General features: G+C 47.7%; 3 protein-coding genes and 1 non-coding gene across 8 annotated transcripts in view; 2 read left to right on the forward strand and 2 right to left on the reverse strand.

Moving 5' to 3' along the window:
• The first annotated feature begins 31,443 nt into the window (after window positions 1-31,443).
• MFSD4A (major facilitator superfamily domain containing 4A) lies at window positions 31,444-63,767 on the forward strand. Of its 3 annotated transcripts, XM_021677171.2 has the most exons (10): window positions 31,444-31,673; window positions 42,638-42,836; window positions 43,513-43,773; window positions 46,911-47,079; window positions 47,817-47,932; window positions 49,205-49,378; window positions 55,857-56,004; window positions 60,893-60,963; window positions 62,235-62,355; window positions 63,554-63,767. In XM_021677171.2, exons 1-10 carry the CDS (start codon window positions 31,444-31,446, stop codon window positions 63,607-63,609), a joined length of 1,545 nt encoding a protein of 514 aa, XP_021532846.2. In that variant the 3' UTR covers window positions 63,610-63,767. The 3 variants fall into 3 exon arrangements, with proteins under 3 accessions (XP_021532846.2, XP_021532848.2, XP_021532847.2); XM_021677173.2 differs by lacking the exons at window positions 62,235-62,355; window positions 63,554-63,767 and adding an exon at window positions 57,310-57,406 and having other exon boundaries at window positions 60,893-60,923; XM_021677172.2 differs by lacking the exons at window positions 60,893-60,963; window positions 62,235-62,355; window positions 63,554-63,767 and adding an exon at window positions 57,310-57,471.
• Window positions 58,236-58,340, forward strand: LOC135268250 (U6 spliceosomal RNA). Its single transcript, XR_010336523.1, has one exon. It is a non-coding gene; the product is annotated as a U6 spliceosomal RNA (small nuclear RNA).
• Window positions 63,768-70,418: 6,651 nt separating the features above from the next.
• Window positions 70,419-92,252, reverse strand: ELK4 (ETS transcription factor ELK4). Its single transcript, XM_012459329.3, has 5 exons — window positions 91,872-92,252; window positions 84,655-84,870; window positions 81,639-82,511; window positions 80,687-80,803; window positions 70,419-78,716 (listed from the first exon to the last, which is right to left on the reverse strand). The coding sequence occupies exons 2-5, from the start codon at window positions 84,859-84,861 to the stop codon at window positions 78,618-78,620; spliced, it is 1,296 nt and encodes a 431-aa protein (XP_012314752.1). The 5' UTR covers window positions 84,862-84,870; window positions 91,872-92,252; the 3' UTR covers window positions 70,419-78,617.
• A 23,487-nt stretch (window positions 92,253-115,739) lies between these two features.
• SLC45A3 (solute carrier family 45 member 3) overlaps window positions 115,740-142,256 on the reverse strand; it is a 26,599-nt gene continuing 82 nt past the window's right edge. Inside the window, exons 1-5 of one of the 3 annotated variants that reach the window (XM_012459328.2) lie at window positions 131,077-131,114; window positions 125,148-125,549; window positions 123,177-123,962; window positions 122,234-122,499; window positions 115,740-117,853 (exon numbers count right to left, since the gene is read on the reverse strand). In XM_012459328.2, coding sequence (XP_012314751.2) covers window positions 117,416-117,853; window positions 122,234-122,499; window positions 123,177-123,962; window positions 125,148-125,319 — 1,662 coding nt within the window. In that variant the 5' untranslated portion in view covers window positions 125,320-125,549; window positions 131,077-131,114 and the 3' untranslated portion in view covers window positions 115,740-117,415. Of the gene's footprint in view, window positions 117,854-122,233; window positions 122,500-123,176; window positions 123,963-125,147; window positions 125,550-130,699; window positions 130,775-131,076; window positions 131,115-142,256 lie in introns of those variants that run through there. The other 2 variants (XM_012459327.2, XM_012459326.2) reach the window with 2 other exon arrangements.

Raw genomic sequence — 142,256 nt, forward strand, 5'->3', positions numbered from 1 at the left:
AATTTATGATAAAAGGCATTGTTGGGTCAGGTGTCACTCACAGGGGATCCGCTGCCTTCTGAGGTAGTAAGCACTTTGTCCCCCAGACTGGGAAACCACTTGGGAATTCCAGGGCACCACTGCCTGTGGTGCGTCTTGCCAGGTTCCTGAGGAGGCAGCAGCCAGATCTGCACCTGGCCTGACCCTATTCCTTGCATCTCTCTTTTTTACTGTGCAGAGTAGCAAGGTATAACTGGCAGATGAGATACAGTCCTCAGAGAAGCCAGAGGAATGTTGCAAAGCATGGTTCTGGGCTTGCAAACACCCTTCTCCTTGGATTCCAGAATGCCAGGGGCATCTTCTCAGCCCTGCCACTGGCTTTGAGGCCAGAGTTGGCCTTTCAGGACCTAAGACTGATTCTGGGATATGGGAATGAACTAATCTAGGACTTTTTTTTTTTTTTTTTTTTGAGACAGAGTCTCACTCTGTTGCCTAGCCTGGAGTGCAGTGGCACAAGCTTGGCTCACTACAACCTCTACCTTCTGGGTTCAAGCGATTCTCATGCCTCAACCTCCCAAGAAACTGGGATTACAGGCATGTGCCACCACGCCCAGTTAATTTTTGTATTTTTAGTAGAGATGGGGTTTCACCATGTTGGCCAGGTTGGTCTTGAACTCCTGGCCTCAAGTGATCCGCCTGCCTCAGCCTCCCAAAGTGCTGGGATTACAGGCATAAGCCCCTGTGCCCAGCCATTAATCTGGGAGTCTTAAAGCCGGAGTTGATGAGGGTAGGAGGACCACCTCGGGGAAGAGGGGATGTGGCCAGGGGTTAGGGCTCAGTACTGTTTCCTGCCTTGGGCAGGTGCCTTGAGTGGCTGCCTTCAGCCTCCTGTGATTCCACACCTCCCACCAAATGTTCCACTTGGTAATGGAATTTACTGCCCAGCCTCTCTATAGAAGAGGAGGAGTGGGGGTGGGATGAGGTTGAGATTTACAAGCAATAGAGGCAGTGCTGTGCCTGGCTGCCTCAACCTGAGTCCTGACACCACCACATCCTAGTTGTATGACCTTAGCCACATAGCATGGCTTCTCTCTGCCTCAGTTTCCCCATCTGCAAAATGGGGTGATCATAGAATGCGTGTGGATTAAATGAATTAGTACATGAAAAGCCCACAGAATTTACTGGTCATATAGAAAGCACTACACAGTGTAAGCTGTTGTTATGTCATCTTTCTCCTGAGGGTAGAAACAGGCATCACCTGCCTCCTCTGTTTCACTGTGAGGGCTGTGACCAGAAGCCAAAGGTTTCTTTTTGTTTGTTTTTGGAAAGGAGTCTCACTCTGTTGCCCAGGTTGGAGTGTAGTGGCACAATCTTGACTCACTGCAACCTCCGCCTCCTGGGTTCAAGCGATTCTCCTGCCTCAGCCTCCCGAGTAGCTGGGACTACAGGCGTGCGCCACCACACCCAGCTAATTTTTGTATTTTTTAGTAGAGACGGGGTTTCACCACATTGGACAGGCTGGTCTCAAACTCCTGACCTCGTGATCCGCCTGCCTTGGCCTCCCGAAGTGCTGAGATTACAGGCGTGAGCTACCAAGCCTGGCCCAAAGGTTTCTTACTAAAAGGGGGACGGGTTCCATTGGGCACACAACTGCATAAAACCCTATCTGTGGAGAAGTACCTGTCCTCCTAAAATGGCATTAGAGTTTAGGAATTCTGGTGTCACTTATTCTAACAGATATAGAGGTTATGGGCTATGAACTTAACAAACATTACCTAAATTTTAAAGCTTTTTAAAATTTAACAGACACTTATTTAAAAATTTTGGGGCCAGGCACAGTGGCTCACACCTGTAATTCCAGCACTTTGAGAGCCTGAGGTGGGTGAATCACCTGAGGTCAGGAGTTCAAGACCAGCCTGTCCAACATGGTAAAACCCTGTCTCTATTAAAATTACAAAAATTAGCCAGGCATGGTGGTGGGCACCTGTAATCCCAGCTACTCAGGGGGCTGAAGCATGAGAATCGCTTGAACCTGGGAGGCTGAGGGTGCAGTGAGCTGAGATAGTGACACTGCCCTCCAGCCTGGGCAACAGAGTGAGACTGTCTCAAAAAAAAAGAAAGAAAAATATCTCCTTGGGTCAGGTCCGGTGACTCACACCTGTAATCCCAGTGCTTCGAGAGGCTAAAGCAGGAGGACTGCTTGAGGCAAGGCATTTGAGACCCAAGACCTCATTTCTACAGAATATTTAAAAAGTAGCCAGGCATGGTGGTGCACACCTGTAGTCCTTGCTACTCTGGAAGCTGAGGCAGGAGGAGAGCTTGAGCCCAGGAGTTTGGGCTGCAGTTAGCTCTGATCGCACCACTGCACTCTAGCCTGGGCAACAGAGCAAGACCTTGTCTCAAAAAAAAAAAGTCTTGTTGGCCTAGACCCCTCTGTGAAACACTAGAGATTCAGAAATAAATAAACAGTGTTACATCCTCACAGAATTCACAGCCTGGTAAAGGAGAGAGGTCAGTTGCAGAAGTAACAATGGCTTTGAAGTGGGCTCTGGTATCTGCATTTTGTAGATCTGGTAGGAATTATCCCAGAGATTGTAAACAGCTGCCCAGATGACTTGCTCCTTCCACCTCCCTGCCCTGCCTTCCTCGGCCCCTGCAGTACCTACCTGGCTTGCAAGTCTTGTAAACTGACTTGGGCCTCCTTGCTAGGCTCATAGCTGTGCATGAAAATATGAATGAATTAATGTAAACAGGAAGTGTCTGCCGCCTTAGGAACCTGCTGGAACCCACTCTTGCCTGGCCAGCTCTCTCCCTTCCCTTCCACGCAGCAGCGGGCACCTCGGGGCTACCCTCCTGCCTTCAGCGCAGACTTCAGACTTGAGTGCCCATTTCCAGTCACGGCTGCTGCCAGTTCTTTCCAAGGTGTTTCCAAACTCTACTCCTAGCTGTTCCTGGGCTGCAGAGGGGCTCCAGAGGGGCTTCAGGACATCCCATTGACTGTCCCACTGTCACCACTAAGGGTTGTGCCTAAGCCCCTTGTACCCTGGCCCTGGCTTCTCTGCAGACTCTTCAATCTTGCTACTAGACCAAGGACCCACTTTTCCCTTGGGCACCTCCTCCCTGAAGCCCTTGTGCCTGCGTCTGTCCACATTCCCTCTGTTTGGACTTCCTTCCTTCCTTCCAGCTCCCTGCAGCACCAGTTCCAGTTCAGTCACTGGGCCTTTGGCAAAATCCCTTACCTGGCTGAGACCTTAGTTCTCTGTCCCTACAATGAAGGTGGGCCCTGGATGCCCTCAGAGTCTCATTCTTGCTCCTGGATTTTACATAAACCTGTCTGCTGTCACTTTTGTGTTTTCTATTCCCCACTCTTCTTTCAGACATGCCTCAAACTCGCCTCCTCCAGGAAGCCTTCCTTGATCAGCCCCGTGAATACTCCTGTGTGTGCCCAGTTCTGTTGGTAGCCAGGGGGCCTATGCTAATGCTGGTGCCAAGGGACCTTAGCTCCCTCATAACCTCCACTGCCCGAGAGGCCACCCGAATACCCACAACCAAAGTAAAAACAGAGCTTAGTATAGAAACAGTGACCACTTCTCAGTAAGTCCCCCAAGCATTCTCCCAACCCCCAACCAGACCTACCCCAAGCCAGACAGTCTAGAAATTCTCGCCATCTACAGTCTACACTATTTTGTTTTGTTTTGTTTTGGAGACAGAGTCTTGTTCTTTCACCCAGGCTGGAGTGCAGTGGTGCTATCTCTGCTGACTGCAACCTCCATCTCTCAGATTGAAGCAATTCTTCTGCCTCAGCCTCCTGAGTAGCTGGGACTACAGGCACATGCCACCAGGCCTGGCCAACTTTTTGTATTTTAGTAGAGACGGGGTTTCACCATGTTGCCCAGGCTGGTTTTGAAGTCCTGAGCTCAAGCAATCTGCCCGCCTCAGTTTCCCGAAGTGCTAGGATTACAGGTGTGAGCCACCACGCCCAGCCTAGTCCATACTCTTGTATCTAGCCTTTCAGTTTCTACGTCTTTTTCTCATGTTTATGTTGTAAGTCGCCTGGGTGGAAAAGGACCATGCCTTCTAATTCCTGTCTATGACCTCCCCCAGGGGCTTAGTCAGGGTAATGACACCACTTGGTGGCCAAGTAATTTTTAAAATAATAATAATTATTATTTTTTGTTTATTTTTTATTTATTTTTTGAGACAGAGTTTCACTCTTGTTGCCTAAGCTGGAGTGCAATGGCATGATCTCAGCTCACTGTAACCTCCGCCTCCCAGATTCAAGTGATTATCCTGCCTCAGCCTCCCAAGTAGCTGGGATTACAGGCACATGTCACTATGCCTGGCTAATTTTGCATTTTTAGTAGAAACAGGATTTCACCAAGTTGGTCAGCCTGGTCTCAAACACCTGACCCCAAGTCATCCACTCGCCTTGGCCTCCCAAGGTGCTGGGATTACAGGCACATGTCACTATGCCTGGCTAATTTTGCATTTTTAGTAGAAACAGGATTTCACCATGTTGGTCAGCCTGGTCTCGAACTCCCGACCCCAAGTCATCCACTCGCCTTGGCCTCCCAAGGTGCTGGGATTACAGGCGTGAGCCACTGCACCCCGCCAACTTTTTAATAATTATGAAGGTGCTTTCACGGCCAGCAGCCCATGTCGCCTCACCTTCTGTGAGGGAGACAGAGCATGCACGATTTCCCCACTTCAGTGGATGAGGAAACCGAGGCTCTGGGAGGTTGAACTCCTTGCATATGGTTGATTAAGTGGCAACGGTTGGCCTCCTACCAGGCACACCACTGCCCAAACGCTGGGCGCCATAGGTCAGTGACTTTGAACTGCTTTGTTTGCCAGCTCAGGTTTTAATCCGTTCCCGTGTCAGGCCATGGGCAGTGGCCCCAGGGCTGGCAGGAGAGCCAGAATAAGCAGATTTGGCTTCTAATCTGACTCACCCAACTGGTTCAGAATGCAGCCAAACGGGGGAAATTTGGGTGATTTCCCTCCCCCACTTGCTCTCACAGTTGTCCTCTAGCCCCTCTCCGCACTCCTCCCCCCAACCCCCCAAAGCTCTGGGAACGTATGGGGGGGTGGGGGGGTCGGGCTCCTAGGAGGATGTGAGCCCATGGACGGGCGGGGGGATGTTTTTCTCCTCGGCATTGTTCTCCCATGCCCATTGTCTGTGCTGTGAGCAGGACGTCACCAAGTCGCCTGGCAGGCTCTCAGCAGAGCTGGGGAATGTTTCCGGAGTGGACTCACCCATTATGAATGGCTGAAACTTTTTAAAAGCTCTGGCATTTCTTTGGATGGCCAGACTGGGAGAGCCAAAGAGAAGGAAGGTCTTGGAGACTCCTGGCTTTGACGCTAAAGGTCCCAGGGACCTTGGCAGACCCATGATTTGCCAAGAGGGCCTTTCAGACTAGGCCTGCTTCCCAGTGAGGGATTTGGGAATGTCACGTGGAGGGGAAATGGGGGGGGTGCAGGGGGGTGGATGGAGGGCTCAGCTGGAGGTGTGGAGGGAGTCAAAATTGTATTATGTTTTGTTTACAACACATGACCCCAACATGGGACTTGGGATGGCTCACACCTGAGTATGGGAAAGGACCTAGTCACCTTTGAAAGCTTCACTGAGCTCCCCCCAGAGGAAATGGAAAGTCAGAATTGTTTTGAAGCAGGTCAGTGTTTGCCAGTGGGTGAGTAATGCTCAGCGCTCCCAGAAAAAGTATTCCTCTATGCATCCCTCTCTTTACCACCAGGCTGGGGGTGCCGCCTCTCTGAGGTGTCCAGTGCTTTGTGTACATTTCCTCATGGTTTCATTGTCTTGTGAGGATCAACTCACAGCAAGACCAATAAGCATGTGTAGTAACCCATTTCTTATAGACGAGGAAGCTGAGTTTCACAGAGGCTGAGATCGCACACAGCTACTTTGCGGCAGAGCTGGGACCGGAACCCAGGTCTGTGACACTCCAAAGTCCATGTTTTACGACAGAGTTTCTCAAGCATTCATGTGCATAAGCAATGACTGGGGTGCCGGCTGAGAGTGCAGATTTCTGGGCCCTGTCCTCTCCTCCTCCTAATTCAGCAAATCAGAGTTAGGGGCAGGAATCTGTATTTTTGACAAATAACAGATGATTCGGAACGGTTGGGGCACAGATTGAGAAACACTGCCTTGGGGCTCTGTTTTATGATTTCAGCCAAGAGAGCAGCAACCTGGTCTGAAAACACAGGCGCAGCCCAGGGCCCTGCTGAGCCCGCAAGGGGCGGCCCTCTCCCCTCACTCCACCGTCACCTCCAGAATGAAACACGGGAGAAGCAGCCCAGTCTCTCAGAAGGCAAGAGGACCCATCTTCAGCCTAGAAAATCTCCCACTGCACTTTATAACATTTTCAACCCCCAAAAGAGAAACCTGAACTGCACAATCAGGACATTTACTCATCCCTCAGATGTTTCTGGGCCCCCTGCCACGAGTGAGGGGCTGGGACAGATACTGCTCAGATGGGTGTAGAGCAGGTTTCTCAGAGATGGGTGCATCAGGATCCTACTGCTTCGGAATTATCTGAGGGTTTGCTAAGAATTCAGGGTCTTACCTCAGACCTCCAAAGTCCGAATCCCTGGGGGATGAACTCTGTGACTGCCTTTTAAATTCTCTCCTCAAGCAATTCTCTAGCAAGTAGAAGTTTGACAAGTGGTTTCCTGAGAGTCTGGGAAGGAAAGGAACTGGGAACACTGTAGCTTAGGGTCTTGTGGGTTAAAGACCAAGGGAAGACACCCAAACTACAACATTTGTCAGCCAGGAATGCCTGGGGTGTAGCTGTGGATTTGTGGAAGGAAAGCCGCACATGGCATGTGGAGTTCTGGGTTTGAATCCTGGCTGGGCTACTCTGGGATTCTGGGCCAGTGACTTAACCTCACGGAACTCAATTCCTCACATGCCATATAGGATACTCTAGTCCACCCCCCAGCGTTGCCATGAAGACCCAGTGAGCGTGCCGCAGCTCCGAATGAACAGCGCGGGCTGTGCTGGAAGGAGCTCATTCTGTGTGACACAGCTCTAGGCAATGCCTTCCTTCAGTGGGCTCCCAGCAGCCTTGAGCTGGAGCTGATCCACTTCACTCTGCTGGGGAGCCAAGGGGTGGGTGGGGATGGCTGGTTAGAGTTCAAAATCAGACTCTGGACAAATGGGGTGGCCCAGGGTACCCAAAGAGGGTTGGGGGTCAAGCTGTGCCTCACAAGCCCCTGAAGAAGATAGTATAACCCTGGCAGGATAGCCTCGTGGTTAAGGGCATAGGCTCTGGAGCCAGAGGGTTCAAATCCTGGCTAGACTATTTGTTAGCCGAGCGACCTTGGGCCACTTACTTCACCTCTCTGTGCCTCAGTTTCCTTATGTGTAATATTGAGATATAAAAAACATACCCACTTCCCTGACACAGGGAAAAAGCCCTCAAAACATGTCATACATATTAAGTATCTAGTAAATATTAACCATTATCGATTATTAATGGAAGGATTTTGTGCACGGGGACTTTTTTTTTTTTTTGAGACGGAATCTCACTCTGTCACCCAGGCTGGAGTGCAGTGGCATCATCTAGGCTCACTGCAACCTCTGCCTTCTGAGTTCAAGAGATTCTCTTGCCTAAGGTTCCCGAGTAGCTGGGACTACAGGTGTGTGCCACTCTGCCCAGCTAATTTTTGCTTTTTTTCAGTAGAAACAGGGTTTCACCATATTGGACATGCTGGTCTTGAACTCCTCATCTCATGATCTGCCTGCCTCAGTCTCCCAAAGTGCTGGGATTACAAGCATGAGCCACTGTGCCTGGCCGGGGACTCTTTTAATAGTTGACTTCATAGTTGTCTGTGTCTGTGCAGGGCTGTGTGCCCTCCACGTCCAAGTTTCTCCCCGGCTGCCCTAATCTGGGATGCCGAAAATGGAGCCAGATGTCCAAGTCTTCCAACTGGGATTTATCCTCTTGGTAAATCTCCTGGGATGTGAGGATAAGGATGAAGGCAACGGCAGCCGGATTAGGAAGCATCTGTATTAGTATCTCTTAAACCAAGCTTAAGAGAAAGCACAGATGGACATAAAAGGAATTCAACACCTGCCTTTCTCTCTTTATTTATTTATTTTTTTTGAGACAGAGCCTCACCGTGTTGCCTAGGCTGGAGTGCAGTGGTGAATCCCGGCTCATTGCAGCCTTGACATCCCGGGCTCAAGCCATCCTCCCACCTCAGCCTCCTGAATAGTTACAACTACAGGTGTGCCCCAGCATGCCTAGCAAATTATTTGATTACTTGTAGAGACGGGGTCTTGATATATTGCTCAGGCTACTCTCTAACTCCTGGGCGCAAGGAATCCTCCCACTTCCGCCTCCCACAGTGCTGGGATTACAGGTGTGAGCCACTGCACACGGCCTGCTCTTCTCTTCCATTTCCTTTAGGTTCAGCCAGGCATGGTGGCTCATGCCTGTAATCCCAGCACTTTAGGAGGCTGAGGTGAGTGGAACACTTGAGGTCAGGAGTTTGAGACCAGCCTGGCCAACATGGTGAAACCCTGTCTCTACCAAAAATACAAAAATTAGCTGAGCATGGTGATGTACACCTGTAATCCCAGCTACTTGGGAGGCTGAGGCAAGAGAATCACTTGAACTCAGGAGGTGGAGGTTACAGTGAGCCAAGATCACACCACTGCACTCCAGCCTGGGTGATAGAGCAAGACTCCATCTTAAAAAAAAAAAAAAGGTTCAACTTTTATGTGTACTTGGGGGCAGGGCTTGGCTAAGAGACAAAGCAGTCTGTGAATTACTGGATCTTTGTACGCTGAGAAACTGGGAAGGAATGGGACTCTCTGCCAGCTCTACTCTTCTTCATGAATCTGCTAAAAGGCAAGGAACCATCTCAAATGCTCTAAGAGGAAAGGAGACAGATTGGGGTTGGGCTCTGCTTCAGTCACTCCCCTGCTCCTGTCTCCTCCCCTCCCGCCCAATTTTCTTCTGGACCGGGGCAGGCAAGAAGACTTGGAAGCTTCCCAGGAGGGAGTGGAAGTGTTAGGACAAATGTCTTACCTGGGCTCCCAGCCCCACTTTCACCGAGATGACTGACCGGATGTGAGAAAAAGCCCTCCTCCCACCCCCCTCCTGAGGCCAGTCAGCTGTCTCCAAGAGCCCCTTCTCCTCCAGCTAGACCCGTGGGGGTTGGTCGGTATCCATCCTTGGTTTGGAAGATGCAGCTCTGTCTGAAGGATGCTGCTAAGTCGAGGGCCCCCCAGTGGGGAGCAAGCACTGCTGCAGGTCCGGCAGAACACCCTGGAAATGGTGATGCACAGAAAGGAGACACCACGGTGAAGAGAGGACTGTGGCCAGTTGGGACTCTCGTAACCCAGCCGTCTCACGGAAGGTGGAGGGAGCAAGAAGTGCTTGTGGTCTTTCAGCCTGCACTTGCCAGCACTTGGCACGCCCCCTGAGTCAAGGCAGGGGCCATCCCAGGCGGCACAGGGACAAGAAAACAAGGTCCCCGCCCACCAGGAATCCAGCCCAGTGGGAAACAGTTGGCTACCTGGTCACAAAGGAGGGAGCCACTGACTCTGTCTGGAAGGGGGTGACACATGAGCTGCACAGTGGAGGCTGGGTTGCATTTCTGCAGGACAGGGGAGAACAGCTAAGGGGCCATGTTCAGAAACCGCAAATCCTGCTGTGCTGGGGGGAGGATCGGAAACGGTAAGGGAGGAGAATGGAAATGCATTGAAGACACTGAGCTTGGTCCCGTGCACCATGTAGGCGAGGGCAGCATCCATTGTTTTCTTACTGATTATTAGAGTTGATATGTTTATCAGAAAAAAAGTGAGAGAAAAACAGAAAAAAGGATAAAGAAGAAAATTAAAATCACTCGTGCCAACTACCTTTAAATAACCACTGTTAGTTAATATTTTAACGCTTTTGTAAACCAAGATGTTTCTGAAGCAGGTGTCAATTAATTTAGAGGTTTATTTTGCCAAGGTTAAGGATGCACGCCCAGGAGACAGGTCTGTGCCTGTCTTCAAAGATGATTTTGAAGGCTTCAATATTTAAAGAAGAAAGGGTGGATGTTGGTGAAAGAGGAAGAAATTTTTAAAAGGCATGGGTAGATAAGAGGCAAATGGTTCCATTCTTTTGAGTCTTTGATCAGCCCTTCACATGTGAGAGGTGGGTAGAGGACTAGTCACCTATGCATTCATCTAGCCCAGTGAATCTGCATTTTTACATAAGATAAAATAAACACAGGGGTCAGCACGGTGGTTCAAGCCTGTAATCCTAGCACTTTGGGAGGCCAAGGCAGGTGGATCACTTGGGCTCAGGAGTTCGAGACCAGCCTGGGCAATGTGGCAAAACCAATTTCTACAAAAGATACAAAAATTAGCTGGGCATAATGGCGCATGCCTGTGGTCCCAGCTACTTGGGAGACTGAGGTGGGAGGATCACTTGAGCCCTGTGAGGTGGAAGCTGCAGTGAGCTGTGATCATGCCAACACACTCCAGCCTGGGTGACAGAGTAGAATCCTGTCTCAAATAAATAATAACATAACATAACATAACATAACATAACATAACATAACATAGCATAAACATAGGGCAGAAGCAGCAATCAGATATGCATTTGTTTCAGGTGAGCAGAGGGATGTCTTTGTGTTCTGTCCTTATCTGTGAAGATAAGCTATCAATTTGCATTGTCAAGGTGAAATTCAGCAGAACTGTTTTCAAGATCTTGGGACCCACAAGGAATACCGAGGTGAGCAAATTGTGAGAGAGATATATAACTTCATTTTCTTTTTTTTTTTTTAATCTTTGTAGCTATTTTATTTAGCAATAAAATGGGAGGCAGGTTTGCCTGCCATAGTTCCTAGCTGGACTTTTCCCTTTGGCTTAGTGACTTTGGGGTGAGATTTATTTTCCTTTCACACTTTCAGATTCTTTTATAAAGAGACCATTAAAAAATGTATGTATTATAGATATAATATGCAAAATATTAATATTGCAAAATGCACATTTCATATTTTAAAAGTACATTAGGATATGATATATTCTGAATTCAGAGTATGTATAGATTACACACAAATTATTTTAGAGTAATTTAGTATGTATATACTTTTTTAAAAATAACTAAATTTAGATAATATAAAGGGAGAGTTTTACATTTTACTTACTTATTTAAAATAGAAAACACATTCATGTCTTCCACAATTCAAAAGGCACAAGAGTGTATACAGTGAAAATGTCAGGTCGGGCATAGTTGCTCATGCTTGTAATCCCAGCTGAGGTGGGAGGATTGCTTGAGGCCAGAGTTTGACACCAGCCTGGGCAACATAGCAAGACTCCGTCTCTGCAAAAAAATAGTAAGAAAAATAAATAAATAAATAAATAAATGAAAATGTCTCTTTCACCTCATGCCCCCATCTGTTTCCCCTACTTGGACTCAGTTGTTGATGGTGTAACTTTAATGGAATTTTATATATAGACAAAAAGTTAAACATATTATTTTCTCCCTCTTTTACACAATTATTACATGTATTAGCCACTTATTCTGCATCAGTTTTTACTTAATCTTAAATATTATTTCCTATCTGTAGATAAAGAATTTTGTCTGGCGGGCGTGGTGGCTTACTCCTGTAAACCCAGCACTTTTGGAAGTCAAGGGCAGATCACCTGAGGTCAAGAGTTTGAGACCAGCCTGACCAACGTGGCAAAACCCCATCTCTACTAAAACTACAAAAATTATCTGGGTATGGTGGTATGTGCCTGTAATCCCAGCTACTTGGGAGACTGACACATGAGAATCACTTGAACCTGGGAGGGGGAGGTTGCAGTGAGCTGAGATCGTGCCATTGTGCTCCAGCCTGGGTGACAAAGCAAGACTGTCTCAAAAACGAAAAAAAAAGAATTTTCTCATATTTATGACTACATAGTATTCCATAATATGGATATATTCTATTTCATTTAACAAATCTCTATACATATTCATTTGGATTGTCTATAATTTTTTTTTTTGAGACAGGGCTTGCTCTGTCAGCCAGGCTGGAGTGCAGTGGCAAGATTACAGCTCACTGCATCCTCAAACTCCCAGGCCCAAGCCATCCTCCCACCTCACCCTTCCAAGTAGCTGGGACTACAGGCACACACTCCCATGCCTGGTAAATTTTTAAATTTTTTGTAGAGACAGGGTCTTGCTATGTTGCCCAGGTTGGTCTCAAATGCCTGGACTCAAGCAGTCCTCCTGCCTTGGCCTCCCAAAGTGTTAGAATTACAGGTGTGAGCCACCACACCCAGTGTATAATCCTGTGCTTGTATAAACAGTACTGCAATAAATAACTTGGTACATATGTCATGTTTTACATGGACAACTCGGTATGCAGGATGACTTCCTGGAAGTGAAATTGCAGGTCAAAGGGCAAGTGCAGTTATAATTTTGATGGATATTTTAAATAGCTCTCCATAGAAGTGATGTTAATTGCTTTAAAATGTCCTTCTTTTGCTGTGAATGACGGACATAATCAAGTCTGAATTTAGAGCTGGTAAGGCTGGATTAGGGGAGGGTAGGCAGGGACCAGCTAGGAGGTTGCTGCAATTGTACAGGAGAAACCATCTGGAATGGAACTGTGGGCCAGAACCACTGGACCAAGGAAGTAGAAGATGGAGCCCCGAATTCAAGGAACTTGCCAGACTTAGAACTGACAGGACACAGACACAGTTGGATATGGAGGTGATGAAACAAAGATCTCTGACAGGGGTGAGTGAGAAGCCGCATTTAGAAACAAAAGCAGTCCAACAGGCTGGCCACAGTGGCTCACGCCTGTAATCCCAGCACTTGGGTGGCCAAGGCAGGAGGATCACTTGCACCCAGGAGTTCAAGACCAGCCAGGGCAAAAAAGGCGATACCCTGTGTCTATCAAACATACAAAATTTAGCCAGATGCGGTAGTGTGGTGCCTGTGGTCACAGCCACATAGGAGACCGAGGCTGGAGGATCACCTGAGCCAGGGAGGTCAAAGGTGTAGTGAGCAGTGGTCATGCCACTGCACCGAGCCTGGGCAACAAAGCAAAACACTGTCATTAAAAAAAGAAGAAGAAGAAGGAATCGCTCAGATTTCAGGAGCCTTTATTTCCCAGCAGGAGAGAGATTCATGATGATGATGAAACTCTCAATTTGTTTCTTTCTGTTAGGAGAATGACCATTCTGAAAAAGGTAAAGCATACACATTAAGAGGGACTTTCCGTTCATGGACTGGGCATGGTGGCTCATGCCTGCAGTCCCAGCACTTTGGGAAGCCGAGGCAGGTGGATCACTTGAGGTCAGGGGTTCAAGACCAGCCTGGCCAACATGGTGAAACCCCGTCTCTACAAAAAAATAGAAAAAATTAGCCAGGTGTGGTGGTGCAGGCCTGTGATTCCAGCTACCCAAGAGGCTGAGGCAGAATGGTTTGAACCCAGGAGTTGCAGGTTGCAGTGAGCCAAGATCATACCACTGTACTCCAGTCTGTGCACAGAGTGAGACTCTCAAAAAAAAAACCACATATATACATATATATATATGTATATATGTGTGTGTGTATGTATATGTGTGTGTGTATATATATGTATACATGTATATGTATGTATGTATATGAAATGAAATCTGCCAGCTGACCAGGCTGTCTCGCTCTTAAATATGAAAAGCCAAAGATCATCAGACATTTGAAAAATGGCCTTAGCATGAAAAAGAGACAAGGATAAATGGTAGTAGTGGTCAGGGTAGTGCTCCATAAGAAAGCAAAGTAATTCAGGAAACATAAGACAAAAGCACATTTTTAGTATTTCACTGGCATTCTCAGACAGATCGGAGAGGTGTTACATCCCTAAACAAGGGCAGGATGCTAGGAAAAGGAGTAATCAGAGAATAAGTGTGAACCACTGGAAATTCAAGACAGGATCACAGAAATAAAAAAGTCATTAGAAGGTGTTGGAAGGTAAGAGAATTACTTTTATATCTAAATAATAGTATATCTAGATCCTAAAAAATTCCTTAGAGGTTAAACAAAAAAGGTTACCTCTAAAAATATAGGAATCAGACTGGCCTCTAAATTCTTATCAGCAAAGGTGAGAACTATGCCTTCAATATCCGATGATCAAAGCAATTTTCAACCAAGAATTCTATATCCGTATCTGTCCAAACTACCATTCAAGTGCGAGCGTGGAGCAATGATAGTTTCAGTCACGAGGGACTCAGAAAACCACATACCCCTTGAGAAATTAAAGATGGTGTGCAGCAAAATGAGAGCATAAACAGAGAAGAAACGAGTAGAAGAAAGGAAGAGAAGGAGGAAGGGAGGAAGGAGCGCTGCCAGGCCCAGGGCGTCAGTGAAAGGAAGAAGCCCCAGGCCAACACGTATGTGGCGGAGGGTGGAGGGCTCTGTGTAACAGGTCCTGAGAAATAAGGCACCTCTACTCATTTGCTGGAAAGGTGGAAGCGGACTTGAGGAAATGACAAGGGCATTATTAAAGAATGAGCCTGGCATGGTGGCACACGCCGGTAATCCCAGCTATTTAGGAAGATGGCTTGAGTCCAGCCTGGGAGACACAATGAGACCCTGTCTGAAAAAGAGAGAGAGAGACAGAGAAGGGAAGGGAAAGGAGAAGAAATAAGAAAGGCAATTTGAAACTCCTACGAAAAACTAATAAAAGAAGAAATAAAAGGAAGAAAATTCATCATAGGACATTGTGTGGCTCTGTAATGAACAATATTTACATTGTCACAAAATGTAAACACTATTTATTGGATGTAAATGATTAGAAACAGCCTATAAGCAAAGCACAGAAGACCTAATTATGGTTAGAAAATGAGAACATAAATGTTAACACTGAACATTTAAAGTAAATGTGCTGGGTGTGGTGGCTCATGCCTATAATCCCAGCACTTTGGGATTAGGTGGGCGTTAGGTGCCCACTCTGCCTAGGTGGGTAGATCACTTGAGGTCAGGAATCCCAGACCAGCCTGGTCAACATGGCGATACCCTATCTCTACTAAAAATACAAAAGTTATCTGGGCGTGGTTGTGCATGCTTGCAATCCCAGCTAGTTGGGAGGCTGAGGCAGGAGGATCTCTTGAACCCAGGAGGTGGAGGTTGCAGTGAGTTAAGATGACACCACAGTACTCCAGCCTGGTTGACAGAGCGAGACTCTGTCTCAAAAAAAAAAAATAATAATAATAATAATGTTCAGAAGACAGAAGTTGGGAAGGGCGGCCTAAAGGGAAAGGTAGGAGTGATGATACGTTTATCCTATGAAACAGTGAGTCAAAACTACTATCAACAGCTGGTGGGATGAAAAATAAAGGTGTAGTCACTTAAGGCAACAAAGGTAATTGACAGATTTATTTTTATTTTATTTAGAGGAATTAAGTAAGAACAGTTATATAACCATCCTGAGAGTAGGATAGGGGGAGGTTGTTTGGATTAGATATGATCATTTTTGATAGTTATAAATTATTATAATTTATATAAATCCTCATTTTGGATAGTTATAAATTATTATTATTATTATTTGTGTGTGAGACAGTGTCTGGCTCTATCACCCAGGCTGCAACCTCTGCTCCCTGGGTCCAAGCGATTCTCCTGTCTCAGCCTCCCAAGTAGCTGGGATTACAGGCACATGCCACCATGCCCAGCTAATTTTTTGTATTGTAGTAGAGATGAGGTTTCACCATATTGCTCTGGCTCGTCTTGAACTCCTGAGCTCAGGCAATCCACCTGCCTCGGCTTCTCAAAGTGCTAGGATTATAGGTGTGAACCACCGAGCCCAGCCTCACTTTTGATACTTATAAATTAATAGAGGATGTTTAAACTTGAAAAACTAAGGAACAGTGGCATTAGCATATTATTTAGAGATATGGAAGTTACTCCCAGAATAAAGAGCTAAAAGAGTTAGAAGCAGTTGCCTCTGGGAAGCAGGACTAGAGGTGGGAGGGATGAGGTAGGGGACTTATCACTCTAAGCTCTTCTGTTACAGTTTATTTTAAACCATGTGCTTGAATTTCTTTGATATAAAAAATTTTAAGTGTGTCAGAAGACAGAGGAGAAGGTGGAGGGTGAGAGTTTTTGTGGCCATAGATGAGTTCTGGGGTCCTATTCAGGTGAGACACCAGAGTCATGAAATCTCTTGCAGGTAGGACTGAAAAACAACCTAGATACATGAGGATGCTGGAGATGGGAAAATGTTCTCATTTTTACAAGGAGACAGAAGGTATTTCTGGAAAATATAGACCAAATGGCTCAATACAGAATGCTGGCAACATTCTAGCACAGATTATTAAACAGATGGCTTGGGAGTGCTTTGTGACTTTTTATTTATTTATTTATATGCCACCTTATTCCAGAAAGAGGGATCTGTAGTGGCTTACAGAGATGCACACTGTACTGTAAGATAAAAACATTTCTTTAAATGAGGAAAGGGGCTCAAAAAGTTAAACACAGAGTTACTATCTGACACAGCAAACCACCCCTCTAGTATATACCCAAGAGAACTGAAGGATATTCACAGGAAAACTTGCGCATGAATAGTCTCAGCAGCATAATTCCTAATAGCCAAAAAGTAGAAACTCAAATGTCCATCACCTGATGAATGTATAAACAACATGTGGTATATCCATACAATAGACTACTATTCAGCCATAAAAAGGGAATAAAGTACTGATACGTGCTACATCATGGATAAACCTTGAAAACATTATACTAAGTACAAGAAACCAGACACAGAAAGCCACATATTGTATGATCCCATTGATATGAAATATCTAGAACAGGCAAATCCATAAAAACAGAAAGTAAGTTGAGGGGAGGAGAGAATGAGGAGTGACTGCTAATGGGTATAGAGTTTCTTTTTGGGGTGATGGAAATGTTCTGGAATTAGGTAGTAGTGATGGTTACACAATCTTGTAAATATATTAAAAACCACTGGATTGTACACTTTAAAAGGGTGAATGTTATGATATGTGAAGTATCTCAAATAAAAAGCTTTATTATAGAAAAAGTTAAGGAAAGGAGGGTGTATTTGTCCATTCTCACACTGCTATAAAGAAATACCTGAGACAGGGTAATTTGTAAAGAAAAGAAGTTTAATTGACTCACAGTTCTGTGGGCTGTACAGGCTTCCGCTTCTGGGGAGGCCTCAGGAAACTTACAATCGGGGTGGAAGGTGAAGGGGAAGCAGGGACATCTTCGCATGCAGCAAAAAGAGAGCAAAGGAGGAGGTGCTACACACTTTCAACCAACCAGGTCTCATAAGAACTCCCTCACTATTGAGAGAACAGCAAGGGGGACGTCTGCTCCACGATCCGATCACCTCCCTCCACTCCCCTCCTCCAATATTGAGAATTACAATTTGGCATGAGATTTGGGCAGGAACATAGGCCCAAATCATATTAGAGGGTGACGAGAAAAAGACAAAAAATAGAGAGCAGCCAAGTCCATACGTAACACACATACCACAAAATTCTTTATAGGTGATAAAGACGGCTCATGGCTTGAGCTTTGCAGCAGCTACTACAAATCTGGAAGATAGTGTTAATTAAATGATTCCTGTAATCCATAAGATAAACATGAGCTGGTTGCTCAGGAGGATCACAGCCTTTTTTTTTTGGTGGTGATGCCCAATAGGCCTCTCTCCGGTGTGTCTTCATAAAGGGAACCCATCGACAACATCTCCCCATAACTCCAGTGACAAGAGTCACACATTTACATCCTAGGGTCACTCAGATTGGACACAAAGCCCAAGTACAATTCAATAAAGGCACTTTAGTGCAGGGCCTAAGCAGTACAGGATGTGCAGGCAGTTCTCCAGTGGTAAAATGTGGACTTTCTGGAGCAGTGGTTTCCAACCCTAGCTGCACATTAGGAAACCCTAGGAACTTTTGCAAAATACCAACACAGGACTACACCAATCAGAGATTCTGACTTTTTGTGTTTCCAGGGGATTTTAATATATAGCCAAATCTGAGAATGACTGATGAAATTGATAAATTGTATACTTTTCATGAAATCCTCTATAAATACTATTTCTTGCCTCAGAATTTCATCAACTCAAGGTTCTAATACTTAAACACGTTTTTGTGTGGCTAATATTTTCTGAATGCCTGCTATATGCCAGGCAGGTGCTGTGCTCTAAGATATAAGGATAATTGTGTGACCCAATCTCTACCCTCAAGGAACTGATCCAGTATTGATCCGGGTTACAGACACCTCAGCCGGTTCCTGTACTTAGATTCAAAGAATCAGCTGCTCATAGACAAAAGAGGAAGGCTTGTTTCAACTGCATTTCCTGTGGGGGAAATTGTTAACAGCTATCAGCTTATGCACTAGTCTTAGGTGTGTGCATTGGAGTTGAATGTGAGAGGCAGACATTCTCGTGGGAAGGACCCAGACTTTGGAGTCGGGCAACCTGGGCTCAAAACTCAGCTGTGCTACTTATGCTGTGTGGCTTTGGGCAAGTTACTCTGCCTTCCTGAGCCTGTTTTCTTATCCATAAAATAGGGATAATAGGGCCAGGTGTGGTGGTTCATGCCTGTAATCCCAGCACTTTGGGAGGCCGAGGCAGGCAGATCACGAGGCCAAGAGATTGAGACCAGCCTGGCCCAGCCTGGCCAACAGTGAAACCCTGTCTCTACTAAAAATACAAAAATTAGCCGGGTGTGGTGGTGCATGCCTGTAGTCCTAGCTACTTGGGAGGCTGAGGCAGGAGAATCGCTTGAGCCTGGAAGGTGGAGGTTGCTGTGAGCCGAGATCGTGCCACGGCACTCCAGCCTGGCGACAGAGCGAGACTCCATCTAAAAATTAAATAAATAAAAATAGGAATAATAATGCCTACCTCACAGGACTATTGCAAAGATTAAAGTTAATGTATATGCATGGAACATTTTCCATGATAGACCATATGTTAGGCCACAAAACAAATCTTAACAAATATTAAAAAATCAGGCTGGCTATGGTGGCTCATGTCTGTAATCCCAACACTTTGGGAGGCAGGAGGATCACCTGAGCCCAGGAGCTCGAGACCAGTCTGGGACACACAGAGTGAGACCCCATCTCTATGAAAAAAAAAAAAAAATTGAAACCATATCAAGTATTTTCTCATACTACAATGGAGTAAAACTAGAAATAATAACAAAAAGACCCCTGGAAACTATACAAATACATGGAAATTAAATAATACATACTTGAATAAACCACTGGGTCAATGAAGAAATTAAAAAGGAAATCAAAAAATTTCTTAAAACATGAAAATGGAGGCCGGGCGTGGTGGCTCACGCCTGTAATCCCAGCACTTTGGGAGACCAAGGTAGGTAGATCACGAGGTCAAGAGATCGAGACCATCCTGGTCAGCATGGTGAAACACCGTCTCTACTAAAAAACTACAAAAATCAGCTGGGCATGGTGGCACACACCTGTAGTCCCAGCTACTTGGGAGGCTGAAGCAGGAGAATTGCTTGAACCCGGGAGGCAGAGATTGCAGTGAGCCAAGATTGCGCCACTGCACTCCAGTCTGGCGCCTGGTGACAGAGCAAGACTCTGTCTCAAAAAAAAAAAAAAAAGAAGACGTGAAAATGGAAACACAACATACCGACACCCACGGGATGCAGTAAAGGCAATACTAGGAGAGACATTTATAGCAATAAATACTTACATCCAAAAAGCAGAAGATTTCAAATAAACAACCCAATGATGCTGCTCGTGGAACCAGAAAAGCAAAAACAAGTCAAACCCAAAATTAGTAGAAGCAAAGAAACAATAAAGATCAGAGCAGAACTAAACAAAATAGAGATTAAAAGTAGTACCAAAAGATGAAAAAAAAAACTTGTTTTTTTCTAAGGATAAATTGACAAATCATTAGCTAGACTAAGAAAAATAGAACATCCAAATAAATAAAATCAGAAGCCAGAAACAGTGGTACATGCCTATGGTTCCAGCAACTTTGTAGGCTGAGAAAGGAAAATCTCTTGAGGCCAGAAGTTCGAGGCTACAGTGCATGATGATGGTGCCTGTGAAGAGCCACTGCACTCCAGCCTGGGCAACAGAACAAGGCTTCATGTCTTAAAAAAAAATCAGAAATGAAAAAGGAAACATAATTCACACCACAGAAATACAAAGAATCATTGGAAACTATTATGAACAACTGTTTGCCAATAAACTGAAAAACCTAGAAGAAATGGATAAATTCCTGAATATATATAACCTACCAAGATTGAGCCAAAATGAAAACCTAAAGAGACCAATAACAGGCAAGAAGATTGCACCAATCATGCCACTGCATTTGGCCTGGATTACAGAGCCAGACCCTGTCAAAAGAGGAGAGGAGAGAAGAGGGGAGGGAGGGGAGAGGAGAGAGGAGGAGAGGGGAGTGGAGGGGAGGGGAGGGGAGAGGGGAGGGAGGAGAGAGGAGAGGGGAGGGAGGGGAGAGGAGAGGAGAGAAGAGGGGAGGGAGGGGAGAGGGGAGGGGAGAGGGGAGGGAGGAGAGAGGAGAAGGGAGGAGAGGGGAGGGGAGGGAAGGGAGGGGAGGGGAGAGGAGGAGAGGGGAGACTAACACCAATTCTTCTCAGATCATTCCAAAATAATTACAGAGGAAGGAATTCTTCCAAACTCATTCTACAAGGACAGCATTTGATTCCTGATATCAAAAGCCAGACAAGGACAAAACAGAAAATGATAACTACAGGCCAATATCCCTGATGAACACAGATGCAAAAATCCTCAACAGAATATTATGAAACAGAACCCAACAACACATCATAAAAGTAATAATACACCATGATCATGTGAGCTTTATTCAAGGAATGCAAGAATAGTTCAACACTTGCAATTCAATAAACATGATACATCACATCAACAGAATGAAGGACAAAAACCATATGATCATCTCAATAGGTGCGGAAAAAGGATTTAATAAAACTACAGATTTTCATGATAAAAACTCTCAACATAGGTTTAGAAGAAACATACCTCAACACAATAAAGGCCATATATGACAAACCCACAGTTCACAACATACTGAATGAAGGAAAGCTGACAGCATTTCCTCTAAGAACTAGAACAAAATAAAGATGGCTACCCTCACTACTCTTATTCAACTAGTACTGGGAGTCCTAGCCGGAGCAATTAGGCAAGAGAAAGGCATAAAGGTTATCCAAATTGAAAAACAGACTCCACCAAAAAAAGAAGAAAAAAAAAGACTAAATCTAAAAGACTCCACCAAAAACAACAACAACAACAACAACAACAAACTCTTGGAACTGATAGACAACTTAAGTGAAGTTGCAGATACAAAATCGACATGCAAAAACCAGTAGCATTTCTATATGCCAATAATGAACTAGCTGAAAAAGGTATCAAGAAAGCAACCTCATCTATAGTAGCTACAATGAAATACCTAGGAATAAATTTAACCAAGGAGGTAAAAGATCTCTACAGTGAAAACTGCAAAACACTGCTGGAAGAAACTAAAGAGACATTAAAAAAATGAAGACATCCTGGCCGGGCATGGTGGCTCACACCTGTAATCCCAGCACGTTGGGAGGCTGAGGTGGGTGAATCACCTGAGGTTGGGAGTTGGAGACCAGACTGACCAACACGGTGAAACCCCGTCTCTACTAAAAAAATACAAAAAATAAGCCAGGTGTGGTGGCAGGTGCCTGCTATCCGAGCTACTTGGAAGCTGAGGCAGGAGAATCGCTTGAACCCAGAAGGCAGAGGTCGCAGTGAGCAGAGACTGCACTACCGCACTCCAGGCTGGGTGACAGAGCGAGACTCCATCTCAAAAAAAAAAAGAAGAAGAAGAAGACCATACTACCCAAAGCAATCTACAAACCCAATACAATCTGTATCAAAATACCAATGACATTCTTCACAGAAATATAAAAACAATCCTAAAATTCATATGGAACCACAAAAGACCCTGAGTAGCCAAAGAAATCCTGAGGAAAAAAAAAAAGAATGCTGGAGGCATCACACTGACTTCAAAATATACTACAGAGCTATAGTAACCAAAACAGCTTGGTATTGGTATAAATATAGACACAGAGACCAATTGTACAGAATAGAAAACCCAGAAATAAATCCATGTACTTTCAGCCAACTGATTTGCAACAAAGTTGCCAAGAACATATCCTGGGAAAGGATAGTCTCTTGAATAAATGGTGCTGGAAAAATTATATATTCATATGCAGAATAATGAAATTAGACTCTCATCTTGCACCATGTATAAAAGTCAATTCAATGGATTACAGACTCAAACATAAGAAACAAAACTATAAAACTACCGGAAGAAAACATAGGGAAAATGCTTCAGGACGCTGGTCTAGGCAATGATTTTATCTGTAAGACTTCAAAAGCACAGGCAACAAAAACAAAACAGACAAATGGGACTATCTCACATGAAAAAACCCTCCGCACAGGGAAAGAAACAATCAACAGAATGAAGAGACAACCTGTAAAAGGGGGAAAACATTTGCAAAGTATTCACCAACAGGGGACTAATATCCAAATATATATGAAACTCAACTCGACAACAACAACACCAAAATTCAAAAGTGGGTAAAGGATCTAAAAAAATAGACATTTTCCAGAAGGATACATACAAATGGCCAACAAATATAAGGAAAAATGCTCAGTATCACCAATCATCAAGAAAATACAATCTCACCCCAACAAGAATGGCTGTCATTAAAAATCTTTTTTTAAGAATGCTAGTAAGGATGCAGAAAAAGGGAACTTTTTTTTTGAGATGGAGTTTCGTTCTTGTTGTCCAGGCTGGAGTACAATGGCAGGATCTCAGCTCACTGCAACCTCTGCCTCCTGGGTTCAAGCAATTCTCCTGCCTCGGCCCCCCAAGTAGCTGGGATTATGGGCATGTGCCACCACGCCTGGCTAATTTTTGTATTTTTAGTAGAGATGGAGTTTCTCCATGTTGGTCAGGCTTGTCTCAAACTCCCAACCTCAGGTGATCTACCCACCCTGGCCTCCCAAAGTGCTGGGATTACACGCATATTATAGAAAATAGTATGGAGGTGCCTTTAAAAACTAAAAATAGATCTAGCTACCACACAATCCAGCAATCCCACTACTGAGTATCTAAAGAAAAAACTCAGTACATCAAAGAGCTATCTGCAACCTCATGTTTACTGAAGCTCTATTCACAATAGCCAAGATATGGATTCAACCTAAATGGATGTCAATAGATGAATGGATAAAGAAAATGTGGTTTATATACATAATGGAATACTATTCAAACATGAAAAAAAATGAAATTCTGTCATTCACAGCAACATGATGAGGCTGGAAGGCATTCTATTAAGTGAAATAAGTTCAGGCACAGAAACATAAATGTAGCATAATCACACTCATATGTGGGAGCTTAAAAAATTGAGCTCATAGAAGTAGAGACAGGATTGTGGTTATTAGAGATTTATAAGGGTGGGGAACAGGGGAGGATGGGGGAAGATGGTTAACAGATACAAAGTTACAGCTCGATGGCAGGAATAGGTTCTAGGGTTCTGTAGCACTGTAGGGTGAACATGGCTTACAGTAATTTAGAGTATATTTTTGAATAGCTAGAAGAGAGGATTTTGAATGTTCACAACAGACACACAAAAATAAATATTTGAGGTGATAGATATGCTAATTGCCCTGCTTTGATCATTACATACATTAAACCTGTATCAGAACATTACTCCCAGTCCTCAGACTGTGCAGATAAAAAAAAACTCTGTACCCCATAAATGTGTACAATTATTCTGTGTCAACTAAAGATAAAAGGAAAAAAAGATAGTGTATGTACAAACAAGGAAAAGGTATTTACAATACATGGAACGGACAAAGAACTCATATCCAGCATCTATCAAGAACTCCTACATAAATTTCAAAGAGATAGACAACACAATTCCAAAAGTAGGCAGAAGACTCAAAGGGATATTTTTAAAAAGAGGATGTGCAAATTGCCAATAAGCATATGATGAGATACTGAACCATATTTGTACCCCTACAGGGGAGGGGAGGAGAGAAGAAGGGGAGGGGAGAGAGGGGAGGGGAGAAGAGGGGAGGGGAGGGGAGGACTGACAAAGCCAAGTGTTGATAAGGATGAGAACTAAAACTCTAGTAGGAGTGTATACTGGAACAACCACTTTGGACAACTGTCTTGCAGCATCTGCTAAAACCAAACCTATCTGTGACATAGCAATTTCATTTCTGGACATAAACTGAATAGAATGGGAGTTTCTGTCTACCAAAAAATAAGCGCACAAATGTTTAGAGTAGCTTTATTGTAGCTGCAAACTAAAAACAATCTGAATGTCCATCAAGAGTAGGTGAGAAAAATATATCGTGGTATATCCATGTAATGGAATACCACATAGCAATGAAAAGAATGAACTACTGCTCTCACAGACATAATGTGGAGCAAGTACACTACTGTTTTTGGCACGGGTGCTGGAAATGTTTTATATCTTGATCTGGATGGTGGTCACATAGGTGTGTACACATAAAAATTCTTCAAGCTATTTAAGATTTGTGCACTTTAATATATGTAAGTTTAACTTCAATCAAAAAAGTAAACGAAAACTACTATATGTCATGTGCTTGGCACGAAGTGGGCACTGAATAGTAGTTGTCAGAATTTCTAGAGAAGAGGAGGCAGCAAGCCCATTCCACTGCTCAGACCACCAGGGAGCCCTGAGTGCAGTGCTGGGAGCCACCCTTTTTGAGAGGGTTGCTGAACGTGAGAACATGGCATGACAGTGAGATAAGAACAGCATGGGAGACCAGGCTTGGTGGCTCACGCCCATAATCCCAGCACTTGGAAGGCCAAGGCGGGTGGATCACGAGGTCAGGAGATCGAGACCATCCTGGTTAACACAGTGAAACTCCATATCTACTAAATATACAAAAGATTAGCTGAGTTTGGTGGCATGTGCCTGTAGTCCCAAGTATTCGGGAGGCTGAGGCAGGAGAATTGCTTGAACCTAGGAGGCAGAGGTTTCAGTGAGCCAAGATCACACCACTGCACTCCAGCCCGGGTGACAGAGCGAGACTCCATCTCAAAATAAAAAAAGAATAGCAAGGGAGGACTTGGTAAATAAGAGATGGTTGAAGGAAGATGATTATCAGGAATAAGACTTTGGAAGAACATAGAGTGTCTTTAAATAGTGAATGGCTCTCTGTAGAATGGGAATTAGACTTTTGCTTTGTGGCTCTAAAGCAGTGATTCTCAAACTGTAGCTGCATCTCATTCCCCTGGAGGGCTGGTTAAAACATAGATTATTGCCAGGCGTGGTCGCCTGTAATGCCAGCAGCTCCGGAGGCTAAGGCCGGCAGATCACTGGAGGTCAGGAGTTAGAGACCAGCCTGGCCAATGTGATGAAAACTCATCTCTACCAAAATACAAAAGTAGCCTGTAATCCCAGCTACTCAGGTGGCTGAGGCAGGAGAGTCACTTAAACCCAGGAGGCAGAGGCTGCAGTGAGCCAAGATCACCCCACTGCACTCCCGCCTGCGCAATAGAGCAAGACTCCGTCTCGAAAAAACAAAACAAAAACAAAAAAAACAGGTTACTGAGCTTCACCCCTAGAGTTTCTAATTCAGCTGGTCTGGGGCAAGACCAAGAGTGTGAATGTCTAACAATTTCCCCGGAAATGCTGCTGCTCATGGTCCAGGGACGCGCTTTGCCAGCTACTGTTCTAGTGCACAAAGTGAGGACAGCAGTTTGTGCTGTTGTTAATAATAACAATAACCATCAGAATTTATTGGAAACCTGGTGCACCAGCTCCTGTGCATACTGTCTACATTTTCTCACAGTAAGGGAGTTCTTATTCACCCCATTTAAGAAAGGAGGAAACCGAGGCTCAGTTTCTCAGTGATCTCACAGCCTGGGCTAGATCCTCTGATTCCAAGCCTAGGTGTGCTCAAGCTGAGGCCAGGTGGCTACCTGCAGGGATGCTGTAAGTGGAATCCCATTTGTGAGTGGGAGGTGGCACTAATTTCAGAGTCCTTCCAACTCTCAGGCTAGCTTCAGCTAGCACTTTAAGCACTAGCACCTAGTAAGCACCAACTAAATACCAGATGCTGGGCAACACCTCCCCAGGTGTTTATGGCAATGGTTTAACTCTAGGATGCTTCCGGGTCATCTCACCTCCTCCTGTCCCTCCCTTTCTTGGCACCTGTGTGACCACTCCCCTTACCCTCCAGGCAGGCTAGTGCTAAGTAGCTCATCCGGATATTTGGTAAAGGAGGCCCTTTATACACACACTCGCTTCTGCTGTTTGCATTCATGTGCCTTAGGTTGGCTGGGCCATCCAGGTATAGTCCTTGGCACCAAACTATCTGCCATCCACCCCAGGCCAACCTCAGACAGCGCCTGCCAATCCACCCCCACACTCTGGCCAGCAGGACAACCATAGAGGGAGTGACAAGACAAAATCCGGAGATGAGGGAGGGGTGGCTTCATGACCCAGAATGACCAGAGGAACTGCAGGATGTGCTTAATGACCTTGAGCTGGAGACTTCTCCCTACTGCTCCTGCCTGGCCTCTGCAGAACCTGCAAAGCAGAGAACAGAAGGCCCTGGGGACAGAGGGCAGCCCCAGGTCACTAAGAGGATCCTGCTAAGCATGAAATCAAGCCCAAGTCCCAGTGACTCCCTGCTCAGCTAACGAGAATCAGGCCTGTTTTCTTTATACCTTGTTTAAATATTTAAGGTTTTCAATTCTAACAGAAACAGTAACAAAAATAAAATGTACAACATGGTTTTATATACTAAGGAATTTCTGCAGCTGTGATGCATGTAAAAGGACAGTGGTAAGGGTATCTTGCTCTTATTTCACTGTTTATCTTCTCCTGTGTGTTTCCCCGACATAGATTCTCTACCTATGGATGGTCCAAGATCTGTAGGTGATTTATTACTTCTCAACTTTCAGGTATAAGCACAAGAGTTCAGCCGGGTGCGGTGGCTCATGCCTGTAATCCCAGGACTGTGGGAGGCTGAGATGGGTGGATCACCATGGGCCAACATGGTGAAACCCCGTCTCTACTAAAAATACAAAAAAATTAGCTGGGCACGGTGGCGCGTGCCTGTAATCCCAGCTACTCAGGAGGCTGAGGCAGGAGAATTGCCTGAACCCAGGAGGCGGAGGTTGCGGTGAGCCGAGATCGCACCACTGTACTCCAGCCTGGATAACAAGAGCAAAACTCCATCTCAAAAAAAAAAAAAAATACAAAAATTAGCCAGGCGTTGTGGTGCGTGCCTGTAATTCCAGCTACTCAGAAGGCTGAAGCAAGAGAATTGCTTGAACTTGGGAGGCGGAGGTTGAAGTGAGCTGAGATTGTGCCATTGTACTCCAGCCTGGGTGACAGAGTGAGACTCTGTCTCAAAAAAAAAAAAAAAAAAAAGAAGCACAAGAGTTTAGTGTAGTGCAAACACCTCTCACCAAGGAGTCAGAAATCCAGGCACCCAGTGGTGAACCAATCCTGTGGTCCTTGCCTTGGAAGAGCGGTACTAAACAGGGAATCAGCACTAGGATAGGTTGGAAGCCCCAAGGAGGGAGCCTAGGAAGGTCAGAAAAAGACTTCTGGAGAGGCAACCCTTGAGGCAATAAATAGATTTCAGTCTCCAAGAGCTTGAGAACCCTTTACTCCTACAGATCCTTTATTCCAATTAATGCAATCTTTCCATATTTGGGAGTCTCAAATCACTTTCCATGGCTTGTGAGGGAGGGGGATAATTCCCTTCCAATTTATAAGTGGGGAAACCAGAGAGGAGTTAAAGAAGCATCCAAGGTTTTGTCCTTCAAATTTAAGAATAAGCACAAGATAGGGCAAGGGGAGGGATGGGGGCATGGGGGGAGGTTGGGGAGGGATAACATGGGGAGAAATTCCAGATATAGGTGATGGGGGATGGGGGCAGCAAACCACCTTGCCATGTATGTACCTATGCAACAATCCTACATGATCTGCACACGTACCCCAGAACCTAAAGTTCCAAAAAAAAAAAAAAAAAAAGAATACACAGCACAAAGGAAAGACTGGATAGCCTCTGCCCTTGGGGAGCTTGTAATTGGGAGATAAGACATACACATGTAAAACCAAAAATAATTGTATAATTTTTGTACAAACAATTCACTTCACCAACTATTTATCCAGTACTTGCTATCTGCAAGGCATTCTTTTATGTGAGACACGTGAGAAGGGTGGAGAGAGTGAGAACACAGGTAAATAGATACACTCCCAGCCCTTAGGAACTCGTGGTTTAACTGGCTCCTGTAAGGGGCTGGAGGAACAGTCCATAAAACGTAATACCCGGCCCTGTGAAGACGGGGTAGCAGCATAGGAATGGATGAGAGTCTTGCTGGAAATGAGAATTTAATAGAATTAATTCATCTGGGAAAGATGCCTAGAGGAGGCGGATAGTGTGTGATGCTGGAAAATAGAAAAGACAGAGAAAGAGATGAAGAAAGCGAAAATAAGCAAAATCTTTTCACATATAGACTCATCTTTCAGACCCCGCTCAGAAGTCACCTCTTCCGTGAAGCCTTCCCAGGCAGAAATAGACACTTAGCTCTCCAGGTCCTCAAACCACCCCATTACAGAACATAGCTCACTGCTCTATAATCGGCCTCCTGTCTCTGTGGGTTCTGCATAGGTAAATTCAACCAACTGTACATCAAAAATGTTTGGAAAAAAATTCACCTGTACTGAACATATACAGACCTTTTTCTTGTCATTCCCTAAACAATACAGTGTAACAACTATTTACACAGCATTTGCGTTGTATTCGGTATTACAAGTAATCCAGAGATGATTTAAAGTATACAGGCTGATAGATGTAGGTTATATGCAAATACTATGCCATTTTATATCAGGGACTTGAGCATCTTCAAATATTGGTATCTATCTGGAGGTGCTCCTGGAATCAATGCCCCCACAGGATATGGGATATGGAGAGACGGCTGTACTTGTTTCTATATCTGCTTATTTCAACCCAAGGACCTTGTACTGTACCAGAACTATAAAGGGGCTGAGTATTATATCCATGGTGAAGTGCCTTCCTTTATTTTTACTTTACTTTTATAGAGCCTGGCAAATGGAGAGCCTGAGACATCCTTTATCTCCAGAGAGGGGCTAAGAGTCCTCTCCTCGTACCCGGGCTGTGGGGGTGGAGGAAACCTGAACCCCTCACCCTTTAAACCTAGGCGCTTAGTGTGAGGGAGATGGCAGATTTCTAGGGTTCTCCTTCTAAAGGTGAATGTGATTAACCTCTTGGGGTTCTAATGAAAGCTATGCACAACTACTTACCGAAGAAGAAACTTATGTACAACAAGATTTTGCCTTCTGTTCTGGGGGAAAGGGGGTCGCCGTTAGACCCTCAAAGTATTTTAACTTACACACACAAAAATGCACAAATCTTAAGTGTACAGCCCCATAAATTTTTACATATATTTACACCTGTGTAACCACCAACTAGATCAAGCTTCAGAATGCTTCCAGTACCCCCGGCACTGGGGGCTACCTCTTCGTGCCAGGGTCATTGTCACTGTAGCTGGAGGAGCTGAGCCAGTAGGGTGCTGCAGTTGGGGAACACCATTTAAGGAAATTATGGAAGGATTTCAGGTGTTTGGACTAGAGAAGCAAAATCACTGGGGCAAGGTCATTTGGGGTGTGAAGGACTTACGTGACAGAACAATTAGATTTGTTCTGTGTGGGGCCATGGAAAGCAGTTACAGGGAGGAACATTTCAATGTAGCCTAAGGCCCTTTCTACAACCAGAGCTCATCCACACTGCAAGCAGATCCCCTGGAAATATGCAAGGTCCTCAGCACTAGAGGTGTCAGTCAAGAACAGCACTGGCAAACATTCAGCAGCAGGTATGGGGAGGGGATAGGGGACTCCATTGGAGGCTATTCCTTCCAACTCTGAGCTTCTATGGTTCCTGGAGTTCTGTGAGTGGCAGAGAAGACTCAGTCAAAAACTGGTGGTTATGATTTGTTTGGTGCTTTTTCCCCCAAGAGGGTAGCTTTTTAGTCTATTACAATTACTGTGCATGCCCCCCATCATCACTGTTAAATAGGCACTTGTCATTACTCACAGAGTGGTGAGCCATGGGACCCTGGGACTCCCCCATCTCTGGGGCTCACTGTCCAGGGAGGGACAGAGCAGAGGCAGGGGTGCCGCTGTGAGATGGGACCAGTACCTGCAAGAGAAGTTGGTTGCCCCACCTTATGCCAAGTTGTTTTGGGGACACCTGCTCATGTACCTCCTCAGTCTTTTCAGCCCTGGTCCCCCTGGTGGGCCCGTGGACATGATGTCATGGCTCCTGTCACTAACAGAACATCTGGGCAGAGGTGGCACCACCACAGGGCCTTACCGTTCTGCCTCCAGGGGCCAGATCCTGGCTCCCTCAGGAGCGGTACCACTCAGAACCCACCAGCCAGACCGAGGCCACCTGACGAAGGGACAGCCTAGGTCAGCTGCAGGTTCCTCGAACAATACCCAGTCTAGACACTAATCAACCCCCTACCCACTGCCAAGGCTTTATCCCTCGAAGAAAGAATTTTCCCCGGAACTCTTTTATAAATGTTTTTTCTAGGAGATGATTTCAGAATTCCTCCCGGGGTTTCTCCAGGACACGGCCCTTCCCTCTCTGCCCTCCTCCAACTAGTTAGAAAGAGAGAAACAGCACAGATCAGCGTCATCCTCCTCCTCCCCGCACCTGGCCAGGGCTGGGATGGGGTGAGGCTGGGACTCTCAGGCCCTCCCAGGGAGTTTAGTGTGGGAAGATGGCAAGTTTCTAGGGTTCTCCTTCTAAAGGGCAACGTGATTAGCCTCTTGGGGTTCTAATGAAAGCCATGCACGAATACTCTCCCGAGGAGAAACGTATATACAACAAGATTTTGCCTTCTGTTCTGGGGGAAAAGGGGTGCCGTTAGACCCTCGAGGTCCATCTGTGAAGCGCCTAGGTTTAAAGCGTGAGGGTCCGGGTTTCCTCCACCGCCACAGCCCGGGTGCGGGGAGAGGGCCCCCAGCCTCCCTCTGGAGGTACAGGACGTCTCGGGCTCTCCATTTGCCGGGCTCTAAAATGGGCGCTCGCGCCCCTCGGTCCCTGGGGGCTGCATCCGGAGGCTGGTGGGGCGGGCGGGGGGCAGCGCGGCTCCCGGTTGGTCTCCGCAGCCGGGGGAGGGCGAGCATGTGCGCTCGGGTAGGAGGGGGAGGCCGGCGCCTGGCACCGCACGGGGAAGGCGCGGGAGCGGACGCGCTGCCCACCCGCCGCAGAGGCGCCCCCGCCGCCGCCCGGGCCCGAGGGCGGGGCCCCTCGCCGGGGCGGCCCCTCCCCGCCCCTCCCTCCCGGCCGCGGGCCTCCCCAGCCCGGCCGGCCCTCCCGCGGGCTGCACTCGGACACCGGGCTCGCCGGGACCAGAGCCGCGAGCCCGCCAGCCGGGGCCATGGGCTGCGACGGCCGCGTGTCGGGGCTGCTCCGCCGCAACCTACAGCCCACGCTCACCTACTGGAGCGTCTTCTTCAGCTTCGGCCTGTGCATCGCCTTCCTGGGGCCCACGCTGCTGGACCTGCGCTGCCAGACGCACAGCTCGCTGCCCCAGATCTCCTGGGTCTTCTTCTCGCAGCAGCTCTGCCTCCTGCTGGGCAGCGCCCTCGGGGGCGTCTTCAAGAGGACGTGAGTGCCGCGCCCGTGCGCCCCCGCCCCGCGGACCCCGGCGCCCACCCGCGCCGGGCCGACCCTTCCCCCCGCCCGGCGACCCGGCCTCGGCCCCAGCCCCATGGGGCTGCCGGTCGCCCCCGACTCCCGGGCCGCGACCACCCCTCCCAGCTCCGCCGGCAGCGCCCCGCCTTGGCCGAAGAGCTGCCTCCCTCCCTCCCCCGCAGCTCTCCCTGGAAAACTCTCCAGAGACTGAAGGTGACTTCTGGCTTATTTATTGGTCACCACTCATCCCTGTGAGAGGATAAAACCAGTTTCCACCGCTTCCCTTACCCACCGCCCCGTGGGGAGAGGAGTGATGGAGTTTGCAGAGGCGTGGAGGGCGCCCCTCTTGCACAGCTCCTCTGGGGTTTGTCAGTAGCCCCAGCTGCCGGGGCCGGGATTGGAAGTGAGGTGGAAGGACCGTGTGAGGGCCAGCTCTGTGGCGGTGCAGGGTGCCGGGGTGGCCTGCGGCTTGGCTGATTCCCAGGGCCGGGCTCCACCATAGGCAGCTCCACGTCAGCTAACACAGGCTGTCCCTTCCCCCGGGTAGCCACGGGGTTGGTGGGTCCTGTGTAGCCCTCCTCCTGTGACAGCCAGAACATGGTTTCTGCTTTGGCCCCCGAGACACAGCACCTCATCATTAAGGCCAGGTAGGGAGGGGCAGGACACTTCACCCATAGCTTGGTAAGGTGACACTCCAGCCCTGGTGCCAAGGTTCCCTTCCACTCCCCACCCACCTCATGCTACTCCTGCTTGGCCTCTGCCCCAGGACAGGGCTCTGGACTCTCCCTAGCACCGCCCCCAGAGGTCCCCCTTTGATACCATTGCAGAGCCTCATTCTCTCCGCTTAAATTGGACAGAGCCACCTCTGGGGGCCTTTGGGGAAAGGCAGCAGGATTCACGCTCTCGGTGCAGCGTGGAAAACAGAGATCCATCATAGAACAGGGAATAGGTGACCTGAAAGCCGGAGGATGCTGGGTGAGCCCCCAGCCCCAGCTCCTGGCTGAGTGGTTTCCCAGATCCCATGGACTCAATCGAGCAAGCAGCTGGCCTGGAGGCAAAACCACAGTTGGGCTTCCCCAGGGAAACCTCTGGACAGGCAGTTCTGGGCTGTGGTCCTGCCCTTTGGCTCACTCCTAGAGGTGTTCATGAGGGCAAGTGTTTCCATCCACCTTGCTTCCAGAGCCGGCGGAGGGAACACAGGTGTCAGTACAGATGAACCCCACTTCAAGCCACCCAGGCTTAAAAACATAGTCAATTTTGTAAGTGATTATCCCCATTTTCCCCAAATCCTCTCGTAAACCAAATTATTCTCCTCTTAAAAAGCAAGTCTCCTTGTGTACACCAGTGTTTTGTGGGTGTGGTACAGGATTGGAATATACAGGAGACTCAGAAAATCTTAAGAAAAAGCTCGAGATTCATTCTGCCTAGAGGTTTAATTAGAAATGAAGATAAAGTATCTGTAGCTAGCAGAGGTTTTTTTGGTTTTGTTTAAGTACTTTGACTTACAAAGGCTCCTTTACCTGGAACTTTTAAAGAACATATATAGTGCAAAGAACAGGGAGGGGAATGAGGATAATTCGAAATGACAGGTTGGCAGGGCAGGGCTTGAAGGGGTCTGAAGCCAGCAGAGAGGCACACTCACCCAGCTGGGCCATCTCTTCCTGGGTGGCTTTGCGTCTCCCTCAGCGCTGCTTACCCAACACGGGGCTCTGAACAGGGAGCAGAGAGAGCCCTGCAGCAGGAACTGGCTCACAGAAAAGAAAAAGAATCATGGTAACAATGATAACTCACTTTATTCTGCACTTACTGTGTGCCAGGCACTATTCATAGTCCTTGACATGTATCAGCACATTTAATCTTCACAACCACCTTGCGAAGTACTACTGTTACTGCCATTTTATGCATAAGGAAGTGGAGGCACAGAGAGGTTCAGGAACTCGGCCCACAGCACATGGTTGTTAAGAAGAGGACCAGCCAGGAATCGAACGCAGGCATTGTCTCTAAGACAGATACTTAGGCAATACCTCTTGCTTTGTGAATCATCATCGTAAACTCTACAGATCAGGCACAGGTTTGGGATGAGTAGCCCTGAGGATGCTCATGGGCTGGGTATTCCTGAGCTCTGACAACTTCTGGGAATGCAGTGGTGGGCCTCTCCAGCTTCCTGCTGGGATCTTTGGTGGGGGTAGATCCTATCAGTGGTTGAGGTTTAAATTCTGAACCTCCCACCCACCAAGACAAAATGCCATGAAGAACTCTTTCCTTTGGTTAAGAGCAAAGCAGATATACAGAAGAATGTCCAGGGGTGGCCTTGAGTGTAGGCGACAGTCTCCCACCACCTTGCTGACTCTGGGCGGCTCTCATCACAGTCTCCCATCCCCCCAGACAGAACCTCCACCAAGCTGCAACCAAGCGTTAAAGCTGGATTCCATGGGACCACGTCTCAGCTAAAATGCAATAGCCTCTCAAGCAAGTGCTTTGCAGCTTAAGTGATTACCAGCTCCGCTCTCGCTTGGTTGATACTTGTGAGTGGGGGATTGCTTTAGCAAATCTGTGAGAGCCAGCTGTTGTGTGGGAGTGGGGGAAAGTTGAGAATGACACATGGGAGAGGAGAGTTGGGGGTAGTGTCTTTCTCGTGGGTTCTTACTCGGCGGGTCCTGCCTACTGCTGGGACCAGACTGAGGGCACAGACTGAGCGGGGCTTCTAGATGCCTCCATAGGGACATGCATTGGAAAGACTAGTGTGGAAGGTGGAGAGGCTTGGATATTGGAGTGGGTGGAGGGGAAGACTTGGGGCAGCACCAGCTTATTCACTCTCTCAGAGAAAAACAAAAAGCCACCTGGTTGACAAGGGTGTGTAGGTATGTGCTTTGTCAGGCAGGAAAGGGGAAGGGGTATTTAGATTAAAGGTTAGGATTTTTCCTGGTTTCTTGGGGATCTGTCTAACCGCCCCAGGCAGTTAGGAGACCCCTTTATCTCAGAGGCATCAGGGTAGGTAAACAACTTTCAGAGCTTCCCCAGCCTTCTCCCAGCCTCACCTTGGCCTCTCCCCTACCCACGCTTTCTTAACAGAGGGTTTGTCAGAGGGTTTGTTGAGCTCTTCCTCTCTTTGCCCTGTTCACTTTCTCTTTTTCTCCCTTTTTTCCCTCTCAGATTCCTTCTAATCTGCAAGTCCTACCCTGCCCTAGACCTAGCTATGACTCCCTCCTGGCCACTGCATCATACACCGGTTTCCCAGGCCACCCCCAGACCTGCTGGTCCCTTCCAGTCCCTGGAACACAGCACAAACCAGCTTCTCCCCCTGAGCTGGGCTCTGGTTGGTCTCTCATCCACAAAGCCTCTGCCTCTCCCTCGAGCACTTTGTCTACCTATCAGCATGCAATGAACCTGTGCCAAAAGCCTACTGGGAGTCCAGCACCAGACACTGTCCTTGTTTTAAAAAGCAGCCCCAACATGGGGCTATCATATGACCCCAACCCCCAGGTATGTACCCGAAAGAATTGAAAATGTATGTCCACATACTAAACCTGTACATGCATGTTCACAGCAGCATTATTCATCCCAGTCAGAAGTAGAAACAAACCAAACGGCCATCAACGGATGGATGGACAAACAAAAACATGGCCTATCCAGCCAGGTGTGGTGCTGCATGCCTGGTTGTCCCGGCTACTTGAGAGGCTGAAGTGGGAAGCTCGCTCAAGCCCAGGAGTTCAAAGCCAACCTGGGCAGCATAGTGAGACTCTAGGGTCAAAACAAAACAAAAATGTGGTATATTGGACGGGTGGGCTGGCTCACTCCTGTAATCTCAGCACTTTGGGAGGCTGAGGCAGGTGGATCACCTGAGATCAGGAGTTCAAGACCAGCCTGGCCAACATCGTGAAACCCTGTCTCTACTAAAAAAAAAAAAAATATATATATATATGTATATATATATATATATATATATACACACATACACAAAAGTTAGCTGGGCACGGTGGCAGGCATCTGTAATCCCAGTGACTCGGGAGGCTGAGGTGGGAGAATCACTTGAACCCAGGAGGTGGAGTTTGCAGTGAGCCGAGGTTGCGCCATCACACTCCAGCCTGGGCAACAAGAACAAAAGTCTGTCTCAGAAAAAGAAAAAAAGTGGTATATCCATGAAATGGAGTATCACTCAGCCATAAAAAGGAATGCGATACTGACACGTGCTGTACCACGGATGATCTGGAAAACATCATGCTAAGTGAAAGAAGACGGACACAAGAGATCACATATTATATGATTTCATTTATGTAAAAGTCCAGAATAAGGAAATCTGTAGATACAGAAACTAAATGAGTAGTTGCCTAAGGCTAAGGGCAGGGTGTGGAGAGGAATGGGGACTGACTACTAATGAATATAAGATTTATTTTTTATTTATTTTATTTTTTTGAGACATAGTCTTGCTCTGTTGCCCAAGATGAAATGAGGTGGTGCGATCTCGGCTTACTGCAACCTCCACCTCCTGGGTTCAGGCAATTCTCAGGCCTCAGGCCTCCCAAGAAGCTGGGATTACAGGTGTGCACTACCATACGCAGCTGATTTTTGTATTTTTAGTAGAGACAGGTTTCACCATGTTGGCCAGGTTAGTCTTGAACTCTTGACATCAAGCAATCCTCCTACCTCGGCCTCCCAAAGTGGTGGGATTATAGGTGTGAGCCACTGCACCCAGCCTGGATATAAGATTTCTTTTTGGAGTGACAGAAATGCTCTAAAGGTAGATTGTAGTGATGGTTTTACAACTCCAAATATTCTAAAAACTATTGACTTGTATGCTTAAATATGTGAATTTTATAGTATGTAAATTATATATCAATTTTTTAAGTTAAAAAAAAATCTCAGGCCGGGCGCGGTGGCTCACGCCTGTAATCCCAGCACTTTGGGAGGCCGAGGCGGGTGGATCACGAGGTCAAGAGATCGAGACCATCCTGGTCAACGTGGTGAAACCCCGTCTCTACTAAAAATACAAAAAATTAGCTAGGCATGGTGGTGCGTGCCTGTAATCCCAGCTACTCAGGAGGCTGAGGCAGGAGAATTGCCTGAGCCCAGGAGGCGGAGGTTGCGGTGAGCCGAGATCGCGCCATTGCACTCCAGCCTGGGGTAACAAGAGCGAAACTCCGTCTCAAAAAAAGAAAAAAAAAAATCTCAAAGCTAAGTTTGGTGGCTCACACCTGTGATCCCAGCACTTTGGGAGGCCAAGGTGAGAGGATCACTTGAGGGCAGGAGGTCAAGACCAGCCTGGGCAGCAACGTGAGACCTTGTCTCTAAAAACTTTTTAAAATTAGCTGGGCATGGTGATGCACACCTGTAGTCCCAGCTACTCAGGAGGCCAAAGTGGGAAGATCACTTGAGCCTGGAGTTTGAGGCTTCAGTGAGCCGTGATTGCATCACCGCACTCCCACCTGAGCAACAGAGCAAGGCCTTGTCTCAAAAACCAAAACAAAAATCTCAAAACTTATCTCACCCATTAATTCACCCATTCAACAAATACCTCTTGAGCTGATCCTGATTGACGGGTGAATACCACAGACAAAGTAAAAGTCACTGCACTCATGGAGCCCACACTCTGGAGAATTTTACATAGTGAAATGAAGGAAATAAAGCCGGGTAGCGTGGGGAGTGGCAGATTTGGGGGGCTACTTAGCTAGGTGCTCAAGGAAGTCCTTTCTGGGGAGGTTATATTAAAGCTGACTCTTGAGTGACAGGAGAGAGCCAGGCATACAAAGAATTGAGGAAGAGGTGTTCCAAGTGAACAGACTGCAAGTTCAAGTTCAACCAACATCTAAGGAGCACGCCCTGTGTACCCAGCACCACAGTGGGTTCGAGGGGATGCCATCATGCACAAGATGCAGCTCCCAACCTCAGAGTCTAACAGGGTGGTCCTGCCTTAGCTTGGAATCTCCTCAAAGGCCAGTTTGCCTGCCCTTTCCTTTGGATCTTTCCAGATTTAATATGGGACCCTGAACAACTGGGGTGTCAGTGTAGAGGCTGGGGTGACTGAGTTAGAGGGGGGCTTTTTTAACAGTTGCCCTGCCCTCAGTCTCAACTGCCCCTTCCCCATCAGCCTGGCTTGAGATAGAGTCACTAACCTGCCCCAGCTCCCAGGGGGTCCCTTGTCTCCTGGTTTCTTGTCCCAGGTCCCCGTACCATCTCCCTCTGGGCGGCTGCCTCTTTTGGGGTAGATAGGGGCTAGAGACACTTTCATCTGTGACTCTTCCACAGTTCTGCTCTCTGCCCCTCTTTTTTGGTCCCTCGAGGAAGGAGGTCATCCAGGCTGGGAGGGGAAGAGGCAGGAGGAAGATGTCCTGAGCATCCCTGCTGGGCAGAGGGATTGCCTGGGACAAAAATGTAGAGAATGTCAGTGCCGTCAGGCCCTACCCAGGGTGGCATGAGGCTGGGCCTCAGCAGCATTATTCCCCACCCCTGGGGGTGGCAGGCAGGAGTGGGCAGGCTGGCATCTTACTGCTCAGGCCCTTCCCCTGTTTCAGAGCCAACCATTCCCTCCTCTTTTCACAGAACCAGGAGGGCAAAAACAGGTGCCCAAGGCAGGGCCAGGTCAAAGTGATCACATGTTCCCTTGGGGTAAGGCAGAGCACGGGGCTGAGAGGGGGCAGCAGCAGCTCAAGGTCACCCAGCAAGCGGGGCTGGGCAGGCAGCTTTAGCAGAGAGAGTGGAGTTCACCTTGCGGAGAACTCTGGCTCCCTCCTCTTCCCTCTCCCACTTACACCTTCTGCCGTTAATAAGTAACTTGGTCATTTCTGACGGTTCCTGAAGTAGGTTTTCCAGACTGTCCAGGCTATTTCGTGGGTCTCTCTGGGTCTTGGCGAAAGTGAGGCTCTTTCTCTAATTGGCCTGAATTAACTTGAGAGCATAGGACCAGGGGAGGGAAGATCAATGACACTCTGCCACTCTGCTGGCTTTGCCTGGATTGGGAGCTAAGACTTTGGATCCTGGCTCAGTTCTACTCCTCTCTTTTACCCTGTCTCAGCCTCAGTTTCCTGATCTGTAAAATGAGAGACAGGTGTCATTGCTGCCACGCTAGCTGAGATGGTGCCCAGGGTGGGGAGCGAGTGGGGCAGGGGACAAGGGGCATACCTCCTTCCAACAGTTCCTGGGCCAGCTTCCCAGGGTCACCCCAAAGGGCCTTGCAGCGGGAACAGGGGCAGGCCCGGGGGCAGTGGAACCTGGGAGCTGGCACTGGTCTCTGCATCCTGTCAGCTCAGTGCAGTTCTCGGGCCTGACATTGCTCTTTGGGGAAGCCAGCAGGGAGGCAGTGAGCACCTGGGAGGGGGTGGCAGGTGGCCAGGGGAAAATCCCAGAAAGTGAGCAAAGGAGGATGAAATGTCACATCACGTGGACTCCTCCTGGCAGCCTCAATCTCATGCAGAGCTTGTTGTCCCCATTTTACAGCAGAGGAAACTGAGGCTCAGAGGGGCTAAGCGTTAAGTGGCTTGCCCAAGCGACACCACTGGGAAGTGGCCGAGGTGGGCCTAGAATCCAGTATTCTGATTACAGATCCCACTACATCCTCGACTCCAAAACTGTTTTGACATGATTATTCCATAATTTTTAATTATCCACATTGAAGGGGCTATTGACCAAGCCATTTAAAACAGGCAATAAATGTATTTCAGTCTGGCTCTGGGATGTGTCTGGGACTTCCTTTTCCTTGGCAACAGCCTATCAGTCTAAAGAAATTTGTTCAGGCTGATGTTTGGAATACCCAGACACAGCCCTGTGGAAGCAACTGGGGAGGGAGGGCAGCCTGGGATCTACAGACAAGATTTCCTGTGGCACAGATGTCCCCATTTATTGGGAACAGGTCTCCATCCCCCTAACCTCCAAGCCTGTCAAGCTAAAATCACAGCCCAGGGAGATGCAGGGAGGGGATTTCCCAGGCTTGGTTCTCTCCAGCCTCCTCTTTCCGTCTTTTCTCTATCCCTCCCTCGTGCCTGTGGCTGAGTCTGGGACCAACCATTCCCCCAGTGGGCACCTAGTGTCCTTCTCAAGAATGACAGGTGAGAGGAGAAGAGCAGGGAACAGGATGGAGGCGAGACCTGAAGAGGGGGGGCTTCCTAACCCCTTTCATCCCTTCCTGACCCCTTCCCCTTTTCCCAATCCCCCACTGTGCACCTGGCACCTTTCTGGCAACCCGTCCCTACATTATTCTTTCTCTGCCTCTATCTCTGTCACCCCTATCAGATAAACTAGCAAAACTCCCACACTGGCCTCCCAGCAGTAACCAGTCCCTTCTACCAGGCCATCCCGTGTGAGCTGGCAGGACAAGTGTTCCCCAAGCACTGTGCCAGTCACTAGCCACATCCAGAAGCCTGGGTTGAGCGTCTCTGCAGGGCCGAACGTGGGGCCGGACATGGCTTCCACAATGAACGGGCGAAGGCAGATGCCTGGGGAAGCTGGTGGTGGAGCCAGCAGTGATGCTAGCGAGCATGTAGATCCCTGCTAACCCCGGCGGAGGGGTGTTAGAGGCACGTGTTCTAGAGACCACGGCAGCTCTCCAGTGCTTCCTAGCCCTGCCATCAATGCTCTGCAGAATCTGGTATCCTATTCTCGGCTGGCGCTCCCCTCTCCAACCTGGCTTGGTCCATGGCTCCCTCCTTTCCCTCCTGCATTTGCACCTTCTAAGTAGAGCCATTAGTGAGTAACTCAGTCACATACCCGTACACATGCACACACATGTGCACACACACACTCCTCCATGGAAAAGCAGCATAGCATACGGATTATCAAGCCAGAAGACCTTGGTTAGAATCCAGGCTCTGTCTGCTGCTATCTTAGCCTTTCTCAGCCTGAGTTTACTCATGGGTCAAATGGGCACAATGACAAAGCCTGCCTCACAGTCTGGTCACATGCACCAAATGACAAAGGTTAACAGTTGTCGTGCAGACCACAGTCACACTCGCTATTATCCTGGTTTCCTTTCCCATACCTCCGTGCAGCCCCTGCCCCTGTCAGTTTATGGATCCCAGGGCCCACCCCTCAGGACTGTGCTGCAGGACTGATGGCTTCATCATTTTGCTTCAGGATTTAAGGCAACAATGATAATGAGTTAGTTCTTCGAGAGAGTTTTGCACTTGCCTTGGGGCATCCCTGCTTACTGTAAAGTGGTGAGTGAGGAGGTGGAACTATCAGGTCCTGGTTCCAGGATCAGCAGGGGGATATCTGAGTGCCGACAGGGGATCCGCTTGCTATCCCTAAAGTCAGGCCACCCAGGAGGCTACCTAGCTTGTCTTGTCCAGGGAGAGGGAGGGGTAAGAAAGAGAACTATGATGAGCTGCCTGCTTTTCATCAGCCCATGGTGTGTATTAGCGCTGCCTCTGTGCCAGGTGCCAAGGAGGATGCTGGAGCAGAAGCATATGGGGGTGCAGCGAGTGGCAGCAGGCAGTGGGCAGTGGGCGGGGGTGTGGCACAGCGCGGCTCTCAGTTCTGGGGACTGGCAGAGCAGGGGCCCCAGGGGGAGTCAGAAGGGACCTGAACAGGCCTCCCCATGACACACCCTCCCTCTGTCTCCTTCTAACAGCTGGCCTTGAGGCTGGTCCCCCTCCCCTCCTGATGAGTTCTGATCTGGGAACACGCTGGGTTCATGACTGTCATGATGGGTAATCTCCCCAGCAGATCAGCCTGGAAACAAGAAAGGAGAAAATAACGAACTGCTGCTATCAGCAGAGCCGTGCTGATAAAGGATTTAATCAAAAATGGGGCAAGATGAGATGGCTGAGGGCCAAGGCCAGCAGCTAAGGGGGTCAGGGGCAGAAGCTCTGGGAAGACAGCCTGAGGGCTCGCTGGGGCCTCCCCCTTTTCTTCAGTGTGAAACTCAGAGAGGGCTTTTCCCCTCCCCTCTCTCAGCTCCCACCTTTCCAGGTCCAGCAGCCACACTGGAGGCTGATGGCAGGGGGTGGCTCTCTCACTCTTCAGAATCTGAGAAAGTTCCTCTACAACCTCCAGAACCTTCCTGCTGCCCAATCTCTCCTCTCTGACATTAGCCTTTCAGATTGGCCCCAGAAAATACAAGTCTTTATCCTTTTTCTGAGAGTCTGGTTATTGGGCAGAGTGTCCCAAAAAAGACCTTGACAGAGCCTTAGACACTCCATTCATTCATTCACTCATTCATACATTCATTCATTCATTCACTTATTCATACATTCATTCATTCATTTACTGGTAAGGTAGCAGGCCCTCCGCCTGCCTGCTGTGGGCTTTTCTATGGTCTAAAGAAGGGAAAGATCAACACGGTCATCTCTCAGTGGGGATGGCCGAAGCACCTCCTCTCCCACCTTCTGCACATTTGACAGGCACAGAGCGTGTGACCTGTGCCTGCTACAGGGGTCAGCAAATCACCCAAATACCTGGGCTGTGGGCACTGGTGCGGGTGGCCCGGGCCTGTTGCCTGTGAGGCAATGGCTGCTTCAGCATTCCTGTGTGGGGAGGGCACAGGGAAGCCAGTGCCAATTCCTGAGGAGGAGGAAATACCCAGCTCAGGGACTTCCAGGCTCAGGTTCCATCCGGGTCCCACCTGTGGTTGCATGCTATGGCACAGGTCTCTTGAGATGCTCAAAGCAGGTTCCCTGAAAGGGGTGGGAAATATTTTTGCATTAATTGCTTTTAAGTAAACAGTTTAAGGTTTAAGGAAATCACATACAATTGTGTGTAGGTAGAATCATAGTGGCAAGGCTTTGTGAAGAGTCCTGCAGCCACCTTGTGAGGTAGATTGTTATCTGAGCAGACAGATATTGACAGCTTGCTCACAGCTGTTAAGTGGGCAGCTTCTTCCTCAGCTCTCTTCCTTTTCTACCAGAGGGGGAGAAATGTCTTGGCTGCCCAGACCACCCAGCAAATGGAGGAGAAGGGGGAGGGGATGCTTCCAGCCCCTCCCCTGACACGGCTCTTCCTTCCTGCAGCCTGGCCCAGTCGCTATGGGCCCTGTTCACCTCCTCTCTGGCCATCTCCCTGGTGTTTGCCGTCATCCCCTTCTGCCACGACGTGAAGGTGCTGGCCTCTGTCATGGCGCTGGCGGGCTTGGCCATGGGCTGCATCGACACCGTGGCCAACATGCAGCTGGTGAGGATGTACCAGAAGGACTCGGCCGTCTTCCTCCAGGTGAGCCAGGCCAGCAGGCACAGGGCTGGGGGCTGAGGAGGGCACGGGAGCTCCCCGGACCCCCTCAGTCTCTCCCAGCTTCCTCCCCCAGGTGGCCACTTACAGCTGGGTTAGTAAGTTCTGGACTCAGTTTCCCCATCTGTAAAGCAGGGCAGTGATCCCTGCCCTCACTGCTGGGTGTCCCAGGAGACTAAGCGCTCAGGGGAGAAAGCTCTTTGCGAACTGGCAAGGGGATGTGACTCGGGGTTTCGCTTCCCTCTCTTTCCTCTCCTTCCCTCTCTCCTCTCTTTTATTCCTTCTCCCCCAAGTCACCCAGGCTTCAGCCCACCCTTCCCTTTTTTGTGCCCCCTTCCTTTTGGGGTGTTAGCTAGTGGATGCTAACATGGGGATCAGTCCCAGCTGGGGATTAAGAGATATGGGGCGGGAATTGCCCGCTGTCACCCAAGTCATCTCAGGCCGGCAGGGTGATTGAGAGAGGAGTGTCATTCCTCATCTCTCCTGCTTCCTACCCACCGTGGCTCCCCACTCCAGGGCTGGGCAGCAGCCCCAGATGGGGCACAGGGTGAGGTTGGGGAGGGGGCTCGCTGTGAGTACTCTGGGCTGGACACCAGGCCACGGCTTCCCCGGGCTGAAGACTGAACCACACCCCCACCTGCCACCTCTCCTCTGTCCCCAGGCGCTCCACTTCTTTGTGGGCTTTGGCGCTCTGCTGAGCCCCCTTATTGCTGACCCCTTCCTGTCTGAGGCCAACTGCTCGCCTGCCAATAGCACCACCAACGCCACCTCGCGAAGCCACCTGTTCCATGTCTCCAGGGTGCTGGGCCAGCACCACGTAGAGGCCAAGCCTTGGTCCAACCAGACGTTCCCGGGGCTGCCCCCAAAGGATGGGGCAGGGACCCGAGTGTCCTATGCCTTCTGGATCATGGCCTTCATCAATGTAAGTGTCCCTGGGGCGGGCTGGGTAGGGAGCTAGTGGACAGGCCACACATCGAGTCCACCCCATGCCCAGTGCAGATTCTTCAGATGCTGAGAGACCTGCTGGGGCTGATGTGCATCCCAGAGGAGGCAGGAGGATGGGAAAACTAACCCTCCCTGTGGTCCCCGCAACCCTGGTCCTTCAGTGACTTGTGATTGCCGTTCTCAAGGAAGGTGAAACAGTGAGCAGGCTGAGCACAGTGAAAACCAGGGTCAGCTATCGAATTATCTGAGGCTCTGTGGGAAACTAGTTTTTTCCTCCAAGGCCAGATGAAGCAGGCCCTGGACAGACCCTGGCAGGAAATGGCCAGTTTTTCTCTGGGGCCCTTCATCCATGGTGGGATTCTCCTGTGCCCTGCTGTCAGGGGCTCCTGTGGAAGCTGGGAGACAGGCAAGATGACCTCTCCTAAGGGGCCCTGCCTGCCAAGGCAGCCTATGGTGGGAACGGCAGAGAGACCACTTCACCCCATGACTGGGTCAGACACTGACCAGCTGTAAGTGGCCACCTGGAGGAGGAAGCTGGGAGAGACTGAGGGGACCTGAGGAGCTCGTGTGCCCGCGTTGTACGCCCTTGCCAAGTCAGCACTGACTCTGGTCTCTTGCTGGAAACCTCCTCTGGTGCTCTGCAACCCAAGTTGGGATCTCCCACGTTAGCCCAGGCTGGAGCCAGAGCGTCAGGCAGGGAGACCCCCTACCCCATCCGCCTGGCTTGGGGAGGACTGTCAGGAACACCAGAGCAGCCCTGGCTCCTGGGCTGGGGGTGGGGAGCATTCCAGTGGCCACAGTCCTGGCTGTGGGGTGGAGGCACCATGCTGCTTGTCACGGTGGCTTAGAGCCTCTCTTTGCAGTAGGTGGACTTATCAGCTCTTCTGGGGCAGGCAGGGTGGACTCAGGCACTAGAGCAGCTGCCCAACTGCTGCTGAGCCTCAGAATATGCCGCACACATAGCACTGAGAGGAGCCTTTCAGACCACCGTTCCAGTGAGCAGGAGGGCAGGGTGTCATGCCGTCACCAGCTCAAGGCCCTGGCAAGGGACTGGCAGGAGGCTGAGCCCAGCTGGAAGCCCTGACCCTCAGCGCAGGTCTGTACCATCCACCTGCTGCCCCCTCATCACCCTTCCTTTGTAGATTTCCTTTCCCTGGTCCGAGTCTCCTCTGGGAGGTCTCATAAACACACTCTCTCCCTCTACTCCTTCCCTTTTCAGCCCACGCCCATCGATTGTTTTGGAAACAATGCAGCTTTGGGCCTGTGCCTTCCAGGAGGGAACTTGGAAGGAAAGGAGTAGTGTCAGTAGAACCTCTAGGCTGGGACTCCCGGACCAGGAAGCTGGAAGGTCCGGCTTAAGCCGGAGGTTTGTTCTCTCTTGCCCCACGAAGTGCAGACTGGAGGGACTTTGTTTGCTGCAGGATTTCCGGACTTTTTCTATTGGTTTGTGTCTGAAAATAAACAGTCCAGCATAGAGGAAGATGGGGCTGTGCATGCAGTCATGTGGGCGCACACGCACACACACACGTACACGCACATGCACGCCCCACCTGGCCTTCTCTGACTTTTAAGGTGGGGCTGTCTTCCTTGAATGGAATTCTTATAAAATTGGGTGTGTTCCTGCCAGCAATGCCAGCCAATCCTCTGTGAAGTCCTTCCCAGCACCCACCTCCCTGGAAAGCCCCACCTCAGTGATCACACCTCTTGTACAGCTGTTTCCCCTTGGCCTTTACTCAGGCACTCTGCCACTACAGGCCTCTGTGGGTGGGTTTCCTGTTTCCCCCTCACATTGGAGGGAGGGCTGTGTCTCCCCGACTAGGGCTCGGACCTCCTCAGGGCAGGGGCTATTCTCTCCCCACTCAGGCCTGACTGCCAGGGGCCATGTCTGACCTTGACTTCTTTTTGAGTGTGCAGAAAGGCTCCCAAGGTCACTGTAGGGAGATACCAACACGGGGTGGTTTTTGTCTTTCACTCCTGTCGGGTGGTTTGGGGAAGTACTGGTGAGAGCCAGCCTGCCTCCAGGGGCGCGGGGAAGGGTTTCCCCAGAAGAGCACCAGGCAGGGGCTGGCAATCTGCTGGCCTTCCATCTCTACCCTGCTGGCCTCTCTTGAGGGCCGGGAAGAGCCCAATAGCTAGGCACTCTCACCAACCTCTGGGAGGCGTCCGCAGCTCCCTGGGCTTCCTCTCCTTCCTAAGCAAAAGGAACTGGGCTGAAGTTGCAGCAGAAAGGACCGTAGTTAGACTTGATGAGATACTTCCTGGCAGCCAGTGGTGAGACACAGGCAGGAACCCCTGAGGAATGTGGTAGAAGCTTCTTCAGGCAACCTCAGAAGCAGGAGCCATTTCCCATTGCTCTGAAGGAGCTCAGATTTAGCATAAACTGCAGCAAGCTGAATATTGGGCTTATGTGTATGGGCTGCTCGTAAATGTGTATTTTTTAATCAAAAGGAGACCACGTTTGTGTTTTCAAGCCTCTGAGGAGAGCCTCTGTGCCCTGCTAGGATAAACATCACCAAGGCAGCTCCTTAGGTGGAAGACAGCACTGGAAGAATCAGGATGCCAGGTTCCAGTCTTGCTTTGCCCTGAGTCTGCTGTGTGACCAGGGCAGTCTCTCAGTCTCCAGTTTACCCCTTAGATCTCTTCCAGTTCTAACAGGTTATGACTAAATGATAACATCAAGCCTCAGTTATCCTATCTGAAAAATGGGGATAATAGCCCCCAGCATATTTGGTAGAGGTGTAATGCCCAAAAGCAAAGCTGCTTTGTAAAGCATCACACGACCTACCAGCATGAAGGAGTGTGAGTTGTGACGCTCCAGCAAGCTTACCCCCAACACCTCTCCTGGGCCGAGAGTTTGAGTCTAAGCTTTGCATGTGACAAGTATCTGTCTTTTCAGGGAAGATATGGCAAAGATCAGGCAGCAATTACCCCAAGCCTCCCCACTCCTACCTTGGCCAAGGCACCTGGCTTCTTAGGTGGGGATGGCTCAGCTCTTAGCCGGGCACCCTTGGGAAAGAGCTGTCCTCTCCCAGGACATGCAGTGTGTGCAGAGGCCAGGCGTGGGAAGGGGGAGCCTCAGGGCAGGGCTCTCCTGACCCTCTGCCTGCTCCCCAGCTTCCAGTGCCCATGGCTGTGCTGATGCTGCTGTCCAAGGAGCGGCTGCTGACCTGCTGCCCCCAGAGGAGGCCCCTGCTTCTGTCTGCTGATGAGCTTGCCTTGGAGACACAGCCTCCTGAGAAGGAAGATGCCTCCTCACTGCCCCCAAAGTTTCAGTCACACCCAGGTAGGGGCTCTAATAAATTTGCATCCTCACAGCCTCATGTTGAGGCTTCCTTGGTAATCCCTCTCCCAGAGAGAGTGAACCTAGATCACAGGTGATAATTATTATTATTATTTTTTGAGATGGAGTTTCACTCTCATCGCCCAGGCTGGAGTGCAGTGGCACAATCTTGGCTCACCGAAACCTCAGCCTTCCAGGTTCAAGCGATTCTCCTGCCTCAGCCTCCCAAATAGCAGGGATTACAGGCTCATGCCACCACACCTGGATAATTTTTGTATTTTTAAAGTAGAGACGGGGTTTTGCCATGTTGGTCAGGCTGGTCTCAAACTCCTGACCTCAGGTGATCCACCCGCCTCAGCCTCCCAAAGTGCTAGGATTACAGGTGTGAGCCACTGTGTCCGGCCACAGGTGATAATGTTTTCTTTTTTAAAAAAAACCTTGGCCCTGATGGTGCAACCTGGCCAAGAGAATGAGGAAGGCAGACTTCTGGCTCCAACCTCCATTCTGCTCAGCCTTGCCTTTTGTTACCTTGGGCAAGTCACTTGACCTCTTTGAGCTTTGGTTCCACCAAGATGGGGAGATGGACAGGGGCAGTTCCTAATAGACAGGTAGCGAAGGTGGAGGCAGTAGGTGGGCCCCATCCTACAGGGCTCTTCTGACTGCCAGCCACGTCTCTGGGACATGCAGAGGGAGGGCACAGAAGCTGAGACTCACTCCTGCTCTCCCTGTGCCTCCTCCAGGGCATGAGGACCTGTTCAGCTGCTGCCAAAGGAAGAACCTCAGAGGGGCCCCTTATTCCTTCTTCGCCATCCACATCACAGCCGCCCTGGTCCTGTTCATGACGGATGGGTTGACGGTGAGCCTGCCTCAGAGAGCGCCCCCTACTGGGGGAACCTGCACCCTGAGACTCCAGTCTGGGAATGGCAAGAGAAAGAGAGGAGCATGAAGGTTTCCTGGAGACCTCGCCTGGAGTACAGTTAATTCAAAAATTTAATCTAAAGTCCTAGGGAGACTGTCTCCAGAATCAGTCGCAGTGCACTGGTACTATGGGCTTCTGTCTTGGCCAGTTGTTTTTCACTTTTTAAATTTTTGTTAGTGCTGTAGATAGGGGCCTAACTGGTTTGTTGTTGGGGCAGGCTACCTGCATTTTTTAAAGGGGTGGTGCCCTATTCCCCAATTAGAGGTCATGCCATATAAACTCTTTGCTTCCTGTAATACATTACAAACCTGAGTGTCTCAAGCCAGTGTTGTAATCAAGCTTCAGGTGGAATTTAGGCCCACCTGTTCATTTCACTAGTGACCTCTGTTATGTTACTTAGCACCTTTTCCCGGAAACTTCTTAGGATTATATTAGGTACTGGTTGACTTCCAGCACTTGGTGTGACCTTGGGCAAGTCACTTCTGTCTGCTTTCTCATCTGTAAAATGAGATGCTTGTACACACTTTTTTTTTTTTTTTTTTTGAGACAGAGTGTTGCTCTGTCCCCCAGGCTGGAATGCAGTGGCACGATCTTGGCTCACCGCAATCTCTGCCTCCCGGGTTCAAGCAATTCTCCTGCCTCAGCCTCCCAAGTAGCTGGGACTACAGGCACATGCCATCACACCTGGATAATTTTTGTATTTTTAGTAGAGATAGGGTTTCACCATATTGGTCAGGCTGGTCTTGAACTCCTAACCTCAGTCTTTCCACCCGCCTCATCCTCCCAAAGTGCTAAGATTACAGGTGTGAACCACTGTGCCTGGCCGCACACACCTTTTTTTTTTTTAAGTGGTGTTCTACTCTGGTTGAAGTGGGGAGCAGTGCCTGTCTGCCCGGGACCTGTAGCCATGGAGGTCCTGTGCAGACAAGCAGTGCTCCCCACTTCAACCAGGAAGAGCCAACTCTCTGGAACCCCTAGGTCTCCATGGTGCAGTCTGTAAGCTAAGGCACCCCAGGTTCTGTCCTCAGCTCAGGCCCAAATGCGCTGTGTAGCCTTGGCTCTAAGCCCAGCCCTGGCTGAGCCTCTGGGAACAGCAACAGGCAGTCTTCCCACTGCCCTCAACACACCTGCCCAGCCTGGGCTCCCTTTGTGAGGGTCGCTGTCTGGCTGGGCTGCAGGTGTGCTCAGCGGTGCCCGGTCTCTCCACAGGGGGCCTATTCCGCCTTCGTGTACAGCTATGCCGTGGAGAAGCCCCTGTCTGTGGGACACAAAGTGGCCGGCTACCTCCCCAGCCTCTTCTGGGGCTTCATCACACTGGGCCGGCTCCTCTCCATTCCCATCTCCTCAAGAATGAAGCCGGCCACCATGGTTTTCATCAACGTGGTAAGCAGCTGAATAGCCTCCTCTGACTTCTGTGGGACCCAAGAGAAGCCTTCTCCTCCTGGCCCTACCCCAGGACATTTGCCCAGGCCTGGACTCTGCCAGCAGGATGGGAATGCAGGAGTAGAGGGAAGAGAGGGGAGAGAGTGTGACGAGGAAGGGGTGGAAGCCTGGGAGCTGGAGCCTTCCTATGTGACCATGAAAATCTCTTCCCCTCTCTGGGCCTCTGATCTTATACCCTTAAAGCATAAAAAGGAAGGGTCTGTAGGAGGTGCCGGCTGCTGTATGTAGAGCCCATCTGTGCTGATAGCTGGCCGAGAGCACAAGGAAAGCCAGTGCTGGCCCTGGTCCTCCTGTGTTTACCTTGGTCCCCAGCTGGTCAGAGCCCTCCCGCCAGTGGATAGTGATGGAGGCCAGGGATCCTGCAGCCTTCAGAGTCACCACCTCTGGGCTGGGCCCCGGCTCTCCTAGGTGATTCTTCTTTTTGGAGACAGGGTCTTACTCTGTCACCCAGGCTGGAGCACAGTGGTGCAATCTCAGCTCACTGCAACCTCTGTCTCGCAAATTCCAGTGATTCTCCTGCCTCAGCCTCCAAGTAGCTGGGATTACAGGCACCCACCACCATGCCCAGCTGATTTTTGTATTTTTAGTGGTGATGGGGTTTCACCACATTGGCCAGGCTGGTCTTGAACTCCTGACCTCTCAAGGGATCCACCCGCCTTGGTCTCCCAAAGTGCTGGGATTACAGGCATGAGCCACTCTGCCCAGCCCTAGGTGATTCTTAAGTTGGCAGAAGGGTATGGAGGATGACCTTCAAGGAACTGGTCTGCCTGGGAGGCAGGAAGTCTGGGTCTGAGCAGTGGGTTAAGACCCTTTTTTTTGTTTGTTTGTTTTTTGAGACGGAGTTTCGCTCTTGTTACCCAGGCTGGAGTGCAATGGCGCGATCTCGGCTCACCACAACCTCCGCCTACTGGGTTCAGGCAATTCTCCTGCCTCAGCCTCCTGAATAGCTGGGATTACAGGCACGCGCCACCGTGCCCAGCTAATTTTTTTGTATTTTTAGTAGAGACGGGGTTTCACCATGTTGACCAGGATGGTCTCGATCTCTTGACCTCATGATCCACCCACCTCGGCCTCCCAAAGTGCTGGGATTACAGGCGTGAGCCACCGCTCCCTGCCTGGGTTAAGACTCTTGCCTTCGCATCCATCCATGTCGCCATCTATTATGCAGGGGTCCACATTACAGACTCCTGCCGAATCATCTAGTCCAATCTCCCAAAAGGCTTGAGCCACGTCTAGTCCAATCTCCCAAAAGGCTTGAGCCACCTCTATAACATCCCTTCCAAGGGGTTCACTGTCTGCTTAAACACCTCTAGTAACTGCAACTCACTACCTTTCCAAGTAGCCCAATGAGGGTACTAAGCCCAGGTAAGAAAGCATTTCCTTGGTTAAGTTTCTAGCAGAGAGGGAGTTTGGACATTATGTTGCAGTTTCAGAGGCAAAGATCATGATCCCTGAGAAAGGCCCTTGGATTTGACTTTGTGCCAGCTGACCCTCAAGAAAGAAATTTCAGTTCAATGTAGATGGGAGGTAGGTGGGTAAACCCAAACTCAAGAGTTTGAGTGTGAGAGGGAGATGAGCAGTGGAGGAATTTGCATTTCTCTGTAAATATTTTTGAGTTGAAGGGAGTTGTGTTCTGCAGGACTCGGGGTGGTATGAGCCTGTTGATAGGCAGAGGATAAAGGGAGGATACTAGTAGGAAGAGGGGTCTATGAAAATACCATTGTGGGAGAGTGACTGAGTGAGGAAGGCCCTGACAGAGGGGAGATGGGATGGAGAGCTGGGGCAGGGGAAGCGCTCAGCTCAGCAAGGAGGAAGGCCTTCTGTCCATGGAGCTGGGGTGAGACGATGTCAAAGGGAAAAGCTTCCAGAAGAGGAAGGGCACAGACATGATGGCCAGCCTTGGCTTCCTCCTCTAGGTCAGACACAAGCCCAATTGCTAAGATAGAGGAGAGTGGGTAGAAATCTGGGTTTGGGAAAATAAAGGTCTGAAGCAACCACGTGTGTTAGGCATTGCCCATAAACACTCACCTGGAGTGCTGGATTTTAAAAGGGAAAATCAGGTTCCTGGGCCCAACCCAGACTGAGTGAATCTGAATGTCCAGGAGGAGGCATAGCAATCTATATACTAAACGAATGCCCTGGGGGGAATTACATCATCAGGCAAGCTTAGGAAAACACTCTCCTAGAACAAGTGACTCCCAAATACATCAGATTCACTGGAGCTGCTTTTAGAAAATAGGACCATGAGAAGGCCAGGCGTGGTGGCTCACACCTGTAATCCCAGCACTTTGGGAGGCCAAGGTGGGCAGATCACGAGGTCGGGAGTTCGAGACCAGCCTGACCAACACAGTGAAACCCCATCTGTACTAAAGATACAAAAATTAGCTGGGTGTGGTGGCACACGCCTGTAATCCCAGCTACTCCGGAGGCTGAGGCAGGAGAACGGCTTGAACCCAGGAGACAGAGGTTGCAGTGAGCCGAGATAGTGCCAGAAGAAATAGGATCATTCAGGAAGTAAGGAGAGGAGCTTGGGCCTCTGGGTTATTTTGGAAGCTTTCCGGGTGCTTTTGTGGACACCCTGCTTAGGAACTGCAGCTGAGTGGCCCTGAGCAAGCCTCTCCTGTGCAGATGGAAAGTGCCTGTGTCATTTCACTCTGATTACTTCCAAGTATTCCTCTCTAGGTTAAACTAATGGCCACCCTGTTCTCAGCGTTCTCCTGGAGCTCAACAGCTACTTCCTGACTTAGTGTGTTTGTGCTGTGTGCAAAACCCTGCTGCAAAATGCAAGCTGCCCAGTTCTGGAAGACAAGGCTCCTGCTTTCAGGGTGCTTACGGCCGGCCAGAGGAGGGCGGTGTGCCTTGGCACAGATGGAGGGTGAGGGGGTGTAGTCAGTGGGGATGCAGGCTCAGTGCCAGACTGAGTCACTCACTGGCTGAGGCAGGGGCCACACTGTGTGGGACGAGAGTTGGTTGGAGCTGATAGTTCACCCTGGTTGTATTTAGTCTTTTATCACCAAAGCTAAAGTAAGACTTGGGTGTTTTTCAAACTTCCCCAAATCTAGAGATTTTCAGGGTGACAGTCTTTGAGGTTTGGCTGGAAATGAATGTGGTTTGTAGATGGGGTAGCCAGGTGGAGGGAGAGGAGCAGGAGCAGCGGCTTCCCAGCCCCGGCATCTGTCCCAGGCTCATAAGTTGAACACTCAGTATCAAGAAGGTGCCAGCCCCTGAAAGCAGGAGGTGAGCAGGCCTGGCTAAGGTTTAAAGGCCTGCATTCAAAGGCCTAGGTTGGGAGTATGAGGCTGACTTGAGGAGAGCATAGTAGGCATGGTGGGGGATGGGGAGCAGAAAGAGATGAGGATGGGGAAGTAGACAGGGGCTGCATCCTCAGGGTTTTGTAAGCCAGCTTTTGAATTTTATTCTAAGTGGGCGGGAAGCTAATAGGTTTTAAGCAGGTCTGCATTGCATTTTTTTCTTTTTATTATTTTTTGCATTTCAGATACATTTATTCATGCTATGAAGTAAATGACACTTAGACAGGTGTCCCATGTTTCACATTTCCATCTAACATAGCTTGCATTGCATTTTTAAAACTTATTATTTTTTATAGAGACAGGGTCTTGCTATATTGCCCAGGCTGGTCTCGAACTCCTGGGCCCAAGTGATCCTTCCTACCTCAGCCTACCAAAGTGCTAGAATTAAAGACAGGAGCCACTATGTCCAGCCACTTGCATTGCATTTTGTTTGTTTGTTTGTTTGTTTTTAGACAGAGTCTCACTCTGTCACTCAGGCTGGAATGCAATGGTGTGATCTCAGCTCACTGCAACCTCTGCTTCCTGCGTTCAAGCGAATCTCCTGCTGCAGCCTCCTGAGTAGCTGAGATTACAGGTGACCGCCACCATGCCTGGCTAATTTTTGTGTATTTAGTAGAGACAGGGTTTCACCATGTTGACCAGGCTGGTCAATATACAAGAAACTCCTAACCTCAGGTGATCCACCTGTCTCAGCCTCCCAAAGTGCTGAGATTACAGGCACGAGCCACCGCGCCCGGCTTGCATTACATTTTAAAAGTGCACTCTAGTGTAGAAGAACAGACTGTGGCTGGCAAGAGTCAAGTGTGGATTGTCTGTTATTGTAGTTCAGGCGCAGGAGGGAGGTGGCTGGGATGGGGGTGGTCTGGATGGATCGGAGCAATACAAAGATCTAACATGTTTTCTGAGGTGGTGTGGGCAGGGCTTGCTGCTGACCCAGGTGTGGGAGGTAAGGAAAGGAGGAATCAAGGACCTGAGACACAGGATTTGAGCAACTGCATGACAGGGATGCTCTCACTTGATGTGGGCAGGAGTAGGATTAGCAGAGGAAGTGAAAAGTCTTGTTTGGGCCACGTGGTTAGTCATCCAGGGACCGATTGTATCAAAGGGGCAGCTTTAGGTGCAAGTCCAAAGTCCTGGACACAGCTCATGGCTAGAGGGATAGATATAAGCATCCCTGCTGTAGAGGCAGGTGAAACATGGAGCAGGGCACTGTGGATATGGAAGGGCCAGAATAGAATCTCGGGCCATCCCAACACTGAGTGAGTAGAGGGGGAAGCAAGAACAAATGGATCTCAGGGACCGTGTTCCATGCCAAAGAAAGAAAGACATGACCTCTGGAACCATAGATATGCTATGGCTTTCATATTTACTGCATGAAAGAGTCTTTTGTGTTTCCATTTCCATTGTGAAGGGAATGTGTTTCTCTCCTTCAGCCACTGTTTTGTGGCTGATCCCTTCCCAGGGCAGGAAATCTGTCTGGGTAAAGACTCTGAGCCTCGAGAACACCTTCCACCTAACAGCTCCTGTGGCGGAGACTGAAGGGCTGCTAGAGGAGAGTAAAGGCCCAAGGATTGGGGAGCACTGGTTTGATTTTCCAGTTGAGCAAATCTCCCAGGATCCTGACTTGCTGAAAGCCTTTTCCTTTCTGCATGCCCAGAAGTGGAGGTATTGGGAGCTGGATGAGATTTCTTGCATAGCTCTATAGTCTGTACTTACCTGTTTTTAGAACAAATGTCCTCATCCAGGAGATTTTTACCTCAAAGCCATAGGCTGTTATAGAGGATCCTTATCTCCTGAGACATCTAAGAAAAGCCCACAGAGGAACACTAGGACTCATATTTGTCTGAAGCACCACAGTTTACAGAACCCCTTCATTTATATTCTTTCACCACCACTCTTTAGCATGGCTTTTGTAACTATTCCCATTTTGCAGATTAGGAAGTTAAGAATCAGAGCAATCAGTTACTTCCAGGTTCCACAGCTGGTAAGAAACATCATCGGGACTTCCACCTGGGTCTTCTGACCCCAAATCTTGTGCTGCCTGGATTTATTCCCAGATGTATCTTGCATAGAAATGACTCAATGCAGACATAAAAACGTGTTTAAAGAACTTAGAAATATGGTTATATTAACAAAAATATGCCTGTGTGACAGAGACCTTTACTGAACTAGAAAGATTTGGCATGGTGGCTCACGCCTGTAATCCCAACACTTTGGGAAGCTGAGGCAGGAGGATTGCTTGAGCCCAGGAGTTCAAGACCAGCCTGGGCAACATGGCGAAACCCTGTCTCTACTAAAAATACAGAAAATTAGCAGGTGTGGTGGCACACGCCTGTAGTCCGGCTACTCAGGAGGCTGAGGTGGGAGGATCGCTTGAGCCCTGGAGGTTGAGGCTGCAGTGAGCTGAGATTGCACCACTGCACTCCAGCCTGGGTGACAGAGTGAGACACTGTCAAAATAAAAAAGGAAAGAAAAGAAAAGAAAGATTTCTGGGTCTTCAGCCATAGGATAGCATCTGCCCATGGGAATCTGAGTCAAATCTGAGGGCACCAAGCTGATTGCCGCAGCCTCTGGCCCTCTCCCTGGAAGGTTGGCTAGGATTTTCAGAGAATGGGACCCTGCAGCCACCACCCCTCCTCCCCTACTATCTGAGGGTTTCCTGTCTGTGCACTCCTGGCTTTTAGGAGAAGAGAAGCAGCTTCTCACAAAGAAATAGGGGACTCTCCTACCCCCAGGGCTGGCAGGGCAGAGAGAGCTGATGAAATTGGCTTGGGTGGGATTCCCGTGGTTACAGATAAGACCTTGGGGACAGGCAGTCTTCAGTCGCCAAACGCTTACGCAGCAGGTACGGCAGTTGTTAGGGGAGATGTCTAGGTGGGAAAATGTCTAGGCGGGGGTCTCCTTTCCACGCTTCCTTCTAGATGTCAGAAAGGTCCCGGGAACACTGCGGTTCCCGCCCGGTCCACGGGGTGGCGCGCGGGTCACAGAGCTGGGCTCCAGGGGCCGGAAAGGAAACGCCAAGTCTGGAGGCGCCGACTCCTGGCGGTTCCCTCCACCGATGCTCAGCTTTTCGCAATTCCTAACCGCCTCCACCTCTGCCGCGACAGGTCGGCGTGGTGGTGACGTTCCTAGTGCTGCTTATTTTCTCCTACAACGTCGTCTTCCTGTTCGTGGGGACGGCGAGCCTGGGCCTGTTTCTCAGCAGCACCTTCCCCAGCATGCTGGCCTACACCGAGGACTCGCTGCAGTACAAAGGTGAGGGCCGGCCCGAGCCGGGAGGCGCGCTCTAGCTGGGCGCCGCCGCCTCCCTCTGCACCCCGTCTCTTCTAGGCCAGCACCACCCCGCAGCGAGAACGCTGCCCTAGCTCCCCGGAGAACTGAATGCCTCCCTCCTGACTCTGGCGGAGGCAGGCTCACAGCGGGGATGGTTCTGACCCGCTGGGCTCCCTCCATTCAAATGATTCCCGTAATGATGGGATTGCAGGCAGCAGAGAAGCAGTTAAGCTGCTTTTTTCCATCTGCTTTGTCCCCATCGTAACGTCTGCTGACCTACAGCTGACATTTTGTGCGATATGCCTGTGCGGGAAATGCCAAGTTCCAAGAAGAGCAACGATGCACGGGAGAAGTTACGGCATAGGAAAGGCATTTTGTAACCTGGTTTTCAGGAACAGTACCTGCCTGCCTTGTGGCCGTGGTGGGTGTTGGAAACATGGAGATGCAGAACACTGACTCTGCATCTGGTTTCAGGAGTGACACGGCCTCTTTGATGTCAGAGATCTCTAATTCTCTCGACTAATCTCCCTCTGCTTTCCCCTAGCCTCCCTAGGGCCTATAGCAAAGATCTCTTTTTTAATGAGTTAATTAAAAAAAATTATGTTTTGAACATCACCAGAGACGCACTGGAGGCTGGAAAACCAGCATTAAGATGTGCGACTTCTTTAGAGAGGAATGGGGTAAGTTGGTGTATGGGGAGAGTCAGGGCAGTTAGAGCTGCACCCAGCTGTTATCCGCAGCCTGGATCCTTGAAATCGAAAGAGAAGCCCCAGATAATTTTGGCACATAACATCACCATCAGTCGTTAGGAATAAAATCTTTTCTACAATAAGCCTGCACACTTTTTGTTTTTTCAAAATGGAAATTTTTTTTATTATGTAAGTCGTATGTGCTTACTGCAAAAACCTCAAACAATAAAAGCATAGTTTAAAGCAGTAAGTGAAAGTAGCTGAAAATAACCCCCTTAGCAGTTCATTTCCTCCCAGATCCTTTCCGGCTTGAGACCATTCTCTGCGCTGTTTAATGTCTGTAATTTAGAAGACAATTCCCGTGAGAGAATGAATGAACGAATCAAGTGTATCTGAGTTTCTTTGGCTTCTGGCTCTTCTGAGTGGGGGTGCTACACATCATCTGAGAAACACCCCCAAATCAGGGCACACCTGGTATAAATTCCACTGAATCGTGACTCTGAAGAGATCCCAGCCATGGTGAAAACTGAGGGCAGAAAATATATCAGCCAGTCATCATCCAGCCAACCCATCACTCTCCCATCTTTCTGCTACTCAGGACATCATGCGAGGTCCCACAGGCATGCCCAAGGACACACAGCTTCTCCCTGCAGCTCGTTCTAGCGACAGGACAGCCATGCACCCAGCTCCCACAGGTGAGGGCCCAGGAGCCCTCAGGCTCCTCCCTCACCCATCAGTCTCCAAGCTTCAAGGGAGTAAATGAAGTGGTAGCTATCACATGTCACACAGTATAACTCAGAGTTTTAAGTGCTCAACAAATGTTAAGAGTTTAGTAACGGTAAGTGAGGCCCGGTGCAGTGCCTCACGCCTGTAATCCCAGCACTTTGGAACGCTGGGGCGGGTGGATGACTTGAAGTCAGGAATTTGAGACCAGCCTGGCCAACATGGTGAAACCCTGTCTCTACTAAAAATACAACAATTAGCTTGACATGGTAGCAGGTGCTGTAATCCGAGCTATTTGGGAGGCTGAGGCAGGAGAATCGCTTGAGGCAGAGGTTGCAGTGAGCCGAGATTGCACTCCAGCCTGGATGACAGAGCAAGACTCTGTCTCAAAAAAAAAAAAAAAAGAAAGAAAAGAAAAGAAAAAAAGTGATATTGACTGATTCTACCTGCAAATGATCACTCAAATCCATCCTCTTCATTTCTTACTGTCCCCGCCTAATTTAAGGTCTTTATCTTCATTGACCTGCTTGGACTAGTTAACGGTACCTAGCTTTTTCCAAGTTCTAATCACCTCCATCCCTTCTTTGATGGGTCTTGGCTTGTCTCCTTGTCTTCAGTCTTGCCTCCATCTAACCCAGCTGGCTGAACGTTAAAATCACCTGGAGCTCTGGTACCAAAACCCAGTGACTGCGCCTCACCTCTGAGTCTGATGCAATTGGTCCAGAGCTGCTGGGTGATTCTAACGTGCAGCCAGAGGTGAGGACCATGTACTAAGCCACCCCCACACTGTAAAAGAGGGCTGTGCTTACTTCGGCAGCACATGTACTAAAATTGGACCAACAGAGAGACGATTAGCCTGGCCCGTTCAAGGATGACGTGCAAATGTGTAAAGTGTTCCCAAAAAATCCCAGAAAACAGAGCTGATCACAACCTCCAGATCTACCTATGGAGCGTCTCTCTCCAGCCTTCTCTCTCCCTGCTTCTCCTCCAAGCCTGCATCTTAGCCAGGAATCACATGCTATTCGCTGATGGCCCAAAAACTGTTCTGCACTTCCCTCCTTTGGCATGTGGTGAACTCTCTATCTGAAACGTGCTCCCTGCTCCATCTCACCCCTTTATCTGCCTGCTTTTCCTTCCAGACCCAACTCAAGGAAGTGTCCCCCTCCAGGAAGCTTCTCTGATCCCCACTGGAAAGGTGTGCCTCCCCTTTGTGCCTTTGACATTGCCCCCGTCTCATGTCCGACCCATCTCGAGACTTTTGTACCTATGTTATCTGCTTCTTCTCCTAAATAAATGACCCCAGCAAAGGACCAGGGTAAGAGCATGGCTGTGAAGGCAACGGCGCACCTGTCAGTCCTGCCTCCAGAGTTACTGGCTTTAAGACCTTGTGCAGTTTCACTTCCTTCCTCTCTCTGAGCCTCCATTTTCTCACCTACAAAATGGGGATGCAAATGCCTGCCTTTTAGGATTCTTTTGTGCATCAGAAAAAATGTAACGCTCTTGACTTAGCATCACAGCTGGCTCACAGGCACTCTGTGTCTTGTTGACTCGGTATCACCTGACCATCCTCAGTGGCTAGCACAGAACCCAGTGGTCCTCAAAGTTTTTTAAACACATGAGTGGAACAGACAGTTGGATGCCACTAGAATTCAGAGAAGGAGGGAGTGAGTGGTCAGTGTTGATTTAAATAAAAGTAGCTTGATAGAGGGGATTGGTTGTGAGCTGGCCCGGAATCTAAAAAAGCAGAGAGGAAAATGGAAAGGCATTCCTGGGCAGGGTAGGGCAGAATGAGAGCAAAGGCACAGAGACAAGTCTGAACGTAAGTGAGACTGAAAGAGCTAGAAGGAATGTGAAGTCCAGAGTAGACAATGATGACAACCGTTTTATTAAAAAATAACAGTGTCTATGGGTTAGCTGCTGTGCTACTTAACACTGGTTTATGCCAGTGATCTATATGACAAGGCACGGCCATCCTCTCCTGGGCTTCCAGCCTAGTGGGGAGGGTTGGCTGGTCAACAGACAGTGTGGTGAGAGCAGGTGCAGGGTGATGTCACAGCACAAAGGAGGAGCAACCCATCCAGGCATGGGGACCAGGGAGGAAGATTACTGACAGAAGTCTAAACTAGGACCTAAAAGATAAATGGGAACCAGCCTAGTCAACATGGCAGAACTTCATCTCTACTAAAAATACAAAAATTAGCCAGGCGTGGTGGTGCATGCCTATAATCCCAGCTTTTTGGGAGGCTAAGCCACTGTGCTCCAGCCAGGGTGACAGAGCAAGGCTCTGTCTCAAACAAAACAAAAAAAAAGATGGTAATTTACCAGAAAAGATGAGGAGGTGGAATGTTCAGTGGGGAGTGAAGGTGTGTGTTGGAGCCTGGAGGTAAGAGTATGGGGGGGCGGGGGGAGAGAAGCCTGAGCCGTCAGCAGGGGCAGAGTCTAAAGGACCCTGCAAACCGCATGGAAGCCCTTAGGCTTCATCCTGAAGGCAGTGCTGAAGGGCTTGTGCAGAAAGTTGGGCTGGTTTTTAGTTGACTGTGTGCCAGTCCTATGCCAGGCTCTTGGCATGGCTTACATCAGAGTTACCCACACAGTAACTCTGTGAAGGAGGTGTGATGCTCATTTTACAGAGAAGGAAACCAAGGCCTAGAGAAGTTAGAGATCTTGTCTAAGGTCACATGGCTAGGAGGTGACAAGCTAGGCTTGGAACCCAGGTCTGACTCTGCAGCTTGGGCTCTGAAAATCTGCACCAAGCTGCCACATTCACCAGGGCGTGTGGTCAGTGCAATGCCAGGACAGCGAAGACACCAGTCTGCCTGTACCAGAGGACTGGCCTCAGGATATCAGGAAATCTTTCTAGACAGATAGGTAGTGGTCAGGTTGGGAAGAGCTCTGAATGCCAGGGCTAAGCAATTTGGGATTTAACCTGAGATAGTGATGAGCAATTGAAGGTTTCAGAACAAGGAAGGGACAAAATGACAGACCTAGGCATTCCCAAAGCAAAGTTACAGGCTCATGTCTGAGAAATCCAAAGTAGTCCTTTCTGCATCTTCCAGAGGTTTCCCAGAAGCAACCTGGATTTTTTTTTTTTTTTGACAGGGTCTCACTCTCACCCAGACTGGAGTGCATTGGTGCGATCATGGCTCACTGCAGCCTCCAACTCCTGGGCTCAAGGGATCCTCCCATCTTAGCCTCCCAAGTAGCTGGGACTACAGATGCACACCACCATGCCCAGCTAATTTTTAAAAATTTTACTTTTTGTAGAGACCAAATCTTGTGATGTTGCCCAGACTAGGTCTCTCCTAGCCTCAAGAGATCCTCCCAATTCCGACTCCTAAAGTGCTGTGATGCACCTCCCAAAATGCATACGCTACTGTGCCTGGCCAGCAGCCTGAATTAACTCTGACTTCTGTCTCTTTAACTTGCTTTTACCAAACCAAACCTTCTCTTTCTGTCAGGCTGTGCAACCACAGTGCTGGTGACGGGGGCAGGAGTTGGTGAGATGGTGCTGCAGATGCTGGTTGGTTCGGTATGTGGGGACCTGTAGGGGAGAGGGGAGCATTTGGGGAGCACTCCTCTGACAGGTGAGAAGATGCAGCTGGCGGCCTTCTGAACTCCAACTGTCCCTTTCCTGAGTCTCCCGCAGAGCCAGCAGGGCTCCCTGTGCCAGTGTTACCTGTTTCCGTTTCTGAGCCAGCCCTGAGAGCAGAGCCTCCACATGTGGGATCTGGAGATGTGAACGGATGCATGGAAAAGTCCAAAGCAAACACAAGCCATGTCTGGGAGCGGGGCCAGAGGGGGCCCGTGGGAATGCTGTTTAGCTTTCAGAGCCTGAGATGGGTTGGAACTGCAGTGAGAGTTCTTTTTCCATCCCTTCAGAACCCACCACTCCCTACCCCACCTCTCACAGCCTCTGGCAGCCCTGCACAGGGCCCAGCTTCCTGCTCGACTCCTGCCCTGACTGAGGGCCAACTCTTTCAGTTCTCTTCAAATCTACCCATGTTTCATCTGTTCACTAGGAAAAAAAAATAAAAGCTAACATCTACTTTTTATTGAATACTATAATGTAGATATTATTCCCCTTTTTACAACAGAGGATACTGAAACTCAGATGAATTTAGCAACTTGCCCTAGGTCAGTCACACTTCTAGTAACTGACAAAGAGGACCTCACATCTAGACCTTTCAGCCTCCAAAATCTCCCTCATCGTGGCTCGATTCTCCTTTCCTCCTCTGTTGCCCTGCTGGAGGGAGAAGAGCTACATCTCACGATACGCTCCTCACTGAAATGACGTGATGTCTGGGATTTGCTTTGGTGTAACCTAGTGCAGAGAAGAAGTGGAAGCTCACAGATGAATGGTGCTGATTGCTAAAGCTGAGTGATGGGTTCATTGGGGCTCCATATACAACTTGGACACGTTTTAAGTTTTCAGAATAAAAGGTTAAAACAATATATCCTCTGTAAAGTTCTGCTTAGGGCTTATGGGTGTAGAAACACCTAGTATGACTGGAGTTTCAATGATGATAGAGATTGTCAGAAGGTTCCAGAACACAGAGCTACAAGGGAATGCAGGGGGTCACCAGGTCCAGCCCCTGCCTTTGAGTAGGACTTCTGCCTTCTCCAGACATATAACCTTGAAACAAGGCCAAGGCCTCCCTCCTCCCCGTGATTCCATCCCTTGGTGTGACGGGCCTCAACCTGACCGAAAAACCAGCCAAGGATGGAGAAGGCTGCTTCTTCCAATACACCTTCCACGTGAAGTTTTAATGGTCTGTCTCTCTGTGTTTTCCCCTTTGGCAGATATTCCAGGCTCAGGGCAGCTATAGTTTCCTGGTCTGTGGCGTGATCTTTGGTTGCTTGGCTTTTACCTTCTATATCTTGCTCCTGTTTTTCCACAGGATGCATCCTGGACTCCCATCAGGTAAGGAAAGAATCCATTTCTACACAAGAGGAGGAAAACAGAGCAGGGGGAGGACGGGGGAGATGCTATGGATCTTAACGTGCCAGAAACACTACTCTGTTCCAAGTAAAATGCAAGGAAATGTTTATTTTTCTACAGCTTCCTTTCCCCCTCTTCCTGCTTTCCATACAATTGTCTGTGCTGGACTCTTAAGATAGGCGAGAGCTGGGTTGGCTGACTCATGGTTTCTCCATTAGCAGAGGGGCACGGATTGTGAACTTGGCTTCCTGCATCCCACCATGCCACGGAACCATGAGCCAAGAATCTCTTTCCAGCCTGTTCAGGGCGCTGAAAGGCAGAGCCCGACTCCTTGGCTGGAACTCAGCCCAACGGCCTAATTGGCCATCTCTTTGCAGTTCAGGATTTTGATTCTAGTCCAGATCTTTTTTTCAAAAAGAAGTCCTTCAGGCCAAGTGGCAAAGAAAGGCTCCTTCAGGGCAGAGACACTCCTAAGAATAGTCTCCCTTCTATAACTCTGAGCCCTCACCTGCTCTTATGTCTACTGCTTTCCGAGTGCCCAGGGACTGCATCAGCTGTGTGCAGAGCCAGTTCTTGAGAGAGGGTGCCCAGGCAGAGACTTTGTCCTCTCTATAAAAAGGAAAATAATCACAAAAAGACTAAAGGAACAGGCATCCACCATCCGCTCTCAGTGGGTGAGCATATCCACCCTCTAAACACTCAGTGCAAAGGCCCAGAAGGAAAGGCGGCCCCCAAAATGGCACTAGCTACAGCCTCACTTCCGGTATCCACCCTCTAAACGCTCAGTGCAAAGGCCCAGAAGGAAAGGCGGCCCCCAGAATAGCACTAGCTACAGCCTCACTCCGGGATAGCAGTACTGGTTGCTGTCCAGCTCGGCACGCAGTGCAGAGTTTCATTTCAGACCTACATTCAATTAATATTTGCTGACTATTAAATGAATAACACTTAATGGTTTCCTTATTCAGGGGAGACAGACACATTCCCCAAGCCCTACACAGTAGTCTCAAGCAACTGCCTCCACTGTTTGCCAGAACTAGTGGATCTGACTTTTTCACTTTGCTCCCTCTAGAGCCACAGAACGGCAGAGAAACAAACAGCCTGGGTAAGCGCTCAGAATGCATCATCGCTGCAACTCATCAGAGCTGCTGAAACATGCCACCTGTTTGTTTTTCTTTTGTAGCTCCTACCCAAGACAGATCAATTGGAATGGAAAACGCTGAGTGCTACCAGAGGTAAAACTGGGTGAAGGAGGCGAGAGAAGACGTTCAGCCTCTTGATCGATCACCGGCACAACCACGCTGTTTCGGAAAGCTGGGTGGTGGTGCAGGCGCTCTCTCAATCACTGTTCAAGTCTTCTCCACTAAAACTTGGTTGGGTAAAGGAGATTAAATTGAGGCTTGGTACCTGGTCAAAATCATTAGACGTTTACCTGGCTTCTCAAGTTACCTTCTTCCCTGCTTCAGACTGTTGGTAAGAGCTGTCCAGATACCCAGATGGGAAGGAAGGAGACAGCCACGCACTTCACTCCGTTTGTCGCCTCATGCATGGGCCATTCTCCGGGTTTGAGATCATTCTTCATCGAAGTTTGTAAAAATAGGTTGAAATTGTAAACCTCCATATCATTGATATAGGGAGATACATTTTAAGCAAAACAAGCTGCAAGTTATTACCTGGCATGCTTAAAGGATTTCTGTGCTTTTCACTTAATAATCCAAAGTCCCTTAAATTCCTGCTGCAGACATCAATAGCTTATCTATATTCTCAGACACCAAAAGGAAAAGTTGAATCTTGCTGTCTTCGGTACACTAATTTAGTGGTATGCTGAGCTAGCTCATACCAGCTTAGAAAAGCTGATTGTGAAATTTTCATTTTGACAGCTGGTTATTAAATGCAGCCATTATTAAAAATCAAATCATACAAACATAAATAAATTACATTTAAAACAAAGGTAAGAAATATTCAAAGCTTATCACTTCATAATTTTATCCGGATGCTCTTGAGGTAATTGATGTCCATGGTACCTGTGTGGTGGAATTACTACGTATGGTGGTGTGCTGCTGTGCACCTTGTCCCGGCCCCGCTCTTGGTGATAGCATGTTGGTAGCTTGAAATCAGCCAAGTGGGAGTATTACTATGAACACTGGCAAAAGCTACAGATCCGGGAGAGCCCACTGTTAAACATTTACCAGCATACCATCGCTAGTAATCAAGGCTAACTGATCCAGAAATCGCCCAGGAGAATGAGATGGATGTTCCACTTTTCTCTACTGACACTGACTAGCATATAAAAGGTATAGAAACAGCACTAACAACTTCTGAAAATACCTAATAAAAATGTTACGTCTTTTAGAGAGGGAAAAAAACTCTTTATACCATGACAAGGCCTTTTCTTTCACAAAAAGCTGGGCCTACTGAACAATTTAAACTGTGCAGTAGACTGAAGCAGTATTTGTCAAGGAGTTACAGCTCCTGTCCAGAGCAAATCCTGTAGTGATACAAGGAGAATACAAACTTGCCAGCTTAGACAGGGATCAGTCCTGAGACTGCTGGCAGTAGCAAATGGCTGTTACAGTAACTGTATAATGGTTTTGCCTGCACTTTCTCTATGTATATACAAATGTACATGTATAAATTAAAAATTAAGTGATCATGGTTCTCGGTAACCTGTCCCAAGTGCTGTGGTTCGCACACCTGACACTGAAAGGTTCTTGCTGGTCCAGTCAGCCAGCTGTGACCACCAGTAGCACAGCTGACTGCTGAGGATCTGGCCGGAAAGAGAAAGCTGACTCAAGCACTGGCTCAGCTTCTAGCTGTGTGGCCCTGGGCAGGTTACTGAGGCTCTTCCAACCTCACTTTTTCACATGTAAGATGGGATTTCTAAAAGTACCTACCCTACCTCAAAGGAATTCTGAAAAAATTAAGTGAATTTGTATAAAGCACTCACAATATGCCTGACACAGAAACTGCTTAATACACGTTAGTAACTTTTAAAACCTCCTCATAAGCAGCTTAGGAATTATTCATACGTTTGGTACATACTGATTGCAAGTTAAGTAGATCCAACTTTTTTTGAAAGCTGCTGGTCTAGGAGCATAGTTTTAATTATGTTTGTAAATACTCAAAAGTATTAGATGCCAATCTAATTTAAATGCAGTCTGACCGTAGTGACGACTGACCCGGGCAACGGAAAAGCAGTTGTATTTTTCTTGTGGTTTTTCAAGAAAACATCCTTTTTATACAGATTTAGAAAGAAGAATCAATGGCTATATCTAAGTTGATTGTGACTCATTTGTTAATAGAGAAAAAAAGATGAAAACAAATCTAAGAGTACCTTTCCTAAAATAAAATATTTTAAACTTATTAAGTGTGTTATCCATTATGAAGAACAATTGGTCCTTTTGTATAAACTCAGAAACAAATGGCCTGATGTTCCCCAGAGACAGGTCTCTCTCATACTATGGCTGACATTTTAGAAGAAAGAAAACTGTCTCACAAAGGAAACTCTGATTTTTTTTAAAAAAAGAATAAAAATAAATAACCTCTCATAGCAGGCTGAGTGTCACTATACCCATAAAATGAGAATAAGGGAAAGGCAGATAGATTCTTATACTACACTTCTAAATCAGTTACACAGTGAATAGGACTTTGTTCGTGATCTTCCTCTCAAGAATTTTGACATTTCAGAGTCCTGTGGAGTCACCCTGTTCCCAGATTTTCCTCTGCTACTTGGACATGGAAATTAACCCATCAAGCACATCTGATTCACTAAAAGATGACACACTGACATAGAGTTCGAGTGAATTTCATTTATTCAGTCAAAAGGATTTGTTAAGCACCTGCTATGTTCAAGGCACTAAGATACAGACATCCAGTGGTGACTGAGACAGAAGTTCCTGCCTCACAGGGATTATACCACAGGTGAAGACATACAGACAGCAAACAAATACTATAGGTAACATGCCACAGGGTGAGGGGTAATGTAACACCATAAAGAAACATACAGCAAGGAAGTGGGGTGGGAATGGGGGATGTCACGAGATGCTCTGGGCCAGGCACAGTGGCTGTCGCCTGTAATCCCAGCACTTTGGGAGGCCAAGGTAGGCGGATCACCTGAGTTCAGGAGTTCAAGACCAGCCTGGCCAACATTGCAAAACCCTATCTCTACTAAAATTATAAATTTTAGCTAGGCATGGTGGTGCACACCTGTAATCTGTAATCCCAGCTACTGGAGAGGCTGAGATGGGAGAATCGCTTGAACCCAGGAGGCGGAGGTTACAGTGAGCTGAAATAGTACCACTGCACTCCAGCCTGCACCACAGAGCAAGGCTCTGTCTCAAAAAAATAAAAAGATGCTCTGGAAGGCCTCTCTAAGGAGGTCCTATTTGTGTAGAAAATTAATGATATGTGAGAGCAAGCCATCCAAGTACTTGGAAACATCCTACCAGGCAGGGGGCACAGCAAGTGCAAGAGCCTTAGGCTGGAATACGCTTACGGTATTGGAACAGCAGGCAGGCTGGTGTGGCTCAACTGCAGTGAGGGAGTCGCAAGGAAGAGGTGGGAGTGGTTGCTAAGAGGCCAGATCATACAAGCCATGGTACGTGTAGAGTTTGTTTTTTTTTTTTTTTGAGTGATGTAAGATTACTGGGAGAGTTGTGAGCAGGCAAGTGACACGATCTGATTTACATATGTAAAGTATCACTCTGGCTATTATGGAAAAGAGACTGTGGGACTGTGGGGCAAGCATGGAATTGGGAAGACCAGCTGGGTACCACTGCAGTGGACTGAGCAAATGATGGTGGCTTGGACAATGTTGACAGCAACGAAGTGGTGAAAGTGATTAGATTCAAGCAATATTTTGAAGGTCAAACTGACAGAATTTGCTGATAGACTGGGTGTAGGGTGAGAAAAATAAAAATCAAGGATGACCCCAAGGAATCTGACCTAAGTGATTGGGTACATGATGAAGCCATTTAACACTGGAAAGCCATGAGGAGACATTCAGAGTTCTATTTTGGGCATTATCATCTTATGATGCAATCTTGGATGTCAAGAAGGCTGTTAGATATAGAAGTCTAGTTTAAAAGAGAAGTCGAGGCTGAAGATACAAATTTTGTGGTCACAAACATAAAGTATTTAAAGTCATGGGACTAAAATGACACAAGCTACGGAGTGAATGTAGAGATGGTCAGATTGAGCCTTGGGATTCTTCAACAGCTAGAGTTTTAGAAAAAGAACAAGTCCCAGCAGAGCAAATGAGAGAAGCCAGAGAAACAGGAAGTTCAGGAGAAAATGTGATTTCCTGGAGGGCACATGAAGTGTATCTCAAGAAGGAGGAGTAAGTAATCAGTGCTGCCAAGGCCCAATGAACACTAAATGTCAACCACCAGATGTGGCAACATGTAAGGTGACCTTGACTAGAGAAGGTAGTTTCGGTTAATGGTGGTGACACACTCAAAACACATGGTGGTGGCTGATGCCCGTAATCTCAGTGCTTTGGGAGGCCAAGGTGGCAGGATCATTTGAGCCCAGGAGTTTAAGGTTGCAGGGAGTCACGACTGCCCCACTGCAGTCCACCCTGGTGACAGCAAGGCTGACCCCAAAACAAAACAAAAAAATCACATGGGAACCATCCAATGGACTCTGATACTCCAATAACCTCCTAACACCAATGCTTGTCAGTTAACTGGCACAGCTGTTTGAGTTTGCTCTGGTTTCTTTCTTTCTTTTCTTTTTTTTTTTTTTTTTTGAGAGGGAGTTTCACGTTTCACTCTCATTACCCAGTCTGGAGTACAATGGCACGATCTTGGCTCACTGCAACCTCTGCCTCCTGGGTTTAAGCAGTTCTCCTGTCTCAGCCTCCCAAGTAGCTGGGATTACAGGCATGCCTGGCTAATTTTGTATTTTTAATAGAGACCGGGTTTCACCGTGTTGGTCAGGCTAGTCTCGAATTCCTGACCTCTAGCGAGCCACCTGCCTTGGCCTCCCAAAATGCTCAGATTACAGGTGTAAGCTACTGTGCCCAGCCTGCTCCTGCTTTATTTTTCAATAAAATGAAGTCATTTTCATAGACTCCCTGCAGTTATAGGGTGTAGCCCAGTAAGTGCAGTGCTTTGTGGCAAAAATCAATCAATATGAAATCGTGTAACTGTTAATGATTATCTCCTACCTAATAATGCCAGCCCTGGAAAATTACCCAATATTAGGATATTGGTTTGTCATTAGATGCACCTATAAAAACAGAAAGTGCTTGCAAAACAAGTAGGCTTTTTTTTTTTTTTTTTTTTTTTTTTTTGAGACAGAGTCTCAAAAAAAAGACACTCTAACCCAGGCCAGAGTGCAATGGCATGATCTCGATCTCGGCTCACTGCAACCTCTGCCCCCGGGTTCAAGCGATTCTCTTCCCTCAGCCTCCTGAGTAGCTAGGATTATAGGTGTGTACCACCACATCCAGCTAATTTTTTGTATTTTTAGTAGAGATGGGATTTCACCATGTTGGTCAGGCTGGTCTTGAACTCCTGACCTTTTGATCTACCTGCCTCAGCCTCCCAAAGTGCTGGGATTACAGGCGTGAGCCACCATGCCTGGCCACAGACAGGTTTCTCAGAAAAGAAGTAGTGTCAACAGTCAGAAAGGTAAGAAAACAGTGGTGACTTAACTGGCTTTTTAACTGAAGGATTTGGCATTTTGATATTCTAAAATCCATTTTGAATTTCCATGAAGAACCAATTTCCAAAACTTATTTTGCCTCATGGGGCCACTGTCCCAGGTGATACACTCTGATAGCAGTGTGTTAGGAGCACACGGCAGTCCCCATGCGTTAGCACCATACTGGGATGCACATGCTGACTGACCCACCATCCAAAGTGACATTTCACCCATTTCACCAGGGTAGAGAACTGTCCCCCTTGCCTCAGAACACTGTCACTCTATCCTCCTGTGATTTTCATTTAAAGATACAAAACAACTCTCCTGCTGTCATTCTGCCACCTATGAACCCCACTTTTCTTTATGTATATTATTTTGACCCAATTCTGAAAAGGCCTAATTTAATTTACTAAATGAAGTCTAAATTGCTTTTTTTGAGACAGTCTCATTCTGTTGCCCAGGCTGGAGTGCAGTGACATAATCTCAGCTCACTGCAACCTCCGCTTCCCAGGTTCAAGTGATTCTCCTGCCTCAGCCTCCTGAAAAGCTGACATTACAGGCACCTGCCACTGCACCTGGCTAATTTTTTTTGGTAATTTTTAGTAGAGATGGGGTTTCACCATCTTGCCCAGGCTGGTCTTGAACTCCTGACCTCATGATCCACCTGCCTCAGCCTTCCAAAATTTTGGGATTACAGGCATGAGTCACCACACCCGGCCTCTAAAGTGCTTTTCACAAGGGCTAGATAAAACCCTCTGGTTAAAAAAAATTTTTCTGAGACAGGGTCTCGCTCTGTTGCCCAGGCTGGAGTGGAGTGTGATCTCAGCTCATTGCAACCTCTGCCTCCCAAATTCAAGCGATTCTTCTGCCTAAGCCTCCCAAGTAATTGAGACTACAGGTGCACCCCACCACATCTGGCTAATTTTTGTATTTTTAGTAGAGATGGGGTTTTACCATGTTGGTCAGGCTGGTCTCGAACTCCTGACCTCAGGTGATCCACCTGCCTTGGCCTCTCAAAGTGCTGGGATTACAAGTGTGAGCCATCGCACCCAGCTGATTAAATTTTTAAAACCCTTTTTGAATGTAAATAAATTTCAAGTAAAATAAAAAGAGATTCCACATGGTGAATATTTTTTCTAGCTATTCAGTTCTCTTTTAATTCCTTTTATGTGAACAATCATTTTACAATCTCCCCTGTTCACCAACTATCTGAATCTAGACTTTAAACATTTTAATGTAGATAAATATAAATCGTTAAGGCCAGATTTTACTGATAACCACTGGAAAAACAACTCTTTCCTGACCCATAGTTAGCATGGATGAAAACGTTAATACAGAGACTGTAAAGAGACCACCTCAGTGAATGTGAGAGGAGGGAAATGAATAATCAATTCAGAAAATCATTTTGTTAAAAATATTTATTTAAAAAAATACAATTGCTGTCCATATCTAGTTGCACATGTATCTATTAACACATCTGTATAATTTTAGACTTGTAGTAAATTTGCTACAGTGCTTCTGTAAAGCCAGCTTGCATTATACAAAGCATATTCCTCTGTCAGTTCTTACATAAAATAGATTTTTTAAAATGTATATCTTTCCTAAAAGATGCATATTACCATTATAGAATTTAAGAAAATTTTTGCATAAAACCTGGGAAGTGTTAGAAAAAATGATCTCCTGATTGGTCAGAGCAGCCCCTTACTCTGTCTGGAGATGCACTGAATATCAACTACACATTTTTTTTTTCGAGCAGCATATTATTATAAAGCCCTCAAAGTGCTATCGCATCCTTTCCCTCACCTATCTAGACTCTCTATAAAACTTTCTCTGCCGCATACAGACAGAATTCGGCTGTAGCTACAATCATCCTAATCAATCTTAGAGCAGCGTCCCTTTGTTTCCCAACAGGTAAGTCAGACTGCTCAGCCAGGTGATGTGGCAGCTTCCCTCCAGCTGCTTCGTCAATTCAGATGAATTTTAATAAATGTTAGCAGTGACCATTTTAATTTCTTTTTTTAGGAAAAAGAAAAAAAAGGTGCTTTTAACACTCTGAAGGTGCTTTTTATGTCTCCTTAATGTAAATTATGCTGAAATTAACTAAGACGAATTATTAATAACACTTAAACAGTTATCCATTCCTTTGGATAGGTGTGCACTTGCATTATATGTAAGTAGCTCTACCAAGTGTTAGGTACTGAATATGAGATATAGATTTCAATAAAACAGGGAAAAAACAAACAATGGAGTAACTGTCTTCTCAGTTGAGCTGACAGGTTTGAAGAAAGCACTCTGACACGTTCTTACTACCACATATCCCAAACTAAGACATTTACATAAAATCATACATCTCTCCTGGGTTAACACTGACGGAGACACACTGCAACAGTCCCATGGCAGACAGATGCTTTTCTTCTGAATTACAGACTAGCTGAACGAAAATTAAGAGTTTATTATTAAACATCTTTTAATTTTTAAGTGATGTCCATACTTGATGATCCACAAACTGTCACTGCCACTGTGGTTAAATCACTTGGTGTATGGAATTTAAAATAATCTAACCTACAGTTATTTTCCATTAATCAAACTCATCCCTAGTTGTCTCTTAGGAAGGTCTTCTTAAAAGAAGGTCCAATAAGGCTCATGGAAAATTATTAGTTTGTTCTTCAAAATACAAAGTTATACACTCTTATTTTTTAGCCAATCTGATTATTTGGTAAAGAAAGGGCATAATTCTAAGAGACTAATTTTAATCAAAAATTTTTACTTGCCTCAAACTAAAGCTACCCAGTAGCAAAATGACTGGACTCAGTTTCATATTTAATTTTTCCTGCCCACAAAGATAAATGAAACTGTTCAAAGGCAAAAATGAAGAGAGATGATTGTGATTATAAAAGATCCAGGGCCAAACCAAATAAATAGACCTCAAGGAATCAAAAATTAATTGTATTCATTTCTTTTCTATCTTTACATATATGCATCTTAATTCACTAATACTGAACAGGAAGTTCATAAAAATGCTACTCTACCACATAAACAATAAATGTAAGCAATGAATGTACATACAAAGGCCACTGGTTAATACTGCCCCTTAAAACAAAACAATGAAATGTCTTAGAGAGGACTGTGTCCCCTACACAACAGACAATAAGCATAATGACTAAACAGAAAAGAAACTTAAAATTGGGTACTTAACAAATTTAAGTGTAATCTATCAATTGCAAATTATTTTTAAAAATCGTAAATTTCTACAAAGCACAGTATTAAAAGCTTGCAAATTATTTAAAAATAACCTAGCCAAAAGAGCATATCTTAAGAGAGCCTAGAAGAAGGGCTCATTAGGTAACCCATTTATCCCTTCTACAAATACCCTATAGGTTCCAGAAAACATAAACAAGAAATAAACCTTACTTCCCTGACCCTCAATATCCTTAAGTTGAAATTAAACAAACAAAATAATCATTAAGTGCTTCCAGTTATTAAAAATGAAACAGTGCTAATATTGGTGCCCAAGAAAGTGCCAAGTGATTAACACCAATATATGGCATTCCCACCCCTGAACTCTAGGCATTCTTGAATGATTCCACTGGCTAGAACTCTGGGCCAGCCACAGGAAATCCCCACCTCCTCCATGACGCCATCCAGAAGATCCCAGGCCTAAGTGAGCATGGCTCACAATCCTTGGAGGAGAAACCAAACCAGAAGGAGCCTTTATGAAATGGGAAACAAGGCAAAGTTGAGAATATCATTCAGTCCAAGACATTCTACTCTGAGGTTTTGGCTAATGCTAATTATGTACAGTTTAAAAGGATAAGTTAGGCCACAATGCCAGAATTCCTTCACTACTGTATTCAATCCATGGTCAAATCTCTGTACTTTAGAAATACTGCTTCCAGTATAAACCTCCTCTTTAAGAAACTTACAACACAAACTAATAAAGATTTTACACAAAAGCAAACATAAATGTAGGAACTTTAAGAAAGGACATCCTTATTTGCTCACTAATACACGAACCTAAGAGAACAATTTACAATGACTTTGTTTAGAGTATGTCACATGTAAGCAGTGTATTTCTAAAATGCTGGCAAGCAATTCATTTTTAAGGCCTACTGAAATGTGCAAAGCATTAATCTTTAAAAAGTGGCAACTGCAAAGTGCAGCAATTTTATTTTATTTTTTTAGTTTTAGTATAAAATAGACTAGGAGCCATCAATGTATGTTCCCTCTGAAAACAGATTTTCTCACACACACACACACACACACACACACACACACAAATTCAGTCGATACATCAGCATACACTCATACACATATACTTACTAGGCCAATAAATCAGAATGACTTGGAAAGAAATGGTCTAATCTCCCAATTAAGTATTTCAAAGTAAAGTCTTCAACCTCATAAAACTTCCTGATGTGGACTGTACTCAAATGATTAGCACTCAAGAGATTTACTATGTTTGATTGTATCCCTCATGAATTTTCTTTTTAAACGTTTCCTTTAAAATTATGTCAACAACAGCATGAATTTCCTGGTTTCTATAGAAAGTTTAGAGCCAGTATTTCCCCTTTCCTACAAACCACTCTGGATTTTCATCTATCACATTGACTAAGTGTGAATGGTAGCACCTTAGAAATTGCTATTTTCTGGCAGGTTATCAATCTATCACAATTTTTTTTCAGAGAAGTGACTTGAAGAAACTGACAGCTTCAAATGCAACAATTATACTACCATTAACAATTCACCTTTCAGATTTGAAGTGACACGTTCCACCAAGTACAAGAAATAAAATCAAACCATTTTCCTTTTTTAATACACCACCCGCCACAAGAATTCTAGATTCTAAGATTAAAACTTCAACTTTAGTAAGCAGAGTTTTGATGACATAACAGGGGACTTTGTTTCAGGCAACGCCAGCAGCATTAAAACGATAACAAATCATTTATCTGTTGATCCCAAGCCAAGAATATAATTATATTTTCCATAGAACCCACTCTCTGGTCAAAGTATCTGCCGAAGAAAGACAATTATGGCTGACCTCCACACTTCACTTACAATACTATGGACTGAACAATTAACTTCTCAATACTATTTTAGAAATAATGTATTCCATCATACCTTCAGATGACACACTATATCATGAGTAGTCTTTTTATCTTTCCTATTGGTTTGGTAATTCATTTAGAGCTTCATCAGGTTTCTGCATAGAGACCTGCATTTGTCTCCAAACTTGTTTTCACACCTAAGAATGGCACCTAAGCATGATTCTAGATTCCTGGCATGGGTAAATAAAACATATACCATCAGTGAGTTAAAAACAGAAGAGACCTATAAAGAAAAGTATTCCTTCAGATGCTCTAATGGCACAGATTTCAAAAATCAAAAACTTAATGCAGCAAGAAAATGTAACTTGTTATATATTTTAACATAAAGCAACTTGAAATGATTCTAAATTTGTTGGTAAACTATAACATAAGGCCCAAAGAAGTTTGTGAGCAGACCAGTAAAATAAAAATAGAGTCATACCTAACATGAAGATAAGAGACAACGGCTGACAAGAGTGTGAATGAAGCTGTGGAAAACAGGTGGGAATGGATTATTATTTGAAATTTATCAAAAAGAATGTAAAATATCAAAAATTGACAATAAGCTCTCTTGAAAAACTCCAAATCTCTAGGATTTCTCCATATATCACAAGAGGAGCATCATATATTTTTGGAAATTAGACTGAGAATACCCTGAGTCAGCAGTCTTTAGGTACAGTGTGTGCTTCTGGGGGATGCACAAGACAACCAACTGGGGTGTGGGAAGAAAATACGATAACTGCTGCTCAAGATTTACTTTTTATGCCACCCTTCAAGTTTTGTGTATGTTTTATAACGGACATATTACTTTGGTATAGTCGTATATAATTTAACATATACCCATATAAATTTTTAGTAGGGAAAGTTTTACTGATCAAGGTGCATGTTCAGAAAGGCTAGACGCTGCTTTTCTAAAATACTGCTTTTCTAAACCACCGCTTCAGAGGTATTGAGAAGTGGTACTGAGTGGCTCTAAATGTGCTTACATTCACTAAAAACATAAAGCGACCTTTAAGAACCTGAGAATCATAGTAGAAAGTCTAAGATCAGGATGAAACAATGTTGTCAGACTGGACGTCACATGACGCAGGCGTGAATGGAACCGAAGTAATACTATCAACATCCTGGAGTTACAGTTCCAGAATTCCAAACCTCTGATTTATTTATGTCAGTCTTGCCTTTTTAAATCTGTAATATAGTATGTAAATCCTCAAGGAATTTTCCAGTTAAAATAAATCCAGTACCCTAATAGAGGCTCGCAGGCTTACTGTCCCTTTCAAAATTTTAACTGTCAAAATGTGGGGAAAAAATTAAACTCATATTTTAACTCTAAGTAGCTTAAGGTTGACCTTTTAAGGGCCTCTACTTTTTTTTTCCTTATTGTAGTCCTCAAAATCTAGACTGTGTATTAATTAAAAAAAAAAAAAAGGAAATTTCCACCTTTGTTCAAACACATAAAGTATGCCATGAGCAACGTAACATCACAAACGTACTGTGACAAACCATTAATAAAGAAGGCTTACTAAGCCAGGTGTGGTGGCACATGCCTATAGCCTGGCTATGTGGGAGGCTGAGGCAGGAGGACCACTTAAGCCTGGGAGTTTGAGTCCACCCTGGGTAACACACTAAGACTCCATCTCTAAAAAATTTAATTAATTAAAGGATTCCTGAAAGCTTTCATTTCTAGAGAAATAAAAATAAAAAAAATCACTGAACTCAGAAGACATGAGATTTTAATTTTGTATATTTAAAAATCATTACATAAATAAGAAAAAATTATTTTAGAAATTATATGAAAATCCACTCTTGGATGGAGTAAATGCAATGGTTTGCCAGCACTGGCTCTGAGCCAACTGTGCACATCCCTTCTCAACTCTAAGGTAGTAGCTTGAAATCAGCCACAGGGTAATTAATTTATATCAAAGAAATCAGCAAATGCTACAAATTCAGGGCTTCCCCCTCCCCCACCCCAGATATCCTGGTTGTTAAACATTTTCCAGCACACAACTGAGTGGATGGGGCCAGAGCAGAAAGCAAGCTAAGATAGCAGAGAAGATGTCTCAAAACCCCATTCAATCTGCTCCCTTTCTGTAACTTAGGCTACTGGTGCCCAACAGCATTCATCCTGGCAAAGTGACTAGGGATGGATACCAGCTACAGCTACCAATTACAAGTCTCTCCAGTGAAAACTGATCTGAAGTGGTATGTCACACTAAGAATTCTTCGGATATTCAACAGAATATGAAGCTGAGACTTTTCCAGGAAGGAGGTAGTCTATAAACAGAATTGTCTGCCTCATACACTTGCACTAAAGTTGTAAACTTTGACTTAAAAAAGGACACGCACACACATGCTTCTCCGAATCAGTTGATCTCAAAGAGATAGACAGCCTCACACCTCTCAGAGGCTTCAGCTATAGGTTTATGCAAAAAGGACTCACTAAAATGGTTTGCAAGGAAGTTGCTTCTACTGAGTTTCAATGGTGCCCTTGGTTCCAAGGTACCTCTGTACTGAGACAGTTAATTATTAAATATACCGTTTGTGAAAACAAATCAATGGCTTTTCTCCTTTAATTCAAAAAGATAAAATACCTTTGTGCTTTTAAAATTTAACACATCTAGTTAAATCAACCATCTATATTTACTTATTTAATATACAAAATGTTAACCTAATGAAACTATTCCAAAGTGCTTCTGAGAGGTCCAATTTCAAATAGGCATGCAAACTAAATAATTCAATATGGGAAAAAAAAGTCCAATATATCTGTTCCCCATCACTATTAAACACTGCCTTTCAACACTATTATTGCACATCTTCAGCTGATAACCACAAATGAACCACTAAAAAATCTCCAACACTACAGATGATAATGGCAGCTCATTGAATATGTTCCCTCTACTACTAAGTTAGCTAGCACAGATGTCTTCTTATACAAGAACTTCTCTCCACCGGTATATAAGGACATTGAAAGTAAATACCATGCACCTGAAAGATGCTAGTTTGTAACAGTGTCAGTTTGAGCCTTCAAGTCCTTACTCCTTCATTCCATTTAGTTCATGTGATTCTACAGGGTTAGAAGACTAGTTTAACCGGTGGGAGAGGTTGGTGGAGGAGGGCGGTAGTGGTGATGGATGGTGACAACATATAATTTAACCCTGGACTTTAATGCCAAATTTTTCAAAAGACTCCACCACCATGATATTGGTATCAATTCAGTTTGGGGAACCAACAAATCTGTACCTGGCATTGATTACCATACAGTAATATTTTACAAATTTGGTAATGCAGAGATGAAGGCCTACATTTTTTACTACTAATATGAACAATCCAACCCTTTATGTATAAGCATTCCCAAATGAACTCTACTCTTCCCCATTAAAAAAAAAAAAAGTTGAAAGAAATAAGCACATCTTTACTTAGCTACTGACTGGGGAGGCTTCACTTTGAATTCTACCCTCCTAACTGCATCTTTAAAACTATTATAACCTCTAACAACCTGAAACATAAAGGAAAGTTGATCAATATATAGTAGAAAATGAGGTAAAATGAACCGGAAAAAGACAGGGTCCTTCACTCAGTTATCTTCTAATTGAAAAAACCCTATATGTTGTTTCAAGTTACTTGACTGAATCTTTTACTCAGAGATGTCTCAAATATTTAAAACCCAAGTTCATCCTCCTAAAAGTGTTCATTTCCCATGCTACATTTCATGGGCATATAATCATACCACCCAGAGGGCAAGTAACATTTCTGTGCTAGATATGAGGTCCCATATTCTCATTAGATGTTCCAAAAAGTATCCTAAACCCCAGGTCTAAAAAATCTTTCTACATTGAAATAGACTAGCTCCATGCCCTGTTGACAGGTTCAGACAGGATCATACAAATGGCTGAGAGACCCACCCTGAATAAAGGTAAACAAGATGCCTCTTTGGGGAGTTGCTTACGCGTTATAGTTCACACAAAACAATCTCCCCAGTATGACTGCTCCAATCTTACTTTGTATGAATAGGAATGATTATTCTTCCACTGCTTAGGAGTAGCTCACTTTTAGCCATTCAACAGAGCACACTCAGCACTAAAGATGCCAATTCATTTCACTAATATTTCTTTAAATAATAGATTCTAAGCATAATTATTCCTGGCCAAAGGGTCCCAACAGTCAGAAGGAGTAACTTTGTTCTTAATTGCTCTTGCAAAGCATAGCCACTAAACCCCACCAAAAATTTCTTCAGCACAAAGCTCAAAATATTTTGAAAGAAGGAGAAAGAAAAAGAAAAGGAAAAAACAGAGGGAAGTGGAGTCTGGACTCCAATTAAGGCATTTTTATACACACAGTCCAACTTGAGTCCTATTCAAAGAGAATCCTAAAAAGATGTTTTAAATGGGGAACAGCAAAAATCACAATAGTCTATTGTCAGCATCATAGAACTCAATTGCTCACTTCAAATGCAATCATGTTGAATGTCTCTCTGTTTCTTTGTTCCTCAGTTCTCTCATTCCACAAGTGCATAGGTTATGTCTTCTGTAAGTCTGGGGAAAAGGGGCCAGGCGTGGAAGGTCCATCCAGCCCAGACAGAGTGAATGGCCCATGACTGTTCAGTACAGAAGGAAACTGAGAAAGAAAACAAAACACATTAGCATCCTATTACTCAACCCCCAACTTTTACTTTCTGTCCTACTATATTCCCTGAGGCAAAACACAACAGCCTTCTGCAATGGCTCACAGGACAAAGGCAGTGGCTGTTTCTCTGACAGAATATGATGTCATGACAAAAACTAAAAACAAAAATGGTTTGTCCTAACATTAACATTCTCCAACTTACCTCAATGGAGTGAAACAAAGAACCACCTGTACCTTCCTTCATATCCGATGGTACATGGGTTTACAATTAACCTCAAATGAAGGTTTTAGAAAGTTCAAGTAAATAACAGTACGTACTACAGATAAATGACAGTAGGCACCCCAGAGTATAGTTCAATTATGAAGCAAATCACAAACCCTCAAAAACAGACCCAGAAAGGTACAAATAGTTCGTGGATGCTCATCCTAGAAAAGGGTTCCCCATCCAGAATTCTAAGGCTAACTCTATAGGGAGGTTCCAGGCTGGAGCTATAGAAGCACTGTAACTTTGCTTAAGGTCTCAGCTGACTCTATAACTCAATTATCTGCTCATGAGTGGCAATGAAAAAATATATATTAAAAATTCTCAACTTTTTTCTATTCAATAATTTTAAATGTTTGCAAAAAAAAAAAGTAGAAAGATTTTTAATTTTCTTTTCCTCTACCATTTCAATTCTAAAAGAATGAGAAGTTAAATTACAAAATATAAGAAGATCAGAGATAGTCAACCCTGACCTCAGGTGATAAATAAATAAATAGACTGATTCCAAGAAAGCCTTTAAGTTATAAACTTTAGATGTTTTGGGCAAAACAATGGCTAAACCCATTCTTAATGAAAGAACTTTCCTAACATCTTGGTGAAGAGATAACATAATATTCATTTTTTTAAAAAATGTGTATTTAAAACGTTGATAAATTATCAATTCTGAGTAAGGGAGAAATGGGAGTATTTGATATACCATTCTCAAGACCTTTCTCTATTAAAAAAAAAAATCCTTAATTAAAAGAGGGAAACTATGTGCAGAAATCCGCGTGTGTGTGTGTGTGTGTGTGTGTGTGTGTGTGTGTGTGAGAGAGAGAGAGAGAGAGAGAGAGAATGTGCGTGTGTATATGTGTGTGTATATTGGATCAAGCGGTCCTTCCAGCTCAGCCTTGATAGCTGGGGCCACAGGCACATGCTACCATGCCTGACTTAATTTTTTGTTTTTATTTTTAGTACAGACAAGGTCTCCTTACGTTGTCCAGGCTGGTCTCAAACTCCTGAGCTCAAGCAATCCTCCTGCCTCAGCCTCCCAAAGTGCTAAAATTACAGGCATGAGTCAACAGTGCCTGGCCCCCCTTTTTTTGTTTTAATAGAGAATTTCTAGTGATAAAAAATTGGGGTGGGTTCTAAATCTCCTACAGTATTGAACAATTCTTGGTCTAACTTAAGTGTATGTAATAATAATAAAAATGAAACTTTGCTGTGAATATTTATCCAAACTGTTTGCCAGCTAGAAAATTAACATTTGGAAATTCAAAAATAAATCTAAAGAACATTTATTGGGCGGCGCATGATGGCTCACGCCTACAATCCCAGCACTTTGGGAGGCCAAGGTGGGTGGATCACCTGAGGTCAGGAGTTAGAGAACACCCTGGCCAACGTGGTGAAACCCCGTCTCTACTAAAAACACAAAAATTAGCCAAGTGCAGTGGCGCACATCTATAATCTCAGCTACTCAGGAGGCTGAGGCAGGAAAATCACTTGAACCTGGGGTGGAGGTTGCAGTGAGCTGAGATTGTGCCACTGCACTCTATCTAGCCCGGGTGACAAGGTGAGGACTCCATCTCAAAAAAAAAAAAAAGGTATTTATTAAATAGAAGTTTTGTAATGATTAAACATAACAGTGGGACACTGCCTTTTTGCCTATTTCTTCATTTAACATGCTCCAACTACAGAAGACAGACTTTTATAAAATTACCTGGAAAAGCGTGTTAGCACCTTGCAGTCTGGCTGGACTTAGGGGAGCAACAGGACTGAGTGTACTCCAAAAGTGGATACTGGAGAGCAAGGGGCTTGGAGTCAGTATGATGGGTGTCTGCAATACACAACGCAAAAATATTCACTGAATGACTTATCAGGATTATGTTTTATCCTTGAAATAGCATACAAATAACCCAAAACCTAAATATTGCCCTGTCCTCTACTCCAAATATCTCCAAGTCTGAAATTTTATCATGACAAAACTCAAAAATTATCTTTACATGCTAAGAAAGATAAAAATGATAACTACTTTTTTTTTTTAATTGTTATTTCAACAGGTTTTGGGGGTACAGTGGTTTTTGGTTACATGGATGAGTTCTTTAGTGGTAAATTCTGAGATTCTGGTGCTTAACCTCTCTTTTTAAGCCAAAATTTATAGTCTTTCCCAAATAGAAAAACCAACCTGAATTCAGGTACAGAGGAATAATGGGTAACCATGTCACCGACATGTTGTTTTTTTTAATAATGAGGTCTGGGGAGAATCTATTAAAATGTTCTTTGAGATGTGCAAGTTAATAAATAGCTAATGTAACTGTACCAACTTGTTACTCAACATCACACCCATTATTTTTCTTACGGTTCTCAGAACCTACTGTTTTCTAACTTGAGATTATCACTGTTTGTTTTATAGGACTGAGAGAGAGAGAGCGTGTGCACTTTCTTTACAAGGAAACAGAAAATTCAAAATATTTATTTACTTGAAAATACTCCAAACTTTATATTTTAGCAATCCTAATTAAGATGAGAAATGGGGTAACTTTCCATGGTCACACATAACCTTTCTAAGACAAACCTAAATAACAGAAAGCAAACTTGAGTGTATAAATTCTGTATTTGCTTAAAAGGGCAAATAAATGCAAATAATGGTGATACCATAAAGAAAGAGCTACCTGTGAAAAAAATGCTGGTGTAAGAGAGGCTGTAGGGAGAGATGGGCTCAATATTCCCAGTGGGCTTGGATCACTGCTTGTGATCACAAGGGTGGGTGCCAGTTCTAACCCTTTGGGTTTCTTGGATCTTGATGAATTATTTGTTTTGTCCTTTTCTGGCAAGACTGAATCCTGGTCTTTAGGCTCCAGTGACAAGTTCTCTGGAAGTTCCATTGGTTGAGAAGCTACTGAATCAATGTCTGTGTCGATGTCTGGGTGAGAACTCAGTGGTGGTGAAGGTGTTCTGGGAGGTTCCTGCAAAGAAGGAGGTATGGACGAAATGGGTAGTGTGGTGGCAAAAGCAGTTGTTACGCTAGATGCAGAGGTTGGGGCTTCCAGGGAAGGCAGTTTTGGGGAAACCAATGTCTCCAATGCTTGGATAGTTTCTTCTGAAGATGGAGAAATACTTGGGCCAGTTGACATGGTGGTAGCAACAGGTTCAATTGGTGGCTTTTTGGAAGGTGTCGTGACAAATTTGATGACAGATGGTGTGGGCTCCTGAGATTTTTTCTCTGCCAGTTTCTCGGCTGGATTCTCAGTCTTTATCAATTTGAAAAGCTTTACATTGGAGGAGTTCAAAGAGTTGAGAGTAAACGAAGAATATAAACCAGAGTGTATGTAGTCATTTCGGCTAGAAGTCTTGGCACCAGGCTGAGGTGGTTTCTCTTTCCCTCCATTCTCCACATCTTTGGAATTGCTGCTGACTTCACTGAAGTTTAACGTTTCACAGTCACCTTCAATCCTGCCCACTGTCATTGGATCCATGTTCAAAATCTCTGGATAAGAGACAAACTTGTATACAAATTTCTGACCATTCACTTTTTTGATGATATTCTGTAGGTAAAAAAAATAAGCATTCTTATCCTTTCTTATAAACTTATATCCCATAGTTCATGAAAAAGCTGTAGTAATGAGGTTCTCCATTTGAGAAGTAGACATCACTTACTTAAAAGTGTCAAAATCACCTAAATTCATCTAGCCATACCAAACCAGTCCCTACTATTATGGAGAAGTTAAGGCAAGAACACTTAAATGTCTTATTAACAACTGAACTAATATGTTACATAAAAGCTGAAGGATTCTAATTGCTTACCACTCTCAACCAAGTATCTGTATAGGTTAGAACACCCTGCACTGCAATCTCAAACAATTCCAAAGGTACAAACCATACGCATCCTGAGTAAGCAAAAAGGAATTTATTTATGGTTTTTTCTTTTTTTTTTTGAGATAGAGTCTCACTCTGTCACTCAGGCTGGAGTGCAGTGGCGTGATCTCAGCTCACTGCAACCTCTGACTCCCGGGTTCAAGCGATCTCCAGCCTCGGCCTCCCAAAGTGCTGACATTACAGGCGCCAGCCACCGTGACCAGCTGCAAAAAAGGAATCTAGAACATTGTATCTGCTAAGGTTCTTACTTCCTTCAGGAATTCCAGTTTATCTCCAGACAGGAAAGCTGATCAGATCAACCATTAAAGGTGAAAGAGCCAGGCCCGGTGTCTCACACTTTGGGAAGCCAAGGAGGAGGGTGGATTGCCTGATGTCAGTTCAAGACAAGCCTGGACAATATGGTGAAATCCCATCTCTACTAAAAATACAAAAATTAGCCAGGTGTGGTGGTGGGCACCTGTAATCCCAGCTACTCAGGAGGCTGAGGCAGGAGAATCACGGGAACTTGAGAGGCAGAGGTCGCAGTGAGCTGAGATCAGGCCACTGCACTGCAGCCTGGGCAACAGAGCAAGACTTCGTCTCAAAAAAAAAAAAGGTAAAAAAATTTAAGGTCTCAAGATCTCAGCTTCTCATTCTAATTCTATCCTTTGGAGCCATTTATTTTACCTCAGTGCCCAAGAATGAATTCAAAATAATATTAAACAAAAAATGTAATTTTAACTAAAAAACCAACTCTGTGTATTAACAGCTACTACTTAAAGTGTAAGGTGTTAATTTGTGTTCCCTGGGTTAAACTAAAACTAAAAATTAAAATATAAAAACAAGAATATACATGTAGATATACATATGTGTATGTGTGTATATATATGTATGACTTTTTTCTCCCCAAAACAGGGTTACTCATCACTCAGGCTGGAGTGCAGTGGTGTGATCATGGCTCACTGCGACCTCGACCACTTAAGCTTAAGCAATCCTCCTGCCTCAGCCTCCTGAGCACTGGGACTACAGGTGTACATCACCACACCAGGCTGTTTTATTTTTTGTAGAGATAGAGTTTCCCTGTCTTGCCCAGGCTAGTCTCAAGGTCCTGGGCTCAAGCGATCCTCCTGCTTCAGCCTCCCAAAGTGTTGGCATTACAGGCATGAGCCACCACTCCAGGTGTCACTATTTTTAAAGTAAATTATGACACACATGAGAATACACATTTATCCTCAAGAATCTCAAACTGCCTTTGTCCTATTCCAATTCTGTACATACTTTTTCTTTTAAAGACAACTCTAGAAATAAAATACGTGTAATGGAAGTTAATAAGTAAGATTTGGTAGAGATATAGCCAGAACATTTATCCTTTGTATCCTAATTCCAAACTGCTGAAACTACAAAATAAATTGGATTAAAATAAAATAGGATGTTGGTATCTATAACCTTAACAGAAAAGAAGGAATCTTTTTTTTTTTTTTTTTGAGATGGAGTCTCACTCTGTCACCCAGGCTCGAGTGCAATGGTGCAATTTCAGCTCACTGCAACTTCTGCCTCCCAGGTTCAAATGAGTCTCCTGGTTTAGCCTCCTGAGTAGCTGGAATTACAGGTACCCACCACCAAGTCCAGCTAATTTTTTTTTTTGTAGTTTTAGTAGAGACAGGGTTTCACCATGTTGGTCAGGCTGGTCTCGAACTCCTGACCTCGGGTGATCTACCCTCCTTGGCCTCCCAAAGTGCTGGGATTACAGGCATGAGTCACTGCGCCCAGCCAAGAAGGAATTGTTCTTGTCTTGAGGTTCTCTGTATAGTATAAGATCAGGATGTGTACTACCTTTACATAATAGTATCTGAGGGCTCGGCTGAGTTTGTCATAATTCATGTTAGGCTTGTTCTTGCGAATCCCCCAGAGACGAGCCACCTCTTCTGCCTGTAAAAGCTTAAACTGCCCATCATTAGAGGTCCAACAGATCATGTGCTTGTTCTGAGGCTTCTGCAGGAGCTGAAGGAGGAACTGCCACAGGGTGATAGCACTGTCCATAGCAATGAGCTGAAAGAATATAGATATGTGACAATATTAACAGCCAGTACCTATTTAACACTGTACGTCAAGCACTGTTTCAAGTGCTCTAAATGTATTAATTCATTTAATCCCCACATTTCTATAAGGTAGAGACTACTGCATCCTCATTTTACATATGAAAAAAACTGATTCATAAGAGGGTTAAGTAACTTGTCCAAAGTCACCCAAGTAAATGGTGAAGCAAAGATCTAAGCCCAGGCAATCTGGACCCAGAGTCCAAACTCTTAAACATGCCGTGCTGCTTAAGAAATGCCTTAAGCAACAAGCAACTTGCAAGGAAGATAAAGCTAGTTCCCTGAATTATAGGAAAAGACAATGACTGTCAATCACTAGTGACTGTCAATCACTGTTGATACATTTTAATCCTAAAATCTCATTGCTGTATTCTCAGGAGGCCACCATTCCAGCATCTATCTAAATCAACCCAGTCTGTTTATTTGCCTGCGTGCGTGCATGCATGTGTGTGTGTGTGTCTATCTCAGGGTGGCCGAGGGGCTGAGGTGTAGGGAATAATCTACTTTTGCTCCAATTGGTTTCCATTACCATAAATGTCATTTACATACAAACTGGCAGCATTCTGAATTCAGCAAAGTGTTCTCTTAATTTAATTTATAAGTTCTGTCACTGCTCTGTCCACAGGGATTCCATCTGCAAAATTCTCCTTTGATTAGTGACCTTTATGTGATTATCAATACATGGATTGAAGAAAAATCTTTTAATATCTTAAGTTTCAGGATTTCCCTGTTTAGGCCTGAGTGTTTTGATTTTGGCATTATGGGTTTTGGGGGCCAGATATTCTTTGTTGTGGGAAGCTGTCCTGTACACTGCAGTCTGTCTAACAGTATCCCTGGCCTCTACCCACTAGACGCCAGTAGCACCCCCTGCCCCACTGAGACCACCAAAAATATCTCCAGACACTGCCAAATATTCCCCCAGGGGTCAAAGTCATCCCAGTACCTAACCATTGGTTTAGAAAAAGGAGCAGCAAGGAATGCTCTCTCATAAAGGTATTTTCCTCATAGAATTTCAAAACACCTTTCTATTAGGAAGAATTCTTTAGGGCAGAAACTCTGGCCAGATCTGTGTGTGTCCTAAGAATCCTGTGATTGAATACTTCACACACACACACACACACACAAACAAAAAACCTTCCCTTCTCTATCAACTGTGATCTCAACGGATTAGAAAAGAGTTTGAAAACATATTAAATCAATACCATTAAAACATTACAAAAACAGATAAACTGGACAACATCAAAATTTATAACTGTTGTGCTGCAAATGGTGCCAACAAGTGAGAAGACAATCCCCTAAATGGGAGAATATTTTCAAACCATGTATCACGAAGGAGCCTGTATGCAAAATACATGAAGAACACCTACCACTTAAAATAAATTTAAAAAGCAAAGAATTTGAAAAGACATACCAAAGATATACAAATAGCCAATAAACATACAAAAAAATGCTCTATGTTGGCTGAACCTACCCTGTGCATTGGTGCCGCCCCCCGCCCACTCCATCCTGGCTCCCCCGGGTTCCCTCAGCCCAGCCTGGTCCAACCTGTTTCAGTCCAGCCCAGTTCCCGGGAGGATGAAGTTCATGTGCAAAGAAGAACATCCGTTCAAGAAGCGCAAGGGCAAGAAAATCCAAAAGAAATACCAGGACTGGACGTGGTGATAGTAGAAAAGGTTCCCAAAGCTCGGATAGGAGACCTGGACAAAAAGAAATACCTGGTGCCTTCTGATCTCACAGTACTTCTTTTTTTTTTTTTTTTTTTTTGAGACGGGGTCTTGCTCTGTTGCCAGGCTAGACTGCAGTGGTACAATCTTGGCTCACTGTAACCTCCGCCTCCCAGGTTCAAGAGATTCTCTTGCCTCAGCCTGAGTAGCTGGGATTACAGGCGCCCGCCACCTCACCTGGCTAATTTTCAAATTTTTAGTAGAGACAGGGTTTCACCATGTTGGTCAGGCTGGTCTCGAATTCCTGACCTTGTGATCTGCTCACTTCAGCCTCCCAAATTGCTAGGATTACAGGCGTGAGCCACCACACCCGGCCCCAGTTCTACTTCTTGATCTGGAAGTGAATTCATCTCCGAGATGAAGATGCCTTGTTTTTCTTTGTCAACAATGTCATTCCACCCACCAGTGCCACAACGGGTCAGCTCTACCAAGAACTCCATGAAGATGACTTCTTTCTCTACATTGCCTACAGTGATGAAAGTGTCTACGGTCTGTGAAGCTGCTGTCCCTGAGCTGGAGGGGGGTCTCATTCTACAAAGGGAGAGGTGGCCCCCCTTTTGATCTCCTCCTTCTTCTAGCTCAAATACCACCTCCCTTATTCAGGACTGGCACTTCTTAACGTTTGAGGCTTTCTCTCCAGTCTCTCTTAGGAGGGGTAATGGTGGAGTTGGCATCTTGTACCTCTCCTTTATTCCCCTTTCTCTGTCCACCTTTCCCATTCTGCTTTAGACTTCTTGATTGTCAGTCTCTGTCACATCCAATCATTGTTTTGGTTTCTGTTCCCTGACTGCCCAAGTGGCTCAGAACCCAAGCAATCCCTTCCTTTACTACCTTCATTTTTGGGGGAAGTTGGAAGGGATTGAAATTGTGGGGGGAAGGTAGGAGGCACATCAATAAAGAAGAAATCACCAAAAAAAAAAAAAAAAATGCTCTACATCATTAGTTATTAGGGAACTAAAAATCAAAACCACGTAATAAACCACTTCATGCTAACTTGGAAGGCTATAATCAGGAAGACAGACAATAACAAATATTGGCAAAGATGCAGATAAACTGAAGCCCTCGTACATAGCTGGTGGGAATGTGAAATGGTGTAGCCACTTTGGACGAGTTTACCACATGACCCAACAATTCTACTCCTAGGTATATACTCAAAAGAAATGAAAACATATGTCCATACAAAAACTTACAGAGGAATGTTTGTAACAGAATTAATCATAACATCTAAAGAGTAGAAACTAACTAAATGTCCGTCAACTGATGAATGGATAAATAAAATGTGGCACATTCATAATGGGGTATCATTTAGCCATAGAAAGGAATGAGGTACAAACATGCACACAAGGACGAATCATGAAAACATTATGCAAGTGACCAATAGATCCAGTCCACAAAAGATCACATACATATGGTTCCACTTATATGAAATGTCCAGAAGAGGAAAATCCATAGACACAGAAAACAGATCAGTGGTTACTTATGACTAGGAGCTAAAATGGGGAGAACTGAAGTAAGGAATGATAGATACAGTTACAGGGTTTCTTTTGGGGGTGATGAAAATATTAGACTGTGGTGATGTTTACAAACCCCACAGCATACTACACCTAAGTAGGTGAATTTTATGGTACATGAATTATATCTCAATAAAGATGTTTAAAACAGACAAACTTAACAAATATTACAACAGTTAGGTCTGAGAAGACTAATTCTAACAACATTTAACTCACAGAAGATGGAATCCTTAAAGGTCAACTATGCCTACTTCCAAAAACAGAAGAGATAAGAAACTGCAGTGGAAAATAGCTGGGTTTCTATAACTGTTCTAAAACACTCAAAATGTCCTCCAATAATCCTCATGATTATCACTCTCGAGCAGGCTGTACGGAGACAGACATCTAAAGTAGTGATGGGAAAATAACAAAGGATAGAAAGGGAGAGATGCTGCCCATAGTCAGAGTTCATGGAGAAGCTGAGGCCAAGAGTCCCAAGTCTCTTTCACCACAGTCATGTACTGTCCATTAGGGAAACCACTTCCCCAATGGATAAAAGCACTCACATCACTAATTGATGATAAAAAAGCATTACATATTAGATAATAATAACCCACAAATATAAAGTGCTACCTTAATGCTAAATAACCATGCCCGCTAGAAATCACAGCTCCCCATAGCTTCACTTAAGCTGGGTTAAAACAGTGGTTTTATACTATATCCGCTAAGTATGGTGGAGGCAGGCAGGGGTTATCCTGTTAGGTCTGAGTTTACCTGACAGACCTTTCTTTCTTCTGATGATGCCTAATGATGGCAAGTTACTGTTCTACTAGTTTTCCCATTTAAACAATTATTTATAATCTAATCCTGTTAAAACTATTCTCTAGTAAATGTTATGCAAATAACTCAATTTCCACATTTCCAGACATCACCTTCATATAAGACCGCTTATGGGGTGCAGTATGAATCCATTTGTGAGATGATGATGAAGGAAAGACAGGCAGAGAATGGGAGTCTCCAGTCTACACAAATGTGGTGCCTATTATTCCATTTGTTTTTGAAAAAAATTCCAAAACCTGAATTCTAGGATCTGAATACCTATCATGTAGATAACATTTGAGCCCTACAAGTTTAAAGCTTCAGGTATCCATCTAAAATGACAAAAATAACAAATGTCTCCATAATGAGTACCCAAGGAGATTCCCAAAATACAGGTGTTCTCCAGATGGTGCCAGTTAAACTTGCACCTTCCCTGTTGGTTATCAGTGGAGCAGCACATATTGAGTCAAATGCTGGTGAGCTGTTGGCTGCTGCAGGGTAGAACCAAGCTGTTGTGGAAAATGCTGATGCTTCTTTAGCGTCTACGGTGTGTCTAGATAGAAGGCTGTGGACAGTAAAAGAAAAATGGCTTTGAGGTTTTAGATTGAAGTACTGGAAATGAATTTTGAGAAAATCAAAGATATAAAACAGACATCTTCAGTGGGTACTTTAAAGGAGTATTAATTCAATTATGATATCGTGACTTTTGATTGCAAAGCTGGCAAACGTCTTGGTAGTTAAGTCAAAACTCTTCATTTTAGTTTCCAAAAGTGTGGTATTAACTATGATCTTCAATGATTTCATCAGATATAAAAGAGAGCTGGCTGAGCACAGAGGTTTACACCTATAATCCCAGCACTTTGGGAGGCCAAGGAGGGCAGATCACTTGATATCAGGGGTTCCAGACCAGCCTGGCAAATGGTGGAACAATCCCAGCTACTTGGGAGGCCAAGGCAGGAGAATCATTTGAACCCGGGAGGCAGAGGCTGCAGTGAGCTGAAATCACTCCACTGCACTCCAGCCTGGGTGAAAGAGCAAGACCAGATCATGTTTCCAAAAAAAAAATGCTAAATGAAGAAAACCCCGTAAGACAGTTATTAAAAATCACAGGGTGGCTTCATGCCTGTAATCCCAGCACTTCGGGAGGCTAAGGCGGAAGCCTGAGCTCAGGAGTTCGCGACCAACCTGGGCAACATGTTGAAACCCTGCCTCTACCAAAAACACAAAAATTAGCCAGGCATATTCTGCGTGACTACTTGGGAGGCTGAGCTGGGAGGATGGCTTCAGCCTGTGAGGTTGAGGTTGGAGTGAGGAGAGACATCACTGCACTCCAGCCTGGTCAACAGACTGAGACCTCGTCTCAAACAAAAACAAAACAAAATACCTTTTAGTCTTGTTACCGATCCAAAAAAGAGGGAAAACACTTAATTTTCATTCTCACAAGAATCCTGAGCTTTCTACAACTGCAGTTTTAAAACTTTAAATTTATAACAAAAGAAGAAAATACTTAACTGGTCCAAATGAAGGAATCTGATTTTTGAGGGGGTAAAGGCTGAAAACATAATTGATTTTAACACTTCAAACATAGATCAGTCTCTGGGCTAAATTGAAAGGGAGCATGCTGAAGTAATGTATTAAGGAAAAGAAGTCTCTATTAAATAAAACCTTTTCCATCCTAAACATGTTTATAATACACACAGTCCAGTTGCTGTGGTGACCCATAGCCCAACTATTTTTCAGAGACAGTAGCTAAGACCCAAAAAAATAAAAAGTCCCCAAATTTTCTTTAGCCTGCTACTTACATCAAACAAAACCAAGTTATGAAATGTATGAAGCCTACGAAATCAAAATAATCACCGTTGTCAAAAAGTAACCAGACGTTTTTAACTACACAGGCTCCTAAAAAATAGTCTGTGTAGGGTCCTGTATAGTTGTTACAATATTCTTACAATAAAACTTGAAGACTACTTCACTAGGAATGAACAGATTCCACTTACACAGTTTTAATGTTTAAGTAAAATCAAAGAGGACAGTGTTCCTGAAGGGAAAATATTGGATCATACTACATTTTAACGAAAACACGTCTGCCAAGACTAAATATTGAAGCACCAAGTTTTCCAAGCCGTGGGGGGTGGGAAAAAAGGAGAGAGGACCTCATCTGTCAACCAAAGAGATGGGCAAACCATTCTGATGAGGCATTAAAACTCCAGAATATTTAATTCCCCAAACTTCAAATAGCAATTGCTAGAGAAAAAGCCAAGTGTGTACTTTTGACTACTTCAGTCAACATCCCTTACTTCCTTCCGAAGCCAGTTAGCATCCCACCCGGAAAGATGTTTCCAATTTATCTTCCCAGGAATAAAGCTACCAGCCTCAATGCAGCTGTGCACGAGGCAGAAAGTAAAGTGGGCCGGGGGGCCGCTAGAGCGAAATTGAAAAAGAAATGAAACTCGACACCGGATGAATAGCGAGCTTGGGGAGAGGAAGAAACACTGACGGCCGCGTGTGCCCTACAGATCAAAGTCCGGGGAAAGAGGTGCAACCTCGCCGGGCCTTGGTAAGCACTGAATTACCGTACTTTCATTTTCCCACTTCCTGTCACTACAGAAAGTTAGAATTGCGCCCCTCCTCCCCACCCACGCCAAAAAAAAAACGCCGCCACCTTTCGCCCACGGGATCTCGGGGGACCAAATAGGAGGCGACGAGAGCGGAGCGGTGCGCTCCCGCGTCCACCTGCGCGCCGCGGTACCCGGCGGGCCGGGGGCGGACCCGAGGGGAGCGCGCGTCCGGCCCCCACCACCACTTCCTGTTGTGCCGCGCGCCCCTCGGCCCTGGCACTGGCCCCCGCCCCCGCCCCCGCTCCCGGCCGGTGGGGCTGCGGCCGCTAGATCCCGAGGGGGCGCGCGGGGCCGGCTGCTCACCGACGCTGCGCACGGGGCTCCCCCTTAGTCTCCGCCTCGAACACGATGCGCCTCTCTGCCCTCAGCCTCCTCCTCACGCTGGAAACTCGAGGACAGCGCGGCAGCCACTGAGACCCCCGCGGCGGAGCCAGAGAAGGCGGCGGCGGCCGAGCCGAGCCCGCCGGGTGCCCGCAGCTGCCCGCATCTCCAGCCGCCGCGGCTCCTCGCGCCCCGCCCTCGCACGCGGCAGCGGCGGCGGCAGCGGCGGCGCGGGTCTTGGCGCCGCTACACGCCAGGCGCGCGCTCGGGGCGTTTCTCGCAGCGGCCGGGCCTGCCAGGCACTCCGCGGCCGCCGCCACTCTCAAACCCCCCGGCTGCTCCAGGGTCCCTCCCAGATGCCGTAGTCTCCAACGTCACTTCCGGGGGCGGGGCCGTGACCCCCGAAGGGCGTTGTGAGCTGCGGTTGCAGGCAAGCCCGGGTTTGGCGTAGCCGGAGGTTGCAGCGAGGGCGCCTCCTGCAGTCCACTTGCCGCTCTCTGCCCAGTTGCTTCCAGTTCCCTGAGGCACCGGTCCGGAACCCGCCAGGACTCACGCTGCCGTCTGGGCCGGGACATCGGACTCCTCAGGGGCGCGCTACGTTCTTCTCGGTCGGAGGGAAGAGGTGGCGCTCGCGGAGCAGCGTGCTAGGGACCACTTCTGTTAGTGCCAAGCTCAGGCGAGAGGCTTCTCCCTCCTGTTGCCACTCGTCCTCCTTACCACTCGCTGTTAAGAAGTTGGCGCCGTCACAGCTTTCTCACCGAAGTGCCAGATCCCAGGATACTACAAACACTTGATAAATACTTAAAAGCACTGAGACTTTCTAGCCTGGGTACTGACAAATGGAAGGGCTGGAGTCGTGGGAAAATCTTGCTCTGGCGATGGAGGCAGCGACCAAAAATCCATTCGTGACTCTACCCCTCTCTAACTCACCAAGTTTAAGCAACTTTAACCTCTCTAAAACACCGTCATCATCTATAAAATGGAGAGAACCCAATCTCTTAGAGTTGTTGTAATGATTAAGGAAGTTAAGGTGCATAAAACACCTAGCAAGAGTTTCTAGCTCAGAGGTTCTCATTAAATAAAATTCTTAAGGAATCAGGTCACACTTGGTACAAGAAGCAACTTGAGCAATTTAGCACCAGAAGGAATGTAGAGTCATAAATTAGGACAGCTGAACAAAACCTCTGAGAAATAGTTTGCATTTTTTGTTTAACAAGAAACCAAAGACAGGTCAGTGTCTAAGTTACTGTTTATTCCTGGGCCGTTTACTAGCTGCGTGACCTGCAGTGAGTTGCTTAGCCTCTCTGAACCTCAGTTTCCTCATGTAAAATGAAGACGATAATATGCAGCATTGCTGAGAGGATTAAATGAAATATAGGGCATAATATGCTTAGTGCATTACCTAGCACACAATAGTGGTATCATTTATTTTTGCCCCCACAATTGCATTTATAGTGAAGTTAATTGAACTGAGTGAAATGTGATACTGTCATCCTTTTGTAGGCTTTTCCAAGAGAATCATCACTTCCTTGGGAAGCCTCCTCTTCCATGATACAGAGTAATGATAATCCTCAAAGGTAGCTATTCCTGTAAAAACAACTCTACCAAAAGATGTTAGCTTTCCAAAATTAATTTTACCAAAGCATGCAAACATATTAAGACTTTTTTTTTTTTTTGAGACCAAGTCTTGCACTTTGACCCAGGCTGGACTGCAATGGCGTGATCTCGGCTCACTGCAGCCTCTGCCTCCTGAGTTCATGTGATTCTCCGCCTCAGCCTCCTGAGTAGCTGGGATTACAGGCGCGCACCACCACACTTGGCCAATTTTTTGTATTTTTAGTGAAGATGGGGTTTCACTATGTTGACCAGACTGGTCTCAAACTCCTGACTTCGTGATCTGCCTGCCTTGGCCTCTCAAAGTGCTGGGATTACAGGCATGAGACACCACTCCCGGCAAGATATGTTTTGTAAGGAACATGCAGCATCCGAAAAGCATTGGCAGTCTTGGCCCGTAATATAAAATTTTCTTTGCAACAACTTCCATCTTGGAAACCAAGATAAAAAAATTAAGGTAGGCTGTGTAAGATAAACCTGTTGGAAACATTTGTTTATAGGAATATTTCATTTTATTTTATTTATTTATTTATTTATTTCGAGACGGAGTTTCACTCTTGTTGCCCGGGATGGAGTGCAAAGGCACAATCTCGGCTCACTGCAACCTCTGCCTCCCAGGTTCAAGCGATTCTTCAGCCTCAGCCTCCCTAGTAGCTGGGATTACAGGCATGGGCCACCACGCCCAGCTAATTTTCTATTTTTTTAGTAGAGACGGGGTTTCTCCATGTTGGTCAGGCTGGTCTCAAACTCCTGATCTCAGGTGATCCGCCAGCCTCGGCCTTCCAAAGTGCTGGGATTACAGGTGTGAGCCTCTGCGCCCTGCCAAAGATTTCATTTTAAAGCCCCATACCAAGAACAGTTAAGGGTTGTGGAGATCTACAGACTGCCCTGCTGTGTTCAAACTGGCAGTAAACATCTGATTCAGCCTTAGGGTCAGTAGTTGTGTCATATCCCTTTTGGACTGAGCTTACAGCATTGTCAATTGCAGTGTATTTTTGGAAAACAGCCTGCTTTGGGAGTTCTTAAATTAGTCATAGCAAGTCTGTCTGCTTTTAAATTGACTTTTTTTTTTTTTTTTTTTAAGGCAGTACATGTTGACAGAAGAGAAAGGAAGAAAAGTAGATTTCTAATTAGAGAACTTGAGGGGAAAAGTTAATTAATGTGCCTGGTTTTCCCACTCAGGATTCTATAAATACAGAATCTCTCTCCATGATTCCTCACACAACAGATGGCTCTGTTTGTGCAGACTCCATGGTAGTTATGTTGGTCAACCAAAAAGACTCTGCTTTTTTATGTTTGGTCACTTTCCCACCACATAGATGGATTCTTAATCTTAACCTTAATTACTCAGGGCCATCCCAATTTGTAGATTTTATTACAATGTTTAAATACATATTTTCTGCCTGGCCTGCCCTAGATTTTATTTCTTTTTTTTTTATTATTATCTCTTAAGTGAAAAAGTGCTTGCAAATAGATTTTGTTTCTTAATCATTGCAGTTATCCCAACTCTGCAGGCCCTTCCCTGATTTAATTACATTTCCTATCCCAGTGACACCTAGTTATGATTATTACTTCTCAAGGCAACTGCCTCTCCCCTCTCTTTTATTTCACTGCTTCATCATTACTCCCAGTCACTATCCCTTTTTCCCAAAGAAGTGTTTCATGGATTGTGACTGACTGAGCAAGCGTGGAGCCATCAGTTGCCTGTTATGTCTTTCAAGCAATGTCTTGTAGCACGTGACATAAAGAAGAGAGATCTTTTAAGTCAAAGAGAGCACCCACAACCCCAGGTGGGGACAAGTGTGGAACAAATTACAGCATGACTGAGAAGAAGAATAAAAATCTGGGATATCTGGGTTCTAGCCTTTGGGTTTCCCTAAACTCAAAGCTTGAACCTCCTGAGAAAATCCTTGTGGCTTATTCTTTCTAGGTTTCATTTTCAACGTCTTTAGAAATAAAAGAGACATACTTTTCACTTCCTGTCTGTGATGGATACAGTAAAAGAAAAAGGTGGTAGTCCGGACACAGTGGCTCATGCCTGTAATCCCAGCACTTTGGGAGGCCAAGGAGAAGGGTGGATTGCCCGAGGTCGGGAGTTCAAGACAAGCCTGGCCAACATGGTGAAACCCCATCTCTATTAAAAATACCAAAAAAAAATTAGCCGGGTGTTGTGGCAGGCACCTAATCCCAGCTACTGGGGAGGCTGAGGCAGGAGAATGGCTTGAACCCAGGAGGCGGAGATTCCAGTGAGCTGAGATCACACCATTGCACTCTAGCCTGGGTGACTAGAGTGAAACTGTGTCTCAAAAAAAAAAAGAAAAGAAAGAAAGAAAAGGCAGTTGATCAAATGATGCTTTGAGCTCTTGGTAAGTGACCCTACTGCTGTTACATTTGTGTGGAATGAGATCTTAGTTAGAGGGAAAGTTAGCTTTGCAAACTGTGGCTAGCTGCATATTGAATCTGGCAGCAGTGGCTACCCCTACTACCTGTTAAGGCCCTAAACTTTACCAAATATAACCAATAAAAGTTTCATCCCCAATAATAAGGCTTTTAATCAGAGGGTATTTAGGGTCCAGAGAAAACCCAATCGGAAGGTCCTTGAACAAGGTACTTGGGCCTCTAGACTGTGAAGTAAATTCATGACAACATCTTCCAGGACTAGCTGTAATCTGCACAAAATACATTGTTTTCTCAGAGAGGACATGGCAATACATGAGTTATTGCAGTTACTGCCTGGGGCATAGCAGCTATCTAATGTTTAATGACTTGCCACAAACACAGCTCAGAAAATAGCTTCATATAATTTTCATTCTTGATCTCTGTGCCCAGTCTACTTATTTCTTTTAATATTTTTCACCTCAGGTAATTGTATTGGTCTTTGACAAATGTATTATTTCTGGGCTTAAAACAATTGATGTGGAATATGTACTAGAGAAAGGAGAAAGAATATATCTCCCTCCCTCCTTCCTTCCTTCCTTCCTTCCTTTTTTTGACAAAATCTCACTCTGTCACCCAGGCTGGAGTACAGTGGTGCAATCTCGGCTAGCCACAACCTCTGCCTCCTGGGTTCAAGTGATTCTCCTACCTCAGCCACCTGAGTACCTGGAATTACAGGCGTGTGCCATCACACCTGGCTAATTTTTGTATTTTTAGTATAGACAGGGTTTCGCCATGTTGGCCAGGCTTGTCTCGAACTCCTGACCTCAAGTGATCTGCCCACCTTGACCTCTGAAAGTGCTGGGATTACAGGTATGAGCCACCTTTGGAAAAGGTGTTCCTTAGTTGATGAAAGCTCATGAAATCTGCCTCTTGTATAATTGTTTAAGATTCTGGTGTTTGGACCAGCTCCTTGCAGAATACATATTGCTCTGAATTTTAAGCCAAAAGAATTTTTCCTCTCTGGTATATTTTATAATCATTGTCTGGAAAAAATTTCTTCTTCAATTAAAATTAATTAACCAATGTATGATACTATGCTGTTATTACAGAAGAAACTCAAAGAGCATTTGCTCTTCTAGGAATTCTGAGTCTTGAATTGGCAACACTGACACTCTCACGGACCATGATTGCTATCCACGATTTCCAGCATTTTCAGAGTTCTTTGGCTGTCCTATTGACATGAGCAAATAATTCAGCTAAGGATCCAGAGATGATGGGAGAGGCAAAGTCAGGCTGACAAACGAAGAGATGAGTGCAGCTCTGAGCAGGATTTTGTGTTGCTGTGAGGGAAGAAAAGTGAGGGTTTAGAGAGAGTAAAATTACCACCTCCCACTGCATTAAAGAACATTTTCCTGGAAAAGGTGGAGTTTGAAAGACTTGGTGCTAATTCAAAAATGTGGAATGCCATCTTTTTCTTACTTGCTTTATATATCCTGCAGCAAACAAAATTATTCTGCTATGCTAGAGAATTTAGCTTGTGAGTTGTGTACACAATCAGGAGTATGACACAGCTACCAACTTTCCTCCATCTGACTCTCAAGGGAAGAAAATTCAAGTTCTGTCTAGGCTCACTCTGTAAAGTGGGAAACTTGCTGGTTTTGTAGACTTTTTTTCCCTTCTTTCTTTCTCTCAGCTTCTCCCTGCTTCTCAGAAGATGCAGTTGTGATGCCTGCAACTTACCAAATACATCTATGAATCACATTCCAGTGGGAAACCCCTAAAGTAGAGTGAAAATAAGGGGTTCTCCCCATGATGGAAAAAATCCAAAGACAGGGTCTCATGGAGCAAAGAATTCTGGCTGGATTTGGTTTGTAAGTAGATCCTTCCCCACCGTGTGTACACTTTGTCTCTTTGCTTCTTCCCCACCCCCTTTCCCAGCTCTCTCTCTTGTTCTCTATACATTTTTCTTCCTATTCCTACTTTTCCCTTTCCCTTTTTAACTTCTATGTTTTAATCCTACCAATGGCCCTCTTGAGAATTTATTAGCCATGATAGTGGTCCTTAGGCCTGAGATTTCTTAACAAAAAATATTTTTAAAGCATTAACCGTGTGCTGAGCTCTATGCTGGATACTTTAGGAGATTCCAAGATAAGACCAGTCTCCTCTTCAGAAGTTTCCAGTAGATAAAGAGTGATCAGTGGAAGTAAAAACTACAAGTGTTTTTACTTGTAGTAAAAACAGGAGAAGGAGAGGAGAAGATCAGGACAGATCAGGATCTGGTGGGGTCTGGCGTTCCCGCCAGAGAACAAACCTGGCCGCCCCAGGGTATGGTAGGTATTCAGGCATTTGGCCTGGAATGTCTTCTCTTTCACTCTCTCTCATCTGACCATCTCCTACTTTAGGTCTCAGCTTAGATGTCCCCTATTCCAGGCAGTCCCCTACACCCTAAGCTGGGTTTGGGACTTTTCCAGTGTCTCATCATGTCCAATACTGGTCCTTCTTGTGGTGCTCTCCACACTGACTTGAAGTTTCTTACTTGTCTCTTCAAGCCTTTGCACTGAGTTCTGGAGAAAAGAGCCCAGGTCGTTCACCTTCGCAGCCCAGCGCTCAAATAATCCTTGCCCCAGAAGTGGCTCAGTAAAGGTTTATTGAAGAGATCATCTAGGCGAAGGGAATGGCATGGCAGAGCTCAGAGGCACAGACTGCCTGGAATAGAGAAGGGCAGTGTGGCTTGAGCTGGGGCCTGTTTCCTCTGCCTCTCCATGGGCTTTGCTTCACCCACTATTGCCTCTCTCACCGTTGGTCTCTCACCTCCCTCTCCTTCTGCTAGTAAACATGTTCAAGTCCCACCCATTCTAAGAAAACCTCCCCCTTCAATTACCAGCCTTTCCTTCTCTTCACTATCAAACTTCAACAAATAATGGTTTGTATCTCCTGCCTACCCAGTCTCACCTGCTCACTCTTCAGCCCACTGAATCTGTCTGCTGTCTCCACCACTGGCTCTTCCCTAGTAAAGGCTACAGCTATTGTGATTACCAAATCTCACGTCCCCTTTTCAGGCACTGTCCTGTTTGCCATCTTTGGCTGTTCCTCAAGACCAGTTTAGATGTCACCTCCTTAGGTACACATCCCCTGCCCTCCAGAGCAGACTTAGCGGTCCCTTCCTGGCACCCTCTCAGAAACACTCTCTTCTCTTGGCCTCCGTGATTCTTCTATCTCCCTAGCCAGTTTTTGTCTCTCTTTTGGGTCTTCTCTTCTACCGGCTCAAAGAAGGTTCTTTCTGTCCTTGCTTTAGGTTTCTGTCTTCGGCCTGTTGTCCTTCAGCACACTCCCCATAACCCCATTCTCTCCAAGCCTTCATTCATCACCCAGATGCTAACGAGCCCTAACCTTTATCCTGACTTCTGTGAACTCTGGATCCAAGTTTCCAGTGTCCCACAGGATTTCTCCACCTGAATGTCCTCATGACACCTCCATCTCAGAGTATACAACTTGAACTCATTACCTATACCTGCCACACCAAACCAGATCCCCCTTCCCAGTTTCAGCTGAAAGCATTACCCAGACGTCTCAATCATCCCCAACAATTCCTTCTGCCTCACCCTCCACAGACAACTGGTCACCATGGCCTGATATATGTACCTCTAGAATGTCTCACATTAATCTGTTCCTCATGCTTGTTCTCAAGGCTTTCATCACCATCATCTCATCTCATCTCTCTCTCTCTCTTTTTTTATTTTTTTTTTTTGAGACAGACTCTCACTCTGTCACCCAGTCTGGAGTGCCGTGGTGCAATCTTGGCTCACTGCAACCTCCGCCTCCCAGGTTCAAGTGAGTCTCGTGCCTCATTCCAAGTAGCTGGGATTACAGGCCTCTACCCACCGTGGCTTCCCAAAGTGCTGGGATTACAGACGTGAGCTACCGCGCCCGGCCTCTCATCATCTCTTTCTAGGACTACTGCAGTAGCCTTCTAACTTGTCTCCCAATAACTAGGCAATTCGGTCCATCCTCCACATTTGCACATGGAAAATTTCTGAAATTCACATTTGATTGTGTCACTCATCTGTTTAAGAGTATCCAGTGATTGATTACTCTGTGGCTGCTAGAATAAAGTTCAAACTGTAACCTGAAAGACCTACAAACAGCAAAGTTTAAAGGCCAGGCTTTAAACTTCCACCATTCCCTTTTTTGACCTTTTACTGTCTAGCCCTTTTTAAGCCAAATCCCCTCCCTCACAAACTATAGGCCCCACAAACACATCAAGCATTTTTAGGACTCCAGCCTTTTGTTTATATAGTGCCCTCAGCCTGGATTATCTCTTCTATCCCATGGGATTCCTAGAAAATAAATGCTGTGTCAGTCATCTCTGTATATCCAGTGGGACCTTGCCCAATGCCTAGCATAAAATAGGGACTTAGTAAATATTGAATGATGAATCTCCACTTCAAGGAAGACCCAGCTCTCAACTGTTATTTCTTCCCTGCTTCCCTTGACCACTACCCACCTCTACCCCATTAGATGTGATTCCTCAAATGGGAATGTTCCTATTTATTTAACAAATATTTCATGAGCTCCTGCCATACACCAGGAACTATGCTAAGAAAGAGAAATGTAAGATGCTTTCAGGGCCAGGCACAATGGCTCACACCTATATTCCCAGCACTTTGGGAGGCCAAGGTGGGCAGATCAATTGAGCTCAGGAGTTCGAGACCAGCCTGGGCAAGATGGCAAAAACCCATCTCTACTAAAAATACAAAACTTAGCTGGGCATGGTGGCACGTGCCTGTATTCCCAGCTACTTGGGAGACTGAGGTAGAAGGATCACCTGAGCACAGGAGGTAGAGGCTGCAGTGAGCTATGATGGCACCACTGCACTCCAGCATGGGCGACAGAGTGAGACCCTCACTCAAAACAAACAAGCAAAAAGCCAGGCATGGTGGCTCATGCCTGTAATCCCAGCACTTTGGGAGGCTAATGTGGGTGGATCATGAGGTCAGTAGTTCAAGACCAGCCTGGACAACATGGTGAAACCCCATCTCTACTAAGAATACAAGAAATTAGCCAGGCATGGTGGCTCATGCCTATAATCCCAGCTACTCGGGAGGCTAAGGCACGAGGACTGCTTGCTTGAACCCAGGAGGCAGAGGTTGCAGTGAACTGAGACTACACCCCTGCACTCCAGCCTGCACTCAGCACAACAGAATGAGACTCCATCTCAAAAAAAAAAAAGAAGAAGACATTTCTGTTTAGGGTAATAGACTGATAAGTAATCAATTATAGCACTGTATGAATTTGACTGCTCTAGAAACCTCATATAAGTGGAATCATTAGTATTTGTCTTTTTGTGACTGGCTTATTTCACTTGGCATAAATGTCCTCAAGGTCCATCCATGTTACAGCAGGTGTCAGAATTTCCTGAATAATATTAGAGACTCACTTTTATAGCATACCCATTTGTTGAGCCTACTTTTTTTTTTTTTTTTTTTTTTTGAGACAGAGTCTTACTCTGTCATCCAGGCTGGAATGCAGTGGCATGATCTTGGCTTACTGCAACCTCCACCTCCCAGACTCAAGCAATTTTTCTGCCTCAGCCTCCCAGATCACTGGGATTACAGGTGCTCACCACCGCACCAGGCTAATTTTTATATTTTTAGTAGAGACAGGGTTTTGCCATGTTGGCCAAGCTGGTCTTGAACTCTGGACCTCAGGTGATCCACCCGCCTACTCTTCCCAAAGTGCCGGGACTATAGGAGTGAGCCACCATGCCCAGCCTGTTCTGCCTAAATTTTTTTAAACCATGCATTAATGACAAAATAGTCACCTCTTTCATGCCAGCTTTCCTTGCTCTCCAAACCGTATATTATTACCTCTCTTCTGTACTCTGACAGAGGAGGAAGAGAGGTGTATATGCCTCTTTATAGCCTCTGTAACATTCTGTTTTGTATTACAGCCATGTGTGTACTTGGGATGGGGACCCTAGTGTCTCTTGTTGAACGGAGTGCTTTATATACAACAGACCGACACGTTTGGTTGGATGAATAGTCATATTCAGCCTCTTCAGACTCCACTATTCATGGCAATTGACCATTGTCCACGGCCTCATATCAGAGAATTTCAAGATTAGAAGGTACTTTAAAATAATGTAGCCCAAGCATCCCTCAATGCTTCAATCTCCTTCACAACCCTGCACCAAGCACTTACCCAGCCCATGTTCCAAAACCTCCAAGGCAGAGCCCTTCACCCTTTGCCTACCAAAACCTGTATTCCTGTAACCTCTCCTGGCCCCGTCCTGATCTCTGAGGAACATAGAACAACTCCATCCCTTCCTCCTCAGAGCAGCCTTTTCAATAGCTAAAGACTGCTCTTGAGTCTCCTGAGGAATCTCTTTGCCAAGCTAAATGTATCTCCATCCTCCCGTGATAGGATTTCAAGAACCTTTACCATCTGGCCCATTGCCCTTGCTCTGAATAGGAGGTAAAATGACAATAATGGCCAGATTGGGCACAGCATAGTTTTCTGTTGCAAGCTGTTGACCCCAAATGAACAGTCATAAGCTTTATATAAGCAAAAAGAAAAAAGTTTTACATCAGGTTTGAAAATAGGCTGCTGGTTGCCTCACTGCTCCAAACACCCTGCTGCCCACTTTGCCCAGAACACATCCACGGCATGACCAGGAAGGGGTGGCATGCCTAAAAATGTCGTTGTAAAGAAGATGCAGTGCTAATGCTAGAAGACTTTTTGCAGAGATTTTCTTTTTTCTTTTTCTTTCTTTTTTTTTTTGAGACAGAGTCTTGCTCTGCTGCCAGGCTGGAGTGCAGTGGCACAATCTCAGCTCACTGCAACCTCCACCTTCCAGGTTCAAGCAGTTCTCCTGCCTCAGCCTCCCAAGTAGCTGGAATTACAGTCACGCACCACACCCAGCTGATTTTTGTATTTTTAGTAGAGCTAGGGTGTCACCATATTGGCCAGGATGGTCTCCATCTCTTGACCCTTGAACTGCGCACCTCAGCCTCCCAAAGTGGTGGGATTACAGGCATGAGCCACCACGCCCAGCCTGCAGAAATTTTCTACCAGCTCACTGAAAGTAAGCATTGGGCCAGCTCCAGCCATTCATCCCTCTGGATGTGTACTTTTGATTTAGTTTTCCAGCATGACATAGACTACAGTGGTCTGAGCCAGCTCTCAACTGAGTAACAAGGAGGCAAGGTCTTTGGGCCTGTCCTGCCCCTCCTGTACCCCATCTCTCATTGTCCTGAATGCCTCTTCTTTTCGCTTCCAAGAACCAAATTATGCTTCCTATGCATAGTGTGCTTCTGTGCATATTTGAAACTCATTGATCAGGGATCTCCAAGAGGATAGGGACTGCATGTGTCTTTCCACTCTGTGCCCCTGCCTTCCCCCATTGCAACTTGCTCTTCGGGAAAAAAAAAAAATGCATCCAATTGTTTATATGTTCATATGAATTTATGTCAGTGCATTATTTTCCCAAGGATACTTGCATTTTAAGTCTTATTTCTAATTATGGTCTCCAATTAAGGGGATTGTATCATCAGCTAGCTAACAGGTGAGATTAGTGGATTGTGCAGTAGGAAGAACCTTCTTGGTTGGGCCTCAGTTTCCTCATCTGTAAACTGAGGGAGTGGTTTGATCCCCAGCTCTGGTATCTATGGATTAATGATTTATTTGGTCTTAGTAAATAAACCTAGGGGTTCTCTGTGCACTCCCATCCCCTTGTGCCCCATCACAACACTGTCACCTTGTACTAGGGTCTCCAGATAAATAGAACCAATAGGGTGTGTGTGTGTGTGTAAAAAGATTTACTACAAAGAAATGGCTTACGCTTATGGAGGCTGACAAGTCTCAAGTCCCAAGGTCTGCAGAGTAAGTCAGCAAGCTAGAGACCCAGGAGAGCCCATGGTATAGTTTCAGTCCAAAGGTCAGCAGTTACAGATCCAGGAAGAGCCAACGTTTTGAGATCAAAGGCAAGAAAAAGTCAATGTCCCAGCTTAAATGCAGTCAGGCAGGAGGAATTCTCTCTTACCCAGAGCAAGGATCAGCCTTTTTGTTCTGTTCGGGCCTTTACTGATTGGATGAGGCCTACCCACATTATGGAAGGCAATCTGCTTTACTGAGTCTACCGATGTAAATGTTAATCCCATCCAAAAACATCCAGAAGAATAATATTTGACCAAATATCTGAACATCTTGTGGCCCAGTCAAATTGACACATAAAATTCATCATCATAACCTTAGAGGTAGGTAACAGCCACTCAAAAGGCCTGGCCCTGGTTGTGAACAAGAGAGACCTCAGATAGGCAAGTTCTTGGAACTCCTAGATATAAAGGCAAGGCCCATCCTTGGTCTCTGATTCTCTCTCTTGCCCCAACACTCCTGCCCACCATTCCTACAATTTCTTTCCACTGCCATTCACAACTTTATTTTATTTTATTTGAGATGGAGTTTTGCTCTTGTTGCCCAGGCTGGAGTGCAATGGCATGATCTCAGCTCACCGAAGTCTCTGCCTCCTGGGTTCAAGCAATTATCCTGCCTCAGCCTCCCAAGTAGCTGGAAGGCTTGAACCTCCTGGGTTCAAGCAATTCTCCTGCCTCAGCCTCTCGAGTAGCTGGGATTACAGGCATGCACCACCACACCCAGCTAATTATTTTGTATTTTTAGTAGAGACAGGGTTTCTCCATGTTGGTCAGTCTGGTCTCGAACTCACAACCTCAGGTGATCTGCCTGCCTCAACCTCCCAAAGTGCAGGTATTACAGGCGTGAGCCACTGCGCCCAACCTTATTTATTTATTTATTTTTGAGATGGAGTTTCACTCTGTCACCCAGGCTGGAGTGCAGTGGTGTGATCTCAGCTCCCTGAAACCTTCACTTCCCGGTTTCAAGCGATTCTCTTGCCTAAGCCTCCCGAGTAGCTGGGATAACAGGCACCTGTCAACACGCCCAGCCAATTTTTGTATTTTTAGTAGAGATGGGGTTTTACCAGTTGGCCAGGCTGGTCTCAAACTCCTGACCTCAAGTGATCCACCTGCCTCAGCCTCCCGAAGTGCTGGGATGTGAAAAAAAAATAGCAGGCACAGTGGCTCATGCCTGCAATCCCAGCACTTCGGGAGGCTGAGGCAGGTGGATCACTTGCGGTCAGGAGTTCGAGACCAGCCTGAACAACTTGGTGAAACCCCATCTCTACTAAAAATACAAAAATTAGCCAGGCGTGGTGGTGAACGCCTGTAATCCCAGCTATTCAGAAGGCTGAGGCAGGAGAATGGCTTGAACCTGGGAGGTGGAGATTGCAGTGAGCCCAGATCACACCACTGTACTCCAGTGTGGGCGACAGAGTGAAAATTCTCTCTCAAAAAAAAAAAAAGAAAAAATTTTAAAGGATGTTCAGGAAAATATTACTCATAAAATTTATAGATATTCATAAATTAAATAAAATTCTTTTTATATCACATTAAAACAAAAGCCACGAATTCATTTGAAAACTGTAAAACCACTCATCATTGAGTATTAATAAACTGAATCTAAAGTCAAAAAAAAGTGCTGCAGGAAACCACATGATACGCAAAAGCAAAACACAACTTTTATCTTAGGCCCAGCCACCTGGTATTAGAAGCAGGAGCGTTAAGCTTAGATTGTCCACTTGCTCAAAAGTTTTAGTTTTCATTTGCCCATTTATTTTGTTTGCCCAGTAATTCATATAACCAAACAAGCAAATATAATGAGCACCTACTATGTGTAAATACAGAGCTAGACTGGGGGCAACACAACAATGAATAAGATGCAGCTTTTCCCTATAAGATCTTGATGGAGGACCAGATTGCAAATTATTGCCTGGGTTTCAGAAATCAATTTAGCATCGTGGCTGAGCGTAGTGGCTCACGCCTATAATCCTAGCACTTTAGGAGGCCGAGGTGGGCAGATCACCTGCGATCAGGAGTTCGAGACCAGTCTGGCCAACGTGGTGAAACCCTGTCTCTACTAAAAAAAAAAAAAAAAAAAAATACAAAAATTAGCTGGGCATGGTGGTGCATGCCTATAATCCCAGCTATTTGGGAGGCTGAGGCAAGAGAATCACTTGAACCCGGGGAGGGCAGAGGTTGCAGTGAGCTGAGATCAAGTCACTTCACTCCAGCCTGGGCAAAAGAACAAGACTCTGTCTAAAATTTTAAAAAAATAGTATCATTTCTCCTGGGAAGCCCTCTCGGATCCCCTGATCCCCCAGGGCCCCTCTGAGACTGGGCCCTTCTAGGCACTCCCCCAGGGCCTGCATCCCCATCACAGCACTGCCACACATTCTACAAGTGCTTCTGCACACCTCCAACCCCCTCACTGCTTGGGGACATCCAAGAGGACGGGACTATATCTGTCTCTTTGCCCTGCCACAGCCCTGGCATGTGGTGGTTGCTTAACAAATGTTTGTGAGGCCCGGCGTGGTGGCTCACGCCTGTAATCTCAGCACTTTGGGAGGCTGAGGCAGGTGGATCACGAGGTCAGGAGTTCGAGACCATCCTGGCCAAGATGGTGAAACCCCATCACTACTAAAAATGCAAAAATTAGTTGGGTGTGGTGGCAGGCATCTGTAATCCAAGCTACTGAGGAGGCTGAGGCAGGGAATTCCTTGAACCCGGGAGGCGGAGGTTGCAGTGAGCCGAGATCACGCTGCTGCACTCCAGCCTGGCTCCAGCCTGAACAAGACTCCGCCTCAAAATAAATACATACATACATAAATACATACATATTTGTGGAAAGACTTAGCAGATGATGAAGTCAAACAAATTTCTGCCCCGTGAACATGAGGACCACAGTAGCAGTATGCTCTGGGGAGACCGGGCAGGAGTGATTAACCTCAGGGTCCATAGAAGGGAATGTTTAAGCTCAGGTTTGGAGAATAAATACAAATTCAGTAGGCAGAGAGCTCTCCATGAAGAGAATGCAGCCAACAGCAGAGGCACCGAGGCTCAAAAGAGCAAAGTTTGCTTAATGGAGGGAAGCAGGTCGTCATGACTGAAGCAGGATTTGAGGGGCTGGGGGAGCCGGGCAGTGGGCAAAGGGGATAAAGAGGTGTACAAAGCCACGTGTGAAGGGGCTTGTTTGCTGCATGCAGAAACGTGAGTCTCCTGAGGGTCCTCCACCAGCCCAAGCATGATGTAGTCTGCTCAGTATTCCAACCAGATTACCCAGGCTGTAGTATAGACATGGACCCAGCGGAGGGACAGGCGGGACTAGAGAGAGGAAGAGGGATGGGTTCACGTGTAAATCCAGAAAGAGATGCTAAGGGCCCAACCATGACAATTGCAGTGAGGATGGCAATGAGACAATCAATGTAAAGGACGTGTAGGATGTAAAATCAATAAGACTTGGTGGGTTTTTTTAATGACTAATGCATGAAGACTAGGAAAATATATGTACAATCAATTGAAGTGCTGACGTCTTTCAAAAGAGTTCATTATGTCAAAAACATTCTAAAGCTGTTTCACAGAAGGAATTTTTTTTTTTTTTTTTTTGAGGCTAAGTCTTGCTCTGTTGCCCAGGCTGGAGTGCAGTGGTGCCATCATAGCTCACTGTGAGCTCCGCCTCCCGGGTTCAAGCAGCCTCCTGAATAGCTGGGATTACAGGCGCCTGCCACCATGCCCAGCTAATTTTTTTCTATTTTTAGTAGAGACAGGGTTTCACCATGTTGTCCAGGCTGGTCTTGAACTCCTGGCCCCAGGTGATCCACCCATCTCGGCCTCCCAAAGTGCTGGAATTACAAGCGTGAGTCGCCGTGCCTGTCCAGGAAATCATTTTCATCCCTATTTTCAAAACAGCCTTCTAGTGGTCGTTTCTCTACACTTCCCCCAACTTTGTACCTCAGTGTACTATTAGCACTTGTCAAACAGTCTTGCGCTATTAGAAACAACTTTTCTGTGGGAGGCTGAGGCAGGAGAATTGCCCAAACCTGGAAGGTGGTGAGCTGAGATCGCACCACTGCACGCCAGCCTGGAGACAGAGTGAGACTTTATCCCAAAAAAATAAATGAATAAATAGCTTTTCTGGCCAGGCCCTGTGGCTCATGCCTGTAATCCCAAAACCTTGGCTGACTGAGGCCGGAGGATGACTTGAGGCCAGGAGTTTGAGACCAGCCTGGGCAACATGGTGAGACAACCTCTCTAATAAATAAAATAAGAATAATCATAAAATAAAAATTACAAAAAAAGAGAGGACTTTTCACTTGAACATGTCTCATTTTCCCACAGGGGAAATGGAGAACTTACAGAGAGCAAGGACAGCGTTTTAGACATCTCCATACCCACCCCATAGTTGTACACACCGTGGTGCCTTATACCCACCTTCCACGTATCCAGCAAACAGCAATGGCTGGTTGACTGGTTGGTTGGTGTGTATCAGAAGGTGATGAGATGGGTCAAAAGTCCTCTACTTTAAAAAAAAAAACCTTTTTATTTTGGAGTATTAGATTTACAGGACAGCTGCAAAGGTAATGCAAAAGCTTCCTAGATAGCCTCACCTCCACCTTTGAAAATTGGTGATGACAGAACATAAATAGCCCTGAACCGGTGTGCCCTTGGGCAGGTCATATCACCCGAGCAGGCCCCAGTTTTGTCACTGAAAGCAAGATAACAGGGTTTGCCTCGCTGTCTTAGTCAGCTTGAGCTGCTATAACAAAATACCATGGACTTGGTGGCTTATAAACAACAGATATTTATTCCTCACAGTCCTGCGGGCTGGAAAGTCCAAGGTCAAGGCTCTGGCAGATTGAGTTTCTAGTGAGGGCCTGCTTCCTGGCTCATATGGGCCATCTTCTCACTGTGTCCTCACATGGCAGAAGGGGCAAGGGAACTCTTTTAAAAGGGCACCAACCCGCCAGGCGTGGTGGCTCACACCTGTAATCCCAGTACTTTGGGAGGCCGAGGTGGGTGGAGCACCTGAGGTTGGGAGTTTGAGACCAGCCTGACCAACATGGAGAAACCCCGTCTCTACTAAAAATACAAAACTAGCTGGGCCTGCTGGCACATGCCTGTAATCTCAGCTACTTGGAGGCTGAGGCGGGGGAATCATTTGAACCCAGGAGGTGAAGGTTGTGGTGAGTGGAGATTGCGCCATTGCACTCCAGCCTGGGCAAAAAGAGTGAAACTTGGTCTTAAAAAAAAAAAGGGCACCAATCCTATGGATAAAGGCTCCACCCTCATGACCTAATTGCCTCCCAACGGCTCCTCCTCCAATGCCATCACACTGGGGTTTGGGTTTCAAAGTAATCTGGGGAGGAGCACAGTCTGTAGTAGCTGCCTCCACACTCCTCACCCATCACTGTAATAAAATCACTGAGAAGAGGCCAGTCGGTGCCATGTTCTGTGCGTCTAGAGCTTCTCCAGGATCAGGTCCCGTGGCAGGCAGGCAGCTGCTCCCTGTCTGCCTCCTCAGATCCAAATCTGGGCTGCCAGTGTGTCTTTCATTGCCACAGCCCCATCACTAACATGAGGCTGAGCATACAGGAAGGTAGACAGATACTACTTGATGAAAAGACAGAGGGTGCATTAACTAGGGACTGTAAAATGCCAAACTGTCAATTGGGGGAGGGGGGTACAGGGTGAGGTCCTGGAATTCTAGAGCTGGGTTTGTAGAAGTGATCTGCTAACACCCTCACCTGTTCACACCATAGGAGAGTAACTTGTCTAAGGTCAAGTGCCAGTAGGGGGCAGAATGGGGGGCCAAGTACTTCTGTCACGGGGCAAGCTGCCCCCTAATGTGCAAGATCTAGTGACAGCGTTGGGTGCCAGAAAGTTCCAGCTCTAAACAGCTCTTCTGCCAAGGGTGACAAAGCCTCCAGGCTGCTGTAATCAAATCTGACCCTGGAAACCAAGGGCTTTTTCCCCAGCAGCACCTCGAGTAACCTGAGATCCAAGCTCCCTGGGAGATATTCTCCACCCCTACGCTGGCTGCCTACTGCCCCATCTCTCTGTAACTGGTTCTGCAGGGAGGGATACACCAGGCCAGAAAGGAAGACCCGTAAAATGTGCGAAGGATGGGGCATTGCCTACCCAGTACCCCTCCAATCCCTCTCTCTCCAATTCCCAGCCTCAAATGCAGGCCAGAACCCAGGGTGCCACCCACCTCTGGGAGACGGACAGGAGGCAGCATGGTGGGGCAGTGAGGGCTGCTCCCTCCTCCTCTCCCACGGAGAGTGATCATGGACCTCCCTCCTCTAAACTCTGGATTTTAGCTCATGTTCTGCATTTTCTGCTTTCATCCTTCCTGACTCATCTGTGCACGTTTGCTTTATACATGCTTTCTCCTTTCCACCTAAATTAAGTGGTCCTTAAGGGCAAGAGCCAGATTGCACTTGTCTGAGACCCCACATGGAGAGACCTCAGTAAACATGGCGGTTCTGAGGCTACTTGGAGTTTCCCACCTTTCTAGAGTCTCTCCTCCTCCTGCTTCTCCCCTTGCTTCTGTACTTCTTAGCAAGTTGATGTTTCTGTGAGGAATGCGATTTAAAATCAAAAACTACCAATACAAGGCCCCAGTTGCCTGTGAGCTGGTTTAGTGGTCCCAGATATTTATTTATTTACTTTTTAACTTTTTTTGAGACCGAGTTTCCCTCTGTCATCCAGGCTGGAGCACGGTGGCGTGATCCCAGCTCACTGCTACCCCCTTGCCCCATCCTGGGTTTAAGCAATTCTCCTGCCTCAGCCTCCCAAGTAGCTGGGACCACAGGCACACACCACCAAGCTGGCTAATTTTTGTATTTTTTGTAGAGACAGGGTTTCGTCATGTTGCCCAGGCTGGTCTCAAACTCCTGAGCTCAAGCAATCCACCCACCTTGGCCTCCCAAAGTTCTGGTATTACAGGTGTGAACCACCGTGCCTGGCTTTGGTCCCAGTTGTTTAAAACATGCTAGAAACACTCCTGTGTACCCGGAGCTTCCTATTCCTTAAGGATTTCCAGGCTCCTTTTGTGTGCCTTGTTGAGTGAAATCATTCACACATGTGAGGAGGAGAGCTCCTCCTCCCAGGGAGAAAAGACAAATGGGCCAGGTTCTAGGTGGTGGCACAGACAGGCTGACACTGATGGTTGACTGGTGGTTCCTTTTACTTCTCACATCACCCTTAACACCCACCTGCACACCAAAAGCCTCTGGGCCAGGCCTTTAACTCTGTTTCCATGTGGGAGAGATTAGAGAAGATGCATGAATATGCAGCTACATATACATGCAACTGTGTGTGTATCTACATATACATACATGGGGCATTGCCCACCCTCTCTCTCCAATTCCCAGCCTCAAATGCAGGCCAGAACCCAGGGCGCCACCCACCTCTGGGAGATGGACAGGAGGCAAGTCTATGCGTCTACATCTACAGTTGCATGTGTATGTACATGCATATACATGCATCTTCTGATACACAGTTCTGAACTTACACTGGAAATATCAATATAAACTCATAATGCAGTTACATTTCTCAGTCTTGCACTGTGGCTGAAGCCTGTAACCCCAGCACTTTGGGAGGCTGAGGTAGGAGGATCACTTAAGCCCAGGATTTCAAGACCAGCCTGGGCAATATAGTGAGACTCCCCCTCTATTTAAAAAAAAAAAAGAAAAAATAAAATAAAAACCATGTCCCAGGCACATGTTCTCAGGGCCTCCTGAGCCTGTGTCATAGGCCATGATTCTCACACATAAAATCACAGATTTCCTAGCTTGTCAACTGAAAAAGCCTAAAACCAATGACCAACTCAGTCCCAACAAACACTTCTGATGCCCATGGTATTTATGGTCTCTAAATACCATTTTCACAAGAAGCAACCAAAGACCCTTAGTGGAAATAAGTCATTCCAGGTCTGTGGCAGCAAGAATACAAGCTAATCCCACACATCCAGTCATACCAGAAAGCAAAGAAGCTTTCACAGACCACTTAGTCAAGGCTGCAGTGAGCCATGAATGCACCACTGCACTCCAGTCTGGGCAAGAGAACAAGACTGACTTCAAAAGACTGACTTTAAAAAACAACACAGCCAGCCTCGGTGGCTCATGCCTGTAATTGCAGCACTTTGGGAGGCTGAGGTGGGCGGATCACGAGGTCAGGAGTTCGAGACCAGCCTGGCCAACATGGTGAACCCTCGTCTCTACTAAAAATACAAAAATTAGCTGGTCGTTGAAGCGCATGCCTGTAATCTCAGCTACTCAGGAGACTGAGGCGGGAGAATTGCTTGAACCCAAGAGGCAGAGGTTGCAGTAAAGCAGTATCATGCCACTGCATTCCAGCCTGGGCGACAGAGTGAGACTCTGTCTCAAAAACAAAACAAAACAAAACAAAGACCACTTAGGATTGTGCCAAAAGGACTCAGAAATCAACTTGAAGAGGCTCCCACTGGCTAAAGATGGGGACAATTTGAACATGAATAAGGATAACAACTGCAAAGGATTTAAACACAACCAATATGTTTAAATCCATTAATACATCATGACACTAAGGAAGAAAGCTCTGCCATCATCTTGGGATGCTGGGGAATCAGCACATGTTGAAGAAATGATAGAATATACTATGATAGATAGAAATGATAGAATATCCTAGAACACCTATGAAATAATGGATCTAAGTAAAGCTATCAATGACTAGAAACACCAAAAAAAAAAAGAAGACAACCACTGGCCTGGGCTGCATGATGAGACGCTGTCTCTACAAAAAACTACAAAAATTGGCCAAGCATGGTGGTACACCTGCAGTCCCACTTACTCAGAAGGCTGAGATGGGAGGATCACCTGAGCCCAGGAGGTCGAGGCTACAGTGAGCCACCACTCTAGCCTGGGTGACAGAGCAAGACCCTGTCTCAATTAAAAAAAAAAAAAAAAAAAAAGAGAAGAAGCCAGACAGTATATGTTGCCTCATATGGAAGTATAAATCTATTAAGTATTCTTGAAAAACAAACCAAATCTGGTCTCTGACTTGAATTACCAGTTTACAGAAAATACAGGGGCAGTAACAAAAATTCACCATGGGAATACAGATGGTCTAACAGAAACTCCCAGTTTAACAAATAAGTTGCAAAGAAAAAATAATCAAGGACATACTTTTGGATTACAAGATTATAAGAGGACCGGGCGAGTGGCTCACACCTGTAACCCCAGCACTTTGGGAGGCTGAGGCAGGCGGATCACCTGAGGCCAGGAGTTCGAGACCAGCCTACCCAACATGGCAAAACACCGTATTTACTAAAAATACAAAACTTTAGCCAGGCATGGTGGCAGGTGCCTGTAATCCCAGCTACTTGGAGGCTGAGACAGGAGAATCGCTTGAACCCGGGAGGTGGAGGTTGTGGTGAGCCCGGGAGGTGGAGGTTGCAGTGAGCCGTTGCACTCCAGCCTGGGCAACAGGGGCAAAAACACAGAAAGTTCTTATGTTTTAGAGATACGTGCTGAAGATTTCCTAATGAAATATGATATCTGAGATTTGTTTCAATGTTATCTAAGAGGAATGTACGGAAGTATTGATGAAACAATGTTGACGATGAGCTCAAAAAGTTTAAAACAGTCTGGGCGCTGTGGCTCACGCCTGTAATCCCAGCATTTTGGGAGGCCGAGACGGGCAGATCACCTGAGGTCAGGAGTTCAAGACCAGCCAGCATGGCAAAACCCCATCTCTACTAAAAATACAAAAAAATAAAAATTAGCCAGGCGTGGTGGCATGTGCCTATAGTCCCAGCTACTCAGGAGGCTGAGGTGGGAGAATCACTTGAACCCAGGGGGTGGAGGTTGCAGTGAGCTGAGATCATGCCACTGCACTCCAGGCTGGACAGCAGAGTGAGACTCTCTCTCAAAAATAAATAAATAAATCTGAATTTAATCACGCCTTCTAGATCTTATTAGCTTACAGAAAAAAAAAAAAAAGAGGACAAAGAGGAATATCTTTTTATTTTTTGCAGAGATTGGATTTCACAACGTTGCCCGGGCTGGTTTCAAATTCTTGGGCTCGAGTGAACTGCCTGCTTCAGCCTCTCATAGTGCTGGGACCACAGGCATGAGGCATCTGTGCCTGGCTGAAGAGGAGCATCTTAAACACCACATCGAGGATACAGTGGGCTAAATATAGAATGGGGGCAATTCTGTAGGAAAACTTATTGTTCATAAATAAGTGGCACTGAAAGAAGAGGGGAACTTAGAGATTAAGAGAAACCTGAGAGACACAGCAACTGAATACAACCTGTTTATCTCAGATTCCTGATGCAAACCAACCAGAAGTTTTGAGGCAACTGGAGAAAACCGTATATGGACTGGAATACTGGAAAGGGATTATTGTATACTTTGTGGGCTATCACGGTATTGTGATCAAGTTGTTAAAAATGTAGTCCTGTGTCTTAGAGACACATACAGAAGTATGAACAGGTGAAATTAAATTGCCTGGCACGTGCTTTAAACATACCCTAGGGGCTGGGGGGAAGGTGGGAAGGGGGGGATATGAAACAAAAGCGGCAGAACGTTAATAAGTGTTGCAGCTTGGTTCTTTAGATCTGGCTCCTTACTTGTGTGTGTTTGGAATTTTCCATAATAAAAAAGTTAAATGTAAAACATTTTTTAAAAATAAGGAAAACAAGTTCTTGCATAGGTGTTAACTGAACTCTTGGGAATTTAAGGCACTGGAAAGCCAGTTAAGGTTGGAGGCGTCGGGGAGATGGCAGGGCAGGGAAGACTCTGGGTTTGACCTGGGCCTGGCATGAGGGTGGAGGAGAAGGGAAGGGGCATGAACTAAGGCACAGTGAGGTCAAAAGCCTCATCGTGCACATGCCAAGCGCATTCCCTATTCCCATGCTGTGGGTGATGGGTGTTTGTTCCATCTCCTGGCCACACTATGGGGTCTTTTAAAAAATTTATTATTTATTTTTATTTATTTATTTATTTTTTGAGACAGAGTTTCACTCTTGTTGCTCAGGCTGGAGTGAAATGGTGAGATCTCAGCTTAGCACAACCTCTGCCTTCTGGATTCAAGTGATTCTCCTGCCTAAGCCTCCCAAGAAGCTGGGATCATAAGCATTCACCACCATGCCTGGCTATTTTGTATTTTTAGTAGAGACGGGGTTTCTCCATGTTGGTCAGGCTAGTCTTGAACTTCCGACCTCAGGTGATCCGCCCACCTTGGCCTCTCAAAGTGCTGGGATTATAGGTGTGAGCCACCACACCTGTTCTATTTTTTAATTTTTTAAATTTTTATTTTTTGATATGGAGTCTGGCTCTGTCACCAGGCTGGAGTGCAGTGGCGCGATCTCGGCTCACTGCAACCTTCACCTCCTGGGTTCAAGTGATTCTCCTGCCTCAGCCTCCCAAGTAGCTGGGATTACAGGCACGTGCCACCACACCTGGCTACTTTTTTATATTTTTAGTAGAGTATATATATTCTACTAAAATATGTAATATATATTTATTTATACATATTTATATTCTAAAATACATTTTTAGTAGAATATATTTTTAGGGTTTCACCATGTTGGCTAGGCTGGTCTCAAACTCTTGACCTCATGTGATCCACCTGCCTCAGCCTCCCAAAGTGTTGGGATGACAGGTGTGAGTCACCATGGCCAGCCCTACTATGGGGTCTTTTAGAAGGAAAATACCACCATTGTCCCACACTCCAGATTCTTCCTGATCCCCTCTCCCCAACTCCCATATCCCCCATCCAAGGTGCAGCACAGCCCTACCTAATTGGCAATTGACACAAGGAGTGCTGGTCTATGCCTCCACCTGCTGGTGGCCACTGGGAAGTGAAGCTGCCAAAAGCCAGAGGACCCCCTGAACTGAGAGTTAAGAACATTGTACAAAGATCTGGTCTTTCTCCCGCATAAAAGAAACACATGCCAATAAACATGTAAGAAAGCCTTTAATTTTATCACCATAAACATTATACTCTGATTGCTCACATACAGTATAAAATATTTACTCCGCTAAATAAATAAGACGATATTATTGCAAACGGCACTTAAATCCCCTGAGAGATAAGACCTCCTTAGCTCAGGCAGGGGGTGGTCCTGAGTTTCTGTGTGAGATTCCCCAGATATACTCTGGGGTCTGAGATGGACAAAGGCTTGGGAAACCACACTTTGTGCTTCTGGTCCTGCAATAGCTCCCAACAGGGTTGTGGAGCTAGTGGGGAAAGTTGGGGGTGGGGGAAATTTCGGGTAGTGCCTTCATCAGCCTAGTCCCAGGCCAGGCGCGGTGGCTCACACCTATAATCTCAGCACTTTGGGAGGCTGAGGTGGGCGGATAATGAGGTCAGGAGTTCGAGACCAGCCTGGCCAACATAGTGAAATCCCGTCTCTACTAAAAATATAATATTAGCCAGGCATGGTGGCGAGCACCTGTAGTCCCAGCTACTCGGGAGGCTGAGGCAGGAGAATCACTTGAACCTGGGAGGTGGAGGTTGTGGTGAGCTCAGATCACACCACTGCACTCCAGCCTGGACAACAGAGCAAGACTCTGTCTCAAAAAAAAAAAAAAAAAAAAAAAAAAATCAGCCCAGTCCTAGAAAGAGTAGAGGGGAGAGGAAGTAGGGGAACCAGGCTGGGTGGAGAGAAGAGGGATGGTTAGGGAAGCTGCTGAGACCCGAAGCCCCACCTCCACCTCCCTTCAATACCCTAACCTTGGGTAACAGCATTTGGAGTATCAGCTGGAACAGTAGAATTTCCAAGGTCCTGGGTTAGGCATTTTTGGAGGCCAGACCCCAGAAGATTCTGGCAACGATCAGCCCAATGCCCAGCTATCTCAGGGGCCCTGATTGCTGGGGATCCCACCCTACCCAAATCTTAGACACCAACACAGAAAAGCGAGCGATGGATTCCCTTCTACTTCGTTAAATAAATAAGTTAAATATTTAAATGGCTGTGTCCCTATGATGGCAACAGAGGGACCAATAGGCCAAGGTGAGAGTTGTTGTGTGTGGTGAATCAGCAAAAAGGCAGTGCTGTGGACTGAGGGGACACGGTTCTTGTGCACTGACCCTCAGGACTCTTCCCCTGCGAATAACTTTCATACTTGCAAATCCCATGGAGGAGTGTTTCATCCTAGAAACTCCCACGCAAGAGCTACATTAAATGAACCTGCAAGTTAAGGGGGCTTGGAGGTGGGAAACCAGGTGGCTGAGTTTATTCAGCTCCCGAAACCCTTCTCTAGGTATGTCTCAACCAGGAGGCTAGCTGTTAACCCTGAGCCTGGGTAATCCATCTGCAGAGTCCCCGCATTCCAGTGCATGGAGTGAATCAAATGCCCTGCCCTTCTGGCCTCCCTGTAGAAGTCCAGACTGAAACCCACTTGGAAGGTCTCCAGTCTGGCAGCCCTAGAGACTGGGAAGAGAAGAAGGAAGCCCCAGCCCCCAGCTGTGCAGCTACACACCTCAGCGCCACAGGGTGGCAGCAGAGAGCCACACTACTTTGGCAGCAACAGAAACTGGTGGCCAGCCCAGCAGCCCCTGGATGGGGCTAACAGGAGTGGGGAGCTGGGACCCAGTGAGGCAGGCCCTCCACCCCAATGTGCTGGAAGTATTCTACACTGAGTATTTGGCCAAGTCGCTCTTGTCAAATACTACCTGTGTAGCAAAGTAAATGGCGACCAGACCCAGGCCTGCAGCAGACACCATATAGGCAGTGACAGACTGGCTGAGCTGGACGATGGAGCCCATGAACAGGGACGGGGCCACCTGGGACAGCAGGAAGGCACTATCCAGGATGGCAAGGTCCAGGCAGATGCCCCGGCCTGGAACCACCCTGGCCTCGGCGGGCTCAGCCACCACCACGCGCACAGAGACGTCACAGGCAGAGGCCCCGCAGAGCGAGGGTGAAGGTGGGAGCAGACTACTGCCTCCAGCACCCACGTGTCCATTGGGGAAGGGAGCTCCAGGCTTCGGGCCTGGCAGGAAGCTGGTCATCAGGCTGTCCTCACTGCCGGCGCCTCCAGTGTCCCCTCGGTATTTGGGCAGGAACACCTAAGTAGAAGGGTGAAGAAAAGGGGAAGGGGACAGGTATGTACCCAGCACTAGGACCCCCTAGATGTGAGAACAGACCCTCGCCTCCATCCCAGGGGCCAGAAATACACAGGCAATGGGACTTCATGAGAATCAGGAGCAGGAGAGAAGATGGAGACCCTACTTGGTCTGGGTCTAGCCAGGACCCTTCCTCAGGAATGGGAGAAGGGTAACGGGGCAGGGCAGGGACGAGTCTGAACCCTGAAGTCTAGGTCTCCTCTAGTCTCTTAGAACAGGTAAGAGGCAGACAAACCCCATACCGCAGGTCAGAAAGAGAACAGAGCTCCAAGGTAAGGAAAAGACACAGGGAGAATGAAGACGGTGGGAAGAGAGACGCACAGAATAGAGGAAGAAGAGCCACAGCAGGGCCCTGAGGGCCCACACCCCACACAGGCTCTCCTAAACTTCTTCCTTCCTGTCTGCCCTCGGCTTCGACATCGGAATCCTCATTACCCTGTGCATAGAAGCTCTGCCTCTCTGGGGTCCCAGATGCCACTGAAGTCGCTGCCCTGCCATGAGGTCCCTGTCCCCAGCCTCGGGGCAGGGAGAATCCAGTAGACCCCAAGCAGGAGAAATGCCCCTCTTCCCACCTCCCCCGGCCCCAGCTGTGCTAATGTTGAAGGCTTCTCACTTCCTTCCTGCTGTCTGCCTTACATCAGGGTGACTGGTTGAGCACCATCCCCTTAGCCCCTGCCCTCGGTGGCCCAGAGCCTCCTATTTAAGGACAAGGCCAGGACTTATCCAACACTATCCCCAGGCCAGAAGAGTTGGGTTGGCTGCATTTGCGAGCTAGGAGCCATGGCAGCGCTCAAACCTGGTACCAGGGAAGCCCGCGGCTCACCGTGCAGCGCAACAAGTGGGCAAAGGAACAGGAGACGGCATGCAGTGCCGAGCCCGCCATCAGCTGCTGTTAGGAAGGGGCCTCCCAGGACCTCTCCCTGTCTGCCACCCCAGGAATGTGCGTGAGGCTGGAGTCTGGAGTGATTCCGAGGACAGACACACTCCTCCATCTGGAGAACATGGCTAGCTCCAGAATGTTCCCTGGCACAACCAGCACGCACTCTGGCCTGGCTGCTGATGCCAGCCCCCTGTCCCCAGCCCAGGCAATCAGAAGAATAGAGGCTGAAGGTTATCAGTGGGATAACAGGAGTCTCAGGAACCAGGCGCCCCCAACCAAAACCTGAGCCCCTCCCCTCCAGGCCTCCCACCCTACTCAGTTAACCAGCCTCCCACCCTACTCAGTTAACCAGCCTCCCAGCTGCCTACTCAGTTAACCAGCCTCCCAGCTACCTACTCAGTTAACCAGCCTCCCAGCTACCTACTCAGTTAACCAGCCTCCCAGCTACCTACTCCGTTAACCAGCCTCCCAGCTGCCTACTCAGTTAACCAGCCTCCCAGCTACCTACTCAGTTAACCAGCCTCCCAGCTGCCTACTCAGTTAACCAGCCTCCCAGCTGCCTACTCAGTTAACCAGCCTCCCAGCTGCCTACTCAGTTAACCAGCCTCCCACCCTACTCAGTTAACCAGCCTCCCAGCTGCCTACCCAGTTAACCAGCCTCCCACCCTACTCAGTTAACCAGCCTCCCATCCTACTCAGTTAACCAGCCTCCCAGCTGCCTACTCAGTTAACCAGCCTCCCAGCTACCTACTCAGTTAACCAGCCTCCCAGCTGCCTACTCAGTTAACCAGCCTCCCACCCTACTCAGTTAACCAGCCTCCCAGCTGCCTACTCAGTTAACCAGCCTCCCACCCTACTCAGTTAACCAGCCTCCCAGCTACCTACTCAGTTAACCAGCCTCCCACCCTACTCAGTTAACCAGCCTCCCACCCTACTCAGTTAACCAGCCTCCCATCCTACTCAGTTAACCAGCCTCCCAGCTACCTACTCAGTTAACCAGCCTCCCATCCTACTCAGTTAACCAGCCTCCCAGCTGCCTACTCAGTTAACCAGCCTCCCACCCTACTCAGTTAACCAGCCTCCCAGCTGCCTACTCAGTTAACCAGACTCCCAGCTACCTACTCAGTTAACCAGCCTCCCACCCTACTCAGTTAACCAGCCTCCCAGCTACCTACTCAGTTAACCAGCCTCCCACCCTACTCAGTTAACCAGCCTCCCATCCTACTCAGTTAACCAGCCTCCCACCCTACTCAGTTAGCCAGCCTCCCAGCTGCCTACTCAGTTAACCAGCCTCCCAGCTGCCTACTCAGTTAACCAGCCTCCCACCCTACTCAGTTAACCAGCCTCCCAGCTACCTACTCAGTTAACCAGCCTCCCAGCTACCTACTCAGTTAACCAGCCTCCCAGCTACCTACTCCGTTAACCAGCCTCCCAGCTGCCTACTCAGTTAACCAGCCTCCCAGCTACCTACTCAGTTAACCAGCCTCCCAGCTGCCTACTCAGTTAACCAGCCTCCCAGCTGCCTACTCAGTTAACCAGCCTCCCAGCTGCCTACTCAGTTAACCAGCCTCCCACCCTACTCAGTTAACCAGCCTCCCAGCTGCCTACCCAGTTAACCAGCCTCCCACCCTACTCAGTTAACCAGCCTCCCATCCTACTCAGTTAACCAGCCTCCCAGCTGCCTACTCAGTTAACCAGCCTCCCAGCTACCTACTCAGTTAACCAGCCTCCCACCCTACTCAGTTAACCAGCCTCCCACCCTACTCAGTTAACCAGCCTCCCATCCTACTCAGTTAACCAGCCTCCCAGCTACCTACTCAGTTAACCAGCCTCCCACCCTACTCAGTTAACCAGCCTCCCAGCTACCTACTCAGTTAACCAGCCTCCCATCCTACTCAGTTAACCAGCCTCCCACCCTACTCAGTTAACCAGCCTCCCAGCTGCCTACTCAGTTAACCAGCCTCCCACCCTACTCAGTTAACCAGCCTCCCAGCTGCCTACTCAGTTAACCAGCCTCCCACCCTACTCAGTTAACCAGCCTCCCATCCTACTCAGTTAACCAGCCTCCCAGCTACCTACTCAGTTAACCAGCCTCCTACCCTACTCAGTTAACCAGCCTCCCAGCTGCCTACTCAGTTAACCAGCCTCCCACCCTACTCAGTTAACCAGCCTCCCAGCTGCCTACTCAGTTAACCAGCCTCCCAGCTACCTACTCAGTTAACCAGCCTCCCACCCTACTCAGTTAACCAGCCTCCCAGCTACCTACTCAGTTAACCAGCCTCCCACCCTACTCAGTTAACCAGCCTCCCAGCTACCTACTCAGTTAACCAGCCTCCCACCCTACTCAGTTAACCAGCCTCCCAGCTGCCTACTCAGTTAACCAGCCTCCCACCCTACTCAGTTAACCAGCCTCCCACCCTACTCAGTTAACCAGCCTCCCAGCTGCCTACTCAGTTAACCAGCCTCCCACCCTACTCAGTTAACCAGCCTCCCACCCTACTCAGTTAACCAGCCTCCCAGCTACCTACTCAGTTAACCAGCCTCCCATCCTATTCAGTTAACCAGCCTCCCAGCTGCGAACTTATCTACTTCTCAAGTGCTATGAGGCGCAGGGGCAGGTCTTCCCCACAGTCTGGGAGCTCTGTGGGAGCAGGCCTGCATCTCCTCCTCCCTTGGGACACCCCAACTTCATGCCCCTCAAGGCAGAGTCCAGCCCCCAGGGTTGTAGCTCAGTGAGGTCAGTGAAGGGGACTAGGGTGACCACACTGCCTGGGTTAGGGGGCTTCCCAAGGAAGGGGGCACCTGGGGATTAGTGTGGGGCCGACCAAGAAGGAGGTCCCCACAGCTTACACAGCGTCCAAGTGAGTGGGTTAGGTGTACATCTGGGGAAGTGGAAGAGGATGGAGGCAAAGGAGAGAGGCAGGAAAAGAAAAGGGAATTAGACAGAAAAGAAAAATAAGCCAGAAAGAAAGGGGGCAGGAAGGAGCCTGCCCCATCTCAGAGCAGGACACAGGCTAAGCCAGGTTGCCACTCCCTGAAAAAAGAGGTGTTGCTAAGGCCGGACCAGTCCCACTCCCATCTGCTGAGGCTGCATGGGCCAGGGGTCACCTGATCCAGCCCCTGCCTCTTCATGGAACAGCCAGACTAGAAGCCGAGGGCTCCTGCTGGCCTGTCTCGGGATTCCCAGTGACGGATTTTGCATTTCCTGCAATCATCCATTCAAGTGCTTCATAGTCCTGACCCCAGGAAGTCATTCCCAGAATCTAATCTACACTCTTCTTCTGCAGCCCAAGCCTCTGGCCCTGGCACTAGGATAAGCTTCCTCTCTGATCCAAAGAAGCCTTCTCCAAAGTCACTTGCCAATACCAGGCTCTGGGCTAGGCGGCCTCCCAAAAACGCAGACCACTCCTCCACCCTGACTCCGCCCACCAGCCAGTGAGTACCTGCTTCTCCCGGTGGTAGAGGGAGGCCAGTGTGTAGGGCAGGATCTGCAGGGCTGAGAAGGTGAACCCGGTGAGGGCAGCTGAAGCCGTCACCACGGCCACACTGTGGGACAGGCATGTGGCACCGGCAGCCACAGGGAAAGCTGCCACACTGGCCAGATAGACTGCGCGGGTGCCAAATCGCTGCACCAGCCGGTCCATGACCAGAGAGAAGACCAGGGAGATGGCGCACTGCAGGAAGAGCCCCAGACTGCCCATCCGAACACCTGGAGAGGGAGAGAGGCTATCAGCGCCTGGGAGGGAAGGGCACGTGCAGTCTCGGGGGAGATGAGAATGCGGGGCCACAGGCACCTGCTGGAGGAGACCTGCTGTGGACCAGCCCTGCTCCCCAGTGCCCTTCCCCTTTCTACCTGTAGCAGTGGGAGGCTAGGTTCTTCCACTGACCCTCAGAGGATGTGGCCAAAGCCACTTGCTGAAGGCAGAGGAAGCGGTCTAAAGGTTTACTGGGAGTCTCAGCTGTGGGGACAGGAGGGCGAGAGGCAACACAAAGGTAGCTGGGAATAGGCTTCGAGATGCTTCTAGGACGTTTGAACCGGAAGGCGCTGGTGACATTACGTGGAACATCATTGGGGGAGCAGAGGGCACACTGGCTGCAGCCAGGCAGATCTGAAATCCAGCCTTGACTCCTCCACTCCCTCTAGACTTTGAACAAGCTCCACCTTTCCTTCTGCCAAATTCGGGCAATGACTCTGATCAAACTCCTAGAGCCGCTGGAGGCCCTCCTGAAACTGCGGGCAGAGCTCTTCCACACCCATGAGGAGCTGTGTATGCAGATGGGGTCCATCCCTGCTTTCCTGATGGAGAGGTCGGGGCCAGGATGGAGAAGAACCAGCCCAGACACAGCTCCGAGCGTCCTCTCTGGTACCAGCCTCTGCAGCCTTACCTTCATCATAGTGTCTCCGGGCCTCAGTGCCCGGCTCAGCTCGGGGCACGCCCTGGTACAGCCCCTCACCCACGAAATCTGTGTAAAACAGCGTGAAGGTCATGAGTGCCATCCAGCTGCACAGCTCAGCCATGAAGAGCCGGCGCAGGGTGCGGGGCATGCGGCAGCACAGCTGGTGCAGACGGGGAAGCAGGGCGCCCAGGTTCCGGAAAGCCAGGTGCGCCCGGCACGGACAGCAGCGGGGCGGCAGGGAGGGGGCTGACAGCGTTTCTGCGGGCTCAGCTGGGCCCAGCGCCGCCTCCTCTGCCACCAGCAGTGTGGCTGCTACGCAGGTAATGAAGATGAGGGTGAGCAGGCCAAAGAGACACTCCTCCTGGGTGCCCAGGTAGGGGGCCAGGGCACTGGTGTCCCAGTCAATGGCAGGCAGGAGGTAGCCCAGGCAGCCTCCAAGACTGATCATGAAGGCATAGACGGAGTAGGCCTGGCGACAGTGGTCCGGGTCCCGGAAGAGGTCAGAGAGCAGGGCCTCCAGTGGGGTGAAGCACACCTGGCCGCAGAAGTCTAGCAGCCCCACGCCCAGGATGAGCAGTGCCAACTCCAGGGGCCTGGGATCCGGGCACAGCAGCCCTGCCAGCCAGCCGGCCCTTGGGATGAGAAAGAGGCTCAGCAGGATGCCCAAGGACAGCGCCCAGATGAAGGGCCGCCGCCGGCCATAGCGTCCGCGCCAGTGGTCACTGGCTGAGCCGAGGAGCGGGACAGAGACCAGGCCCAGCACTGGACCGATGCCTGCAAGAAGGGGAAGCAGTAAGAGTCAATGGCTGGGACTACTAAAGGGCAAGGGGAAGGAGAACTAGGCTCTGTGAGAAGCTTGGAAATGCCATTCTGTACTAGACACTGCGCTGCATCTTCACAGGGGTGCTGTAATTCACTCCTCCTAACGTGGGTATTACGGATGCCCCCATTTTCTTTCTTTCTTTCTTTCTTTTTTTTTTTTGAGGCAGAGTTTCACTCTCGTTGCCCAGGCTGGAGTGCAATGGTGAGATCTTGGCTCACTGCAACCTCCGCCTCCTGGGTTCAAGCGATTCTCCTGCCTCAGCCTCCTGAGTGGCTGGGACTACAGATGCCTGCCACTACGCCTGGCTAATTTTCTATTTTTAGTAGAGACAGGGTTTCTCTATGTTGGTCAGGCTGGTCTCGAACTCCCGACCTCGGGTGATCCGCCCGCCTAGGCCTCCCAAAGTGCCATGATTACAGGCGTGAGCCACTGCACCCGGCCAGATGCCCCCATTTTCAGATGGACAGACTGAGGCATGGAGCAACTAAGAAGTGATACTTACACAGAGGCACAGAACTAGGGAGGGTAAGAGACAGCATTTCAACAGGCAGTGTGACTCCAGAGCCTGCAGTCCTCACAGGGACCCCTCTCCCTGGGGGTGAGGGGTTGTCACACAATGGTGGCTACTTGCCTTCTGTGGCTTTTGTAGAATTTATCTGCAGAGTCAGGAGCCCACCCCTTGTCCTAGGCATAAGAGCAAGCCCTGGCTGGGAGACCTTGATGGAGACCCAGCTCTACTGTTCAGCTACTATTTGGCCTTGGCTAAGGCTTACCTAACCTCTTAAAAGCCTCTGCTTCCCTCTTTGTAAAAAGGACTACCTCAAATGGTGGCTGTAAGCATTACGTGAGGTAATAGATTATAAAAGGGCTAGCCAAAGGTGAGGAGCATTTCTCCAGTGTCTCCCATGAGTCAGCCACTGAGGACCAGGCAGCCACAGGCGACTGGGGTATGTCCTTGGTATTCTCTTCTTTCTCTTGGTGTGCCCCTTCAGCCCAGGGTCATCCTCCTGCCCAGCACTGCCTACCCAGCAGACCACCTCTCCCTCCAAGCAGCTCCCGGGGGAGAGGCACTCCTGTCCTGCATCCCAGGTGGCACACATCTGGAGCAGGAAGGAAGGAAGGCCGTAGTGACTCACCCAGCACCATGGTCATGAACTTCTCCTCCACGCCCACTTCCAGCAGCAGAGGCGGCACATAGGTGATGCCTGCGGCCAAACACACCTCCAGGCCAAAGGTTAGCAGGTTGACCAGCAGGAGCTGGGCTTTCCGGTGCCGCAGCAGGCGGCTCACCCACAGCCTCTGGACCATGGTGGGCTAGGCGGGTAGGGCTTAGGGGGCCGTTCAAGCCCTCCAGAACTGCTTCGTCTCAGCTCTGCTCCAGAAGCCGCGGCCTCTCCTCCTCGCCGCCGCCAATTGCCTAGGAGTCAGCCAGATGCCCATTTCCGCCAGCCCTTTGGTGCCGGTCCAGCTTCTCAGCCCATGCTTGACAGCTGCTGCTGTGGGGTACCTCAGCGGGGACACATCTCATCACTCAGCTCCTAGAAGGGTGGGGCAATCACAAGCACATTGGGTGTGAAGTCCTGGGAGCCAGGTCTCCAGGATTTGCTCTAAATTGTCTGGATCCTGATCATTCACAGGCTGGCGATTGGGCCTCCACCAAGGTGCCACCCCCTGCTGCCCAGCCAGGAAATGCATGTTAATATTAGCCTAAGGCTGACATAATTAATAAGGCAAATATGATTTTTTAAGCCTCAGCACACTCCAGAGCCAGACAGGTATTGGTTATTCTCTGTTTCTGAAAAATCTACAATTGCCTTTGCCTGCTAGTATTGGACGGGGGCAGAAATCAAACCAACTGAATTTTTAGTTGCGCAGGCCCAGCTATCGAGGTGCCCCTGGAGACCCTGTGCCAGGCCTGGACGTTTGCTTTTCTCTTTCTACTCCCCAAACCTGGGCTGTTCAACTCCCTCTTGTTAAGAGTAACACATCTTATTCCGCACCGCCTGGCCAGGAGCCAGACTGCACCACAACACCTACCCGCAAAGACCAGGATGAAGGGAAAAGGGAGGAGAGGCTGTGTTGCACTGGGTCGAGTTTTAGAGAAGGCTCCCTTGAGATTCTCCCTGAGTTCAGCGTTCATGAGGAAGAAACAAGCCCACACATGGCTGTCCAGCTGTCATGGGAGAGTGGAGCCGTCCCCAGATTCCAGCTCACAGGGGCATGAAACCACACCACCTGGCAACACCTGTAACGATACCAGTGACCCCCCCGAGCTGGCAGGATGCCCAGCCACTTCCAGGGCAGCTCCTTAAATGGCAGAGAAAGGAATTTTTCTATGCTCCTTAAATTTTCAGCAGAGAAGCCTCACACCCTTTCCTACTAGCTCTGCCTCCTGTGCAGAGAGAACCATCCTGTACCTGCCCCACCAAGCAAGTGGCCTCCAAGTCTTGCTTCCTGACAGTACACCCAGTGCAGTCTCCTCTGCTTAGAAGTGACTGAAAAGCCGGGATCGATGGTGCATGCCTGTAATCCCAGCACTTTGAGAGGCGGAGGTGGGCAGATCACCTGAGTTCAGGAGTTCAAGACCAGCCTGGCCAACATAATGAAACCTTGTCTCTACTAAAAATACAAAAATTAGCTGGGCATGGTGGCAGGCTAAATCCTAAAATCCTAAAATCCCAGCTACTTGGGAGGCTGAGACAGGAGAACTGCTTCAACCTGGGAGGCGGAGGTTGTAGTGAGCTGAGATCGTGCCGCTACACTCCAGCCTTGTCAACAGAGCAGGACTCCATCTCAGAAAAAAAAAAAAAAAAAAAAGAAGTGACTACAAAAGGGGGAACCAGGTCAGGCATCAAGAGTAGGTACTACAGAGGGTGAGCCTTGGGGAGGAAAGGCAGGAGGCTCCTTATCGGTTATCCATCCCAAAACAGAGGAAGGGGACAGAGCTTCCTGGCACTCACGGCTGGAGCACCTTCCTTCTCCTCCCCAATTCAGTCCCATAAATGCTACTGAAGGGCAGCTACTCTGGTACAAGGACCACAGTGGCTGACCACAGTGGCCTGGCTTGTCTCCTCCACCAGAAGCCACCCACAGCCCCCACTCATGCCCTCCTCCAATCTCAGCACCTCATACTAAAAGGCGCTTCAACTTCTCTTTTCACATAATACTAAGCCCCATGGGGCCTTGCATGTTACAAAGCATGTTGTGGTGCTCTGAGCTGTGCCACAGAGAAATCAGACAGGGCTGGGTGTGGTGGCTCACACCTGTACTCCCAGGGCTTCAAGAGGCCAAGGCAGGAGGATCGCTTGAGCCCATGAGTTTGAGACCAGCCTGGGCAACACAGCGAAACCCCGTCTCTACAGAAAAATTAAAAAATATTAGCCAGGCATGGTAGTATGCACCTGTGGTCTCAGCTACTCAAGAGGCTGAGGTGGGAGGATTGCTTGAGTCTGGGAGGTCGAGGCTGCAGTAAGCAGTGATCGTACCACTGTCCTCCAGGTCTGGGTGACAGAGGGGGACACTGCCTAAAAAAAAAATTAAACGGTTGTCAGTCCTGGGTACGGTCTGTTCACTCCATCACCACCTTCAGGGGCTCTGCAGCTGGCAGATCATGAAGGAAGGGAATTGAGATAAGGCTGGGCAACCAGAAGCCTCCTCCCCTAAATCCTGCTCAGATTCCCGCTTTGGGATGGGGCACAGGGCCTCCTATGGAGGTGGCATGAGGAGGCCTGTAAAATACTGCCCCATACTATCTCCAAAAGGAAGGTGGAAGGCCAGCCGCCAGTCTTAGCTGAGCTGTCGTAGGTTCAACTTGAGCCCCTCATTGTGCCCCCAAGAAGGAAAGCAGGAGACAGCACAGAGACCAGGAGGTGGTGCCGCCCAGCCTAAAGGGAGGGGCTCTGCGGCCAAGGGATTCCAGCCCCTTCCACTCCCCACTCTTGTTCTGGGAGGGCCATGAATGCTAGCCTGCTCCGGGCTTTCAGGAGACCAGGTCCTCCCTGAGCAAACAGAGACTTTGTTAGACCCAGCCTCGCCCATAACCTGCACCCATTCTCCAAGTCCCGGCTGCTCCCTATTTTTTAAAATAAATTTCAGGCCAGGCACAGTGGCTCACACTGGTAATCCCAGCACTTTGGGAGGCTGGAGTGGGAGGATGGCTTGAGGCCAGGAGCTTAAGAGCAGCCTGGGCAACATAGCAAGACCTTCTTTCTACAAAAATAAAAATAAATAGGCCAGGTACAGTGGCTCGTGCTTGTAATCCCAGCACTTTGAGAGGCTGAGGTGGCCAGATTACCCGAGGTCAGGAGGTTCGAGACCAGCCTGGCCAACATGGCGAAACCCTATCTCTACCAAAAATATAAAAATTAGCTGGACATGGTGCTGTGTGCCTGTAATCCAGATACTCGGGAGACTGAGGCAGGAGAACTGTTTGAACCCGGGAGATGGAGGTTGCAGTGAGCTGACATCACGCCTCTCCACTCCAGCCTGGGTGACAGAACAAGATTCCATCTCAAAAAATAAATAAAATAAAATAAAAAATAAAAGTAGCTGGGCATGGCGACATGCACCTATAATCCCAGCTCCTCAGGAGGCTGAGGTGGGAGGCTCTCCTGAGCCCAGGCGTTCCAGGCTGCAAATGAGCTATGATCATGCAACTGTTCTCCAGCCTGGGGAACAGAGTGAAACCTGGTGTCTAAAAAATTGAAAAAACAAAAATAAACCGCAGCTCTCCAGCAACCATTAATCACCCCACCTGCCTTACCCCTCCCTTAATCCAGTTCCCAGGCCCCCCAGGAATGAGCAGGATCCTTCTTAGCCCACATGGGAAAAAAGACACAAAGGGGTAGGGAGGAGTGCCCCCATCCTCCTACAGCCCAGGTAGCTCATCAGTAGCCTTCCCATTCTTGGGGTGCCTTTCTCCAATGCCCCCCACCCCTACCTAGAGATTCTTTACCTGGTAACTAGGGCTTGGGCCAGGTGGGGAAAGGAGTTGACTAGGAAGGCAGCAGTTCCAAGCACCCCCCTATTCTTTGGTTGCAGGGCCCATCCTCCCTCTTTTGAGCTCTGCTCTGCCCAGGGGGTCCAGAGTACTCTTGCCACCTCCAGACTTGACTCTGCCCAGCCCAGAATTGCCTGAGGAGTTCCAACCCCATAAGCACACGTTACCTCCAAAGCCCCCTTTTCTTATCCTTGCATCCGTTCCAGTGCCCCAGTCCCTATTACTTCATCCCTACTCCAGGGTCCTCGGGCTAAGAACACCACAGAGGACTCTCGAGCACTAAGTCCAGCTGCTCGCCATCCCCTCCAGGGCCTTCTTCCCTGGAGCACAAACAGAGGAGCCCAGGCTCTCTCAGTTCTCAGGCTCAGGGAGGTCAGAGAACAAGAAGCCTTTCAGTACCACTTTCCCGGCCACCACTCCCATCGGCAGCCCTAGGGCAAGCTTCTTGCCAAAGCATGCAAGTGACAGATCAGTGTTGGAACCCCGCCTCCTGCCCCAAGTCTGGGGAACTCCCGCGTCCTCCTGAGGACAGGGTCCAATTCTCCCCTACACCCTCCAGTCCTGGAGATGCTTCTGACGAAAATCCTCCTGCCCCACTACTCCTGGAACACTTTGTCTGGCAAAGACAAGATCAACCAGAAGAGCCAGCCTCACAGCATTCACCTGGCAAGGAGTGGGCAGAAGAGGAGGGAAGTGGAGGGGCTGACCTCTCAGGAAGGCAAGGAACAGGAGGCAGTCTTCTAGGACAAGTCCCTCTCAAGTTCCAACTATCTCCCCTCCTCTCTGGACCCAGCGATGGCAAGACAGCAGGAAAGCTGGAGAATACCCAAGGCCTCTGGGAACCTTTGTGGAGCTCTGCCCCAGGCCACCCTTCCTCATCCTTGGGGGAACAGAATCAAAACCCAGACAGGCCAAGGGCCCTGAGCAAGGTCAGTGAACCTGGATCCTCACTGCCCCTCTCCAGGTACTGGGAGTACATGCCTCTATGCATCCCGATATGTGGCACCCCCAGGGCCCCGGCAAGAAAAGGAACAGGGAAATGTTTACCTAATGAATGAATGGCTGAAAGCAAGGGGAGGCAGTAGAAGCAAAGGTGAGGGCTTAGGTCCTCCTCTTCCCACGTGCTCCCCACACACCAAGGACTTTCCAGGCCCAACTCCAGAGGGAGCAACTCCTACGGGCTCAAAGGTGGTGAGTGGCCCAGATAAACCCTCCTGGATTGGAAAGCCCCCATTCAGACCGGACCCTGCGCAGGGAGTCTGGGGGAAATGAAACTGAGCAACAGGAACAAACTTGGCCTGAACTTTGTCCAAAATACAGAAGACAGAGTGGCAGAGGAGGAGGAAAGCCGACCCGAGCCCACTCCCTGGTAGCTCCCTCAGGGAAGGGAGGGTCAGAGGGGGACGTATAAAGAGGCCTTTGAGGACTTTCAAAGGGGCTCCTGCCACCCAGCATGGCTGAGGTGGAGCTGGGGGAGCAGAGCTGGGGGAGCAGATTCCCTGTGCAGACAGACAGAGGCCAGTGGAAGCCCAGGCTGGGGTGGCCCCCGCCCCGGGCCTGTGTCAGGCAGCAATTCTAAGGCCTCTTTATACAGGCTAGCGTCAAACCCCACCCAGGCACATCAAACGGCTGCAGCCCCCTCCCTGACCCCGCAGGCTGGGCGACCCTGCGTCTTCCCTGCACACTCACAAAGACCCGCTGCTTTCTCCCAGGCTCCTCAGAAGCAGCTCCGGTCCCCTTCACAGCCACCCTGCAGCCCTCCCCGCAGAAGGGGAAACTGGGGGCTGGCAAGGCACGAGGAATAATGACTCAGCTGAGGCAAGCGGGTAGGGTCACCCTGGGCCAACCTCCCGGACACACACCCCACCAAGGCTGCCCTGCCCCAGATCGGTGCGATGGCTGGGAAGGGGGCGACCCCAACGCCTTGCTCCAAACTGAGCTCTCCAGGGTCCTCTAGCTTGGGGGCAGGGAGTGGACCTCTCGGGTCTGGGGGTTCCCCATATCACATCCCCATTACCCACCCCCCCACTAGCCCCAGTCCGAGGGGACCAAGGCTGTCACCTTACCTAATGAAACCTGGCACACTGCACTCCCCACATAAGCCCCACCCTCACAGCAGCTCCATGGCGCCTTGGGGGCACCCCAGCCAGGAGACCTGGAAGTGGGCGTTCTAGTGAGGCAATGAGCTCCCTATCACGACAGATCCCCTTTGTGAGGGGTGCTGTGTGCCTGGGCTGCTGGGGAGATGGCAGGAGGTACACAGCGTTAGACAGCCATGGCTTTGGTGACTCCCAACCCAATCAGTCTTTGATTCTCCGGGACCAAATATTTCCAAAGCAGTGAGGGTCTCTGCTCTCTCCAACCCTGCCCTAGAAAAAAAAAAAAACGGTGATTTTCAGAAAGAGAGGAGGCCCACGATCTTGCAGGGCTCCCAGGGGCACCTGAGGACCCCACTCAGAAGGAAGCCTCCCCACCTCAGGGACTCCCAAGAAAGAATAAGGGCTGGCAGTGGGAAGGGGGACCCCAGCTGCACCCCGGACTTGCTCCCTGGTGCCTGCCTCCCCCAGGGCCCGGAGGCCAGGGATTTAGAGTTCGCCCTGCTGAGCTGCCTTTTCTTCAGCGGGACTGGAAGCCTTCTGCTTAGCAGCTTGTCAGAGAGGGTGAGGGGGCTGCAGGCCGGGACACAAAGGGGGATTAGGGAGAAACCTCTCGGCCTGCAGAGTAATCCATCAAACTCTCTCGGGCTGCCAGCGCCGGCCCCTTCCCACTCAATTCCCTTTCCAGCTGCTGCTGGCCCCCACCCCCTCCGGCTCCTGAGCCCGTCACATCGGGCAGCAAAGAGAATCCCAGGCCCTAGGGGGGCAGAGGGGGCACACCACAGACACTGGGAAAAGGGCAACGGCTCCCTCCCCCCCACCCCCAATGTGTGAAAACCCAACAGGTGGCAGTGGCGTGGTGGAGAGTGGCTTTTGTTGCCCTGTCTGAGAGCCCCAGTCCAGCTTTGGAAAGGAAACGAATGCCAGAGGAGACTGGGAGAAGGGGAGGGGAAGGGACAGAGGGGATGGGACAGAGGGGAAGGGACAGAGGGGATGGGACAGAGGGGAAGGGACAGAGGGGAAGGGACAGAGGGGAAGGGACAGAGAGGATGGGACAGAGGGGAAGGGACAGAGGGGATGGGACAGAGGGGAAGGGACAGAGGGGATGGGACAGAGGGGATGGGACAGAGGGGAAGGGACAGAGGGGAAGGGACAGAGGGGAAGGGACAGAGGGGATGGGACAGAGGGGAAGGGACAGAGGGGAAAGGACAGAGGGGATGGGACAGAGGGGATGGGACAGAGGGGAAGGGACAGAGGGGATGGGACAGAGGGGATGGGACAGAGGGGAAGGGACAGAGGGGATGGGACAGAGGGGAAGGGACAGAGGGGATGGGACAGAGGGGAAGGGACAGAGGGGAAGGGACAGAGGGGATGGGACAGAGGGGAAGGGACAGAGGGGATGGGACAGAGGGGCAGTCCCTGAAACCAGCACTGCTTTCCCCTCCCTTCTCCTACTCAGGGACAGGGATTCTGGGGCTGGCCTGACCCTCACCTTGGCCAGTCAGTCCTGGACAGCCTAAGCTGGGGCAGAAGCATGGGGACCCTCCCAGGGGTCACCTGGCAATCCCATGGTGACAGTCAATACGGCACACATTCTGACTCTAGGCACCTGGGCCTCCCAACCACACTGAGAACAGCTGCAACCCAAGGTCACACTGGGCATGCCCTCCAAGCCGGGACCAGCAGCGGTCTTCAACCTGGAGCTCTCTTTCACCTTCTGAGTCCTGACGTCCCCAAACCCTGGCAGACTCTGCAGGGTCACCGGGTTTGGGAGTCTGCCTGACCTGGGTTTACATGCCAGCTCCACCGTGTATTATAACTGCATAAGCCTGTAACTTGACCCTTGACCTCCCTAAGACTCAGTTTCCTCATCGACAATGAACAACAGCAGGCCGGGTATGGTGACTCACACCTGTAATCCCAGCACTTTGGGAGGCTGAGGAGGACGAATCGCCTGAGGTCAGAAAGTTCGACACCAACTTAGCCAAAATGGTGAAACCCCCATCTCTACTAAAAATACAAAAATTAGCCAGGCCCAGGCATAGTGGTGCACGCCTGTAATCCCAGTTACTACTCGGGAGGATGAGGCATGAGAATCACCTGAAACCAGGAGGTCGAGGTTGCAGTGAACAGAGATGGTGCCACTGCACTCCAGCCTGGGCAACAAGATGACTCTGTCTCAAAAACAAACAAAAAACACAAGACAGAAAACAGGAAAAAAAATGCACAACAGCAGCCAACATTGAGGTTATAATACATGCCAGGCACTCTGCCACGAGTCTTAGTCTTCCAATGACGCGACGAGGTGGGTACGATTAGTATACCCATTCTACAGGCACGGAAACTTAGATTAATACCACCAACTTTGCCGGGCGAGGTGGCTCACGCCTGTAATCCCAGCACTTTCGGAGGCCAAGGCAGGTGGATCACAAGGTCAAGAGATCGAGACCACCATGGCCAACATGGTGAAACCCCATCTCTACTAAAAATACAAAAATTAGCTGGGCATGGTGGCAGGCACCTGTAAGCCCAGCTACTCAGGAGGCTGAGACAGGAGAACTGCTTGAACCCAGGAGGCGGAGGTTGCAGTGAGCCGAGATCGTGCCACTGCACTCCAGCCTGGCAACAGACCGAGACTCCATCTCAAAACAAACAAACAAAAAAACACCAACTTCATAGATGTAGAAGGTGCTTTAGATACAGGATATGAAAGTTCCTGGTGGCCACTTCTTCGGTCGCCTCCTCTGGGAGGAAGGGCTTTCTCATTCCCAAACAGGAGCAGCCGTGGTCAGGGGAGACCAGCTATACTTTCTTCTCGGTTTTCAAATTCCCCTCTCGTCCACGTGCCTCCCCCACCACACTAGCGCCTCTTTCAGCCCATAGCAGCAAGAGGAATGCCAAGAATGTAACTGCCTCCCCAGGTGCTGGCCCCAACAGGTGAGGAGAGGTCACTGCAACAGACCTGCCTGCCGGAGGAAGGCTGAGCCGGGAGGTGGAAGGTGGAAGGTGGGACAAAGATCCCATAGTTAAGAGACAGTGTGATTTCCACCCACAGGGAAAATGAACACAGTGGCCGATCCCTACTAACTGCCTCAGAGGCGTCTGGCATGTGTAGGTACTTGATATACTGTACCTTCTCTCTAATAACTCATACACTCCAAATCCAAGGGAAGTATTTAATATTCATATTCAAGGATGAGCAGCTCAGAACATAACATGCCAAGGTTGCACAAATAAAAAGTGGTTGAGCAGACAATTCAAACTATTGGAAAATGCCGAAAGGTGCTCTGAACTGGGAGCCAGGAGAGAGCAGTCCTGTTTCAACAACCTGTTTTTATAGCTGAGTAGCCTAGACAAGCCATCTCACCTCTCTGGAACTCAGTTTCTGCACCTGTAAAATGAGAGCTCATCTGGATAATGCCAAAGCTTCTTTCCATCTGTGCAGCCAGGCGATCTCACATGCATCCCCCACCCCTTAGGTGCTTTTTCACAGGCAGGTACCCCCAAGGGCTCACTGACGAGGCTACATGGCATTGAGGAAGGCATTCTTGTTCATAATAGGAATACAAAATCCCTACTTTGTATTTGGACTTTCATGGCCTCCCACAAATGAGTCAAAGGGAAGCAGGTGGAGACGTGTGCCCCAGCTGCACTTACCCCATCCTTATCTGCCCAAACACTCTCACGTACCAACAGAGGGCCAAGGGTCAGCGGTCACCTGAAACTGAGCCAAGTAACCAGGACATCTGGGGGCAGAACTGCCCTCTTCCCTAGTCCTTCCCAGAGTTGGACTCTGTTCCTGGCAGAAATTAGTAACTGAATTCTCTCCTTGGGCCACAATAAATGCTTCCCTACAAGGCGGGGCAGTACCAAGAAATTCCTTGGTCCGAGGTAGGGGAAGAAGAACATGGGAGGGGAAGAGGGAGCTTGGCACAGTGTCCAGGCCACTCGGAAGTTCCCTCCCCACATCCTGCCTTTTCCGACAGCCCCTGCAAAGAGAAGCCTGAATGGCCTTCCTCCTACTGAACTTGAACCCTGCCAGTCAGCCAGCCAGACAGCTCTCCCCAACCACGTACAGCCAATCCTGGTCTTCCCCTTTAGCCTGGCCTCTCTTAGGAGGTGAGGTATACAGGAAAGAGGCCGGGAGACTGAGGATCTGGGCAGACCTACAGATGAGCAGCGCCCTGGACCTAAAGTCAGACCATGGTGCTGGTTCCAGCCCTGCCATGTCCCTCCTCGAGGGTTTCAAATACAGTGGCCAGTAAGCCTTTATTAGACCTGAGTCCTAGAGGCTATGATCTGTCACATTTATAACCAGAGGGCTCCAAATTAGACTCAGTTCTCTGCAAGTGTGTTCTCAAAAACACTTACTCCGTGGTGAGCCAGGAAAGAGTGGGGCCCCAAAGAAACTCATTTTCAGAATTAAGGATCCCAAGCTTGCTGACACGTGGAAGTATACCTCAGTACAGACGATCTAACCTCCCCTAAGGGAATGTCAAACAGCACTGAAACCCACCCACCCACCCAACACCACAGAGCCTCAATTGTGCGTAAACCCGCCGTGAAGGTGCCGGGGACACGGAAACAACTGATCGCAGCTCCCTTTGGCAAAAGGGATAAAATGCAATAAAATGCAATCGGTGTGCAACGAGGTAGCACAAGTGTGAAGACATAAATCCATGGCGGGGGCGGGGGACTGAAGGTGGGGGCACACGCACAGGGCTTCCTACAGGGAACGGCCATGTTGCTTAGCCTTGAAGGATAAGCAGGCAGGTACTACACAATGTAGGAGCATGGGTAGGAAGGATCCCTGTTCCTCCCCATCATAAGGGTCAGAACTGATACCTCTATAAGAAAAGCATAACTCCAGGCCGGGCACAGTGGCTCGTGCCTGTGATACCAGCACTTTGGGAGGACAAGGCGGGTGGATCACTTGAGGTCAGGAGTTCGAGACCAGTCTGGCCAGTATAGTAAAACCCTGTCTCTACTAAAAACACAAAAAAATTAGCTGGGCGTGGTGGCACGTGTCTGTAATCCCAGCTATTCAGGAGGCTGAGGCATGAGAATCACTTGAACCTGGGAGGCAGAGGTCGCAGTGAGCCGAGATTGCACCACTGCACTACAGCCTGGGCAACAGAGCAAGATGCCATCTCAAAATCGACACTGTCTCCAAAAAAAAGAGAAAGAAAAGCATACAAATTTATTTGATCACAGTTTTATATGACACGAGAGCCTTTAGAAATGAAAACCCAAAGACCCAGGATAAAGTTTTTTTTTTTTTTTTTTTTTTTTGAGACTAGGTCTTGTTCTGTTGCCCAGGCTGGAGTGCAGTGGCGCAATCTCAGCTCGCTGCAACCTCCGCCTCCCAGATTTGAATGATTGTCCTGCCTCAGCCTCCTGAGTAGCTGGGACTATAGGCGTGTGTCACCACACCCAACTAATTTTTATATTTTTAGTAGAGACAGGGTTTCATCATGTTGGCCAGGCTGGTCTTGAACTCCTGACCTCAGGTGATCCACCCGCCTCAGCCACCCAAAGTGCTGGGATCACAGGCATGAGCCACCGCGCCCAGCCTAAGTATCCACTTTTATGCTTCGGTTTGAGGAAGCACAAACAGGATGCAGAAACGTGATCAGACAACAAGGGTATGAGCTAATAGACTGAGTGGTGAAACCCAGCAAGGCCTGTCCAGATTCTTCTCGGCCTCTCTGTGGCAGGATTTCTTCCTCCCAGGAATGGGGTAGGACCCCTCTGCAATGAGGGCCTTATGACCGACTATCACACAAGATAGGTCAGATAATTTCTTTATGGCCAGTTCTTACACAGAAAGGCAGGAGAAGGAGTAATATTTTTAGATTATATGGCTGGCTTTGGGGAGAAGGGTTCTAGTTTCTATGACCTGCCTTGGAAAAGGGGGATTCGTTTTGGCCTGCCTCGGGAAAGGATGAGGGATGAGGGATGAGGGACAGGAGGTGAGACAGAAACTTTGCCTGAGGCCTTCACTTTGGGGTAGTGAAGTACCCCAAAAGGCTCATTTTCTGAGCCCCAACAGCAGAAAAGGGTATACGTCTGTAAAGGCCGGCCCTTGGAGCCTGGGACTTCTCATCACTCCCACCCCTCCTTTTGGCCTGTCCCCAGTGAGGCACGCTGGAAAGAATAGCAGACTCAAAATCATGACACTTGTTTTTGATCTCAGATCCGGGCTGGCTATCTGTGTGTCCCTAGATGATTCAGCACACCTCCGTGGGCCCCCAAATAAGGGAATTCACCAGCACTGGGCTTGTTTTCGCTTCCAACTTCCCCTTCCTGGACTGCCTCTCCCTCCACCTGAGCCCTGCCCAGCTCGAATCTCACACCTCCTCCACAGCTCCTCTACACGCCCCTGGAAACTGAGCCGTCAAGTATGCCCTTTGCTCTAACCAGGCAGCCCCACGGTCCTCAGAGTCTCGGATTTGCAGTCTTTCCCCCACTGTCATCCTCCTCACGAGTGCTTCAGCTCCTGGAAAGCGGGGAGCACAGGCCCTGAGAAGAGTAGGTGCCCAGCAGAAGGCCTATGGATAAGGCTGAATCAGGATTCCTGGCGGATGTGATTTCACCTGTACGCCTGGGATACAGGCAGGGCAACGCTCAAGCTACCTGGGTGCTCTATTCTCTAGGGACAGGGACCAGGAGTGGGAATCTAAATTGCCACATCCCTAGAGATGGGCCAGGCACTCTTAGCTTGAACACTATTTACCAACTCAAAGTATACTTGAGATTAGCGAGCCCAGGGGGCAGGGGGGCACACAGCGACCACAGAGGAAAGACAGGAACTGCTGTTGTTGGCTGGCTGCTCCTGAGGGTATCCTCTCTGGCTGGGCATCCTGTCTATCCTGGATGTGGTGACCAGGGGTCCGTGGACTACGGCACCAGGAGGTGGCCTCCAAACCCCTTCTTGTTGGCTGGTCCCAGCTCCCTAGAAAGTGATCTCCAGAAGTAACAAAGAAGGGGAAAGGAACAAACGTTTATGGAACACCTGGCATGTGCAGGCACTTGGCTGAATATGCACATCATGTTTAATCCTCACCATGACCATGCAAGGTGAATCTTATCTCCATTTTACAGGCAATGAAGTCAAGGCTAATAGGGGAAGCAGGCCCATCAGAAGCAAGAGAGTCCATAAGTCAGTCAGGGCCAGTGGCAATACTGTGGATTGCTTCCCATGGAGGAGAAAACACAGGCCATGTAGTTAAAAAAGGGATTAAACAGGAAGTTCTGGCCAGCGATCAGGACCATCCCGTGATGGCTCTGTCACCAGCTGCCCCCCTCCCCAGCCCAAGCAGGGACACTTAATACACTGGACAAAGCTCAACACTCCAGCTCTATTGCTGGGAGTCGAGTGGCATCAGTGTTCAAGACACTGGGCCTGGTACCAACTGGTCCAGTCTCCACCCCTACTGCCCAGCAAACAGGGCCACTAACTGTTCAAGGAAAGCTAGGCTGGGTTTTTTTTTCTGGACCATCAAAGAATAGTGCAAAATACCCTAAGGGTTGGGAGGGAGGACAGCGCAGAATCCCAACTTCAGGGTACCCTCCCTATACAGTTTTCCTAAAAATAACAACAAATAACGTTTTGCACAGAAGGCTCTTAATTTCTCAGAATTTTCTCTGAATTCATATTCATGGTACCCTTTTCCAGCCTGAGAGGTACACTGGGAAGGCAGGGATTTCTGCACTAATTAAATACAAGTCACACAGTAGCAGAGTACAGGAGAGACATGGTCATCCAATCCTGGTGTGATCTTTGCACAGGACCACAAGTTCAACTGCAGATGTGCCCTTCGTAGCTTACATGTAGTTATCTATGATCTAATTCCCTTGCTAAGAAACTCTGGTTTCTAAGTGTAAGCCACAATGATTGGCTCTATTGTCACCAAATAACAGCAGCTGACATTTATCAAGCTCTTTTTACAAGCAGCTGCTGTGCTCAGAGCTTTACCTACATCAGCTTATTTAATCCTGGCAATACTCCGAGATAGGTACTATTATCCTCATTTTACAGAGGAGGAAGTTGAAACAGTTTAAATAACTTGCGCAAGAGGAAATCAGATTCAAATCATTTTGCCAAAGCCCAATCTCTTAACTATTCATACGAACTCCCCAAAGTCCAGGAGACCTTGCTACCAAAGAAATAAGGTCTAGAGCAGGTTTTTATTTTCTGTTTTTTAAGAGCAACACCCAAGAAGAGGGTCCCAGGCTAGGCACTGCTGTCCATTCGGTCACAAATGATCAATATAATATATAGTTGGTACTAACATTTACTGAGCACTTATTATGTGTCAGACACACAGTTTAGTACTCTATATACAATATTTAATAAAGCTATAATTTTTAGACTTTATATATAATGTAATTATATGTTTATAAACTTTATATCTGTCATAATCTACTTAACAAAGCTATATAGTAGGTATTATCATCCCCATTTTTCAGCCAGGGATACTGAGGCTTGGACGAGGTTAAGTAACTTGCCAAGCTAGTGGAGCCAGCTAGTGAAGCAAGTGAAGCAGCCAATATAGAAACTGTCTTTCTGGCTGAATCTGGTGGCTCACGCCTGTAATCCCAGCACTTTGGGAAGCCGAGGCAGGAGGATCACCTGAGGTCATGAGTTCAAGACCAGCCTACCCAACATGGCAAAACACCATATTTACTAAAAATACAAAACTTTAGCCATGGTGGTGGGTGCCTGTAATCCCAGCTACTTGGGAGGCTGAGACAGGAGAATCGCTTGAACCTGGGAGGTAGAGGTTGCATTGAGCTAAGATCACGCCATTGCACTACAGCCTGGGCAACAAAAGTGAAACTCCATCTCAAAAAAAAAAAAAAAAAAAAGACAAGAAACTGTCTTTCTGAGAATCTGGGTGTTTATCCATTATGTTATCAGGCTGTGATGTCCAGATTATAGTACTTAAAGTTAACTTTACTTTGAGTCTTCAGACCAGTATTGCCGGGGGGCTGAGAGTTCCAGTTTGGGTAAGGGGAGAGCTGGAGGGAGGCCTCCACTATCCCTCCACCACCCAGTGGCCTGGAAGGGGGTCAGGAGACCATCAGGGATTGTTGTCTACTCCTCCTCCTCCTTCAAGGTTATTTAGGGAGCCAGGAGGGACGGGGAAGTTCACCACACACTCCATGAATAGATGGGAAAACTCCCCCTAACACACACGCACTAAATTAGGGTCTGTCTGTCCACAGCTGTACATTCATCCACAGCTGTATTTTTATCTTCAAACTCATTCTGCTGACTCAAGCTTCATTTTCTGAACACTTTCAGAACAACAGAGTCCTGGCTCCATGACAGGCCTGGTGGGAGGAGATAAGGGAGGAATGACGGAATGGGACCGATCCAACAGAAGGGCCTGCGACCTCAAATGACGTCCCACTTATCCTCTAGAATATGCTGCTGTATGGGCTTCCTCAGGCTTCCCGTCTAGCCTGGACCTCCCGGGCCCTCCTGGCTCCCTGAATAACCTTGAAGGAGGAGGAGACCCTCACCTCCCAGGTCTTAGGTGGGGAAGGAGAGAGTTCTGCAAATGGCAAACAGGTGCGACGTGGTGGTACCTGGGCATCTGGCGCAGCTTCTCAGAGCTCTGGGCCTAGGCACGCCTGCTGGAGAGCCCCAGAGACCTGCCACTCCCACTCCCACCCCACAGGCCAGGCTGTTCCCCAGGCCTCGGGCAGATGAGTCCACACCAAGGCTGTCTCTGGCCTGAAAGGAGATCTGCTAAGTGGATCGGGAAAGGTAGCCCGAAGCCCCTAGGACCTCAACCCCACCCCTAAGCAAAGGTTCCAGGAGCCCAGCAAGGGTCACTCTCGGCCCTGGTCAATTGGCAATGCCCGGCTGCAGACTCCAGGGCAGCAACACAGCAGCTGGGCTATTCTTAGTCCCTGCTCCACCGGGATCGGGTCTGTGTAACAGCTGAAGGGCGAGTCCTCACCAGGTACCTACCATGCCAAACCTCTCCCTACCCCCAACTCTGGCCCCTAGGAAAAAGAGGAGGTCGAGGAACATGCCCTGGGGTGGGAAAAAGCTGAACAGATCAAGAGTGTCTGTCAGGATCATGGCAGCTGATTCAGAGGTCAAGGGCAAGAGCAACGGACAGGACTGCAGTGCCTGCGGGGAGCGGGAGACTACAGGAAGGCCTGACTCGCACTCGGGAGAAAGTCTGCGGGTCCCTGGGGCTCTCCAGCAGGCGTGCCTAGGCCCAGAGCTCTGAGAAGCTGCGCCAGATGCCCAGGTACCACCACATCACACCTGTTTGCCGTTTGCAGAACTCTCTGCTTCCCCACCTAAGACCTGGGAAGCGAGGAGAAAACAGCGGCCTTTCTCCCTCCCCAGAGGGGTAAACTGAGACTGAAAAGGGCACACAGTCACACTCACACACACACACACACTCACACACACACTCACACACACACTCACATACACACAGTCCAGCCCCAACCGTGTGCCCAGAGCCTCGCCCCAGGTCTAAATTCCGAGAAGGCTCAGTCTCCTTTCCCTCCCTTAATAACTCTCTCTTCCTCGAGAAACCCGGGCCGGGCCAGAGCACTTCGCGAAGCCACGGCCGTCTTCCCCCGTCCCGGCTCCCCCAAGTCCCGGACTGTGCGCGCCGCAGTGACTCATCCTGCCCCTTTCCGGTGAAGCCCAGACAAGGGAAGAAAATAAACGCAACTTTTCAAAGAAAAGTCTGACGCGGGAGGCTGCAACAGGAGCGAGCGGCCGGTCCGCCAGCCGTCGGCCGGGCCCGGCCCGGGGCTCCCGGGAGGGGCCGCTCCCCGCCCACCCCGCCGCCCCGCCGCCCCGCCGCCCCGCCGCCCCGCCGCCCCGCCGCCCCGCCGCCCCGCCGCCCCGCACCTCCTGCCTGCCCGCCCTCCGCAGAAGAAAGCACCGCTCAGTGGGGACTCGTGCAGGCGCCGGGCACTCGGCACCCGCCCCGGCAGAGCGCGTGGGACGCGCCCTCCTCTGGGATTCGCGCGGGGCTCGGCGCGCAGCGCACCGGACGGCCACGGCGCGGCCCCATCCCGCGGGGCGCAAAACACGCGACACCGCGGAGCTCGGCCGCGCACTGCTCCTCCCTTTCCCGCGCCGGGACCGTCACCCCTGGGAGAGG

This window comes from Aotus nancymaae, unplaced genomic scaffold (genome assembly GCF_030222135.1).
Source record: "Aotus nancymaae isolate 86718 unplaced genomic scaffold, 86718_ANA_hifiasm-v0.15.2.pri h1tg000039l, whole genome shotgun sequence".
Classification (NCBI taxonomy): domain Eukaryota; kingdom Metazoa; phylum Chordata; class Mammalia; order Primates; family Aotidae; genus Aotus; species Aotus nancymaae.

What these genes read in the sequence shown, in the direction of transcription:
- MFSD4A (XM_021677171.2), top strand. Translation starts at nt 31,444, where the DNA reads ATGGGCTGCGACGGCCGCGTGTCGGGGCTGCTCCGCCGCAACCTACAG. An exon ending in GGGGGCGTCTTCAAGAGGAC is followed by an intron (nt 31,674 to 42,637) that starts GTGAGTGCCGCG and finishes TCCTTCCTGCAG; the next exon opens with CCTGGCCCAGTCGCTATGGG. An exon ending in GCATCCTGGACTCCCATCAG is followed by an intron (nt 62,356 to 63,553) that starts GTAAGGAAAGAA and finishes TTTCTTTTGTAG; the next exon opens with CTCCTACCCAAGACAGATCA.
- ELK4 (XM_012459329.3), bottom strand. Translation starts at nt 84,861, where the DNA reads ATGGACAGTGCTATCACCCTGTGGCAGTTCCTCCTTCAGCTCCTGCAG. An exon ending in TCAGATACTATTATGTAAAG is followed by an intron (nt 82,512 to 84,654) that starts GTAGTACACATC and finishes TTTTACCTACAG; the next exon opens with AATATCATCAAAAAAGTGAA. An exon ending in CACCAGCATTTTTTTCACAG is followed by an intron (nt 80,804 to 81,638) that starts GTAGCTCTTTCT and finishes TGTGTATTGCAG; the next exon opens with ACACCCATCATACTGACTCC.